This window comes from Panthera tigris, chromosome B4, assembly GCF_018350195.1.
Source record: "Panthera tigris isolate Pti1 chromosome B4, P.tigris_Pti1_mat1.1, whole genome shotgun sequence".
Lineage (NCBI taxonomy): Eukaryota > Metazoa > Chordata > Mammalia > Carnivora > Felidae > Panthera > Panthera tigris.
The window spans coordinates 140448565-140587294 of NC_056666.1; the positions used below are offsets into that span (position 1 = coordinate 140448565).

Consider the following 138730-nt stretch of genomic DNA (forward strand, 5'->3'; position numbering starts at 1 on the left):
ACGCCCTTAGGTAAATGCCTAGAAGGGAAAATATTGGGCTGTATGGCTATGTTTAACTTTTAAAGAAACTGTCAAACTGCTTTCCCAAGTGATTATACAACACTCAACCAACTGAGCCACCCAGGCCCCCCTAAATCTTATGCCTATTTTTAGATTGGGTTGTCTTCTTATCACAGGGTTGTAAGAGTTTTTAAAAATATATATTCTGAGGGGCGCCTGGCTGACTCAGTCAGAAGAGCATGTGACTCTTGACCTCAGGGTTGTGAGTTCAAGCCCCACATTGGGTGTAGAGATTACTAAAAATATAAATAAACTTAAAAAGTATATAGATATATATGTTCTGGAATCGAGTCCTTTATGAGATATATGGCTTGAAATTATTGTGGCTTGTTGTTTATTTTTCTTAGTAGAATCATTCGAAGAGAAGAGATTTTTAATTTTGATAAAGTCTAACTCATCAGTTCTTTTCTTTCCCATGTCATGTTTTTGGTGTCACAGCTAAGAAATCTTTTCTTTAAAAAAAAAAAAGTTGTTTTTGGGAATGCAAGCTGGTGCAGCTACTCTGGAGAACAATATGGAGGTTTCTCAAAAAATTAAAAATAGAACTACCCTATGACCCAGCAATTGCACTACAGGGTATTTATCCAAGGGATACAGGTGTGCTGTTTCGAAGGGGCACATGCACCTCCATGATTATAGCAGCGCTATCAACAGTGGCCAAAGTATGGAAAGAGCCCACATGTCCATCGATGGATGAATGGATAAAGAAGATGTGGTATGTATATACAATGGAGTATTACTCGGCAATCAAAAAGAATGAAATCTTGCCATTTGCAACTACGTGGATAGAACTGGAGGGTATTATGCTAATGAAATTAGTCCAAGAAAGACAAAAATCATATGACTTCACTCCTATGAGGACTTTAAGGGACAAAACAGATGAACATAAGGGAAGGGAAACAAAAATAATATAAATACAGGGAGGGGGACAAAGCATAAGAGACTCATAAATATGGAGAACAAACAGAGGGTTACTGGTGGGGGTGTGGGAGGGGGGATGGGCTAAATGGGTAAGGGGCATTAAGGAATCTACTCCTGAAATCATTGCTGCACTGTATGCTAACTAATTTGGATGTAAATTAAAAAAAATACATATATGTATATACATATATATAAATTTTGTTTTAATTTTTATTTATTTTTGAACAGAGAGACAGAGCATAAGCAGGGGAGGGGCAGAGAGAGACAGAGACACAGAATCCGAAGCAGGTTCCAGGCTCTGAGCTGTCAGCACACAGCCCGATGCGGGGCTGGAACTCATGAACCATGATATCATAACCTGAGCCGAAGTCAGACACTCAACCAACTGGGCCACCCAGGCACCCCAAAGAAATCTTTTCTTAATCCAAGGTCCTTACCCAAATAGTTTCTCCTATGTTTCTTCTAAAAGTATTTCAGCTCTCACATTGAGGTCTGTGATTCATTAATTTTTGTGTATGGGTAAAGTAAGGATTTAACTTTTTTAAAAAAAGTTTTATTTATTTTTTGAGAGAGAGAGAGAGAGAGAGAGAGAGAGTATGAGTGAGGGAGGGGCAAGGAGAGAGGGGAACAGAGGATCCAAGAAGGGGGCTCCGTGCTGACAGGATGACAGCAGCAAGTCGGATATAGGGCTTGAACTCACAAACTGTGAGATCATGACATAAGCCGAAGTCGGACACTCAAGCAGCTGAGACCCCATTGCCCCCCACTTTTTTTGGCTTATAATAACCACTGTTTCCGTGATCATTTGTTAAAAAGATATTGCTTCCCTATTGAATTGACTTAATGAAAGATCACATTTGTGAGAGTTTATTTTTTGACTTTCTATTCTGTTCCATTGATCTATATGCCTATCCTCATGCCAGTTCTATACTTTCTTGACTATTTTAGCTTTATAGTTAAAAATAGTAGTGTAAGTTGTTCAACTTTGTTCTTTTTCAAAATTGTTTTGGTTATCTTGATCCTTTGCATTTCTACATAAATTTTAGTATTAGCTTGTCAATTTATACAAAAAAAGAAAAACAACAAAACAAAACAAAACAAAACCACCTGCTGAAATTTTCCCAGGTATTGCATTGAACCTATAGATCAGTTTGGGGAGAACTGGCATCTTAATATTAGTCTTCTAACCATGACATGGCCATGACACGTCATTCCATTTATTCAGGTCTTCTTTAACTTATTTTAGCAATTTTTTAAGGTTATTTATTTATTTTGAAAGGGAGGGAGGGGCAGAGAGAGAGAGAGGAGAGAGAGAGAATCCTAAGCAGGCTTCGCATTGTCAGTATGGAGCCCAGAGTAAGGCTTGATCCTAGGAAACGTGAGATCATGACCCGAGCTGAATCAAGAGCCAGATGCTTAACTGACTGAGCCAGCCAGGCCCCCTTAGCAATGTTTTTATTGGTTGTGAATTGCAGAAACACACCAGGTTTGACAATTTCGAGGAGGGCTCATAGGATTCAGCACATAGTCATTCTATATTGTTACATTATATCATTATGGTAGTAAAGGGATACAAAATAAAATCAGCAAAGAGAAAAGGCCCTTGGGGAAAAGTTTGGGGGAGACCAGCCTCCAGCTTCCAGGGCCCTCTCTCAGTGTAGTCACACAAGAGGCATTTAATTGTCTCCATGAGCGGTGACAAGAGTGTGTGAAATGTTGGCAACCAGGGAAGCTCATTAGAGACTTTTATCCTCTTATCTGGAGTTTATATTTCTTTTCTAAGGCTGCTGTAACAAATTGATACAAACTAGGTGGCTTTAAACAACAGAAATTTATTGTCTTACATTTTGGTAGGCAGAAGTCAGAAATCAACGTGTCAGCTGGTTTGGTTCCTTCTGGAGACTGTGAGAAAGAGTGTGTTCCAGGCCTCTCTGCTAACTGCCGATTGCTACGTGCAAATCTGATTGGCTTGTAGATGTATCAAGCTAATCTCTGTCTTTATATCACTTTGTCCTCTGTGTCTTCTCTCTTTCCCTGAGAAGGACACTCGTCATTGGATTTAGGACACACACCCCCATCTTGAAGCAAGGATGATCTATCTCAAGATTCTTAACTTCATTACATCTGCAAAGACCCTATTTCCACAGATCACAGTGACAGGTTTTCAGTGGATATATCTTTAGGGAGAGAGGCACCATTCATGACAGGGCTGGTCAGATAGGCAGTCTCCATCTGGTGCCTGCCCAAATTCCAGACACCCAGAAAGAAAATGGGTGTTCAGTATAAATCATATTGCTTTTTTTTTTTTAATGTTTATTTACTTTTTGAGAGAGAGAGAGAGAGAGAGAGTGCAAGCAGGGGAGGGGTAGAGAGAGAGGGAGAAGACACAGAATCCGAAGCAGGCTCCAGGCTCCGAGCTGTCAGCACAGAGCCCAACGCGGGGCTCGAACCCACAAGCTGCGAGATCGTGACCCAAGCCGAAGTCAGACACCCAACCGACTGAGCCACCCAGGCACCCCTGCTCTTAATCCCCATCATCTAGTTCACCCATTCCCCATCCACTTCTCCTGTGAATGGAGTTTTTTCTTAAAAATTTTCAGATTTCTTGTTGCTGGTATATAGAAATATAACTGTTACTTATACATTGATATTGTATCCTCTGACCTTGTTAAACTAGCTTATTATTTCTAGCAGGGTGGTTCTTTTTGTAGATTCCTCATGATTTTTGTTTTTTAAAGTTTTTTTTATTTATCGATTTTGAGAGAGAGAGAGCAAGAGCAAGAGAGAGTGTGAGAGTGGGGAAGGGGCAGAGAGAGAGGGAGAGAGAATCCCAAGCAGGTTCTGAGCTGTCAGCACAGAGCCTGAGGCGGGGCTTGATCCCAGGAACTGTGAGATCATGACCTGAACTGAAATCAGGAGTTGGACGCTTGACTGACTGAGCCACCCAGGCGGCCCTCCTTATTTTTTTTTTTAAGTTTATTCATTTTTGAGGCAGAGAGGGAGAGAGAGAGCGTGTGCATGCACAAGTGGGGAAGGGCAGAGAGAGAGGAAGAGAGAAAGAATCTCAAGTGGGCTCAGTGGTGCTGACAGCACAGAGCCTGATGCATGACTCAAACCCACAAACCGTGAGATCATGACCTGAGCCAAAGTTGGACGCTTATGACTGAGCCACCCGGGCGCCCCCTCCTTATGATTTTTAAGCAGATAATCATATCTTCTGTGAATAAAAATGATTTTGCTTCCTCCTTTCTAATCTGCGTTTATTTTTTTTTCTTGCCTTATTGACTAGCTAGAACCTTTAGTACAATGTAGAATCATTTCAAATATTTCTTCTGTTCCTCAGTGTCCCTTCTCCTTCCAGTGTCCCATTCCATGTATGCTATACCTTTTGTGGTTGTCCCGTAGCCCTTGGATGTTCTGTTTTGTGTAGTCTTTCTCTTTGTTTTTCGGTTTTCAAGGATGCTTCTGACACATGCTCTAGCCCAGAGATTCTTTGCTCGGCCGTGTCCAGTCTGGTAGGACCACAAGAGGTATTCTCCACTCCCGCCACAGTGTGCTTTCTCTGGCATTTGTTGTTGTTCTTTCTCGGGACTCCCATCGCTCCGCTTACACGGCCCACCCGCTCCTGCACGCGGCCGACTTTACCTATTAGAGCCCTTAGTGTATTGGTCACAGTGTTTCATGGTCTCCCTCTGACCGTCCCAACATCCCTGCCACGTCTGCTTCTGTCTCTTCAAATTGTGTTTTTTGCCTTTGGATCGTGTAATTTGCCTTGGAAATTTTTCTTGATAGGCAGACATGATGTGCTGGGTCAAGTCGGCTTTTAGTAACGTGGTGGTGAGGTGTGGGGGGAGAGGAAGAATTCTAGTCCTGTGATTAGGCCTCAGTCTTCAGTGAGCCTGTGCCTCTGGACTGTGGGTGCTCCTCGGGTTTTGTTTGTTTGTTTTCCTGTCCTTTTAGCTGGGACAGGTGTCCAGAGGGGCTGGAGGTGGGTATTTCCCTTCCCTGAGGAAAGTGAGGTTCCGGTTAAGTCGTTTTCCTTGAGGTCAGGCCTTGGTGAGCAGAACGACCAAAGGGCTCTTTTCCCTCCCCTGCAGGAAGCGTCAGGGGCCTTTTCTCAGGTGTTTACTGTGGGAACCTGGCCAAGGTCCCGGGGATAAACCCCACCATGTGGTGGGACCCCGATGACTGGATCTCCCGAGGTTTTGAACTCTGAGTTGTGCGCGCCGAGCCTCCGGAGATCCATCGGTCACAGCTCCCGTGGCGGCTCCCGTTTGTGACTGTTCACTCTGGGCCACGATGGCTGGGATTTATCTGTTCTCTGTCATCTCAGGAGCAGGGCTTTGCTGTGTCCCCCTTCTCTTAGAGACCCGAGAAGAGCTGCTTTTTCATTCTGTTTAGCTTTTTACCTGTTAGGATGAATGGTAACTTCCAAGCTCCCAACATGCAGTCCTAGAAGGTAGAATTGAAGTGGCAAAAGCAGACAATCTTGTCTTGTTTTCAGTCTTAGTGGAAGACTGGTAAACATTTCACCATTAAGTTTGATATTATAGATTTTTCCGCATGTATTTGATGAACTTGAGGAGTTGCCTATCCATCCCTAGTTGGTTCAGAGTATTTATTATGATTGGTATCAACTTTAGTCAAATGCCTTTTCTGCAGCTATTGTGACCATCCTGTGAGTTTTGTCCTCTGTTCTCTCAATAGTGTGCATGGCATTGACTGAGTTTTGTTGCTAAACCAACTTTGCATTCCAATGGGATAAGCCCCATCGATCTTGGTAGGTAACACTTTTTACTTGCTGCTCAACTTGGTTCTTCATTCCTGTTGATTTGAGTGATCATCTTATGTCATGTCCATTCAGCTTGAAGAACTCCCTTTAGTATTTCTGATAAGGCAGATCTGTCAGTAATGGATATTCTTTTTCTTTTCTTTTCTTTTTTCTTTTCTTTTCCTTATTCATTTTGAGGGAGAGACAGTGTGAGTTGGGGAGGAGCAGAGAGAGAGAGAGAGAGAGAGAGAGAATCCCAAGCAGCTGAGAGTGCAGAGCCTGATGTGGGGCTTGATCTCACGCCCCTGGGATCACGACTTGAGCCAAAATCAAGAGTCAGACGCTCAACCGAGCCACCCGGGTGCCCTAAGAGTTTATTTTTAAGTAATCTCTACACCCAACGTGGGGCTTGAACTCACAACCCTGAGATTCTACCGAGTGAGCCAGCTGAGCGTCCCTAGGCAGCACTCATTTTATACCAGTTTTACCTTGTCCAATTTATTGGTGAATAATTTTGCATTTGGTGTTCTTACTGATAGAAGTTACTTTAGTTGATCCTTCTGTGTCAGAAATACGGAAATCAGCTTGGCTCTGTTTTAGCTGTGTTGTATACACCATAAGGCAGTTTAGAAGAGAAGTCTGTTGAACAGACATACATGTCAACCATGTCTTGTAAGCAATTACAGAAACAGGGCTCGTGGTAACTTTACGTATTTTCTCTTTGACTGTTACAGTGTTTATTTGCATATACTAATCATTTTCTTCTTTCTCCTTTCCATTCTTTTAAATATACAAGTTTTCAGAGCCTAACTTTATTATTTAGCTTTAATGTAAGAGCATGAGAGAATGCTCAAAGGGACAATGGCACAATTTGAGGAGTGATGAATGAAGCCAAGCATAGATACAGTGACGGTTGGGAACGGGCCTGTGCTCATTTGCAATGCTTATATCAGCTCTATCCCTGGGCAACCCAGGAACGTCTCTGTTACCCACCAGGCTGCGGCCACACACCCCACCCACACAGAATGAATTCCCACCTTCGGGAGGGGACCCCCTTCAAGTTATGTCCTTTCTTGAATATGGAGTCCTCTTTACTCTTTTATGATAATCCCTTGCTATCAATAATTTTATACCAAGCTTTCTCTGTTGAAGTCATTGTGTGGTTTCCGTCCGGTTATTGGACCATGACTGTTGATACAAGGCGGAAAAAAACAACAGGGGAAAGAGGCTTTGAAGTGTGCACGTGTGCATGCAGGCTTCAGCTGTGAAATAGGTCAGGGAAGCCCTCACTGAGAAGGGGCTGAATGAGTAAGATCTAGGAGGGAAGTTAGTAGGCACAGCTGTCACTAGAGGAAGGACATGTGCAAGTGGGCTATGGCAGGAGGTTATCGTAATTAGAAGCAAATAAACACGGGTAGAGTAGGGGAGATGGGATCAGATCCCGTAGGACCTTGTGAGCCACAGCAAGGACGAGGCTTTCTCCTTGTGTGAGCTGGAAGCCCCTGGGAGAGGGGTGTGATGGACTTGTTTCCATTTGATCCCTCTAGGTGTTAGGCTGATGTAAGCTGGCCTCTAGCAAAAATGCCAAAATAGAAGCAGGGAATCCATGGGGGGCTGCTGTTGTCAGTCAGGTAGGAGAAACTGGTCTTGGACCAGGTGTGGTTGTGGAGAACTGGCCATATTTAAAAGTGGAGGCATTTGCTGATAAACCCAGTGTGGAATCTAAGAGAAGGGCCCAGGCAGACCTCAGGTACTCTGGCCTGAGCACAGGAAGAACAAGATCAGGTAGAGGGTTGCAGGCGCTTTCATAGTGGGAAAATCAGCGGAAACATCTCTGGCATTAGGCCCCTTGGCCCTGAGCCCCCCATTCTGCTGCTCAATCCATTGCACCTCCAGCTTTGGTTGTAAGGGGCCTTCATAGGCAGGGCTTGAAGGGCGTTTCTTTTCTCAATTGTAAGGCCGATGCTTTTTTTTTAACCTCCAATTCCTGGAAGCTCACCCTACAGAACTTGCCAGATATCTGCACCGCAGAATGCTGGGGAAAAGTGTTCAGGGGCAGACGTCTCACTAGAGACATCTGCTATAAAGTAACCCAAAGGGGTACTGAGCTGCGGGCCGCGGACCTGGATGCCGGGAAGACAGGCAACTGGGGAAGCAGTGCCTGCAACCGCAGAGCAAGCCCCAGACCAAAAACCCCTTCCCCCAGAGCGCAGCGTCTCTCTTGCGCCGTCTACTGATAACGTTTAGCATAGCAAGGGCTCGGATGCACTGTCGGACGGCCTCGGTGAGTTTGGAGGGTGTGCAGCTGTATCTGGCAAGCTGGATATTCCTGACACCTGAAATAATAATTTTCGTTTTAGAGATTAGTTTGATTGGATTAAACAAATCCAAAAAAATTTAATTTGCACATATTCCAATGTGCAAAACATTGCCTCTGGAAAAAAGAATAAGTCTGGTGGCTGCTGCTCAGGACGGAGAGGGGACCTCGGCACGGGGTACAGACGGCTGACCACTGCTCACTCTCGCTTTGGCCGTGCCCACCCCACATGTTGAGGGGTTCAGGAAACACCCAGTGGGAAAGACCTTCGAGCAGAGAGGAAGGCCTGCAGGAAACAGGGAGACCCCTGCCCCGGGTATGTGACCCTCAAATCATTTCGGGCATCTGGAGGGGTTGCTCTGTTGCTGACATGGCATTAGCAAATTCATTACCGCAAGTGCATTACCCCGAAGCAAGTTAATTACGCTTGTATATTCGCATCATTATTCAGTAGCACCCCGGAGGGAAAAGTGAAAGAAGGCCGCTCGCCACCCCACCGCGCTCCAAGGCGGTCCAACCCCCGCGCTCGAGCTAGCCGGCGCTTCGTGGCGAGCGCGCGGCCCCGCCTCCTCCCACAACACAGCCCCGCCCACGAGCGCGGCTCCGCCCGCCGCCCCGCCCCGGCGCGCACGCGCACCCCTCCGCGCCAGGCACCGCCCCCGGCGTGCGCGCGCGCTCCCGCCGCTGCCGCCATTTTGGAGCGACCCGAGCGCCGCCCGCGGCCCGAGCCGGTCCCGAGCCGCCGGCCGGCCCGCGCCGTGTCCGTGGGCGCCGTGTCCGTGGGCGCCGCGCCCGGCCGGGCCCATGTGCGTGCGGCTAGCCCCAGGTCGCCCGGGCTACGCCTCCGCCAGCGCCCTGGCCTCTACCCGGGCCTCCGAGGAGCCGCCGCGACGCCCGGCCCGCGGGGCAGGTGAGTGCGGCCGCCCGCCGACCCCGCCGTGCCCGCGCCTGCCGGTGCCCCTTGAGGTGTCCACCCCGAGTGCTCACCCGCCAGTGGCCACCCCTCTGTTAGTGCACCCGCGTCTGTCCACCCCGTCAGTGTCCGCCTCCGTCAGTGTCCACTCACGGCCGTGCGCACCCTGTCAGTGTCTCCCCCCCCCCCCGTCAGTGCCCCCACGACAGTGTCCCCCCTGTCAGTGTTCCCCCCCGTCAGTGACCCCCACGACAGTGTCCCCCTGTCAGGTGTCCCTCCCGACACTGTCCCCCACGACAGTGTCCCCGTCAGTGTCCCTCCCCCTATACTGTCTCCCTGTCAGTGTCCTCCGTCAGTGTCCCCCCAACAGTGTCCCCCTGCCAGTGTCCCCCCCCCCGTTCAGTGTTCCCCTGTCAGTGTCCTCCCTCGTCAGTGTTCCCCACAACAGTGTCCCTCCATCAGTGGTCACTCCCTGTCACTCCCCCCACCTCTTTTCTCCCCTCCCCTCATTTTTCCCCCCAGGCGCTGTCCACCTCCACCCCCATTCTTGGTGCCCTCCCAGTCAGTGGCCCCTGTATCAGTGCCCCCCCCCCCCCAAGCGCGCTCCTCGTCTGTCAGTTCCTCCTTCCTGTCCCTAGTCCCCTCCGTCAGTGCCCTCCCCTCTGCTGCCAGTGTCCCCCACGTCAGTGCCCCCCCCCAAGGAAGCATCCCCCCCATCAGTGTCTACCCCGTGCCTGCCTGTCAAGGTCCCCTGTCAGTCCTGTCGGCGTCCCACCCACCTCCTCACTGCTCCTCCTCTCTTCCCTTCAGTAGGGACCCTTACCATCAGTGCCCTGACCTGTTTCTTAGTGCCCCCCTCCCCACCTGCTGCCACCCCTCTGCCTGCTCCCCCCTCTGCCTGCTCTCCCCCCCCACCTGCCCCCACCCCGCCTGCTTCCCCCTCCCTCTGCCGGCTCCCCCCCTGCCTGTCCCCCCCACCCCCCCACCTGCTCCCCCCCTGCTTGCTCCCCCTTCCTCCCTCTGCCTGCTCCCTCCTCCCCACCTGCTTCCCCCACCTGCTCCCCCCCCCCGTTTGCTCCCCCTCCCTCCCTCTGCCTGCTCCCCCCCTCTGCCTGCTCCCCCCTCTGCCTGCTCTCCCCCCCCACCTGCCCCCACCCCGCCTGCTTCCCCCTCCTGCTTCCCCCTCCCTCTGCCGGCTCCCCCCCTGCCTGTCCCCCCCACCCCCCCCACCTGCTCCCCCCCTGCTTGCTCCCCCTTCCTCCCTCTGCCTGCTCCCTCCTCCCCACCTGCTTCCCCCACCTGCTCCCCCCCCCCGTTTGCTCCCCCTCCCTCCCTCTGCCTGCTCCCCCCCTCTGCCTGCTCCCCCTCTGCCTGCTCTCCCCCCCCACCTGCCCCCACCCCGCCTGCTTCCCCCTCCTGCTTCCCCCTCCCTCTGCCGGCTCCCCCCCTGCCTGTCCCCCCCACCCCCCCACCTGCTCCCCCCCTGCTTGCTCCCCCTTCCTCCCTCTGCCTGCTCCCTCCTCCCCACCTGCTTCCCCCACCTGCTCCCCCCCCCGTTTGCTCCCCCTCCCTCCCTCTGCCTGCTCCCCCCCTCTGCCTGCTCCCCCCTCTGCCTGCTCTCCCCCCCCACCTGCCCCCACCCCACCTGCTTCCCCCTCCTGCTTCCCCCTCACCTGCTTCCCCCATTTGCTCCCTCCTCCCCACCTGCTCCCCCCACCTGTTCCCCCCTCCCTTCCTCTGCCTGCTCCCTTCTCCCCACCTGCTTCCCCCACCTGCTCCCCCCCCCGTTTGCTCCCCCCTCCCTCCCTCTGCCTGCTCCCTCCTCCCCACCTGCTTCCCCCACCAGCTTCCCCCCCCCGTTTGCTCCCCCCTCCCTCCCTCTGCCTGCTCCCTCCTCCCCACCTGCTCCCCCCACCTGCTCCCCCCATTTACTCCCCCCTCCCTCCCTCTGCCTGCTCCCCACCTCTGCCTGCTCCCCCCTCTGCCTGCTCTCCCCCCCCCCGCCTGCCCCCACCTGCTTCCCCCTCCTGCTTCCCCCCTCCTGCTTCCCCCCTCCTGCTTCCCCCTCCTCTGCCTGCTCCCCACCTTTGCCTGCTCCCCCCTACCCCCTGGCCTGCTCCTCCCTGCTTGCTCCCCCCTCCCTCCCTCTGCCTGCTCCCTCCTCCCCACCTACTCCCCCCACCTGCTTCCCCCTGACCTGCTCCCCCATTTGCTCCCCCCTCCCTCTGCCTGCTTCCTCCTCCCCACCTGCTCCCCCTACCTGCTCCCCCTCACTTGCTCCCCCCATTTGCTCCCTCCTCCTTTCCTCTGCCTGCTTTCTCCTCCCCACCTACTTCCCCCACCTGCTTCCCCCCCCATTTGCTCCCCACCTCTGCCTGCTCCCCCCTCTGCCTGCTCTCCCCCCCACCTGCTTCCCCCCCCCCCGCCTGCCCCCACCCCGCCTGCTTCCCCCTCCTGCTTCCCCCTCACCTGCTTCCCCCATTTGCTCCCCCCTCCCTCCCGCTGCCCACTCCCTCCTCCCCACCTGCTCCCCCCACCTGTTCCCCCCTCCCTCCCTCTGCCTGCTCCCTCCTCTGCCCGCCCCCCCCCCCCACTGGCTCCCTCTCTGCCTTGTCCCTCCTCTGCCTATCCCTCCTCTGCCTGTCTCCCCACCTCCTACTCCCATCCTCTGCTTGCTTCCCCCACCACTGCCTGCTTCCCCCCACCTGCTCCCCCTCTGCCTATCTCTCCTCTGCCTATGCCCCCTGCCTGCTCCCTCCTCTGCCTGCTCCCCTCTGCCTATCCTTCCTCTGCCTGTCCCCCCTCTGCCTGTCCCCCCCGCCTGCTCCCCCCTCTGCCTGTCCCCCTCTCTGCCTGCTCCCCACCTGCCTGCTTCCCCCCAGCCTGCCCCACCCCCCGCCTGTCCCTCCCACCCGTCCCCCCTCTCTGCCTGTCCCCTCTCTGCCTGTTGCTTTGGGACTCCCCTCCCCAGTGCCCACTGTAATCAGTCCCCTGTTCCCTCACTCCTCCTGTCAGCATCCCCTCTTTCTATCACTGTTGTAGCTTCAGCGCTCCATGAACCTGTCACCTTCCCTGGCCTGTCTCCTTACCGTTCACTGCCTCCTTTCTTCCTCCATCTCCATCATCTCTGCCTTCACCATGCACCTTGTTGGCCCTCTTCAGTGGCTTCCTGACCTTGCTATGGTGTCTCCTACACACCTCCACCTGCCACTTCGTGGCCTTGACACCTGTTTACCTTGTCCACCCACTAGTCACTCACTGCTCTCAGTTCACCACTGAAACAGTGCCCTGTCACCCCCAGCTCACCCTCTCTGTCATTTCTGTTCAGTCCCTGCCTCTCACTTCACCTCTCCCCCATTTCGTCACTGTACCCACCTGTCTTGTCCCTGTGGCCTTCTCCAGCCCCGCCTGTCACCTGCCCCTGTTGCCACTCCCTGCCATGCCTTTGGCCTTTCAGTGCTGGGGCCATCACTGACACTCTTCAGCTGTTTACTTCTCCATGTTCCTTCCTTTCTGGTTTCTCTTCCATTTTGGCCACCCTAAGTCATGTCAGCTAAGCTCTGGAAGGTGAGAAGCAGTCAGCTATGAGAAGAGTGGGGGACAGGCGCCTGGGTGCTCAGTTGGTTTAGTGCGAGATTCTGGATCTCAGCTCACGTCTTGCTCTCGGGGCTGTGCGTTCAAGCCCCGCAGAGTGGGGGGACAGAGCGTTCCAGGTTGAGGGGACAGCACGTGCAGTGGCCTTGCAGTGGGTCTTCTCTAGGAACCTAGATAAGACTAATGTGTGGCTGGGGTAAGGGGGAGATAGGAGCACAGGGTACCGCGTGGGCCTTGCAATCATCTGTTCTTGGCCGGTGTGTGCCTGAGTTGTGAGTGAGGGGGACCGGGATGGACGTTAAGTTGGGAAGGGCCGTCGTCACAGAGGCAGGACGTGCAAGAGAGGGGGCGAGATGAGGTGGTGGGAGTGGTGTAGTTGCAGTTAGACCTCAGGGGTCGACTTAGGGAGATGTTTGGGAGGCAGAGCTGTTAGGACTTCCTGCCAGATGAGAAGAGGGTGTGGGGGAGAGGGCCCAAGGTGAGGTCTGGGCTTCTTGATGGGACTGTGGCATTGTCAGCTGAGATGGGGAAGCAGGATGGGGTGGTGGCAGGTGCAGGGCCTTAATGGTAGGTTAGATGTAGAAAGTAAGGCTTTCTCTTGGCTTTAAGTAGTGGGCGATGTCTGACTTATCCAAGGGTCATTGGCACGAAGGTATCTCGCAGAAGAATCTGGAGCCCAGAGGAGAGGTCAGGCTGCAGGCATATAGGACCTCAGCACAGGGGTAATGTTTAAAACCTTGGTAATGGCAGTTTTTTTACACACGCACAGCAGAACGTACTGATCGTTTATTGTGTGCTGCTGCTTGAAATGCTTTATGTGAATGAACTATTTAATCTTCACAAGAATTCAAGGGTATAGAAACTATTATTTCCTATTTTACAGATGAGAAAACTGGTATACAACAAAGTAGGTGATTGACTCAGGATTTATACCCCAGACAGACTGACTAAAGCCCCTCCCCCTACTTTTTCTTTAGGTTAAGGAAAAGGCTGACTTTCAAAATACTGTTTTAAATTTTTAAATAATGGTAGCTGATTACGTACCAGGCATATTTGTGTGCACACATGCATGTGTTCCAATAAAGCCTTATTTATTTAGGAAAGCAAGCCCAGGCACATTTTAAAGTACATTACCTATGCCATCTTATTTAATTCTTTTTTTTGTTGTTGTTTTTTTTGTTTTTTGTTTTTTGTTTTTTAACTTTTTTTTTTTTTTTAACGTTTTTATTTATTTTTGAGACAGAGAGAGACAGAGCATGAATGGGGGAGGGGCAGAGAGAGAGGGAGACACAGAATCGGAAGCAGGCTCCAGGCTCTGAGCCGGCAGCCCAGAGCCCGATGCGGGGCTCGAACTCGCAGACCGCGAGATCGTGACCTGAGCTGAAGTCGGACGCTCAACCGACTGAGCCACCCAGGCGCCCCCTTTTTTGTTTTTTTAAACAAAGTGCTTTACCGTTTTATTATCTTTGTATCCTTGTGAGATCTAACAGACATTTTGACAGAAAGCAGGTACATGACTTGTACAGAATTTATTATAAACCAGAGAGTGAAAGCCAGTGCTAAATTTTCTATTTTGACATCTAACACAGTAAGCACTTAATTCTTTTTTTGTTTGTTTTTTTGGTCTATTTATCTTGGGAGAGGGAGGGAGAGGGAGAGAATGAGTGGAGTGGGAGAGGGGCAGAGAGAGAGAATCCCAAGCAGGCTGAATCCTAACCACTGACAGTGCTGAGTCTGATGCGGGCCTTGATCTCACCATGAGATCATGACTTGAGCTGAAACCTAGAATTGGATGTTTAACTGACTGAGCCACCCAGGTGCCCCAGCATTTAATTCTTAAAACAACTTAATGATATAGCTAATCTTTTTTTCTTTAAACATTTTAAATTTTATTTTGGAGAGAGAGCACTCATGTGCATGCAAGAGAGGTGGGCAGGGGGGGGAAAGTGAGAGAAACCTAAGCAGGCTCCACGCTCAGTGTGGAGCCCGACGTGGGGCTCGAGCCTGTGACCTTGGGATCATGACCTGAGCTGAAATCCAGTCGGATACTCAACCAACTGAGCCACCCAGGTGCTCCTATAGTTACTCTCAATATTCCTATTACCATTTATGTGAGAACATTGAGGCACAAATTAAGAAATGTACCCAAGGTCACAGTAAATAAATGTGAGAACCAGAACTCAGCCTAGGTGGTCAGACTCTAGAGGTTGTGTTTTTCATTCTCACCTCCTGTGGTTCATACACAGGGTAGTCTGAACTCAGAGTATAATTCTGGAAGGTATCAAAATGGGTATCGTGAAGTTAGTCTCATTCTCACCCCATTCCTCAGCCATTGACTTCTTAGAAAACCTGTCACATCCATGGACAGCAAGCAGCTTTCTTCTTTTTAACACAGAATGTACAATTTTTTATTTCTTTAAAAATATTCTACCACTAAAAATTATTGAAGAATATTTTATACCCAGTAAAATGTACAGATCTTAAATATGCTTGATGAATTTTAGCAAATGTGTACACCACAAGTGTGTACACGAAAGTGTGTCCATCACTCATGTCAAGATATAGAACATTTCTATCTCTCCTAAAAGTTTCCTTGTGTCCCTTTTCAGTTACTACAACCAACCCCCAAATCCTGAGGCAACCATTGTTCTGATTTCTGTCATTACAGATTAATTTTGCAGGTCCTCAAACTTCATGTAAATGAAATCATAAAATATGTGCTTTTTTGTGTATGTCTTCTTTGGCTCAGTGTAACGTTTTTAGATCTTCTTTACTTATTTAAAAAGTAATCTCCGGGGTGCCTGGGTGACTCAATGGGTTAAGCGTCCGGCTTTGGCTCTGATCATGGTCTCACCGTTTGTGGGTTCGAGCCCCACATCGGGCTCTGTGCTGACAGCTCAGAGCCTGGAGCCTCCTTCAAGTTCTGTGTCTCCTGCTCTCTCTGCCCCTCCCCTGCTCATACTTTGTCTCTCTCTCTCAAAAATAAACAAACATTAAAAAAAGAAAAAAAGTAATCTCCATGCCCAACATGGAGCTTGAACTCATGACCCTGAGATCAAGAGTCGCATGCTCTACTGACCGAGCCAATCGGGTGCCCCTTGAGATTTATTGATTTTAATGCCTATATCTGTAGTTTGTGCTTTTCATTTGAGTAGTACTCATTTGTATGAAAATATAATTTACGTTTTTTTTTTTTCCTGTTGATGGGTGTCTGGGTTGTTTTTACTTTTTGGCTAGTATGACTAAAGTCACTGAAGATTCTTATGCATGTCTTCTGTGGACGTACATTATTCCTTTGGGGTAAATATTTAGGAGTGGTACTGCTGAGGGTCATAGTGTAGATACATTTTGAACTTTTTTCAAAAACCGCAAACTATTTTTCAAACTGATACCATTTTCCACTCCCACAGTAATGTATGAGAGTTCTAGTTTCTCTACATCTATGCCAGCCCTTGGCGTTGTCAGTCTTTTATGTATGTATGTATGTCAGTCTTTTTATTTTTAGCTATTCAGTTGGTAGTGAGTGATATCTCACTATGGTTTTAATTTGTATTTTTCTTTAAGTTTTTTTTTTTTAAAGTTTACTTAGAAAGTGTGAGTGGGGAGGGCAGAGAGAGAGAGAGAGAGAGAGAGAGAGAGAGAGAGAATATCCCAAGCAGGTTCTGAACTGTCTGCACAGAGCCCCGATGCGGGACTCAGACTCACAAACCAAGCCTCACAAACTGAACCCAACTGTTAGATCATGACCTAAGCCAGAGTTGGATGCTTAACCTCTGAACTGCCTGAGCCACCCAGGTGCCCCTAATTTGCATTTTTCTGATGAATAATGATGGTGAACAACTTTGGTTTGGTTTGGTTTTTTGGTGAACACCTTTTTTTTTTTTTCTTTTTGAGACTGACAGAGCACGAGTTGGGGAGGGGCAGAGAGAGAGTGAGACACACACACACACACAGCAGAATCCAAAGCAGGCTCCAGGCTCTGAGCTGTCAGCAGAGAGCCTGACACGGGTTTGAAGGGCTTGAACTCACAAGAGAGAGCCGAGAGATTATGACCTGAGTCCAAGTCAGATGCTTAAAGGACTGACCTACCCCAGTGCCCCAATGAACAACTTTTTATATGCTAATTAGCTACTTAAATATTTTTTCTGGTGAAGTGTCAGGTTTTTAATCCATTCTTCATTGGATTTTTTTTTTTTTTTTTTTTTTTTTTTTTTTTCATTTTAAGAGTTAAAATGACCTCCAGGATCAAGAGTTGCATGTTCTACTGACTGAGCCAGCCAGGCACTCCTTGCCTATTTTTTTTCTTAATGGTGTCTTTTGATGAACAGAAAATTTTAATTTAGGTGAAGTAAATTTTTGTCTCTCTCTCTCTCTCTATATATATTTTTTAGTAATTTCTACACCCAATATGGGGCTCCAATTCACAACCCTAAGTTCAAGAGTCGCACGTTCCTCCGACTGAGACAGCCAAGTGCCCTGTTGGTAGTTTTCTTTTATGTTTATTATGTGTCCTTACAAAATTTTGCCTGCACCAGTGTTGTGAAGACACTATCTTTTTTTTTTTTGTAAAAGTTTTCTTTTTTAAAGATTTTATTTTATTAAAAACATTTTCTTTTAAGTTTATTTATTTTGAGAGAGACAGAGACAGGATGAGTGGAGGAGGGGCAGAGAGACAGGGAGACAGAGCATCCCAAGCAGGCTCTGTGCTGCCAATGCAGAGCTGGATGTGGGGCTTGAACCCATGAAACTGCGAGATCATGACTTGAGCTGAAACCAAGAATTGGACGCTTAACTGACTGAGTCACCCTAAAGATTTTATTTTTAAGTAACCTCTACACCCAATGTGGGGCTCGAACTCACAACCCTAAGATCGAGTCACACATTCCACTGACTGAACCAGCCAGGCACCCCTATGAAAGTTTTATAGTGGTAGCTTTTGTATTTTGGTTTATGATTCACCTTTTTCTTTTTAACAGCTTTATGGAGATGTAATTGATGTACAATAAACCACACGTTTAAAGTGTAAAATTGGATAAGTTTTGACATGTATATACCTGTGAAATTATCACCACAGTGTAGTGAATGTCTATCATCCCCCAGATTTCCTCATTTCATTTTGGGAACCGTCCCTCCCACCCTTTCCTGCCTCCATCTCCAAGCAAATACAGATTTCCTTTCTGAATCCTTCTTGCATTAGTTTTTTATTTTTAAAAAAATTGTAAATGTTTTTACTTAATTTTTGATAGAGAGCACGCGTGAGCAGGGGGAGGGGCAGAGAGAGAGGGAGACCAAGAATCTGAAGCAGGCTTCAGGCTCTGAGCTGTCAGGCACAGAGCCTGATGCAGGGCTCGAACTTGTGAACTGCAAGATCATGACCTGAGCCAAAGTCAGACGCTTAACTGACTGGGCCACCCAGGCTCAGTTCTTGCATTAGTTTTTTTTTTTTTTAATGTTTATTTATTTTTGAGAGAGAGAGAGAAAAACAGAGCATGATTGGGGAGGGGCAGAGAGAGAGGGAGAGAGAGACAGAATCCAAAACAGGCTCCAGGCTCTGAGCTGTCAGCACAGAGTCTGATGTGGGGCTCGAACTCCTGAACCATGAGATCATGACCTGAGCTGAAGTCGGACGCTCAACCGACTGAGCCACCCAGGTGCCCCTTGCATTAGTTTTTAATGTCAGGTGAAATCAGGATACTTCCTCCCTGCCCTTCCCTCATGGGGTTATGTAATCATTCCAGCATCATTTTTTAGAGCCTTTGTCATAAATTAATTGAACATGCGTGTGCAGGCTTCTTTTTGGGTTTTGTTACATTCTCTTGGTCTGTTTTTCTATCTTATGTCAATACCACAGTGTATTAATTACTGTAATTTAAAGGTAGTATAAGTCCTCCACCTTTAATCCTCTACAAAATTGTCTTGCCAGTTTTAGAATAACCTCTTCACTATGTACAGAAATTTTTGCTGGAAGTTTGGTTGGGGTTATATTGAATCTGTAGATTTATTTTATTTTATTTTATTTTATTTTATTTAACGTTTATTTTTGAAAGAAAGAGAGCATGCACACCCACAGGGGAGGGGCAGAGAGACAGAAAGACAGAGGATCTGAAATGGACTGTGCGCTGATAGCAGCAAGCCCAGTGGGGGGCTCAAGCTCATGAATGGTTAGATCTTGTACCTGAGCTGAAGTTGGATGTTTAACTGATTGAGCCACCCTATGCCACCCAGGTGCCCCTCAATACGGTGTATTATATTAATTTTCAGATGTTAAAGCAACTTTGGAGTCTTAGGTTAAATCTGCTTGGTGTGGTATATAATGCTTTAATTTTTTTTTTTTTTTTAATAATTTAGAGCTTGAGCATGGGACGGGGCAGAGAGAGAGAGAGAGAGAGAGAGACAGACAGACAGACAGACAGACAGACAGACTGACTCTCAAACAGGCTCCACCAGTGTGGAGCTTCACGCTGGGCTTGATCCCACGACTCCAGGATCATGACCTGAGCCGAAATCTAGAGGTGGATGTTCAACCATGACTGAGCTACCTAGGTGCCCCTATAATGGTTTTTATAGGTGGATGGATTTGGTTTGCTAGTGTTTTGTTGAAGACTTTATATATATTCATAAGAGATTTGTGAATGACTTTCTTTTTATATGATATCATTGGTTTTGATAATACTAGCACCTTGGAATGAGTTGGGAAGTTGTTCTTTCCTTTTTGCAGATCAGTTTTCTATGTGGGATCATTTTATTTCAGCCTGAAGCACTTCCTTCAGTATCGCTTACATTGTGGATATGCTGGGAACAGAGTCTCTGTTTTTGGTTGTCTGAAAAGGTCTTTTTTTTATTATTATTATTTTATTTTGTCATGATAAGTGTACTTTTTAATTCTCGTTCTGTGTTTAATTCCCATCCTCCCTATTTCACCCACCTCCCCTCTGGTGACCATCAGTGTGTTCTGTACAGTGAAGATGTGAAGGTCTTTATCCTTCAGTTTTGAAGGACATTTTTGTTGAATATAAAATTCTAGGTTGATAGCTTTTTTTCTTTTAGCACTTTTAAGTGCTTTTAGCATCTGTTGTTTCTAAGAAGTCAGCTATCATTCTTGTTCACCTGGTATCTTCTTTCCTACTGTGTTTAAGGTATTTTATGTACTTATTTTAAATAAATTATTTTTATTGTTTTTCAATTTGACTATAATTTTTCTAGGTATAGTGTTTTTGTGTTTTTCCTTTTTGGATTTATTTAGTTCGTTGGATCTTTGTGTTGATGTGTTTAATAAACTTTGGAAAATTTTTGGCCATTGACTCTTAAATATTTCTGAAATATTTTTTCTGCTTCATATTTTTTCTCCTCTTGGGACTCCAGTGGTACTTATTTTACATGGTTTGACATTTTCCCGTAGGTTTTGAATGTTTGTATTTGTAATATTCCTTTTCTTTCTATTTATATATGTATATTTTCTATTCATCTATCTTCAGAGTCCCTGTTTTCTGTTTTGTGATCATTGTGTTAATTCTATCCAGTAGTGTTTTGATTTAACATACTGTATTTTTCAGTTTAGAATTTCCTTTTGGTTTTTACATCACGTTTGTTAATGAATATTAGCTCTGCTAATGAATATTTTCATTTCTTCTGACCATTTCCCCAAATGTTTTAATATATTATAATTGCTGTTTTGAAGTTCTCATCTGCCAGTTCCAACATATGATCTTTGTGGGTCCTATAGATTGTTTTTTCTCTTCATCATGGGTCACCTTTTCCTGGTTTGCATGTCTAGTAATTTTTTATCATACAATGAACATTATGCACGGTGCATTATAGAGACTCTATTTGGGGTTCTCTTCCTATAAAGGATCTTGAGTTTTGTGAGGGCAGACTTAAATTACTGGGAGATCATCTTGACCCTGTAGAAGCTTGTAGCCTGTAGGGTGGATCTGTTTTGTTTTGCCTTGTGTTTTAAGACATGACCTTTAGTTCTGGAATATGGTTTTTACTCCTCTAAGGTGTGACCTGTCTAGGATTTTAATGGAAAACCTTTCTAATTTGCCAGAACTGAAACTCTAAATTGTCTTCCCAGGACTGGACAGCAGCTGGCGTCTTTGCTTAGCTCTTTGTCCTCACAACAGTTGCTTTCTGCTTGTTTTTCTTTTTAGTTTTTCAGCTTTATTGAGATATAATTGACAAAGTTGTAAGTTATTGAAGTACGTTATGATGATTTGATGTATGTATGCATTATGAAAGGACTCTCCCCATCTGGTTAGTTGTTACATCTGTCACCTCACATATTTATCTTAGTGTGTGTGTGTGTTTGAGAACACTTAGGTTGGGGTGTCTGGGTGGCTTGGTTGGTAAAGCATCCAACTCTTGATCTCAAGTCTTTATCTCAGGGTCATGAGTTCAGGGTCTCTGTGCTGGGCATGAAGCCTACTTAAGAAACAAAACAAAAAAACCTCAGTTAAGTTGTGCTCTCTACAGCGTTCTCAGCTGTAGTCACCGTGTCTTACATGACGTCCTCAGACCGTAGTCATCTGTGTGTGGACCCTTTGACCAGCCTCTCCCTGTGTCCCCTGCACCCAGCTCCTGGCAGCCATTTTTCTGCTCTGTTTCTGGGAGTTTGATTTTTTTTTTTTTTTTTTTTTTTTTTGCTTGCTTTATTGGTGTCTCATCCTGCCATCTGCAGTTTAGGAGTCAGTCAAGGATTGGGAGGAATTTAATGCAGATGAGTGAGATTTTTGCTTCTTTTGGGTTTTTCCTTTCAGTTTCAGCCATTTTGATAGTCCTGAACTCTGACCCCTTTTCTTCCTGTAGTGAGATGCTTAGCACTGCTGTCACCTAGCACTGTTGCCTCATGCTCAGTGAGAGCTGGGCAGTGCCCGCAGGTCACAAGACATTTCAGTGCAGAGCTCATAGTTTGTTCTCCTTACACTGATTGTGCTCCCTCCAGTTTCTTTGTGTTTTTGGTTGTTCTCCAACACCTTCAGATAGCCTTTTTTTTTAAATATTTTGTGCAGTTTATAATTATTATCAGTAAGAAGATCAGTCAGATAGAAGCTGGAACCAGAACTGTCAGATCTGCACTTTTAAACCCTGTGCTATACATGCCTGACAGAGGAAGAGAAGGGAGACCACGGGGAACGTGGGGGTGTGTCCACTTGTGGAGGTGAGCACAGGAGATGGAAGCTGACCAGGAGTAGCTGTGGGTGCTGGACGGAACCAGGAGAGTGTGGTGTCGCAGAAGCTAAGAGAGGCTGGTACTTCACTGTGATAAGCTTTGGGATGTAGAGTGAGGGAAGGACTGAGAGGTGGTCCTGGGAATTCATTGGCTTCCTTCATTGGCTTCCTTGACAAAAGTGGTCTGGTGGCATGCTGGGGAGAGAGGTTTGATGGGAGGAGAGGGATTAGGGACGGTAAGTGCAGACAGCTCTTTAAGGAAGCATCGCGTCAACAGGGATTGGAGAAATGTCTATGGGGCAGAGGGGTGTGTGTGTATGTGTAAGTGTGTGCACACTGGGACTGGAGATACCAGAGGAGCAGTCTTGGGAAGGCATGAAGGGTGGGGTCCAGAGCATAGGTGGAGGTCTTGGTGGGAGCAAGGACCATTTCTCCATTGTAATAGGAGGGAATGCAGTGGATGTGGTGATTAGGGTTGGTAGGTTTGATGGAAGGAAGATGGGAGAGTTCACACTTGAAGCCTTGTGCTTTTTCTGTGAATTAAGGGGTAAGGTTATTGGAGAGTTGAAGAAAGAGTTGAAAGAAAGTATCTATTGCTTTGTAACAGAGCATCCCAACAATGATTGGGGACTTAAAATAGCAGTCTTTGTTTTTGGTTATGAGTGTGGGTTGAGCCCAGTTTGGGCTGGTCCAGGCGTGGCCAGCATGGCTGCTCTCTGCTCCTTGTGTTGTCTGCCTGGCTTCTTGTATGATTGGGGCTTCAGCTGCATGTTTAGGCCTCTCTCCAGGGTTCTGTCAGCCTCAAGGAGGCCACATTGTCACAGGACTCCAAGAGGGCAAGACTGGCAGCTGGTTCTCAAAATGGCACCTGTCCTCTGCTGCCTTTTGGTGGTTACAGCAGGTCCCAGGAGTCACCCGATGGGTGGATAGACTTTATATTTTATGATTTTATTTTTTGACTTGACTTCTTGATGCAAGGAGCTATGTAGAATTTGTACCCATCTGATATTTGTCACAGTTGTCTCAAGAGAGGGAAGCTAGCTTCTTAAGAGTTCGAAGGCTAGGCTGTATTTAATGTTCACTTGAGATGTGTGGTCGTTAATTTAAAACAAGTGAAACTCAGGCCAGGTTTCCTCACGGAACCCTCTCTGACCAACAACTTCCTGCTCCCTGACTAATGATAATTGATGACATTTATTGGGCACTTACTGTTTTCCAGGTATTTTGAGCACTTGATTCAGAGTATCTTGCTTAATATTCACACTGTCCTTTGAGGTAAATACCATCATCATCTCCATCTCATAGCTGGGGAGACCGAGACATAGAGCTTAAGAAATGTAACTCAGGTCAGTATGTGGAGGCGCTGATGCAGGCCAGGCAGTCGCATCTGGAGCTGAGCTTGTAGCCACCTTGACGCACTGGCTGCAGACGTCACGTCTTCCACGCGTGACCGCCATGGTAGCTGACACACGCAGGCACTCTTGGTGCCTCTGGTTCCTTGCAGTGAACTTTGCCCTGGACAGTCCTCACGTCCACCCTAGGAGGATGTTATTTTTATCCCTGTCCACCAGGACACCCCAGGGCACAGGGGACCAGTGACTCTGTCCTCAGGGCTTGCAGGTAGGAAGCTCTTTGGGCAGGGTCCTTCAAGATTTACTGGAGGTCAGGCCTCTGGGGGTGGGGCTGTGTTTGTGTCCTTCCTTCATTTGTTGCTGAGTAGAGGACACCCGGTGTCCTCTCTGTGGGTTGTTATCAGCATTGAAACCTTTCAGAGTTGGGGGGTGGGGAGGGTGGGTGATGGGTATTGAGGAGGACACCTTTTGGGATGAGCACTGGGTGTTGTATGGAAACCAATTTGACAATAAACTTCATATATTGAAAAAAAAAAAAAAAAAAAGAAACCTTTCAGAGCTCCTCTTCAGGGATGTGCCCATCTGTGAGCCCACCGACCGCTCCCGTACAGCACTGAGATGGAAGTCATATGCCATAAAGTCGCCCTTCTAAAGTGTGCAAGTTAGTACATTCACAAGTGCAGCCAGCACCACTGATTCCAGAACAGTTTATCACTCCACAGAGAAGCCCATTGGCTGCGTCATTTTTAAGACTTGCTCTTCTCTCCTCAGGGCCTCATTTCCCCTCAAGCCTACGAGACCCTCTTCTCACCCTTTCTTGGCTCTGCCGCATAGTCCTCCCTGGACCAGGCCAGCCCTGGTTGGTACCTTCATGTTATCTCCCTCCATCATGATAATTCTTTTTGTATCTCCTTTGATACCTCCTTTTTTTCTTTATTGACTGGACCAGTACCTGGTGTCATGTGGAGACTGAGAACTTGACTTTGCTGTCAGACAATCTGGGTTCAGGTTTTGAATTGATGTTTATTAACCTGTGGCCTTGGGCTCGTCCTATAATTATTGAGACCTCTGCTTTTTAACCTGTGAACTGGGATTAGTGGTAAACTCCCTGCTGCACTGAGTTGTACTGGGCTCATGCAATGCTTGCACACAGTAGAGTGTCCGTGAACCAGCTCTTGTCGATTCCCTTTCTTGTGGCAGGTGTAACCCTGCAGAGTTCCTCGAGTTAATTCTCTTGTGCTCTTGTTTGGACTCAGCTTTGTCCATTGCCCTGGCTTCTGCCCTGTGCTTGTTGGGGCTTTTTCTCTGCCTGTTTGGCAATGCTTTTTAGCCACATGTCTCCAGTTACTTGTCCTTCCAAGAGTCTCGGCCCAGCATGTGCCCTGCCTCCCCTTGGAGCTGGTTCTCCCAGGACCACAGTGTTGAGAACACATGCAGTGCAGGCATGGTCTGTTGTTTGTTGTGTGGGGCACATGTACACTGGGGCCTTGCTGTGGTGTGTCTTTGGGTTCCTGTACAGGCAAGCCCAGATCTAGAATGGTTCAACTTAACATATTTTCAACTTTATGATGGTGTGAAAATGGCATGCATTCCATAGAAACTGTACTTGGAATTTTGAATGTACATCTTTTCCTGGGCCAGCGGTATGTGGTACGATCCTCCTGTGTTTCTGGGCAGCGGCCTCAGCTCCCGGTCAGCCCATCAGCACGAGGGCAACAATCATCTTGTACCCAGACCACCATTCTGTTTGTCACTTTGAATCCAGCATTCAGTATGTTAACATGTAGGTTGAGGAACATCTACAGTTGATTCCTCTTCTCTGTCCTAGACCAGTGGTAGCAGTCATGACATCTCTCTGTCAGTGAGTCACATTTTTACTTGCATCACATACACATTGGACCAGGATTGCAGAACTAGTCAGTGGTGGAGGCTGGACTTCATGCCAGAGAACACCTCCCATGGTCAGGTCTGCTGCCCTGGTGGGTTCTTTGCTTGGGTTCTGTGTCTGTCTCCAGGAGGGAGGATGGGGGCCAGGTGCTTAGCATACGTGGGGAGAGTGCGTGCCAACAGTGCCAGTTGGCTCTATCCTTAACCAGGCAGAGTGGCCGTGATTACTAGCAGCGCGCAGACAGAAGGTCTTCAGCTTTCACTTTGAGTCTTCTCTTCGTCACACCCAACAGCCAGGAGGAAGCTCTTGAGAAAACCAGGAGAAGGTGAGAGCCCTCTCAGGCCCGACAGAGCTCTTGCTCAAGGTGTCTGGTGGGGCTGTGTATCGATCACCTTTATCAGACTTTGGTGGGAGACCAGCTGGGCTCCACCACCAAGGGGAGAAATGCGGCTTTTGGTAGCTCGGAGCCCCAGGAGTGTGCAGCCACCTAGGCAGGCTGTGGTTGGGTGGCACTCAGGCTGATGGCAAATTGTTGGCTTTTCCCTGTAGGCCAGGTGTGGGGTGGATGCTCCCTCTGCATGTGGGTCTCATCTCGTCCTCACAGCTCCTGGGCTGGGGTCAGCGGGGGCAAGAAGGCAGGCTAGCTCTCTGGCAGGGACACTGTCAGCCTGAAGACGCACTTTTACTTATTCTTCACAGTATTGGCCCACATAGTGTTAAAAAATGCAATTAGTTGTTGGGGTGCCTGAGTGGCTCAGCCAGTTAAGTGACTGACTCTTGGTTTCAGCTCATAAGTTTGAGCCCCATGTCGGGCTCTGTGCTGACAACATGGAGCCTGCTTGGCATATTCTCTCTCTCTCCCTCTCCCTCTCCCTCTCCCTCTCCGTCTCCCTCTCCCTCTCCCTCTCCGTCTCCCTCTCCGTCTCCCTCTCCCTCTCCCTCTCCCTCTCCCTCTCCCTCTCCCTCTCCCTCTCCCTCTCCCTCTCCCTCTCCCTCTCCCTCTCCCTCTCCCTCTCCCTCTCCCTCTCCCTCTCCCTCTCCCCCCCTCTCCCCCCCTCCCCCACTCATGCTGTCTCTTTATCAAAAATAAATAAATACATACACTTAAATTCGTTGTTGAGGAGGGCGACTGTTGGGATGAGCACTGGGTGTTGTATGGAAACCAGTTTGACAATAAGTTATTTTTAATATAAAAAAATAAGTTAACATTTGAATAGATTGGGGGATTTAAGAAAATCTGGGTTTCTGGCCTTTCTTGTAGACACTGGCAGATGTGTCCTCGTGCCCTGTGTCCCTGCAGGCCTGTAGGCGGCTGCCATGGATCTTCCCTGCTCCTGCCCATGGACGGCCCTGTGCTTCTCCTGCAGGCTTCACTCCTCCTTCTGTCTTCTCTGGCTGCTTCCTTCCACTTAACACCTTCCTGTTCTACAGGCCTTTTTTGCGTTGTAGCCCTTGCATTAGGATGTGGCCGAAGAACTGGAAATTCGGTGACTGGGCGCTCTCCTATTGCCATTGTAGGACAGCTCTTGCTCCAGAAGCGTAGGGTTTGGGTTGTTCGCTTCTTAGTGGAGCTAGCTTCCTTTCTAAAAAATTCTTTTGCATCCTTCTGGCACGTGGAGTTAGCTAGGCTGTGCTTTCCTGTTTTCTGACCACAACACTCGTGCACTCGTTCTCCAGGAAGACTCTCCGCCTTTTTCTTGCCCCCTCTTTCTGGGGACACCTACCAGAGTTAGGAGCTGGGAAGCTGCATGCAGAAGAGGCAGCCGGCTCAGCTGTCAGCAGCTGCTCCCTCCTCAGCCTGCTGACCCCTCCTGCTCTTGGAGATGGGCAGGCTGGGGAAGGAGTTTGATTGCAGCCCTCCCACCGGCACTTGTTTCGGGGTCCAGTTTTTCTCTCTTGTTTCCCCATTTATTTATTTTGCTAGAAAGTGTTTTCCTGTAGAATTTCAAGTTTATTTCTATATATTTGTATGTCTGATTCTCTAATAGAGCTTTTTAAAGAAGTGGCTGTTTAATTGCTAACACAGTAACAAATATATGGGGCTTCTAATTAAAAAATCTATTCTTACACGGAGCCTTCCCATCTTCTAGTTCTATTTCAAAGAAACAACTATTTTTGAACTTTTAATAGTTTAATTCTGGTAGTTAACTTCCATAAGTTAATAATAATAAAAACTAGTAGCAGCTCGCATGTATCAAGGCTTTTCACGTGTCAGGCACCTTCCTAAGATCTTTACATTGATTTCTTTCAGTTCTCACTGGCAGTGTACAAGGCAGGTGTTGTTACCCACCTTTTGTAGATGAGGAAAATGAGGCACGGAGGCTAGTTGACTTGACCAGGGCCTCTGTTTTTTATCTTTTAATTTTTAAATTCTGGTAAAAATATATGTAACAAAAAACTTATCATTTTAATAATTTTTAAGTGCATAGTTCAGGGGCACTAAGTACATTCACGTTGCTGTGCACCCACCCCACTACCCGTCTCCAGAACTTCTCCATCTTCCCAGACTGGAACTCCCTCCCCATCAGACGCTCACCCCCCCCGCCCCCCCACCAGCACCCTCCCCAGCACCACTGTCTCTACTCTCTGCTTCTGTGAATCTGACCACTCCAGATTCTGGCACCTCCTATAGACGTGAAACCACACGGGATTGGTCTTTCTGTGATGGCTTCTTTCACTGAACACAGTGCCCTCAGGGTTCACCTGTGGTGCAGCAGGTGTGAGGAGTTCTTTCCTTTTTATTTTTATTTTTGAGAGAGAGAGAGAGAGAGAGCGAGTGAGCGCACATGTGAGCGGGAGAGAGGGGCAGGGGAAGAGAGAGAGAATCTTATTTTTATTTTTGAGAGACTGCAAGAGTTGGGGAGAGAGAGAGAATCTTAAGTAGGCTCGACGTTCAGCACAGAGCCTGACACGGGTCTTGGGATCATGACCTGAGCTGAAATCAAGAGTTGGATACCCAACTGACTGAGACACCCAGGCACCCCAGAAGTTCCTTATTAAGGCTGAATAATACTCCATTATATAGATGGGCCACAATTTGTTTATCCCTTTGTCCATCAATGGTTATTTGGGTTGCTTCCACCTTTTGCTGTTGTCAACTTCTTCTTTTTTTAAAAAATACTTGTTTATTTTGAGAGAGAGAGAAAGCACGAGCAGGAGAGGGGCAGAGAGAGGGAGAGAGAATCCCAAGCAGGTCCATGCCCAGTGTGGAGCCTGATGTGGACCTCGATCCCATGACCATGAGATCATGACCTGAGCCAAAATCAAGAGCTAGATGCCCAACGAACTGAGCCACCCAGGTGCCCCATCAACTTGTTTCTTGATATGGTCACAGGAAGACCCTCTTGGGGGTTCTGTGCTATGAACTGTTTTGCATGTCCCCGAGATTCGTATGTTGATGCTCTAACCCCCAATGTGGTCATATTTGGAAATAGGACTTTTAGAAATGTAACCAGGGTAGGGGCACCTGGGTGGCTCAGTCAGTTAAGCGTCAGACTTAGGCTCAGGTCATGATCTCGCGGTTTGTGAGTGAGAGTCCTGCGTTGGGCTCTGTGCTGACAGCTCAGAGTCTGGAGCCTGCTTCGGATTCTGTGTCTGCTTCTCTCTCTGCCCCTCCCCCACTCGTGCTCTGTCTCTATCAAAAATAAATAAATGTAAAAAAAAATTTAGAAGTGTAACTAAGGTTAAATGAGGTCATATGGGTGAATCCTAATTCAGTGGCCTTAAAAGTAGAGGAAGAGACAGGCCTCTCTCTTCACATGCACACACCAAGGCAGCCGTCTGCAAGCCAGGAAAGGACTTGTGCCAGAGCCACGTTGGCCCTAATCTTGGACTCCCAGCCTCCAGGACTATGAGAAAGGAAATTTCTAGTTGTTTAAGCTTCCCAGTCTGTGCTGAGCTCAGCCACCCTGGCCCCTCGTGAGGATCAAGGCAAATTGGCAGGAGCAGAGATGACCCTGAGGAGTTATAAGAACCATTAAACCTGGCTGGCTCAGTTTGTGGAGCATGCTAGTTTTGATATGGGGGTTGTAAGTTCAAGTCCCACGTTGGATGTAGAGATTACTTAAAAAATAAAATCTTTAGGGGCTCCTGGATGGCTCAGTCGGTTGAGCATCTGACTCTTGATTTTGGCTCAAGTCATGATCTCACGGTTCCTGGGATCAAGCCCCATGTCAGGCTCTGGGCTGACAGTGCAGAGCCTGCTTGGGATTCTCCCTCTCCCTCTCTCTCTGCCCCGCCCCTGCTCATGCTGTATCTCTTTCTCTCTCTCAAAATAAATATTAAAAAAAAGAAACCTTAAAAAAAAAAACAACAAAATCTTTAAAAAACAAAACATCTGTTTTGACCCAGCTTAGAGATCCTTTTAATTGTCAGGCTCCTTGTTGGGTAGCTGGAGCCCCCAAACTATAGAATGGAGGTGCCTGCCCTACTTTGCTTTCTGACCATAACCATGGGTCTTAGCTTCTAGAAAATTTTTCAGGCCCAGGAAGTGATTGAGGATAGATGCCCATGGCCCTCTGCCTGCCTCAGGGAGAAGAGGATATCATTCTTAGAAGGTCGGACTCTGAAGCTCAGCTCCATTAACCTTTGGACCTGCTATGATACCCCATTGGGTGACCGTGCAAGACATTGCTGAGTCCTCTACTGTTAGACAGCCTGACCACTGTGGTCGTAAAAGAACATCTCCCATTCCTCTGCTGTCTGACACTTCCACTGGCTGATTATGTCTTGGGGATGGTCACTGAAAGTACTCCTAGGGTTGATTCACCAAGGAGCCCCATCCAGTCTGGGTGACTTGTCCCAGAAAGCCTTCAAACATCCCTCTTTCCAGGGACTGGTTAGATGTGCCCCATCTTAAACTGGAGGAATCTGGCCTCCCACATCCAGGGGAAGTCCCACCGTTGGGCATTTGGCAGAGACTGGTCTGTGTGGCAAGGGCAATAGTTATCTTCTCTTAGATTTGGTGATCTCCCGTGAAAGGCCCCCAGGACTTTTAGAATGTGGCTTACTCGGCCAGAGTTTTCTGATGGGTAGTTACACACATACCTACACATATGCACAAGTAGAGATAATTATGTAATGAATCTTTATGTACCCATTACTTAGATTTGTCAGGGAGCAAGAATGTCCTGTCCCCATCAGGGTCCTTCTGGCCAGACTAAGGATCAAATAGACAGGAGAAATTAAATTTAATTTTGATGTAGGTAGGGGGAATCCAAACAGACATAGAAATTCCAAAGATAGTATAAACTACCAAAACTGAAACAGGAAAAAATATAAAACTTGAGTAGACCCGTGACCAGTAAATAAATTGAATTAATTAGTAACAAAAAGTCTCCCCCCAAAAACGAGTCCAGGACTGGTTGGCTTCCCAGGAAATTCTACCAAACATTTAAAGAAGAGTTAACACCTATTCTTTTGAAGCTGTTCCAAGAAATAAAAATGGAAGAAAAACTTCCAAACTCATTCTATGAGGCCAGCATTACCTTGATTCCAAAACCAGACAAAGACCCCACTAAAAAGGAAAACTGTAGACAGTTTCCCTGATGAACATGGATGCAAAAATTCTCAACAAGATACTAGCCAACCGGATCCAACAATACATTAAAAGAATTATTCACCACGACCAAGTGGGATTTATACCTGGGATGCAGGGCTGCTTCAGTATCCGCAAATCAATCAATGTGATACACCACGTTAATTAAAGAAAAGACAAGAACCACATGATCCTCTCAATATATGCAGAGAAAGCATTTAACAAAATACAGCATCCTTTCTTGATAAAAACCCTCAAGGAAGTAGGGAAAGAAGGATCATACTTCAAGATCATAAAGTCATATACAAAGGACCCACCACTGATACCATCCTCACTGGGGAGAAACTGAGAGCTTTCCCCCTCAGGTCAGGAACACGACAGGGATGTACACTCTCGCCACTTATTCAACATAGTATTGGAAGTCTTAGCCTCTGCAATCAGACAACACAAAGAAATAAATGGCATCCAAATCGGCCAGGAGGAAGTCAGACTTTCACTCTTTGCAGATGACATGATACTCTATATGGAAAACCAAAAAGATTCCACCAAAAAACTGCTAGAACTGATCCATGAATTCAGCAAAGTTGCAGGATATAAAATCGGTGCACAGAAATTGGTTGCATTTCTATACACCAATAATGAAGCAGCAGAAAGTGAAATCAAGGAATTGATCCCATTTACAGCTGCACCAAAAACTATAAAATACCTAAGAATAAATCTAACCAAAAGAGGTGAAAAGCCTATACACTGAAAACTATGGAAACCTTATGAAAGAAATTAAAGAAGACGCAAAAAAATGGAAAAATATTCCATGCTCATGGATTGGAAGAACAAACGTTGTTAAAATGTTGATACTACCCAAAGCAGTCTACACAGTCAATGCAATCCCTATCAAATTAACACCAGATTCTTCACAGAGCTAGAACAAACAACTCTAAAATTTGTATGGAACCACAAAAGACCCCGAATAGCCAAAGCAATCTTGAAAAAGAAAACCAAAGCTGGAGGCATCACAATCCTGGACTATTACAAAGCTGTAATCAGGACCGTATGGTACTGGTACAAAAGCAGACACTTAGATCAATGAAACAGAATAGAGAACCCAGAACTGGTCTCACAAACATAGGGCCAGCTCGTCTTTGACAAAGCAGGAAAGAATATCCAGTGGAATAAAGACAGTCTTTTCAGCAAATGGTGCTGGGAAAACTGGACAGTGGACATGCAGAAGAATGAACCTGGACCACTTTCTTACACCATACACAAAAATAAACTCAAAATGGTTGAAAGACCTAAGTGTGAGACAGGAAGCCATCAAAATCCTAGAGGAGAAAGCAGGCAACAACCTCTTGGACCTCACCCACAGCAACTTCTTACTCAACATGTCTCCACAGGCAAGGGAAACAAAAGCAAAAATGAACCTCATCAAGATAAAAAGCTTCTGCACAGAGAAGGAAACAATCAGCAAAACTAAAAGGCAACCGCTGGAATGGGAGAAGATGTGTGCAAATGACATATCAGATTAAGGGTTAGTATCCAAAACCTGTAAAGAACTTATCAAACTCAACACCCAAACAACAAATAATCCAGTGAAGAAATAGGCAAAAGACATGAGTAGACTTTTCCAAAGAAGACATCCAGATGGCTAACAGACACATGAACAGATGCTCAACATCACTCATCATCACGGAAATACAAATCAAAACCACAATGAGATGCCACCTGACACCTCAGAATGGCTAACATTAACAGCTCAGGAAACAACAGATGTCGGCGAGGATGCGGAGAGAGAGGATCTCTTTTGTGTTGCTGGTGGGAATGCAAACTGGTGCAGCCGCTCTGGAAAACAGTATGGAGGTTCCTCAAAAAATTATAAATAGAACTGCCCTATGACCCAGCAATTGCACTACTGGATATTTATCCAGAGGATACAGGTGTGCTGTTTCGAAGGGGCACATGCACCCCAATGTTTATAGCAGTGCTATCACCAATAGCCAAAGTATGGAAAGAGCCCAAATGTCCACTGACAGATGAGTGGATAAAGAAGATGCAGTGTGTATATATATATATATGTGTGTGTGTGTGTGTACACACATACATACAATGGAGTATTACTTGGCTATCAAAAAATGAAATCTTGCCATTTGCAACATGGATGGAACTAGAGAGTATTATGCTAAATGTCAGAGAAAGACAAATATATGACTTCACTCATATGTGGGCTTTAAGATTCAAAACAGGAACAGAAGGGAAGGGAAGCAAAAATAATATAAAAATAGGGAGGGGGACAAAACATAAGAGACTCTTAAATACAGAGAACAAACTTAGGGTTGCTGGAGAGGTTGGGAGTGGAGGGATGGGCCAGATGGGCAAGGGACATTAAGGAGGACATGGGTTGGGATGAGCACTGGGTGTTATGTGTAGGGGATGAATCCCTGGATTCTACTCCTGAAGTCATTTTTACACTATATGCTAACTAACTTGGATGTAAATTAAAAAAAAAAACCAAACAAACCAAAAACCCCTAACTGCCCCCCCCCCCCGAAATTCCAAAGATGGTCAAACTGGTATATATGTCATTCTGAAATAAGGAGAATGGGGTGGGAGTTTGGGATGTCAAAGGGGGGAAGGGATGCAATTCACAGGAAGGTGAAAAAGAGGAAATGTTTTGTAAAGAAATGTTTGCTGCTCCCCAGGAACAGTGGGACCCAGAGAGGACTTGGATCAAACGGGCCTTGCTAGATTTCTCCCTGTCTGCTGTACCTACTTCATAGTATGATGTAGTTTTCATAGTGATAAATCTCTTCCTGGAGGAGGTCCTCTATCTAAATTTTTTTTAGGCAATTTGAGGGGGAGGTAAAGAGCTCTTCTTGGATCTGCTGGGTTTTGATTGCTTTTCAACTCAAAATAATCTTCATGCCAAAGTGGTCTATCTTGGGGCAGCCTGCCTTTGGCCCCTATAGTTTCAACAGTTATGACATTTTGCCAATCTTGTTTTGTCTATCTGTACTCCTCCCAATCTTTTTTTTCCCTGGTGGATTTACAAGCAAATTCTAATGGGGCCCCTGGGTGGCTCAGGCAGTTAAGCGTCCGACTTCGGCTCAGGTCTTGATCTCACGGATCCTGAGTTCGAGCCCTGTGTCGGGCTCTGTGCTGACAGCTCAGAGCCTGGAGCCTCCTTCAAATTCTGTGTTTCCCTCTTTCTCTGCCCCTGCCCTGCTCGCTCTCTCTCTCTCTCTCTCTCTCTCTCTCTTTCTCTCTCTCAAAAAAATAAACGTTAAAAAACGAATTCTAGCAATCATGCCATTTTACCTGCCTGCAGATGGGTCCACACTCAGCCTAAGAAGTGTCTTCTGTAGGTTTCTTTGAACCAAAGTCCAAGTGTCACACTTTGTTGAGGGTCTCTTAAATCTCTTATTCTTAGAGTGCCTCCCCATTCTGTATCATTGATTTGTTGGAGAAATTTGGTTATTAGTCCTGTTAATTCCTACATTCCGAATTTCACTAGTTGCTTCCTTTTGTGTTAACTTGTTCCCCTTTCTCTCATGTTTCCAGTGAAGAGATTGACAGGGTGATTATACTTAGGTACAACTTTTTTTAGGTAGGAAAACTGAACAGGTGTGGATCTGATGGATTTTAATGTAATTTCCACAGAAGACCTGGATTTTAAAACATTCCCTTTCCATTTTATGTACATTCTAGGATGGGTTGACTATCCTTATTTCATTAAACTCTGGGGATGTTTGTCCACATAGCAGTTTATTCCTTTAGGTTTTGGTTCAGTTCTCTGTTGAGGTAGACTGGTTCTTAGTGTGTGATGTCTGCTTAGGTGTTCAAACTTTTTTTCTTTTTTTTTTTTTTTTTCATTCTACCTTCATTTGCTCACTGGGCTTCTTCCAGTAGCTGTTGGAAAATAGTAGAATTGCTTCTCTTTGGCTACAGACAAGTGTATTAAACCCTACAGACAAGTGTATTTCCCCTACAGACAAGTGTATTAAACCAAATAGAACATGTTTAAAGAAAACAAAAATGGGGCACCTGGGTGGCTCAGTCAGTTAATCATCCAGTTCTTGATTTCAGCTCAGGTCATCATCTCCTGGTTCATGAGATTGAAACCCATTTGGGGCTCTGAGCTGACAGTGCAGAGCCTGCTTGGGATTCTCTCTCTCCCTCTCTTTCTGCCCCTCCCCCCACCACTCGTTCTTTCTCTCTCTCAAAAATAAGTGAAAAGAAAACAAAAACAAAATCTAGTGGTATAGAGTGATGATACGTGGGACACATTTTGGGGTGAATGTCACATACGCCTTTCCTGGAGACAGGTATCTTATATAGGTCATAGTCCTTATGGTGAGTATTTTATATTATTCTTTTATTTTAACCCTTGTATAGTCAAATAAACAATGAAATAATTACTCCAAATAGATCAGGGGTTATAATATAAAAAATTAAGCCATGTGAGTACTAAAAACAAAGGTGAGTTTCTTTAGAACTTAGGAGTGGGGAAAACTTTTCTAACTATGACTCAGAATCTAGAAACAGTAGAAGATTCACAGAAATTGATTACATTAACAACAGAAAAACTGCATTGCAAAAATCACTGTAAGCAAAGTCAAAAGACAAATGACAAAGAGAAAGATATGTTGAACTTCTGTCATAGCAAAGAGCTTTTATCTCAAATATTTAAAAGAACTCTACACCTGAAACTAATGAACACACACTGTATGTTCACTAACTGGAATTTAACTAAAAACTATATATACATACATACATACTCGTTCGTAGAGGGGCTTTGGCTGGCTCAGCTGGAGAAGCATGTGGCTCTTGATCTTGGGATTGTGAGTCTGAGCCCCATGTTGGGTGTAGAGATTACTAAAAATATATCTAAAAAATTACCAATAGAAACTGAGAAGAAAAATAAAACAACCTGATAGAAAAAAATGGGCAAAAGATGGGAATAGTTTATGGAAAAGAAATGAAAATGGACCTTATATAGTTGAATAGATGCTTACCATTTCTTGTAATAAAAATACTAATCAAAGCTATATGGAGACACCACTTTTTGCTTACCATATTGGTAGAATGGCCAACTCTCCTGGTTTGCCCAGGACTTTACAGGTGTTAGCACTGAAAGTCCTCTGTTTTGGGAAACCCCTCAGTCCTCAGCAGACTGGGACAGTTGATCACCCTACATATTGGCAGAAATTCAAAAGTTTATATTTTCTTTTGACAAGGCTGTGTTGAGGGGTGCCTGGTGACTCAGTCTGTTAAGCATCCGACTTCAGCTCAGGTCATGATCTCGCGGTTTGTGGTTTTGAGCCCCACATTGGGGGCTCTGTGCTGATGGTATGGAGCCTGGAGCCTGCTTCGGATTTTGGATTCTGTGTCTCCCTCTCTCTTTGTCCCTCCCCTGCTTGTGCTCTGTCTCTTTCTCTCAAAAAAAAAAAAAAAAAAAAAAAGTCTGTGTTGAAACTGATCTCTTGCCAATAGAAATGCAAAAATGATACAATGCTTCTGGAGGAGGATTTGTCTATATTTTGCAGATTTATATGTGCATTTGTCCTTTGACCCAGCAATCCCACATCTAGGAATCTGTCTTAAAGATATGCTGGCAAAAATATTAAATCACTTTGTTAAAAGCTCTTCATTGCAGAATTATCTGTAATAGCAAAAGACTGGAAACAACATGTGTCCACCACTAGGGATAAGTCCGCATAATGGAGTACTGGCTAGCACCTTTGGGGACATGAGAGGTACTTCTGGGTGCTCGTAATCCAGTTTCTTTTTTCTTTTCTCCTTTTTTTCCCCTTAAATCTTTAAAAAAAATATTTGGTTGTTTTGAGAGAGAGAATGCGAACAGGGGAGGGGAAGAGAGAGAGGGAGTGCAAGAGGGAGAGAGAGAATCCAAGCAGGCTCTGTGCTGCCAGTGCAGACCCTAACCCTGGGCTTAAACTCACGAACCACAAGATCACAACCTGAGCCAAAACCAACAGTCAGACGCTTAACTGACTGAGCCACCCACCCACGTGCCCCAGTAATCCAGTTTCTTGAAATGGATGGTGTGGTTGCATAGATGGGTTTATTTTGTGAAAATTCAGTGAGCTATTCACTTACGATTTATGTCCTTTTATTGTGTATTTAAAATTTGTAAAAAGTTTGTTTAAAGAAAGAAGGAAGAGTTTTATGAAAAAAAACAAGACACAATAGCAATTTGTTACCTTTTGAACAAGAAATGTTGGAAAGTATCAAAAAAATTTTTTCAGTGAAGCAGTAAATCAGAAAATTAATAAAAATAGCTATGTTGAGAAGGAGGAGGGAAGCATGATGAAGGGGCAGGAATGGGATGAGACTCGTGAGCTATTTTCTTATGAAGTTCTTTTACAAAATTTGGAAAAACTTTGGGTGTAGTTTCTTCAGGTATTTTTATGCTCTATTCTTTCATTTTCCTCTGAGATTTCAGTACAGGTATGGTAGGCCACTACCAGTTGCAGGTATGGTCCCACAGGTTACTGAGGCTCTGTTCTTTCTTTCTTTTTTCTTTATTTTTGGCTCTATTCATTTTTTTTTTTTTTTAAATCTTTTTTTTAAAAATTTTTTTTTTTTAACGTTTATTTATTTTTGAGACAGAGAGAGACAGAGCATGAACGGGGGAGGGTCAGAGAGAGGGAGACACAGAATCGGAAACAGGCTCCAGGCTCTGAGCCGTCAGCCCAGAGCCCGACGCGGGGCTCGAACTCACGGACCGTGAGATCATGACCTGAGCCAAAGTCGGCCGCTCAACCGACTGAGCCACCCAGGTGCCCCGGCTCTATTCATTTTTAATAAAACCTTTCTCTCTCTCTCTTCAGGTTGACTAGTTTCTGTTGATCTGTCTTAGGTTCACTGACATTTTCTTTTTCAGTCTCAGTTTTTTATTAAGTCTATCCAGTGTATATTTTTGTTTCAGATATTTTACTTTTCAGTTCTAGAAATCGTTTGTTTTTCTGTGTAATTTGTTTCTTTCCATCTCTATTTCTGAAATTTTGTTTTTTCACTCATTATCACTATCTTTTCCTTTAAGTCTTTAAACATATTTATTATAGCTGCTTTAAGGTCTATTTCTGGTAAGTCTATCATCTGAGACATCCTATGGTCTGTATCTAATAGCTGCTATTTATTTATTTCCTAATAGCTGTTTAAAAAAATTGTTTTTGAGATGAGATGATTTAAAAAAAAATTTTTTTAATGTTTATTTTTGAGAGAGTGAGAGAGCGTGTGCGAGCACAAGTTGGGGAGGGGCAGAGAGAGAGAGGGAGACACAGAATCCAAGCAGGCTCCAGGCTCTGAGCTGTCAGCACAGAGACCGACTTGGGGCCTGAACCCACCAGCCGGGAGATCATAACCTGAGCTGAAGTTGGAGCTTAACTGACTGAGCCACCCAGGCACCCCTGATTTGTTCATATTTTAAAAAAATAAATCATATTAATTTTTATTAATGATGACTGCTACTAATAAGGCTACAAATTCTCATATACAGTGTAGTGGAACCTTTCCCACCATTTTCTAGAAATTTGATTTTTCAACTCTTTTTAGTGTATCTGTTTTTCTTTTTTTTTTTTTAAGTTTACATACAAGTTAGTTAGATAGTGCAGTAATGATTTCAAGAGAATTCAGTGATTCATCCCCCACTTATAACACCAAGTGCACATCCCAACAAGTCCCTTGCCCATTTAGCCCATCCCTCCACCCACAACCCCTCCAGCAATCCTCAGTTTGTTCCCTGTATTTAAAGAGTCTCTTATGTTTTGTCTCCCTCCCTATTTTTTATTATTTTTGCTTCCCTTCCCTTCTGTTCCTGTTTTGTATCTTAAATTCCACATATGAGTGAAGGCATCATTTGTCTTTCTCTGACCCTCCATCCACGTTGTTGCAAATGGCAAGATTTCATTTTTTGATAGCCAAGTAATACTCCATTGTATGTATGTGTATATACATACATATATATATATGTGTATATACACACACATATATACGCATACACACACACACACACACACACACACACACATACACACATATATATATATATACAGACCCTGTATCTTTAACCATTCATCTGTCAGTGGACATTTGGGCTCTTTCCATACTTTGGCTATTGGTGATAGCACTGCTATAAACATTGGGGTGCACGTGCCCCTTCGAAACAGCACGCCTGTATCCTCTGGATAAATACCCAGTAGTGCAATTGCTGGGTCGTAGGGCAGTTCTATTTTAATTTTTTTTAACGTTTATTTATTTTTGAGACAGAGAGAGACAGAGCATGAACGGGGGAGGGGCAGAGAGAGAGGGAGACACAGAATCGGAAGCAGGCTCCAGGCTCTGAGCCATCAGCCCAGAGCCCAACGCGGGACTCAAATTCATAGACCGCGAGATCGTGACCTGAGCTGAAGTCGGACGCTCAACCGACTGAGCCACCCAGGCGCCCCTATTTTTAATTTTTTGAGGAACCTCCATACTGTTTTCCAGAGCGGCTGCACCAGTTTGCATTCCCACCAGCAACACAAAAGAGATCCTCTCTCTCCGCATCCTCGCCGACATCTGTTGTTTCCTGAGCTGTTAATGTTAGCCATTCTGAGGTGTCAGGTGGCATCTCATTGTGGTTTTGATTTGTATTTCCGTGATGATGAGTGATGTTGAGCATCTGTTCATGTGTCTGTTAGCCATCTGGATGTCTTCTTTGGAAAAGTCTACTCATGTCTTTTGCCTATTTCTTCACTGGATTATTTGTTGTTTGGGTGTTGAGTTTGATAAGTTCTTTACAGGTTTTGGATACTAACCCTTAATCTGATATGTCATTTGCACACATCTTCTCCCATTCCAGCGGTTGCCTTTTAGTTTTGCTGATTGTTTCCTTCTCTGTGCAGAAGCTTTTTATCTTGATGAGGTCCCAATAGTTCATTTTTGCTTTTGTTTCCCTTGCCTGTGGAGACATGTTGAGTAAGAAGTTGCTGTGGGTGAGGTCCAAGAGGTTGTTGCCTGCTTTCTCCTCTAGGATTTTGATGGCTTCCTGTCTCACACTTAGGTCTTTCAACCATTTTGAGTTTATTTTTGTGTATGGTGTAAGAAAGTGGTCCAGGTTCATTCTTCTGCATGTCCACTGTCCAGTTTTCCCAGCACCATTTGCTGAAAAGACTGTCTTTATTCCACTGGATATTCTTTCCTGCTTTGTCAAAGACGAGCTGGCCCTATGTTTGTGAGACCAGTTCTGGGTTCTCTATTCTGTTTCATTGATCTAAGTGTCTGCTTTTGTACCAGTACCATATGGTCTTGATTACAGCTTTGTAATACATCTTGAAGGCCAGGATTGTGATGCCTCCAGCTTTGGTTTTCTTTCTTTCTTTCTTTCTTTCTTTCTTTCTTTCTTTCTTTCTTTCTTTCTTTCTTTCTTTCTCTTTCTTTCTTTCTTTCTTTCTTTCTTTCTTTCTTTCTTTCTTTCTTTCTTTCTTTCTTTCTTTCTTTCTTTTTAAAATTTTAATGTTTATTTATTTTTGGGGGTGGGAGGGGTACAGAGAGAGAGGGAGACACAGAATCTGAAGTAGGCTCCAGGCTCTGAGCTGTCAGCACAGAGCCTAATGCGAGGCTTGAACCCATGAACCGTGAATTCATGACCTGAGCCGAAGTTGGACACTCAACCAACTGAGCTACTCAAGCACCTCCTGGTTTTCTTTTTCAAGATTGCTTTGGCTATTCGGGGTCTTTTGTGGTTCCATACAAAGTTTAGGATCGTTTGTTCTAGCTCTGTGAAGAATGCTAGTGTTTTTTTAATAGGGATTGTATTAAATATGTAGATTGCTTTGGGTAGTATGAGGAAAAAAAACTTCTTAAGATTTTACTTTTAAGTAATCTCTACATCCAATGTGGGGCTCGATCCCATGAACCATGAGTAAGATCCTAATCTGAGCCAAAATCAAGAGTCAGACGCTTAACCAACTGAGCCACCCAGGCGCCTCCTAGCTGCTTTTTAATTAAAAAAAAAATTATAGTTACATTTTCTGCTGCTTTGTATGTCTAATAATTTTTTTATATGTTGGTATCTGGATTATGATCTTGAGTTTTGTTCTGGCAGATGGTTAAGTTATTGGAAGATCATTTTGATCCTGTCAGGCTTGGCCTTACTCTTTGAGTAGTGTATTTTGGATTTGAACTTTGTGTTTGGCTATGGCCTTTGCTCCAGGTTGTAATTTTTACTCTGCTGGCAGGGCCTTACTGGGATGTTTGCTGTGTACCTCGTGGTGCTCTGTCTGCCTGGGTTGGAACTGCCAATACCTCTCCAGTGACTGGGTCTGTGTAGCTGGACACCTCTTTGTACTTTTTTACTTTGCAACCATGTAAATATTTTACATAAGTTGAAAACAAAATTAAATAAAAAACAATAGCAAATAGGCAACCCCCCTCCCCCAGTTAAATATAAATATATTCTAATAAACATTGGTTCAAAGTTAGAATAAACAGGCCTAAAGTCAGTCTTACTGAAATACTTTCTTACTTTGAAAACTGTATAAAGTGCTGAAAAGCCAATGTTGAATTATTTAGCTTAATAATTTAAAGTGCTAGATGTAAAAAGAGTTACCTCTCTAGAAGATGATAACACTGATTTGTGGCTTAGCACACTTTATTGTCTTTTTAAAAAAAGTTTTTTTTTCAAGTTTATTTCTTTATTTTGAAAGACAGAGAGTGTGAACAGGGGAAGGGCAGAGAGAGGGAGAGAGAGAATTGCAAGCAGGCTCCACAGTGTCAGTGCAGAGCCCAATGTGGGCCTCAAACCCACGAACTCAGACCATGACCTGACCGAAACCAAGGGTCAGCCATTTAACCAACTGAGGCACCCAGGCGCCCCGTGTCTTTTTTTTTGAGAGAGAGAGAGAGAGAGAGAGAGAGAGAGAGAGAGAACCAATGGGGGCGTGGTGGAGAGTGAGGTGGTGTTAATGTATAGTTATGAAACTGGACAATTGCATTGAGATCCTTCTCATATGGATTCTTTGGAGTGATATTCAAACCATGGCACTAGTTACCCAGATGTAGAATGGGTTGTATCATCAATTCCATTCTCTCTAACACGAGCAAAGACAAGGGAATTTTTAGTTCCTTAATCATAAAATAATTTGATAATAATAATCGTAAAATCTGATAATTTGAATACTAAGTAAAGATTCTGATTTTCGTTTTCCTTTCCTCTACTGTTTTGGTAAGTTAACTTTACAAAGGCAGAACTTAAAATAAGTTTTTTTTTTTCTTATTTTCCAGGTGAAGAGATTATAAATCTTCCACTGAATGAAAAAATCTTTCTTAAAGTTGCATATAGTCCAAGAAAAAAAACCCAAATGTTTTTATATTTTGTTTGAATTCAAACATAAACAAGAAGTTTTCATAGAAGGTAAGATAATTTTCCTTTTTAATTCTTTTTTGTAATTTATGTAAATATACCGTATAAGTGGAAGTTCAAAGATGGATGACAGCAAAATTAGCTTAGAAGGTGTTGTATAATTATTGTCTTTTGGTTGTTTTTGATCCTTCTGTATCTGGTTTTAATTGCTCTGCTGTGGAAAAGTCACTTAGTCTCTCTAATACAAAAAAACAGGGAGAGTCGTGTGTAGTGAGGCACATTCTCACTTGGGGGGAACACATGAGACAGGGCACAGACACTGTCACGGTTGCCATCCAGAACATACACTCCTCTTACAACATGAAAATTGAGGAGAGGACTTGATTTCCTGCAGCGTAAGATGCTGTCAAAAGGCTCACCATTGCAATCCAGTTAGATGCTGAGTAAATTGCAACAAATGTAATTTCTTTTTGGGGGGAAGGGGCAGAGAGAGAGAGGGAGACAGAGGACCCAAAGCGGACTCTGCACTGAGAGCAGAGACTCCAACATGGGGCTCAAACTCATGAACTGTGAGAGCATGACCTGAGCCAAATCTGGACCCTTAAACGGCTGAGCCACTCAGGTGCCCCACAATAAATGTGATTTCTTGTGAGCACTTCGGTACATTAAAAGCTGAGATAACTCTCCAAAGGCCAATAGAGAAAAAAAATTTTAAAAAGGAACAATGAGGGGCACCTGGGTGGCTCAGTAGGTTAAACATCTGACTTCAGCCTAGGTCATGATATCACCGTTCCCACATTGGAGCCCTGTGTTGGGCTCTGTGCTGACAGCTCAGAGCCTGGAGCCTGTTTCAGATTCTGGGTCTCCTCTCTTTCTCTCTCCCTCTCCCTCCCTCCCCCTCCCTCCCTCCCTCCCTCCCTCCCTCTCTCTCTCTCTCTCTCTCTCTCTCTCTCTCTCTCTCTGCCACTTCCCTAACTCCCCTAAGCTCTCCTTCTTTCTCTCTTGAAAATAAATAAACATTAAAAAAAATATGAACAATGAGCATTGTGATAGCTGTCCTTTGTTCCTCACTGAAGAAAACCAGTCCTCTTCAGAAGAAAGCATACTCAGTGTTGGCCCTCAGGATTTCTATAGAGTAATTTTTTTTTTAATGTTTATTTACTCTTGAAGGAGAGAGAGAGAGAGAGAGAATGTGAGTGGGGGAAGGGCAGAGAGAGAGGGAGACACAGAATCTGAAGCAGGCTCCAGGCTCTGAGCTGTCAGCACAGAGCCTGATGCGGGGCTCGAACTCACGATCTGTGAGATCATGACCTGAGTGAAGTTGGTTGCCCAACCGACTGAGCCACCCAGGCGCCCCTCTATAGAGTAAATTTAAGCAAACTTGAACTTAATAGTCAGAAGTCACACACCCTGGGAGGAAGTTAGCATGATTGGATGCCCCAAGGCCTGCGGATTGAATAACTGGATGCAGTATAGGGTGTTTGAAGTAATACAAAACAGAACACAAATTAGTAATGAAAAGCAAAGTAGCAAGATGATCCGAGAGGAACTTTCAGAAATGGAAATGATGTTGAAATTAAAAACTCAGTGTATGTGGATTAAACAGATTAAATGTGGCTGAAGACAGAATTTGTGAACTGTAGTATATGTCTGAAGAAATTACCAGCAGCACTGAGAGATGGGGAATGGAAAAACGAGGATAAGAGGACGGAGGATAGAATAAAAATGTGTCATAAATGTGTAGTTGGAATCCCAGAATGGAAGGGTTGGGAAAATGGAAGAGAGGCATCGTTCAAAGTATTGATAGCTTTGACTTTTCAGAAACTAGTAAGAGATATAAATCCACAGATTTAGAAGCACACTATGTACCAAGTGGTATAAACAAAAAGAAACCCACACCTATATATTGAAATCATGTAGCAACAAAGACAAAAAGCTCTTAAGCTGTAGGTAAAAGATAGATTTCCTACAAAAGAACATCTGTTAGGTTGACAACAGATGTCATTAGCGTGAGTAGAAGCCAATAGAGAGAGGAATAGTTCGTCAAAGTGATAAGCGAATATAAATTTCAGTATAGAATTGTGTATCAGGTATATTTGGTAAAAACTCCCAACAATGGTACTGATAAATTTTTTAAAAATATTTTACTTATTTTTGAGAGAGCGAGCGAGCGAGCGAGCATGCACGGGAGGGGCAGAAAGAGAGGGAGACAGAGGATCCAAAGCAGGCTCTGCGCTGACAGTAGCGAGCCTGATGAGGAGCTCAAACTCATGAACTTTGAGACTGACCTGAGCTGAAGTTGGATGCTCAACCAACTGGGCTACCCAGGCATCCCTAATGTTTTTGATAAATGTTGAGCTAGTTCATTTGGACTACCTTCTAACCTCCCACCCCCTACCTTTTGGAAAACAACTACAAGCGTTGGATTGAAAAAACAAAAACAAACAAGTGAGAATATAACAAAGAAGTTCTAGACCAAAACCAGAAAGTAAGAACCCAGATAATTTAAGCACTAGAGGGTCTGCCTTTGCTCCGAGGGCATTTGCTGATCTGGACAAAGTGGGACTTTGATTTCAGAGGTCTTGTAGGGTAGGAAGAGTAGGAGTTAAGATCCACAGTCTTCTCAAGGTGGGGAGCGCAAAGGAGACTCTCACCGTGTGAGAGGGGCTCTGAAGGCTCTATCCTCAGAGCAAGAGTGAACTAGAAGCAGATCTACCTCACTCTATCCCTCCCTACTACCACCTGGTTGTCTTTTACTGTTAAACACAGCAGGAAAAAAGTGGGGGGGGAAGTGCTTGCAGCTATGGGTTAGCCTTTGTGAGGATTTATAACCTAGGTTCACATTGCCTGTAGTTTAGGGAAATCAAGCACAAATTTAGTTTAAGATTTTCTGGTTTGGTTTATGCCTTCAGGCATCCTGCAGGAGCAAACATAAAACCTCTGTGGAGGAAGTTACCTGTATCCTAAGATGTGAAAAAATCCCTATAGATATTTTTTAAGGACGTGGATTTGTGCACAGACAAAACTGACCAAGCACACAAAGAAATAAGGCACCATGAGTAAAACCCAAAATCTGAAGCCTTCCAAGACTTCATTTTTGGAATTATCAGAAATAAACTCTCAACACAAGCATGCTGTTTATTTTTAAATAAGCATTTGAAAAAATAAAAATATCTGTAGGAAAGTATAATAAGTGGTCTATAATATTTGAAAAACAAAACAAATAGAACTTCTAGAAATCCGGATTGCAGTATCCACTGTTAAGGATTTCACGTATAGGCTTCATACTGAATTATATATAGTGAAGAGAAGAGCTGGGACAGAAGGCAAGGTGCACACTCTGGGCCCTCAGTTAGCCCCTCTGAGCTTCAGCGTGTGGAGCCCAGGCCCTGGTCCAAGAGGCAGGCTGGCACAGTGTGTTCCTGACAGTCTCAGGTGGCTGCAACTTGCTTTGAATGCATTGCATAGATCTGTGTAAATTATTCTTCTACAGTCATTTTAATTTACCTTTGTGGTTATTTCTTCTCTTCGCTTTTAAAAAAAATATTTAATTTTGAGAGAAGAGAGAGACCGAACAAGCAGGGGAGGGGCAGAGAGAGAGAGAGAGGGAGAGAGAGAATCCTAAACAGGCTCTGTGGTGTCAGCAAAGAACCCAGCCCGGGGCTTGACCTCATGAACCATGAGATACGACCTGAGCTGCAATCAAGAGTTGGGACGCTTAACCAACTGAGCCACCCAGGCATCCTTCTTCTCTTCTGATTTTCTGTTTTTGCTCATCTGTTCCTCCAACCCCAACCCTTTTTTAGAATTGACTCTTTTATTTTTTAAGTTTGTTTATTTTTGAGAGAGAGCGAGAGAGAGCATAAGCAGGGGAGGGGCAGAGAGAGAGAGAAGGAGAGAGGGAGAGAGGGAGAGGGAGAGAGAGGGAGATAGGGAGAGGGAGGGAGGGAGGGAGGGAGGGAGGGAGGGAGAGAGAGAGAGAGAGAGAGAGAGAGAGAGAGAGAAAGAAAATCCCAAGCAGGTTCCTTACTATTAGCGCAAAGCCTGATGTGGGACTCGACCTTACGAACCGTGATATCATGAGCTGCGCCAAAATCAAGAGTCGGTTGCTTAACCAATGAACCACCCAGGCGCCCCAGACCCTTTTTTTGATCTTTCTTCCAGTGCAGTGTGTCCATTATAGACATGGTGTCATTTGTTGATTGGGCAAAAATTACTGCTCTCCGTGGACTCGAATTGCCATTTTTTTAGGCCAAACAGAATTCCAGTGGTACATTGGTAAATGTTTAACAACTGGCTTTCTGGAAGAGTAAAAAAACCTTGTAGTTTGAAGCATTTGTCGATTTCTATAGTGCAAATACTTCCATCATGTCTGATTTAAGTGGGCAGTGTGATGCCACCGAAGGTGGGGTTGGGAGAGGCATGAGCCTCTCTGGCCACTGTGAATCTGTCCTCTGTGGCAAGGTGACCTCATTTGTTTCTTTCTCTTCTTTGCAGTCAGAATCCATGAGGGTAAAATGTGCCAGCCACTGTTCTGGAGTCAGCCCTCACAGTAGCTCTGTGAGATGCTCATTATCCCTGGGTTACAGGGGTGGAATCCAAGGCATAAGAGGTCTTATAACTGGCCTCAGGTCATACAGCAGAGCCAGGGCTTTGATCATAAATTAAAACAACAACAACAAAAACCCAGTTGATTTGTGGCCAGATGGGTACAGGGTGCATTCTGGATTCTAGTTTTTCTTAGGAACAGTTTCTACCACAGAACGTTTTTTTTCTGGAGAGCTCTGTTCATGGAACTATATGGGCTCATATGGGCAACATTTCTCTTTAGAATCTACCTTCTGTGTGATGGTTATGCTAACCTGTAAAAGTAAATAAAGAATTTCAGGTTCCTTTTGTTTAAATGTTGGGTGAGCATCCAGAAGATTTTGGTAACAGTTTGGTTGACATTGCAGATGGACTGTGCAGGGCCTTGTCAGGGTGTGCCAGGGACCCTTGGGCTGTGTTGATACTTTGTGAATACCAGAGACGTCTCAAGCCAGTTCATGAGCCAATTATTTGTCCTAAAGATGCTGTCAGTGGTGGGTCTTTCAGTCATCTAGGGAAGGAAAATTATGACCTTCCATGTAGGTAAGTGCCAACTGACAAGATGCTAGCATCTCTGTGCAGAGTAGTGCACAATTGCTGGGATACCAGAAACCTTTGGAAGCCACATATGTACTGTAATCTGAGTAAGAGTTCCAGAATCAGGGGCACCTGGTTGGCTCAGTCAGTTAAGCATCCGACTCTTGATTTTGGCTCAGGTCATGATCTCATGGTTTGTGGGATTGAGCCCCATGTTGGACTCTGTGCTGACGGGGCAGAGCCTGCTTGGGATTCTCTCTCTCTGCTCCTCCCCACCTTGTGTTCTCCCTCTCAAATAAATAAACTTTAAAAAAGTTATTATTTTTTTGAAGTGAAATGCTATCCTTAATACTGAGATTATGGCTTTCATTTTTTTTTTTTATATATTTTAAAAGTCATTGTTTCCTGCAGTTAAGGTAATTATGGGTGATAATTTATCCTTTGCTTTCTTTTCGTTTCTTCCTTTGTGTCTTCACTCTCTCTTCCCTCCCTCCTTGTTTGACCTAGTTGAAAAGTTGGCAACCCTTTGTTGGTTTTCTCTTTTCTTTTCTTTCTTTCTTTCTTTCTTTCTTTCTTTCTTTCTTTCTTTCTTTCTTTCTTTCTTTCTTTCTTTCTTTCTTTCTTTCTTTCTTTCTTTCTTTCTTTCTTTCTTTCTTTCTTTCTTTCTTTCTTTCTTTCTTTCTTTCTCTTCTGTCTGTCTATCCATTCTGTGGGAGTGGGGGAGCACAGGAGGGGCAGAGAGAGAAAGAGAGAATACTAAGCGCTGTCAGTGCAGAGCCAGCCCACAAACTGCGAGATTGTGACCTGAACCAAAATCGAGTCAGATGCTCAACTGACTGAGCCCCCAGAACCCCTCCCCCCATTGTTTTTCTAAATTAAAAGAAAAAAAATTTACCTGCCCGCAAAAGCCCAATGTTTTGGAACTATGGAGCTGGGCCAGCTTTTCAGACAGGTCCCTTGTGCTTGGTTCAGTGAATAGGTGACTTGGTACACTTGATTTCTTAAATGGGGTGAGTTCTCAGAAGCCCTTGAATGTCTTACTCTTCTTACAGGGTAGATAACCTTACTAAACTTTCTGTTTTATAATTTAGAAGTAAACAAGTGGATGTTAAATTAGTTTGTTATTTCAGATTATAAATTATAAGTAAGTGGGTAATATGATTTTGGTTTAGTTTTGGTTTTATTTGTTGTACAGATTGTTCTGTTTGTAGTCTGTGATGGAATGCATAATATGTATGACCTGTCCCACCCACAGGGGGACCTGTGGTCCGTGGACTGTTGTGTGCAGACTCCTGTGTTTGCTGTGCTGGCTTCACACAGAGTGCCATCGATGACCCCTTTCCTCAGTGGGGGATAGTGCAGTGGGCACCTCAGTGCCTCTGTGAGTGGACCTGCTGGCGAGACACTGCCTGTGCCCTCATACGGAAAAAACAAGCCAACCGCTCCATGGAGGGGAGCCCCTAGATACCTGGAAGGACTTAATGACAGAGTTAATAATACTGGAGAGATATCTCAGTAGCCTGGGCAGTGACATGGTGATGTCTGGGGAAACTCTAAGGGGGCAGGGTTAAGAGGCAGTCTGGATAAGAGCAAGTGAGCTTGAGTGGATCTGTGTTGAGGCTGAGAGAGAGGCACAGGAGGATCATTGTCCTGCTCTCGCTATAGTTAGGCATGCGTGAGATCTCCCAAAACAAGTTAAAAATACAAGAAAACAGGTAAAAACCCCAGCCACGTAGGAACAGTGATGAGGTGCAGATTTGACCTGGGACCTCTGTGGCTCCTGGTTGCTGGGGAACACTGAGCGTCCCTACCCGCCTGTGGACTCTGTGAGAGAGAACCCTGCAACTGCTGCGGGGGGGGCAGGGGATGCTCTGCAGGGTTCACGGAAGCATGACGTTCTCGGTCCCTCTCTCCCTTTTCTGGGGGTGCGCTCCGGGTCCAGGCGGCCTGGCTCCCTCGGCTGTTTTTTTCCTTCAATCTCCATCTCTCCCTACAAGCAGTCGTTGTGACGTGTTCATTGGATACCCTGTTCTGTGTCTGTGTTCCTAGGAATGCATGTTGTTGCGGGGTGTGTATATATTTTATTTTACTTTTATTTATTTTTTTGGGGGGGTCTTTTTAAAAATTTTTATTATTGTGTGTAGTTTAAATTAAAGGAGTGGATTGCATTATGGACCTGATTTGTTTCTTATGTTTTCTCGTATAGCACCATCCTTTTAGGACTCCATGCTGTCGTGTGTCCCTCTAATTTTCAGTCCCTGTGTGTGACTCCCCAGTTTGCTTCCTTCTCTGCCACCTCATCCTTGTGTGGGGTCCTGCCGCTCCTTTGGGATGTGTAGGCAGGAGTGGGATCGCTGGGTGAGCGGGACGTAGGTGGTGTCCTGGAGTGCCGTCCTGAGCGCCCCACAGCAGCCGCCTGTCTTCTCTCCTGTCGGGAGTGTGTGAGGCTTTTGCCTCCTGTGCTGCCAGCTCTGCTAATGACCTGGTCGGTCCTGCAGGTGTGGAGTGAGAGTACTTAAGTAATTACTTATTTTCTCAAAGAATCAGTTTTTAGTTAATCTCACTATTAAAATGTCCTATTTCATGGATTCGGGTTATTATATTTATCTGTTCTTTTTCCTTTTCTAATGTTCTTCTCTAACTTTTTTTTAACAACCCATTTTTAATGTTTATGTATTTTTGAGAGAGAAAGAGAGAACATGAGCAGGAGAGGGCCAAAGAGAGAGGGAGACACAGAATCTCAAGCAGGCTTCAGGCTCTGAGCTGTCGGCACAGAGCGTGACGTGGGGCTCGAACTCATGAGCTATGAGATTATGACCTGAGCCAAAGTCGGGCGCTTAACCGACTGAGCCACCCAGGCGCCCCATGTATCTTTATATTTAAAGTAAGCTTTTAATACCCCGAATACAGTTCTTGCTTTTTAAAATCTTATCTATTTCTTTTTTTTAAACATCTTTTAAGGTTATTTATTTAATAGAGCAAGAGAGAGAGACAGACAGACAGAGCACTTGAGTGGGGGAGGTGCAGAGAGAGAGGAAGAAAGAGAATCCCAAGCAGGCTCCGCACTGTCAGCACGGAGCCCGACGGCAGGGCTTGAACTCATGAACCATGAGATCATGACCTGAGCTGAAACCAAGAGTTGGACGCTTAACAGACAGCCACCCAGGCACCCCTATTTCTGTCTTTAATTGAAATTATTCATTTGCATTTAATGCACTTATTGACATGGTTAAGTTTATGTGTGCTGTCTTGCCATTTTTTTCCATTTGTCCTGTTTGTTTTTGTTGCTTATTATTTCTTATTCTTCTTTGTCTTCATCTTTTTGTCTTCTTTTGTATTAATCCTGTCCTTTTTTAGGATCCTGCTTGAAAAACTTGTTCCTTTGTTGATGGGATCATGTGATCCACCCAGCCACTCACCCACTCTGTGGCTGAAAGCGGGTTGCACAGAAGCCGTCTCTAGTTGCCCCTCTTTGGAAGAAAACCTTGGCAGGGTGGGAGTCTCCTGTGGCTCCTCTCTTTCCTTGGATTGTATGTTATTCAAGTGTTTGAGTCGTTCTGCAGGGCATTTGGGAGAGACAGCCATGTTATCCTGAAACTACTGGTAATTATTTCTGCTTTCACAGGGTGTATTGCTTCCACCCACAAATATCCATCTACATTCCTCACAACAGAAATAGGAAGATCTTAGGACCCAGAAGGAAACTAAGTATAGTGTCAGACTGTGGAGTCACTTGCACTGCAAGTCAGAGGCCCCACTGACAGTGCAGGTGCTGGCCAGAGGGAAGCCCAGGCTGTGCTGTTGCTTAGCTCGGTCTGGCAGGGTGAGTGGGATATTGGCATAGGAGACTGAGCACAAGAGCATGTGCAGAAGGATAAAGGTAGGAAGGTGTAGTTTGTGTGGGAAGAAAGACAACGTCCTTGTGGCAAGGGTAGGGTTAGGGAGAAAGCAGGGAGTGCCAGAGGGCCTGGAGGAATGCTGTAAAATGCAGCCTGGTGAGTGGTAGGCATATGGGCAGCAGAGGTTTTGGGGCTGAGTTGAGAGGAACTTGAAAGTGTCTGTGTTTTGAAAAAGTGAGTTGGATGTAGCAAAGGCAAGAGGCTGCAAAGGAAGGAAAGGGGGCTGGCTGGATGTGGTGGAGCCTGCTCCTAGGGCAGCGGGCTTCATACACACAAATTGCAGCTTCTATGTTGTGTGAGGTCTTTTATTCTTCTGATTAAAGATACTAGAGAAGATAAATCCCATCTCCCGGTACCATAATTTTGCAAACAGTCGATGTAACATTGAAGAAGAGATTTTATAATCTCAAAATATAGGTTTAACTTTGTTAAACATAACAGGCTTTATGTTTTTCATTTTGTATCAAACAGTGAAAACTTTGTTGCAAACCAGCCTAGGCCCTCAGAGCCTGCCCTATGACACTCACTGAGCAGGACAAACCTTGTGTTGTCCAGGCAAAGACAGCAAGAGCCTGGAGAGGGTGGGTGGTGTGTGACGCAGAGGGATGGCTGGGTCCATAGGGATTTCTCAGGTGGCTGTGGTGTGGGGCCTAGTGTCAGGGGTGTGGATGTGAGGGAGACTGTGGCTTCAAGGATAAGACTGGGTCATTTGGTGGGATGGGTGGTGAAAGGGGGGGCCTGGCTGGGGGACAGCAGAGCTTCTGAGGGTCAAGCAAAGTGAGCTGTCAGGAGTTTGACTTGCTTAGGTTGAGGTCTGCCAGATGTCTGGTGTTCTTTTGTGAGATGGTGAAGTCAGGCATGGGCAGGAGAGGAGACACAGGGGAGGCTCAGGAAAACTAAGTTTGTTATACGTCCAGTCCTGGAGATAGGAGGTGTGGGCCTCACCCAGAGCCACGTGGGGAAACCCCAGGGGGGTCGGGAGGTATAAGACAGGAGTCGGGGAACGCTTAAGCCATGACCTTTACTGGGGTTTCCACAGGAAAGATAAGGCATGGCAGGATGAACAGCTTAGGATCAGCTGGTTTGAATTATTTTGGTGGGCTCTAAGCTGTAGGGGTGGTCCCTAGTTGCCTGGCCCCTGGCTGTGGGATAACGAAGGCAGAGGAAGATTGTCTCCTGGGATGTGTGGGCCCAGAGAGGAGTAGTTGCTCTGGATGGAGTAGATCACAGTGATGCTCTGGCTTGCGCCCCTTGCTGTCTTTAAGAATTGGCTGGTCCTGGGGCGCCTGGGTGGCGCAGTCGGTTAAGCGTCCGACTTCAGCCAGGTCACGATCTCGCGGTCCGTGAGTTCGAGCCCCGCGTCGGGCTCTGGGCTGATGGCTCGGAGCCTGGAGCCTGTTTCCGATTCTGTGTCTCCCTCTCTCTCCGCCCCTCCCCCGTTCATGCTATGTCTCTCTCTGTCGCAAAAATAAATTAAAAAAAAAAAAAAAAAAAAGAATTGGCTGGTCCTGGGAGGGGCAGCCTGTTCCTAGCCAGAGAGGTTTTTTAAGATGTCAAACATGATATACAGGAAATTAAAAATGTATGCAACTGGGGAGAGATGCCTAGTGTTCACACAGGCGGGGTGGGACCCTGAGGAGGTGGGCTGTAGAGTTGCTAACTTTCTTAGGGTGGAGGGGCATCCCCAGTGCTGACTCATGGGAGACATGGGATGTGCTGGCCTCAGGGAGTGGAGGAAGAGACTAAGAGCACTGAAGGTATGTCCAGCATCGGGTGGGAAAGGAGAGCAGGGAAGGTGAGCCAGCGAGAGGGAAGCCAGAGAAGGCGCAGGCTCAGCGCTGGATGCTGGGGAGCTCTTGCCGGCTTTGGAGCTGGACCCGGGGACGTGTGTTGAGGGCAGCTCCCGGGGAGAGCACCCTCCAGCCCTGGCTCGTGCTGGGGACGGACTCGTTGGACTTTGGTGTAGACTTTCTGAGGGTGGATTCGCACTGCTTGGGGGAAGTGACCCTCAAATCTTTGCTTGCAGCTTCGTGGCCGTCACCATGTTCTGGAAGTTTGACTTGAACACCACGTCCCATGTCGACAAGCTGCTGGATAAGGAGGACGTGACGTTGCGCGAGTTACTGGACGAAGATGACGTCCTACAGGAGTGCAAGGCTCAGAACCAGAAGCTGCTGGGCTTCCTCTGCAGGCAGCAGTGTATGGAGGAGCTGGTGAGCCTCATCACACGGGACCCACCTCTGGACATGGAGGAGAAGGTCCGCTTCAAGTATGTACCGAGGCTCTGGCGGGGGCCCAGAGATGGGCAGGGCTGCAGGGAGGGCAGGCAGGGAGCTGGCGGGCAGCATTTGAGGACAGCCAGAGCCAGGGCTTCTGACAGAAAAGCCCACTTTAAACATTTACCCCATCTGAGAAGGAAGGAGGCCACTCCCCGTGGGGTCTGTTTTTGTGAGGTGTGAGATTTCTGAATCTCTGTGTGTGTGATTTCTCATCGTGAGTTGTGCTGAGTTATGCTGTGTTCTGAGTATCTTGAGTCGATACATGAGTCGGCACGTGTGTCGAGGGAAGACTGACCCCATGACAAAGAAGCAGATGGGACTGCACACTGGCGGGAAGTAGGTCCCAGCCTGGTGAGATGGCCTGTCAGGAGGGGTGGGGGTGGCATCTGACTGCTCGACCATGGGGACTTGGGATCAGAGGAAATAGGCCATGTCGTGAGTAGTACTGACCATTCTCAGAGTTTTTCCTAAAATGTTCCATTCAGCATTTGGCCAGCATGTTAGGAGATGACAGAAGGGCGGTGGTGGTGTGGCTAGGGCTGGGGGTGAGGACAGAGGTGTGTGAATGAGAGTATAGGACAGAGTGGCAGAGCCTGGGACTAAGGACACCGTGGGAGTGGGTGCAGACAGGGTACCCCTCGGGTTCCAGTGTCTGTAGACAGCCAGATAGTGGATGGTGGTAAAGTCTTAGGTTGGCTGACTGTGGCCCACAGGTCAAATCCTGTTTTTGTATGGCCTGCAAGCTAAGAATAGTTTTACATTTTCTTTTAAATTTTTTTTCATAAATTTTTTTTTAATGTTTATTCTTGAGAGAGGGAGGGAGAGACAGAGTGTGAGCAGGGGAGGGGCAGAGGGAGAGGGAGACACAGAATCAGATGCAGGCTCCAGACTCCAGACTCCAAGCTGTCAGCACAGAGCCCGACGCGGAGCTGGAACCCACAGACCGCGAGATCATGACCTGAGCTGAAGTCAGCACTTAACCAACTGAGTCACCCAGGCACCCTAGAATAGTTTTACATTTTTAAAGGGTTGAAAAAACCAAAGGATAATACTGTGTTACACATGAAATTGGTACCACGTTGACATTTCCTTGTCCATGAAGAAAGTCTTGTCGGAAGGCAGCCACACTCGGCCTTTGGTGACTACAAGGGCAGAGTTGGCTAGTTACAACGTAGACTGTCTAAAATACTTACTCTCTGTACTTTTACAGAAGTCTTTGTTGACTTTTGTCTTAGGAGAAAAAGAAGGCTGGAGAGGGTGACGAGAAGTGCCTGTGCAGGGGACATTCAGTCTAGGGACACCCAGTGAGGGTGGTCTGTCACCGCCTCTGACAGGGAGCCCTGCAAGATGCTGGCAGAGGAGAGCCTGAGACAGAGGCAGGGGCTTGTTGGTGAGGAGCCTGCGGGTTTAGAGCTGTGGTGGCCATCTGCAGAAAGTCGGATAGAAGCCGTTGTGCACGGGACATGCCTGGTCAGTGCCCCTTGTCTCAGCGTCCCTGTGGGTGTCCCTCATCCCTTTTACCCTCTTACCCCTAATGTGTCCTGTTTGGTGAGAGGGCACTGGTGGCAAGATGGGGAGCAGGGGCAGGGCCACGTGTTCCGGATCGGGGCAAAAGGATCTTGGAGCGGCATCAGTGAGCCAGGAGACATTCGTGTTCAGAGTCAGAAAGTCGGGGAGTCCGAAAATTCGTGCCTGAGCACAAAGCCAAGAAAACAAAGCTGTGAGAAAACCATGACTCTGGGGACTTAGAGAAGTTAGCGAATGGGACCGAAGTGAGCACGTCAGCTCCACCGTAAGCAGTGTCTGCGCAGTCACACGGGGTAGACTAAGCCCTGGGTTTAAGAATCGTGGCTTGACTGTGCGGAGAGGGTGAGGGGCAGGGAGCAGGAGAGCTGTGTCTTCATCCTCCGTCATGGGAGGTTGGTTTGTAACATCCGAGGGTGGCAAACGAAGAAATGCATCCGTATTTTATTTAGACACACGGAGGTTAACCGCGGGTCTGAGGATGGACACGGGAGGCTGGAGGCCGCTCCACCTTACAGGCCCTGTCCCACTGTCTGAGTTTGAAAGCAGGTGTACGTATCGCTTACATAAAAAATCAAAAATTAAAAACATTAAAGTTAATTTGATTAAAAAAATTTTTTCAATGTTTGTTTTTGAGAGACAGAGACACAGACAAAGTGCGAGCAGGAGAGGGCAGAGAGAAAGGGAGACACAGAATCCGCAGCAGGCTCTAGGCTCTGAGCTGTCAGCACAGAGCCCGACGTGGGGCTCAAACCCACCAACTGCAGGACCACCACCTGAGCCAAAGTCGGACGCTTAACCGACTGAGCCACCAGGTGCCCCAAAGTTAGATTTTAATTAAAATTAAACCAAAATTTCCTTTTTGAGAAAAGGAATAGGATGGATGGATAGATGGATGAGGTGGTAGGTAAGAAAGAAGTAGAGTCAAGATTAGTTTTCGAAGATGGGAAAGGGACAAGTAGGGACGTCGGCCAGGAGTTAGCACACCAGCTCTGAAAGGAAGTACTGCAGGCCAGTGGAGCCGCTGTGGCGCTCTGCTCTGATGTGGCGTGAGAGCCGCCACAGACCATGCGTGAGTGAGTGAGTCTGGCTCTGCTCCTGTAAAGTTGATGTACAAGAAGCACTGCCTGTGCATCTCAAGGCTCTAGGCAACTGCCCATCGTGGCCGGCCTGATGGGGTCAGCAGCGACGCCTCCTGTGGCCTTCGTGCTTTTGAAGCGAGGGCTTTGCCTGCAGACCTGGCTGAGCAGCATGGCTAGCTGCTTCACCCCTGCATGACTAAAGGCTGGGTTCTGAGGGGACTTTTGTCCACCCAGGGGAGGATGTGTGGGAGCCATGTCTGCTTCAGAGAAGCTGCCCCTGGGTGCCAATTTGAGGTCAGGCAGCAGCCGCTGTTCCTGCATAAAGCCAGAGTCTGCAGGCAGGTAGGGCTTGTGCAGTAGCCCTGGGCGGAGGGTTCGGCCACTGGGTCCAACCTGAGAGCCATGAGGAGGTCCTGGTCTTTCTCTTGAGGCTCCTGTCCAGTTGGCCTGCTGCGTTCTCAGCCACTTGAGAAATCAGACGAAAGAGCCAGCAGACAGACGTCAAGACAGCACTGCAGTTACTTGCAGAGTGCAGTGGAGAGTGTGTTCCGTAACTCTGGGCAGTGGGCTTCCTTGTTCCAAGTTGCACAGTCAGACCTGCTTGCTGGGTAGGAAACAGGGCTGCAGCAGGATAGCCCTCAGAAAGGACACCCCCCAGAAGACCCTGCAGTGCTACAGTCAGAGCAGGAGAGCTGGCTAAGCCCATTTGCCCGGATCACCCTCCCGCCCGCCCCCGCGGGGCGCAGCAAGTTTTGGCACAGCGGGAGGGGAGAGGGGTTCCCTCCATCCTCACTCTGAGAACCCAGGCCCACCTTCCGTATTCCGGGACCTTGTCATCGTCTTTGGTTTCCTTCCTGTGGGGAGTCGTATTCCCTAGCAGCCTCCTGAGGGGTACGATGTGAAGGGCGATGTTTGCAGATGATGCCTGTCGGTGCATTGTTCTCTGTTCACGCTTGTTTGAAACTCCCTCTGCCTTAGACTCTGCACAGATGCCATTTTCTGTCCTTTTGAAGACTGCATGGTTGGCTCCTCTTCTGGCCTTGCTGCTGACAAGCCGCACAGATGCAGCAGGACTCCCAGGTTTTCTCTCCTCCAGGGGGCACTTCGGTCCTTGTCTAGTCCCATTGTCCTGGAGTCTCCTGCTACTGTGAGATCACCCCCGGGGTCAGGCAGGGCAGTCCCAGAAGCAGCATCTATAAGCCAGGAGAGTTTTGTAAACAGTCGGCTCAGCTGTGAACAGTGCTGCATATCCGTACCACGGTGAAGCTGGCCCTGGGGTTCTTGTCAGTCCCTGTGCGGGGTACTCCATGGTACCACAGGGCCCTTTCAGTCTAGAAATTCATGGCCTTCCCCACAGGGAAGCTTCTTGTGTTGCTTCTTTGATAATTTTCTCCCTTCCGGTTTTCCCTCTTATCTCATTCTGCAGCTTTTTAAGTTATTTATTTTGAGAGAGAGAGAGAGAGAAAGAGAGGAGAGGCAGGCAGAAGGAGAGAAAGAGAGAGGGAAAGAGAGAATCCCAAGCAGGCTCTGCACTGTCAGCACAGAGCCTGACACGGGGCTCAATCTCATGAACCAGGACATCATGACCTGAGCTGAAATCAAGAGTGGGATGCTTAGTAACCAGATGAGCCACCCAGGTGCCCCCCCTTTCTGCAATTTCCAATCAGGTGTTAGATCACCTGAATTAATACTTTTCTTCGTATTTTTGCTCTTAATATCTTGTCTAGGCCTTTTTGTTCTACATCTGAGAAGCTTCTTCAAATTTTATCTTCTTATCCTTTCATTGATTTTTAAAATTTCTATCATATTTATTTATTCATAAAATTTTTTAAATAAGTTTATTTATTTACTTAGAGAAAAAACACCAGGAGGGGAGGGGCGGGGGGGGGGAGGGGGCGGACAGAGGAACTGAAGTGGGCTCTGTGCTGTTAACACAGAGCCTGATGTAGGGCTCGAGCTCATGATTCATGAGATCATGACCTGAGCCAAAGTTAGATACTTAACCGACTGAGCCACCCAGGAGCCCCAGCCCTTATTTCCTTTTAAAAGAGAGACACTTTTTTAAAATAATCTTTTTATTAAGGTTATTTATTTATTTATTTTGAGAGAGAGAGAGAGAGAGAGAGAGAGAGCGAGTGCATGAGCAGGGGAGGGGCAGAGAGAGAGAGAGAGGGAGACACAGAATCCAAAACAGGCTCCAGGCTCTGAGCTGTCAGCACAGAGCCCGGTGCAGGGCTCTCTATCCCACGAACTGTGAGATCGTGACCAGAGCCAAAATTGAGAGTTGGATGCTTAACTGACTAAGCCCCCCAGGTGCCCTTGGGTATAATTTCTGAGTCCTGTACTGGCAAGAGAGGGTCAGGAAGCCCACTCCTCTCTTGAGCCAGGCCCTCTGCCCTGTCCAGTAGCTGTTGCCTCTGTGTCCAGTGGTTTCCAGTTGGTGCTCCCTCTGTAGCCACCTGAGACTTCGATTCCCTGGTGTGCCACACCAGTCCTCCGGGCCTTGCCAAGGATCATTTCCACTTCTCTTGTCTTTTTTCCTCTGTGTTATTGGAGTAGGAATTTGAGAGGGAATGGCAACAAGCCTGTATATTTGATCTGCCATGCTTAGCTGGAGTTCCTATTCTCTGCATAAATTTTAGAACGAACTAAAGCAGTACTTTATCTCAGTCCCTCCACCTTAGAGGGTCAGTGCCTTATAGCTCAGCTTGCCACATGTGTGCACATTTGCTTGTATGTGGAGACCAGATTGGGACCATTCCTTGTGCTCTGGAAACATCTCCTGAAGGAATAGTCTATACTTTTCTCTGGGACTTGATTCTTTGGTGCCATTGGTACGTCTTCTCTTGTTGTTTGCAGTCTGGTGGGAACCTCTCTGCCTGTGTGATACAAGTCTTGCTCTGGCCTTTAGGGTCGCTGACCTGGCCCTTCTGCCCTGTACTCTGAGCAGGCTTTCTCTGACGACCTGCCCCTGGCGCCTCTGTGTTCTCTGCCATGCTGGTCTCACAGTGTACGTCCATAGGGCTGAGCCGACTCATTCAACCCTTATAACCATCCCATGAGGTGGGCACTGCTCCTACCCCTCCCTGGGCACTGCCTACACTTCTCCTGGCCTGGGCCTGCCTGCGTATTGAACTAGGACACCTCTTTTTGAATGCCGCATGTCCATCACACCCAGCCTGCCCACACGGCCCTGTTTCTCTGGTCTCTAGAAGGTGCTTTCTCTTCTTGGGGCTGACAAGGAGCACCCGTCTCTTAGCCAGACCTAGATTTCTCAATTTCTTCCCCCTTCCACATGTGGTTGACTACATGACTACACCACTACAGAGTGGTGGCCATACTCTGCCAACTGTTTTCTCCAGGGTCTCAAACCCAGGCCTCACTAGCCAGGCCACAGTGACCACTCTTTGGTTCAGGCCTTTGTTAGGGCTTGTGCAGGTGGCTGCCGGGAGCAGGAGGATCATAGTGACTGACCTTGACCCGGGGCTTACTGTGTGCCAGGCACTGCTCTGTTTTATATTCATCCTTGTGGGGAGGGTGGGCACTTGCACCTCTACATTCAAATGAGAATGACACAGAGAGGTTAGGTGATGTGCCTGAAGCTGCCGAGCTTGCCCTGGGTTGTGCCAGATGTGCTCTAGGGCAGGCAGCTCCATGGGACGATCCCTTGCGTTCCCAGATGTTTCTGGATATGGCTCTAGGCACTGTTACTGGCCCTGCTGTTGTGGGCTGTGTCCTGGATGTGGCAGGTTGTTGGGTAGCTGTGCCCATTGCAGGGCAATGGCAGTGACCCTGCGTCTATCAGGTAAGTCAGGGAGCAGAGTGATGTCACGGTATTACATGTGATGGGATAAAGATTATTTTGTATCTGGTCATTTTTATCAAGTGAATAGTACATCATTTGGTATTGGTACATCAATATTGGTATTTCTTTTTTTTTTTTTTTTAAAGTTTATTTATTTTGAGAGAGAGCGCGTGAGAGAGAAGAGAGCATGCCCAAGTGGGCGAGGGAACAGAGAGAGAGGGAGAGAGAGAATCCCAAGCAGGCTGTGCACTGTCAGCCCAGAGAGACGCAGGGTTTGATCCCACCAACTGTGAGATCATGACCTGAGTCGAAATCAAGAGTTAGACACTTAACCGACTGGAGCCACCCAGGGACCCCTGATGTGGCATTTCTTTAGCCTAGAGACGAGCTGGTTCTGTTTGTTGGTATGCTGGGACAGGAAGGGTATGCAGAGGGAGGGTGCACATGATGGCCTTGGTGTCACTAACTGTGTGGTCACAGGAGGTGAGAGCCCTGGCAGGTGGGTGTAAGGGCAGAGGTTTTGAGAGAGGAGATGCCAGAAGACTCAGAAGGGTTATTTAGAGAGTGCAGTAGAGTCAGAAACTGTGAGATGCCAGAGTGTAGGGTATGAGGAGCAAGAAAAATGCACGTTAAAAGCATTGAGCTTGTAGTAGTCAAAAATGCCAGTTGGTCACAGAATATTCACGTTTTTACTTCGTTCCAAGGTCTGTGAGTGTTTTGGTCTTACCCATGGACCTGCTTCCTACGAGGCTGGTCGTTTAAGCAGCTTCCTGAGAGCTGGAGAAGTCTAATTTCACCTCCAGTTGCTTGCATTGTGCCCTCTTAGGTATCCAAACACAGCCTGTGAGCTGCTGACGTGTGACGTGCCACAGATCAACGACAGACTAGGAGGGGATGAGACTTTGCTGAACCTTCTTTACGACTTCTTGGACCACGAGCCGCCTCTGAATCCTCTGCTCGCCAGTTTTTTCAGCAAGACCATTGGCAACCTCATTGCAAGAAAGACTGAGCAGGTGAATAATCCGTCAAGCTTGTGTGGTTTGGGGTGGCTGGCATAGCTGATGCTGACATTTCTTTCTGTCAGCTGTCGCTGTGCAAACTGTATCATTAGGGCTTGGAGAACAGTGTTTCTGACTGTTCTGTGGGACACAGGCGGAGCAGTGTGGGCTGCTGGTGTGAGTTGGAATTTGGTGAGGAAAGTGGCTTCCTGAGGATGTTTCTGCAGCCTGGCTCTGGAATAAGCAGCTCTTCCCGCCATCCCTGAGAGCTGCACAGGACTCCAGAGCACGCTGGCATGTCTTGTCCTGACCGGTCACAGGCATGAGGAATAGGGATATACCTGCATCGTGACAGGTTCATAGGACGCCCACCTTCTAAGATCTGCTGCTCTGTTTATGTGAGTGGCAGGTATCCATGTGTCGAGGGCACTTAACTGTTTCAAAGCAAATAAAAGAAAACTTCTAGCATTAGGCTTCTGTAAAAATAGTGAGTGCATTTGTTTCATTAGCTGGAGCATGGTCTTCTCAGAGTGGGTTCTTGCTGCTGCCTGTGCTTCAGGGCCATCAGTGTGGTGGTGTCCTGCCTGCCCCCAGCCTCAGCAGTCAGTTTTGGTTAGTATTCACCTTTTATCCCTTCCTACCATCCCCAGTGGATTATTTCAAAACAAATACTGGATACCATATAATTTTTAATAAATATTATGGTATAGGGGCACCTGGGTGGCTCAGTTGGTTAAGCATCCAACTCTTGGTTTCATCTCAGGTCATGATTTCACGGTTTGTGAATTTGAGCCCCACATCCGGCTCTGCACTGACAGTGTGGAGCCTGCTTGGGATTCTCTCTCTTCCTATCTCTCTGCTCCTCCGTGGCTTGTGCGCGTTCTCTCTCTCTCTGTCTCTGTCTCTCTTTCTCTCGCCTCTGTCTCTCTAAACCTTAAAATTTTTTTAAAAACTAAATATTATGGTGGGGTGCCTGGGTGGTTCAGTCGGCTAAACGCCTGACTCTTGATGTCACCTCAGGTCATGATCTCATGGTTGTGAGATGGAGCCCCACATCGAGCTCCGTGCTGAGACCATGGAGCCTGCTTGGGATTCTCTCTTTCCCCCCCACCTTTCTCTTTGCCCCTCCCCCACTTTCTCTTTCTCTCTCTCTTTTTCAAAATAAGTATTTTCAAAAATATTATGGTACATATCTCTAAAATGTAAGGACTTCTGGGGCGTCTCGGGTGGCTCAGTTGGTTAAACGTCTGACTTTGGCTCAGGTCCTGATCTCGCGGTTCATGGTTTTGAGCCCCGAGTCGAGCTCTGTGCTGACAGCATGGAGCCTGGAGCCTGTTTTGGATTCTGTGTCTCCGTCTCGCTCTCTGCCCCTCTCCCACAAATGCTCTGTCTTATCTCTGTCTTTCAAAAATAAATTAACATTAAAAACATAATAAAAATAAAATATAAGAACTTTAAAAAATTCTTTTAAACATATGTCTAGGAGGGGACAAGACTTTGCTGAGCAGATTGCATTATCACGTCCCAAAAACATTAACTATAAGTGTTCGGTATCATCAAATATCTGGTGAAGGAACAGACCCAAATTTTGTGTGTATGTCTGGGATTCTGAGAAGGTGTGACCTTCAGGGCATACCATCATTCACCGGAAGAAATTGTTGGCATGTTGTAAGTGTTCAGTGGAACATACCTTTCACAGGACCTTAAATCTTAGCTTTGCAAGGGATCTTAGAGGACTACCTCACCTCAGGTCTTTTTCTGAACCAGTCAGAGCATAAGTGAAGAGTGGCGGTAATGCAGGTAGTGAGAGAGGCTACTAGCAGTGGCAGTGGTTCTAGGATGCGACAGGGAGTCCCTCACACTAGTGACAGTGCTGCGAGGATTGAGGGCAGGGGGCACTGTGGCCGTCAGGCAGGGAGTGGTAGGGGTGGTAGGGGTGTCCTGTGTCCGTTGGGCGGTGGTGGTGGGGGCGGGGTCCCTGTGGCCATTGGATAGTGAGGGAGTCACTCTGGCCATCGGGTAGTGGGGGGGGGGGGGTCACTGGCTGTCAGATAGTCGGGGGTCACTGTGGCTGTCGTGTAGCGGTCGGGGGTGGTCACTGTGGCTTGTGGCTGTTGGCTAGTTGAGGGGTGGTCGCTGGCTGTCGGTAGTGGAGGGGGTCACTGATGGGTAGTGGGGGTCACGGTGGCTCTCGGGTAGTGGTAGAAATTCCAAAGACCTTTCAAGTCTGGCTCTTGCATCTCAGCTCATAATTGTCTGTAGCTTCACAATATTCCTCTGCTACTTTCAGATATTTGCTGAATTTTACTGCTTCTTAACAGTATTTCTGTCTTCTTCCCTTGTCCAGTGCATCAAAATAATATGAAATGCACTGTTTAAAGGTATTTCTTATATTGACAAACATGTAGCACGTTTCTATGAATTTAAACAAGACAGAAACACATGAACGGTCTCCTCTAATACTCTAGATCAACCACTGTTGATTATTTAGTTGATGTTCCTCTTTTCCTGTTCTTTTCCTGTAAGACATATTAAATATATTTTTTTAATGTTTTATTTAGTTTTGAGAGAGAGAGACAGAGTATGAGTGGGGGATCGCAGAGAGAGAGGGAGACACAGAATCCGAAGCAGGCTCCAGGCTCTGAGCTGTCAGCAAAGAACCCAACGCGGGGCTCGAACCCACGAACCGCAAGATCATGACCTGAGCTGAAGTCGGATGCTTAACTCACTGAGCCACCCAGGTGCCCCGATTATGTCACACATTTAAAGAGAAAATAGTTTACAAACCCTGGGGTTTCTTTCACACAGCTTCAACAGTTGTGTGTTTCTGACCAATCTTATTTTTTCTGTTCCCCCATTACCAACCCCCATTCCAGATTATTTTGAAGCAAATCGCAGATATTTTATTATTTTATATGTAAATATTCCCATCTGTGTTTCTACAGGATAAGGACTCTTTACAGTTCTTTATTACTGAGGAGTAGTCCAGATTGTGGATGGACCACAGTTTAACTGTTCATCTTTTGAAGGACATGTTAGTTGTTGACACTTTCTGTCTATTACACATCAGGCTGCTATGAATATTTGCATGTAGTAGTTCCACCTTGTCTGCAGTCAGCCTGGTCCAGAAATAGGTGATCCTTCTCCTGACATAGCATCAGAAGATCAGTAGGAGCCTAATGCCACATCACGTGCCCAGGTCATTCACCTCCCTGCATCTCATCAGATAAGCAGTTTATCATCTCACATTACAGGAGGCAGGGTCAATATAGCACAATAAGATATTTTGAGAGAGAAAGACCACATAACTTTTCACATAACTTTTATTATAGTACGTTATTATAATTGTTCTATTTTATTGTTGTTAATCTCTTATTGTGTGCATAATTCATAAACTGTTTCATAAGTAAGTATGGATAGGAAGAAACAGTACATATAGAGTTCAGTACTATTCATGGTTTCAGGCATCGATTGGGGGTCTTGGAATGTATCCCCTGTGGATAAAGAGGGATAACTGTCGTTTTTTTGTGTGTGAATTGTTATATTTGAAAAGAATTTCTTGGGGCACTTGGGTGGCTCAGTCTAAGTGTCCAGCTGTTGATCTCACCTCAGGTCTTACTTAATCTCAGGGTCATGAGTTCAAGCCCTGCTTTGGGCTCCACGCCCAGCATGGAGCCTACTTAAAAAAAAAAAAAATGAAGTGAATTTCTTATAAACAATACATAGTTATGTGTTTTTATTTGTTCTACTGATCTATCTTTAATTGTCATATTTAGGCCATTTACATTTAATGTAATTATCGATATGTCAGGACTGCCATTTTATTGTACTTTTCTGTTTGTTCTGTTTTTCGTTTCTTTTCCTTGCCCTGGGTGTTAACTTGACCATTAAAAAAATTAAAATTAAAAAAATTTCATTTAAGTTTAAATTTAAAAAATTTTTAAAAATTCCATTTTTGGGGGGGTGCCTGGGTGGCTGAGTTGGTTAAGTGTCCAACTTCGGCTCAGGTCATAATCTCATGGTTCATGGGTTTGAGCCCCACATTGGGCTCTGTGCTGACAGCTCAGAGCCTGGAGCCTTCTTCAGATTCTGTGTCTCCCTCTCTTTCTGCCCCTCCCCCACTCACACTCTGTCTTTCTCTCTAAATAATAAATAAACATTAAAAAAATTTTTTTTAAATACTCCATTTTGATCTACCTGTAGTGTTTTCTCATGTGTCTCTGTGTAGATTTTTAGTCATTCCTTTAGGTGTTACCACATAACTAGGACATGCATGTGGTTTGAATGGATACAGTGAATGAAAGTGGTTGAGCCAGCAGAGTTTACCAGTTCCTTTTGCTTGCTAACCCTGAATATTATCATTCTTTTCTTCTAGCTGTTGTGGTGGGTATATGTAATATAGTGTTGTGATCTTAATTTGTGATCTCCCCGGTGACTAATAAGGATATATACCTTTTCATATATTAATTGGCCATTTGGGTACTGTCTTTTGGGAAGTCTCTTGCCCATTTTCTGTTAGGCTGTCTCTTCTTTTTGATTTGCAGGAATGTTCTGTTTTCATGGATATAGTCCTTTGTTGACTTTGTGTTGCAAGCATCTTTTTCACTCTGGCTAGCTGCACCCACACCCCTTAGTATTAGTGGTATTTTAATGAGCAAAGGTTCAGATTTTTATGTTGTTCGGCTTTTTTTTTTTTTTTTTTTTTTAATTTATGGTTGGTGGGTTTTTTTGTTGTTAAGAAACCTCTCTACCGCAGTCACAGAAATCTTCTGTATTTTTTTTTAGAAGTTTTATTTTACCTTTCACATTTCTATCTATAATTTACTTAACTGATTCTTTTTTTTTTTTTTAAGTTTATTTATTTTGAGAAAGAGAGCACAAGATGGGGAGGGGCAAAGATACAGAGAGAGAGAGAATCCCAAGCAGGCTCCGCACTGAGCCCAGCACAGGGCTTGATCTCACAGCTGTGAAATCACGACCTGAGCAGAAGTCAGAGTTGGGTGCTTAACTGACCGAGCCACCCAAGCACCCTGAAATTGATTCTTGTAAATGATGTACAGTTGAAGGTTTTTTTTGTTTTTGGTTTTTAAATATGGATGTCCAGTTAGCTCAGCAGCATTTATTGGTAAGGCCCTTCTCTCTCAGTTGCTTTACAATAATGCCCCCCCCCCCCCCCCCATCATAAGTCAGGGGCTCACATATCGTGTGTCTGTTTCTGGACTTTGCTCTGTTGTCCTGTTTGTAATTGCACTGATGCAATACTGTCCTAATTCCCGTAGTTTTATAAGTCTTGGTATTTGATAATTAGTCCTCTCACTTTGTTTTTCTTCAGTATTTCTTTTTACTAATTTTTGCCTTTTGCATTATTTTATTATTTTTATTTATTTATTTATTTTTTTTTTAAATATTTTTTTTAACATTTATTTATTTTTGAGACAGGGAGAGACAGAGCATGAACGGGGGAGGGTCACAGAGAGAGGGAGACACAGAATCTGAAACAAGATCCAGGCTCTGAGCTGTCGGCACAGAGCCTGACGCGGGGCTCGAACTCACGGACCGTGAGATCGTGACCTGAGCTGAAGTCGGACGCTTAACCGACCAAGCCACCCAGGCGCCCCATGCCTTTTGCATTATTTTAGAATGAACAACTTTAAAAAAAAAAAGTCTATTTATTTTGAGAGAGCAAGAGTGTGAATGGGAGAGGGGCAGAGAAAGAAGGAGAGAGAGAATCTCAAGCAGGCTATACTGTTAAACTCACAAACCGTGAGATCATGACTTGAGCCAAAATCAAGAGTTAGATGTTTAACCAGCTGAGCCATCCAGGTGCCCCTAGAATGAACAGCTTTTGGACTGAGGGTCAGTTTCCACATTCTCCCCAGCCCTCCTCTCCCAAGAAAACCTACCAAAATTTTTATTAGGCTTACATTGGCTCTAGATTGGGGTTGGCAAATTATGGCCCACAGGCCAAATCCAACCTGCCACCTATTTTTGAAATGAAATTTGACTGAAACACATCCATTCTTACATATTGTCTATGGCTGTTTTCGTGCTACAGTGACAAAGCTGAGTAGTTAGGGCTTATTTGATTTCTCTTGGTAACATGTTATAATTCTCTGTGTAGTGGTCTTACACATGTTTCATCAGGTTTATTCTTAGGTAGTTGATATTTTCATATTATTCTAAATAATATCTTTTTTATCAAAATGTTTTACTAAGGTAATTGTGGATTCACCTGGCAGTTGTATAAGGTAATTTGAAGAGGTGCTTTGTATACTTTGCCCAGTTTTGTCAATGGTGACATTTTGCAAAACAGTAGTAGAACGTTACTGGCAGGATATTGACATTCATACAGTCCACTGATCTTATTCAGATTTGTTCACTTTTGCTTATAGCTGTGTGTGTGTGTGTCTGTGTGTATTAAGTTTGGTACTGTTTATCACCTATATAGGTTTACTTATCCATTATCAAAGTCAGGATACTGAACACTTTCAAAACCACAAGGATCCTTCATGTTGCCCTTTTATAGCTACTTCCATCTTCCTTCACCTCTACCCCTTCACCTATCCCTAGCCTCTGGCACTAATCTGTTTCCATTTCTAAAATTGTGTTATTTCAAAATGTTATTTAAATTAAAGCATACAATATGTAGTCTTTGGGGACTAGTTTTTTCCAGCATAATTCACTATAGATTCATCCAGGTCGTTGTGTGTTTCCATAGTACATTCCTTGTTATTGCCAAGCAGTGTTCTGTGGGGCAGGTGGACCACGTGTTTCTCCAGTCACACGTTCAAGTACAGCGAGGCTGATTCCAGTTTTTGGTGATTATCAGTAAAGCTGCTATTCTAATAACTTATCTGTCATTTTGTTTTATCCATGTACAGGATCATGTCATCTCTGATTGATGACAGTTTTATTTTGTCATTTACAATTCTTATACCTTTTATCTCTTTTTCTTGCCTTATTGCATTGGCTAGAACCTTTAGTACAGTGTTGAATCAAACTGGTGATAGTGGGTCTCCTTGTTTTATTACATCAGAAGGAAAGCTTTCAACATTTCATAGTTAAGTATGAAGTATATTATGAGTTTTTTATAGATTTTTTTTGTTTTAATCAGAGTTAAGGGAATTTTCTTTATTCCTAGTCTTTTTATAACATTAATGGTTGTTGAAACTTATCAGATGTCTTTATTGAGTTGATCATATGATTTTTCTTCTCTATTCTGTTAATTCATAAATCCTGCCCATTGGTTTTCTAATGTTAAGCTAGCATTGGTTTCATGGTATTACCTCACCCATTTGGTTGTGGTACATTATGCTTTCTTTCATGTGTTGAAGTTTTGCATCTGTGATCATCAGTGAGATTGGCTTATAATTTGCCTATCTTACAATGTCCTTATCAGGTGTTTAGATTTTTTTTAACATTTATTTTTGAGAGACTGAGAGAGACAGAGCATGAACAGGGGAGGGGCAGAGAGAGAGGGAGACACAGAATCTGAAGCAGGCTCCAGGCTCTGAGCTGTCAGCACAGAGCCCAACGCAGGGCTTAAACCCATGAACCGTGAGATCATGACCTGAGCCAAAGTCAGACGCTTAACCAAGTGAGCCACCCAGGTGCTCCCTATATCAGGTGTTTAGAATCAAAGTTTTATGTTCTTATATAATGATATGGGGCATATTCTCTCATTTTATGTTTCCTGGAAGAGTGTATGTAAGATTAGAAATCATTTTTCTTTAAATACTGGGTAGAATTTACTAGAAAGTCATTAGAGCTTGGAGTTTTCTATATGAGGAGGCTTTTAATTATAGATTTTGTTTCTTTTGATGCTCCTAGAACTATTCAGATTTTCTATTCCTTTTTGTCAGTTTGAGATGAGTGTGTTTTTCAAGGAAATTTTTCATTTTTTCTAAATTTACATAAATTGTCACGAAATCGTTTCTACTAACCCTATCCTGGTGATAACCCATGGGCTCTGTCCTGATGCACCTTGTTTCATTCCTGATGTTGTTCTTGGCGCTTTCTCTAGGGGTGTGTACTCATTCTCCTTACAGAGCCTCCTTCCCTTCTCCTCTTTTCCTTCTTCCCCCTCCTCTTCTTCGCATCTCAGCATGAGTATGGCTGGGGTCCTTCAGCGAGGTGGGCCTTCTCTGTGCCCCCCCATCTCCATTAGAAGCCTGGGTCCACCTCGGTGACCTGCATGTTGTAGGCACTTAATCTCTGGCTGAGCTGAGCTCGTAGACGTGCGATTGAGAAGGACCTACCCAGGCTTCTCCACCTCCATCTCCACTCTCACCTGCGGCCCACCCCCATGCCCGGCTGTCCACATCCTGGTGGCACTGGTCGCCAGCCGGCCATGCATCGCCGCCTTTTCCTTTGTAGAACCTTAGTCCTCTTTCCTTCCCGGGCTGCGGCCTGTCAGTGACTGGCTGTCTCGTGTGCTCTGTGCTGTCGGGTTGCGTCCCAGGTCTGGGGGTTGCAGCGACGACGTTACTCTGCTCCGGTCTGTTCACACTGGTTATTCCTGTTGGGAGAACTTGAGGCAGTACTGAACGAGCAGTACTGAATGGCTGCTGTGCTATCTGAGCATATTTGTGTCATCAGAGCATAAAGCCTCAAACCGTGCAGCTCTCCATTAGCTGGGGATCTTCATGGGCCCCCACCACTGCCACATAGACTTCCCTGTGTTCAGGTCTCTGCCTGTCCTTGGAAAGGTCTGTCTTACAACTTTTTCTGGGTCTCCATAATTTCTGCTCAGTGTAATTGAAAATTAATCTTTCTCATGAGAGTTCTTGGGGGAAGCATTTCATGGGTGTCAGGCTTATCACGCACAGTGTGTTTGATTTCAGGTGATTCTGTTCTTGAAGAAGAAGGACAGGTTCGTCAGCCTGGTGTTGCAGCACATCGGCACCTCGGCCCTCATGGACCTGCTGCTGCGCCTTGTCAGCTGCGTGGAGCCTGCCGGGCTCCGGCAGGAAGTCCTGCATGTGAGTGTGCGGGCCCCTCCTCTCTGGAGCCCTCTCCCTGTCGGCTGAGTGCAGGCCGAGTGCATGGTGAGGGCCTGCCTCAGGGAGGCCAGAGTTGGGTGAAGGCGCTCAGAGACCACTGGAGGGCCGGTACCTCCAGCCTTCCACCCGCCATGATTTTCTCCCCGTGGGGCCATCATGGGTTCTTGGCAGGGCTTGTATTTTGAGGCTGGGTCTGCAGTCTGTACCTTTTCTGCTGTACTGCCTCAGTCTGTTGAGAAACAAAGAGCAGAGTGTTCCTTTTCCTCCTGACACTCTCTGGGCTCCTTCTCTGTGAAAGGAAGGAAACGACTTTCCTCACCACCCCCCAGACCCTAGTGTCCCCATGGCCTCAGAGCAGGGGCTCTGTCAGGTCCTGGCTCTATTATCTGGCACCTACCTATGAAGAAGGCACCAGCTGACAAGGATTCTTTGCAGAGAAATCACAGAGACCTGAGCAGGCCTGTGTTTTGACCTGGAGTCTGTGCACGTGTCTGTCCTGACAGGCTCGCAGCCTGATGAGCTGCTCATAACTCCCTGAGGGCTTTCCCAGAAAAGAGGAGGATTCTCTTTCCCAGAAAAGAGGAGGAGTCTCAGAGGAGCCAGGAAACGAGTGCGGGATAAACTGTTCACTGTTGTTTGGCAGGTTTTGTCTGTGATGGAATTTAAAGTAAAGGCCTGGGCCTTCTTGCTCATTTTCCAGCTCCTGGGACCCAGTAACAGTTGTCATCAGGGTAGCCGTTCTCATGTTTAGGTTCGTTATGGAGCAGCCTCCCACGAAGAGTCAGTCATAAATAGCTAACGTTAGGCAGTGAGACACAGCATGAATGTCAGCTGTTGTTAATGGCGGAAAGCCCACATTAACTTCATGTTAGCAACCGCGGGGGCAGATCTCCCAGTTTTGGATAAGGAAACTCACTGGTCTTCCCTGGGTCCCCACCACCTTTGGGCCTCAAATAGTGTTGGGCATTGTAGTCCTCACAGCATTCAGGCACCGGCACCAGACCTCTTTGCTTCTCCCGACCTTGGAAAGGCCCTGACACAGCAGAGAGCAGAGCGTCCATGTGCAGCCAGGCTGGGCACCGGGGCAGCCCTGTTGGTGCCTGGGTGGCTCTGGGCTCCAGCTCATTCTGTCTTCCGAGACACCCTGAGGACAGTATGTTTAGGCGTCTGGACCACTGGTCCCTTCTTTGTGGAGTTCAGGTCTCTCCAGAATTTGGTCACCACTTGTTCTTTCTGGGTCTGGGTGGACACATACGTTGGACAGAGAATCTCTACGCCTGGAACCTGGCACGTGGATTTCTTCTGCACTGACGGACTTTCCTTCTCTTTAGTTAGATGTGAACAGCGTCATTGGCAGGCCTCTTTTTCCCTTTCAGTGGCTTAATGAAGAGAAGATCATCCAGAGGCTGGTGGAGCTGATCCACCCAAGTCAGGATGAAGATGTGAGTATGGCTCCCACAGAGCCCACCTTCCGCAGAGCCCCTCACTCGGGGCTACTAAAGAACGCTCTCTGCCGCCGAGGGCAAGAGTTACATACTTTTCTTCCTTCAATCAAGCACAGACTTGCAGACTCTGTCTTTTTACTAAAAAAAGTAATACATATTATAAAAAACAATTTGACCAGAATTGTATTAGTGATCGCATCTCTGGCTGAGTAACAAATTATCCCAAAACTTAGTTGTTTATAAGAACAAGTATTTTTTAAATTTCTCTTTCTGTGAGTCAGGGACCTGGACACGGCTTAGTGGGTCCTCTGCCCAGGGTCTCTTACAAGACTGTGGTCATCTCAGGACTCAGCTGGGGGAGGCCCTGCCTCCAGGGTCACCAGTGGCTCAACAGGACTCCGCTCCTTGAGGGCCGTGGACCTGTCCACGGGGCAGCTCACAACGTGCTGCTGGCCTCCCTTGGAGTGAGCAAGACGGAAGTTCTTCTTCTGCAGTCTTAGAAGGGACAGTCTGCACTGTGGCTGTACTCTGCTCTCTAGAAGTGAGTGGCTGAGGAGGTGGGGTTTACGAGGGCGTAAAGCCTCTGGGAGGGAGGCCCCCACCGCCAGTGTGGAAGCATGTAGGGTGGCAGTGGGGCTTCCTCTTGGCCCCCTGCCTGCTCCCTGCAGTGATCACTGTTGAAGAATTTGGGGTGTATTTTTTCCGTGCATGACAAAAGTAAACAGACACACTGCCCTCAGCAATTTGAGAACAGTGGTGCCGACCTGTGTCTGAGCCTGTGCTGTGGCCTGGCCACACTGCTCTCTGTTCCTCTCCGCCCACGGGGCCGTCACACAGCCGGGTGAGGGTGCCTATGCTCCATACTGAGGAGGGCGGGTGCCCCTCCACCAGTGTGAGCACCACAGGCCGACTGGCCTGTTCCTGGCCCAGACGCAGGGGTGAGGCCACAGGGACCACCTGACTGCTTTCATTTCTCCCTAAAGTAGTCATGCAAACACTTTCTGTAGCCCAGAGTTCCCACAGTGTACAGGTCACGGCTGCATGTTCTGATGCTCCCGGCATGGAGCCAGGGGGCTGAGTTTCTCTCTAGTTAGTTTATCTGCACCACTAAACACCCCATGTTGTTGCGAGTGCACTGAGTCCAGATTTTCACTAGTTAAGGATTAATGGTTCCCTGGAAGAGTTGAGGCCTCTGTTTTCTGTAGCACCTTGTCTGTTTCCATTAGCTCATAGGACTCATTCTGAGTGTTACCAGCTACAGTTTAATACTTAATTTTTTAAATACTAATTTAAAATACAGTGGCAGTAACGTGGTCACATATGCAGCATATCTCAGAATGGTTCCAGGGATAGAGCAATGTCTCTGTGGTGTATCTGACCCTCGAGAGCCCTATCTGGAGTCTGGGTTAGTTCAGTACAGCTGAAAGGTCTGACCGGATTGCATCCTGACATTCAGAAAGGCCAACCAGGCTTCTCTGAAATGGACTTGTTTAGAGAGTCCAGTGTGTTCTTCCGAGAACTGAGCAGTGGGACGGCTCTACTGGCCTCTCTCCCCAGCCCTGAGGGGAGTGCTGTGTCTCCTTTTCCTTCCAGAGACAGTCCAACGCCTCTCAGACTCTCTGTGACATCATCAGGCTGGGCAGAGAGCAGGCCAGTCAGCTGCAGGAGGCCCCGGAGCCAGACCCCCTCCTCACAGTGCTGGAGTCGTGAGTGCTGGCTGCATTGCGGGTGCCTGGCTGGGTGGGGTGGGGTCTTTCTGAGCATGAGGAGGCCTCCAAGCCCTGCCCGGAGCACAGGCAGATACTGCAGATGCCCAGATTCTGATGAGCTGGCTGTGAAGTACTCCCATCTAGTTAACCTGATGAGCCTGTTTCTCATGGGAGGAGGTCTCCAGGGGACCCCTGGCATGTGTAGTGACTCTAGGCCAGCAGGGGCAGGAGCGTCGTGAGAACCCTGGGTGCCCAGCCTGAAGCCCAAGCGAAGCCGCTCGAGTTTTAGGGTGTTGCTCGTTTATAGAGAGGAGAGGCAGTCCTTTGGACGCTGGCCTGTGTGTCTGCTCCAGCAGCAGTGACCTCTGTGTGTGTCTGACAGGCAGGACTGTGTGGAGCAGCTTCTGAAGAACATGTTTGATGGAGACCAGACTGAGAGCTGCCTCGTTAGTGGGACTCAGGTGTTACTTACCTTGCTGGAAACAAGGCGGGCTGGGTGAGTGTCTCGCATGAGAGCCTGAATATGATGAGTGGTCTGGGTGTGTGGGGTTTTTAACTAATTGTTAATGATGGGTAGACTCTCTTTCTTGAAAAGATAAACTTACAGCTCCTTGACCTTTGGCGTCAGTCATGTTCCTGCCTCAGGCCGAAGGTACCCAATGTCGCCAGCTTACAAGGTGTTTATAGATGTATCTGTGGAATAGGTATGAACAGTGGGTTTCCCCATAGACTGTCCCAGTGTGTGATGTGTAAATGTGGTGTGGTGTGTGTGTGTGTGTGTGTGTGTTTGTGTGAGTGGTTTTTGCATGTACACGCCAATGTGTGGGGGTGTGGGCTGCGAGGTGTGTGTGTGTGTGTGTCTGATCTGTTCTGTCCCGTCATGTGGTGTGGTAGTGGCCTGTCTCCCAGGGTGACTAGTTCTCTTATTTCTTCTGGAGGGGACTTCATTGAAGCTCCCAGCACTGATAAACTGCACTTTAAAAATTAAAAAAAAAAAAAAAAAAAAAGCAGTAGGGACACCTGGGTGGCTCAGTCAGTTAAGTATCCAACTCTTGATCTCAGCTCAGGGTCTTGATCTCGGGGTCTTGATCTCCGGGTCATGAGATTAAGCCCCGCATTGGGCTCCATCCTAGGCATGAAGCCTATTTAAAAAATAATAACAATAAAAAAGGGCACCTGGGTGGCTCAGTTGGTTAAGCGTCTGACTTTGGCTCAGGTCATGATCTCGCGGTCTGTGAGTTCAAGCCCTGCATTGGGCTCCGCGCTGACGTTGGGCTCTGTGCTGACAGCTCAGAGCCTGGATCCTGCTTGGGATTCTGTCTCCCTCTCTCTCTGCCCCTCCCCTGCTCGTGCTCTGTCTCTCTCAAAAATAAACATTTTAAAAAATTTAAAAAAACAACAACAACAACCAAAGAATAAGAAATGACAAGAAATTGAGTTAATCTTGGTATGGTATTAGTAGCAGTTTTTGGCTCTCTTTCTCTGGGATCCAATACAGATCTATTAGTTTATTACCTAAAAATAGAATTATAACATTATCATTGTTTTCTCTAGTTAGACAATCAGGATATTGATTTTTTTAATGTTTATTTTGAGAGAGAGAGCGAGAAAGCACATACATGCTCAGGGAGGAGCAGAGAGAGAGAGAGGGAGAGAGGGAATCTCAAGCAGGCCCTGCAGTGTCAGTGCAGAGCCTGATCTGGGGCTCGATGCCACCAATCATGAAATTGTGACCTGAGCCCAAGTTGGACGCTTAACTGACTGAGCCACCCAGGTACCCCAAGAATGCTGATTTTTTTTTTCTTTCAATCTTTGTGAATCCTGGAAGCCTGGGCCTTTTCTGTAGGATGTGGGGGTTCTTCTCAAGGCCTCTCCCAACCTTGCCTGCAGTAAAGGGACAGCATGGAAATGAGACATAAAAACAGAGATGAGCCAGATGATTCTTTTTTTTTCTTTTTTTGTATTTAAAATGTTTTTCTATAATGGTCACGTATTACTTTTATAACTGGAAAAAGCATTTAAATAAAGATCTCAGAGAAATTAGTTTGAAAAAGCTGGAGGGACGATGTGGAGTCCTGTCTCCTGTTTTTCAATCAAGGAGTAGGAACAATGGTGAATTTTCCAAAACCAGAGGTGGGGGCCAGAGGTAGGTCCGGTGCGTGTGAGATGCCACCAGCCCCGTGGGGGTGAGGAGGCTGTCCTTGGCCATCACCTGGGAATGTTTTCTAAAGGCCACTGTTGCTTTTCTCTTCTCTCTGTACCAGCCACCAAACCACTCTTGAGCCAACAGGTGGAGAAGTTGGGGGGCGAGGTGTGACAGAGGACGGGGGTGTATGCCCTGTGTCTCCATCTGCTGTCCTCATCCACAGGACAGAGGGCTTGGTGGACTCCTTTTCTCAGGGACTGGAAGGGCTGTGTACCGTCAGCAGCAGCATACTGCACGGCATTGAGCCACGACTGAAGGACTTCCACCAGCTTCTACTCAGCCCGCCAAAGGTGGGTGACCCTGAACAGCTGTTAGGTCCCTATGCAGGCATTATAGGCAGGATGATTTGCAAGTAGACCACCAGACATCCCAACTTGAGAGCCACCAGACAGATCCCAGAGGCATGTTTCCATACCCTCATCTGCTGAATGTCCGTCTCTTCTCTGAGGTAAGGCTGGGTGGGGAGGACATTTTGCAGCCCCCCAGATGACTCTTGCACTCTGAAATAGGGGCCGTCTGAGAGCCCAAGTTTACTGTAGGTCTGGCCTCCAAGTCAGGGGTACCTGGCCAATGGTCAGGGAAAATGCCAGGGGAGGCCTTTGCTCAGCTCAATAGCTCCAGGCAGCACTTGGGTCACACGGAGAAGGGCTCAGTTGCTTAGCCACCATGGAGCTCACTGTGGAGCCCCTCTCCTCCGTCAGGGCCCCTTTCCCTTTCCTTGGTGCTTCGTAGCACCTACTATGATCTGTTGCACTATGAAGGTAGGGATTCTGGAACATTTCATTAATGAAACATTACGCTGCATGTGTGTGGGGTCAGAGAACCCTGGCATCCAATCTGATGAGGCCAACTGTTACTTGTCTCCTTCAAGTATGTTCATGGGGTGTCTGTTAGCTCGGTGTCCTGACACGGTGTCCCCCAGAGAGCTGGCCCCATGTTGGACATGTCTCATAACCTGACATGCACATGTCTTTGCTTGGTTTGCTGGGACCAGAGAGCCCTGGGCTTCTGGGGACAGTAGACCACCATTACTTACTGTTTTGTGAGGCCCTGAAGGGAGTGGTGGGGTCCCTAACCCTGCTGACCCCTTATTTCCTCTCATAGGCAACACTGGCTTGAGGAACCTCCGCACACACATCGTATGCCTCCCCAGGCTGAGCCGCTTCACGGAGTAGTGGCCTGGCCCTTTGAGCAGTTAGCACCAGAGCTAAGAGAAGCCAGTAGCGGCCATCCATGCTGGTTGCAGGTCTCTAACTGGGTGGTGCTCTTGTGTTTGTAGAAAAAAGCGATCCTGACCACCATTGGCGTGCTGGAGGAGCCTTTGGGGAATGCCCGTCTGCACGGGGCCCGCCTCATGGCTGCACTGCTGCACACGAACACGCCCAGCATCAACCAGGAACTCTGCCGGCTCAACACCATGGGCTTACTGCTGGTAAGTGGGCGCTCCCGCCAGCCCTGGGTGGCTCTCTGCGTGTCTTGCACTGTCAGCAGGGGGGTGGGCAGACAGGGCAGGTGCACTGGGCGGGGGTCTGTCAGGGGCAGGCATTTGGACCTCAGTATCCAGACAAGGTTCTGCCCGGAACAAGCATAGTCTGTATAGAGAAACCATTTCCCAGACCTGTCGCAGGGTTGACCGCACAGGTCGCTGGTGAAGCACACCGAGTGACCGTGGGATAGGCCTTGGTGTAGGCGTACAGAGAACTGCCCCGAAAGCAGAGGGCAGATTTCTAATCCACTGTGAGGGACTGGGGTAATACAGTCCATCCCCTTCCTGTTTCCTCCCCAAGATAGAATTTTTATTATAGCTCTCCAACATAAAACGTCCTGAAAGAGCAAATCCTGGTCACTCACAGTAGAAGGCCACCCTAGCAGCTCTTGCCCAGGCCAGTGGGAAGTGGTCCTCTCTTCAGCAGATACCTCTCTGGTGCCTGCGGGAGACGGTCAGGCAGGCAGGGATAGCAGAGCAGCACTGGCTGTGGGCAGCAGGCTCCGCCACGGAAGGTGGGTGCTGATGGGGAGGGCGCCCCCTGGGTGTGCGCCGTGAACACATGGGGTCTCGGTCTCCCTCTTCCCTTCTGCCTTGCCTTAGGGCCTCTACTCCCAGAGAACTGAAATCTTTTCTAATTTAAATTCTTATCCCAGGGGCGCCTGGGAGGCTCAGTCGAGCATCAGACTTTGGCTCAGGTCATGATCCCGCGGTCCGGAGTTCAAGCCCCGTGTTGAGCTCTGTGCTGACAGCTCAGAGCCTGGATCCTTCCTGCTTTGGATTCTGTGTCTCCCTCTCTCTCTGCCCCTCCCCTGCTCCTGCTCTGTCTCTGTCTCTCTCTCAAAAATAAACGTTAAAAAAAAATTCTCATCCCAGAAGGGGGCAGCCTTGGAACTAGGCCTGAAGTACTGACTATATCTCAGTTTCTTACAGGGTTTGGGAGTCAGCTGGGCATTGCTGTGCTGAAATCCCAGATACGGATCAGGGCTTCGTTTTTGAAAGACCTCCTTTCCTTTTCCTCTCTTCAAAAAAAGTGTCTCCCACCCCCCTTTTTTGCTTTTATTTTATTGTGGTAAAATATATATAACATAAAATTTATCATTTTTATAATTTGTAAGTGTATAATTCAGTAGAATTAAGTACATTCCCAATGTTATATAACCATTACCACTCTCTATTTCTGCAACTTTCTCATCTTCTGAAACAGAAACTTTGACCAGTAAGCAGTCTATCCCCTGCCCCTCCCCCTCCCCCAGCCACCACCATCTGCCTTCTGTCTCTCTTTTTTTTTTTTTTTTTTAATATTTTTTACATTTATTTATTTTTGAGAGAGACAGAGAGAGACACAGCACAAGTGGGGGAGGGGCAGAGAGAGAAGGAGACACAGAATCCGAAGCAGGTTCCAGGTTTTGAGCTGTCAGGACAGAGCCCGACACGGGGCTCAAACTCACAAACCATGAGATCATGACCTGAGCTGAAGTTGGACACAACCAACTGAGCCACCCAGCCACCCTATACCTTCTGTCTCTTTGAGTTTGAGTCTGACTCTTGTAGGGACCTTACAGAAGTGGAACCACGCAGGATTTAGCCTTTTGTGTCCGGCTTATTTCACTCAGCAGTGTGTCCTCAAGGTTCATCCATGTGGTGGCACGTGGCAGGATTTCCGTCCTTTTTGAAGCTGAATAATATTCCGTTGTGTGAAGTGACCACATTGTGTTTGTCCAGAGCCATTAGTTGATAGACACTTGGGTTACTTCCAGTTTTGGGCTGTTTTGAATACGCTGCTGTGAACATGGGTGTGCCCGTATCTCTTCTGAGTGTGTACCAAGAAGTGGGATTGGCGGGTCGTACAGTAATTCTACGCGTCTGTTTGAGGAGGCAGCAGGTTACCGTAGTAGCTGCCCCATTTTACCGGCAGCGTCCTCACCGGTGTGGCAGGCACATTGTCACTCTCCTTGCCAGTGCCTCCTCCCTGGCCTGCGGGACCAGAGAGTCACAGGCAGACTGCTGTCCCCACCCTGGTCCAGGGGAAGGACACAGCCATCCTCTAGGCTTGGCTGGGGTTTGGGCCTCACTGGGTTCCCTCGGGGAGTGTCCACCTCTCGATTTCACATCCCTTCCTGAACAGAGTCCCTGGGTGTTTGAGAATTTAATGTACTTCCAGTAACTCATGGGTCAAGACAAAATCGTAAAGGCAGAATAATAAACATTTACATAGCAAAATGTGTATCATGTACTTGAAGTGGATACCACAGGAAAAGTACGCTTGGGAAAGAAAAAAGGCTAAAAAGTAATGAGTTAAACTTCTAAGTTAAGGACAAAAAGATAAGCCCAGCACAGGGTGTGTTCAGATGAGAGCAGAGATTGATGAGATAGAAGGGCGGGTGGCCCTTTGTCAAGGTTCCAAACAGAGAGACCATCTCAAGGGGGTACCGTCAGCACCCGCCTGGCCACCCACGTGGTCAGGGGACAGCGTGTGGGAACGGTGCACTACCACGACAGCGATCCCCTCGCCTCCGTGGTCCTGCTGCCGGGAGAAAACCCGTCCAAGGACTTTCCTCTGTCCTCTGTTTACTCAGGACCTGTTTTTTAAGTACACCTGGAATAACTTCCTGCACTTCCAAGTGGAACTATGCATAGCCGCTATTCTCTCCCATGCTGCCCGCGAGGACAGGGCAGAAGCCAGTGGACTGGAGGGCAGGGCGGAGCTTCTGCCCGGAAGCGGGGACCCAGAGGCCCCCCCGCCTGCTGCCAGCCGCCCTGAGAACACAATGGTGACCCACGTAAGTCCAGCCAGCGTCCTGTGTGTTGCTGTGCGCCCTTCCTGTCGCTGCGAGCTGAGCCCCGCCCTGTGTGGATATCCGCACTGTGGCTGCCCCCTAAGCCTCCCGTGACGTGGGTGCGCTGCCCTCCCTCCACTGTGAGACAAAGAGTCATGGAGAAAGTGTCCCTGTTTGCCAGGGAGCCGAGGGCCGGGCCCTGCGGTGGGCCACGCTCACCAGAGGGGGCCAGAGCATCTGGATGCAGCCCCGGGGTCTGCTGCCGTCATGACAAGGCCGTGAAGGAAAGTGTGCAGGAAAGAGAATGTGTCGAAGTCTCAGGGGAAAACATTCTGGGGTTGTGGACCCTGTGAAAGGAAAGTCTTTCCTTTTTCTTGGCACTTCCATGCTGGCCCATGAGTGTCTCACGGGAGTCTCCCCTCTGGGACTGCCCATAGCTCTTGCCTGGTGTCCGTGTCTGTGTCGCCTCTGCCCTAAACAGCTGACAAGAGCGATGTTAACAAGTGTTTGTTGAGGAGAGGAAACAGGCGTGTGGGTGGGTGGGTGCCATGAGGAGGTGGGCACGGTCACTTCTTCTCGAGTCGGGGAGCCCACTGGTTCGTGCTTCCCTGGGGAGGCTGGGGGCTGCGGGGGTGGGGGGGGGGGACGATTCTGACCCTCAGGCTGGCTGTGAGGCTCAGACAGGAGGGACACAAGTGTCTGACCAGAGAGGCCTGCGTCGTGCAGGCCTGAGCTGGACAGCAGCCCAGGGGGTACACAGCTGGGGGCAGGTGCCTTGACACCAGTGAGTGGGAGACCCTCACCCAGATGAGGAGGCCCTGTATGGAGTGGGGTGTGAGGTGGGTCCAAGAACACATGCAGAGGCACAGGAAATGGCGTCCAGGCCCAGAGGCCAGAGGAGGCACTTGGGCCCAATCCTTGCTTCTGGACAGAGAAGGTGGGAGGCGGCCAAGGGAAGGAGCGGAGCTGGGTGGCCCTATGGGGCCCGGGCAGCACCTTTGCTCCTGTTTGGACTGTAGGGAGGCATTGGGGACGTTGCGCTGATGTGCCTGCTTGCTGCCAGCCTAACCCACACGGTCCAGGGTCGGGTAGAGGGCAGTGTGCAGCCCTGCAGACCCTGACTGGGGTCACCTGTCCCCTTAGCTGTTCCAGAAGTGCTGCCTGGTCCAGCGGATCCTGGAGGCCTGGGAAGCCAATGATCACGCACAGTAAGGACCCACGGGAGCTGTAGGGGGTACCCCAGGGGCTGGTGTGCGGCTCCGGTGGGGAACCTGGAAGTGCTGGCCAGGGAGGGGCAGGCCTAGGGTGCCCAGGAGAGACAGGCAGAGCCACTCTTCTCCTTGCCCCACCCGGCCTGTCAGCAGGGACCCCAGCCTTCCACTCACAGTGTGTCCTCAGTCCTCCCATCTCCCCATCCCCGCCACCAGCTGCTTCTCCTGCTAAGCCCTGAACCCTCAGCAGTGCATCTGGGCTACTTCCTGCTTTCTCTCCTGCCCCACCGGCCTCTCGCGCCCTGAGCAGCTGGGATCTTTTTGAAACACACAGATGGTCTTCCCACTGCCTAAGTCTCAACCATCCAGGTCCCTGTGTGGGCTGCCCCTGCCCACAGCCCTGCCCACACCCTGCCGTCGCTCCACCCTGCCCACTGCTGCTTCTGGGGGGGCTCTGATCTCACCCGCTTCATGGCTCGCATCCTGCTGTTACCCCACCAGGTTGTGTCCTCTGCAGAATACGTGCAACATGTGGGACGGGGTCATCTGTCCTTCCTTGGGTCTGGCCCACGTGATACCACTGAAGCCCCATGGGCAGCTTGCTCTTGTCCCTCTTGTGCACTGGTGCACACGGTGCCTGTCACGGTGGGTGGCTCACTCCTTTCAATGAGGGGCCCACGATGCCACAGAGGCTGGGACTCACAGCAGGCTGCACACAGGCCTCCCCGCGGGCCTGTCCCTCCAGGCTCCCTCCTGACCCCTTCCTCTGCCAGGCTGGGCTCACTGACTCAGGAGCCCACCTTTGCTTCCTCTTCTGGGCACCGTCAGGCTTTTAGGACAGAGAACACGGTCGAAAGTGACTTTGTCCCCTCTGAGCATTTAACGCCTTCCTAGCACAAGGGGCTTTAAAGATTTGCCCTTGTGTTGGGTCACGCATGTGACGGAGGAGAGGTTGAACGTGAAGCTGTGTGTGCTTGGCAGCGTGGGGTGGGAAGGTGGACGGAAGCCGGGACTCAGGCCTTAGAGTGTGTAGAACTCAGCAAAGGAGGCAGTTTGCAGACCCGGGGAGCCAGGCAGCGACAGGCCAGCTCCCAGCCACTGCCCATGTGGAGCAGCCCCTGCCTGGCTCTGGGTCCCAGTCCCGTGTCCGTTCTTGACTCCCCTTGCCCTCCCCTGCCACCCACCGCTGGTCAGCACCCGTGGCAGGAATGCACTGTACTGGGGTCTCTGAACCTCTTCTGCCCCACTGGGTGTTCCTTCGGGTCAGCCGGCTCTGGGTGGAGCTGGAAGGGCCTCTGGGAGCCAGGACAGGGCAGAGGTGTCCGCATGTGGGCTGAGGGGCGCAGCATCGGACCAGCCCTGCGGGGTGGGCAGAGGCCCACCAGGCCCTGCTGGTATGCAGGCCCCATGGCTGCCTCGGTTTCTGGTCTCTACGTTGGGGGTAGGAGCGGTGTCTGCCTCATTAGCACTCCTTGTAGTGAGATTGGAGTGATTGGCTGGCCTGTAGCAGGTGCTCTGGAAAAATAAGTGTCCTGCAGGTGGGATTCGTGGGGTGAGGGGAGTGGGGGGGACAGGGAGGGCTGGGAGCAGGGGCGAGGCCAGGGCCCTGATGGACACAGTGAAGAAAACCTAGTGGTCCCCTGATGCTGCCCTTCACTTTCAGGGCAGCGGGTGGCATGAGGAGAGGCAACATGGGCCACCTTACCCGAATTGCCAATGCGGTGGTACAGAACCTGGAGAGGGGCCCCATGCAGACCCACATCAGCGAAGTCATCCGAGGTGAGCCCGTCCTGCCCTTGTTGCCCTCCTGGCAGCAGGAGCCCCGTTCTGGGTCTGCCCCCTGCCCCTTCCCTCAGCCCCCTGCCTCTGCCGCATCTCCTGCCTCTGTCCCCTGCCCCCTTCCACTGCCTCCTGCCCCCTGCTTCTGCTCTCTGTCCCCTGCTTCCTGCCTCTGCCATCTGTCTCCTGCCCTCTGCTCTCTGCTCTCTGCCCCCCGCCTATGCCTTCTGCCTCCTGCCCTCTGCCCCTTGCCCTCTGCCTCCGCCCCCTGCCTCTGCTCTCTGCCTCCTGCCCCCTGCTTTTGCTCTCTGCCTCCTGCCCTCTACCCCCTGCCTCTGCTCTTTGCCCCCTGCCCTCTGCCTATGCCTTCTGCCTCCTGCACCCTGCCTCCTGCCCTCTGCCCCTTGCCCTCTGCCTCCCCCCCTGCCTCTGCCCTCTGCCTCCTGCCTCTGTCCCCTGCCTCTGCCCCCTCTCTCCTGCCCCCTGCTTCTGCCCCCTTTCCCTGCCCTCTGCCTCCTGCCCCCATCCTCTGCCCCCTGCCTCTGCCTCTGCCTCTGCCACCTGCCCCTGCCCTCTGCCTCCTTCCCCCTGCCTCTGCCCTCAGCCCCCTGCCTCTGCCCTCCGGCTTCCTACCCCCTGCCTCTGCCCCTTGCCCCCTGCCTCTGCACTCTGCTCCCTGCCTCTTGCCCCCCTGCCTCTGCCCTCAGCCCCCTGCCCCCGTCTCCTGCTCGTCTCGTGCCCTCTGGCCCCCCTCAGCAGGCGGTAACTGCATTGGTACAGGACAGTCTGCTTGCTTTCCCACATGGGATCTTCTCTCAGGGTGGGCCTGGGTCCCAGGTGTCAGTTCTGTTGAACAGACCTCTGTGGAGGGCATCCTTGTGCCCAGCAGCCCTGTCAGGTGCCTGCACTCAGCAGCTCAGGTGTCAACAAGTTCTCCCCTGTGTCTGCTGCTCAGGGACCACCCGAGTCCCGCCCGAACACTGCCCTCCTGCTCCACAGTCCAGCTTGTCTCTGAACTCAGGCAGCTTTGCAGACCTTTCTAGCACAAGTCTGGGGAGCTGGGGAAGGTGGCCTCTCTTCTTGAAGAACAGGTTTTTGGACCTGAGCAGAGGCAGCCCCTCCTCTGGTCAGTCCTCCCCTCTGCCCTCAGCCTGAGACATCCGCCATCCTGGGCTTCTCCTGCCTCGGACTCCAGGGCCACCCCTGCCCCGACCTGGGGTCCCACCACCCACGCCCTCTCACATCCTGGCCGTGGTCTGCAACTCCTGGCCACCAGGCTTCCTGAGCAGAGCCGGGAGGGCCCAAAGGAGTCTTGCTTCAGACAGGAAGGTGGGCAGGTCAGAAGGGCCCGTGTGGCTCCCCTGGGGAGGACGATGCCCAGACCAGCCTGAAGAGCGTGCTGAGAGACACTGGGAGATCAGGGCTGGACAGGTGGATGGAGTGCACTAGTGAGTCCAGGGAGCTGAAGGTGGGCAGAGGACAGGATCCCTCAAGGCCCTGGGGGCGGTGTTCACACCAGTTTCGTGACCAGGACCGTCTTCTCAGCCCCACGTGGGATGCTTGGGCGCAGTGGATGGTGTTTGCACAAAGGAGTGAACTCCATCTGGCAGGACCCCCACCGGTGCCGTGATCCTGGAGCATAGGGGGGTGCTAGGGTTCCTCCCCCATCGTGCAGCAGAGGAAGCTGTGCTGCCAGTGTTAGGTCAGCTCTGTGGCAGGTGTGGTCCCCGCCGGTTTAGACCGGTGGGCCTGCCACACTGGCTGCCTGGTTGTCCCTTCAGGGAGTCTCTGCTGTGGTCCCTATGGCACAGCGCCAGGGGTGAGTCCAGGAAGCTCTGGGTGGCCCTCCAGAATGGAAGCAGGGGAGTGTACTTGGTCGGTGGCCAACAGGCCGAGGTCAGGCACCTGTGACAAGGGTGTGTGGACCCAGGGAGGCTCCCTAGGAAGGGTGCAGTTTGGGGTGTGTGAGGTGAGCAAGGAGCTTTCTGCTGTGGTCTTCACTTGCTCTGGACTGTGACTCTTTCTGGGGCTCTGACCTTTCCAGAAAACAGGCCCCCACAGGCCTGTGGGCTGCACTGAGGGGTTGGGGGGATGGGCGGAGAGGGAGATACAGCTGCAGTGGTATCCGCACGGCAGAGGGAGATCCGCACAGCAGTGGTCCCCATGCTCACTTCGCACCTGGGGGCTCCTGAGGTCGGCTTGTGTGCCAAGATGCCCGCTGAGCTCAGGCCCTCTCCTGTGAGCGCCTTCGAGGTCCTGCAGGACCCCTGGCTGCCTAGGCCTGCCTTCCGGTGGCCCTCAGGCGTCCCCTCTGGGCCCTCCATGCCTGAGCACAGTGGCGCTGTCCCAGGGCTAAGCAATGGTGCTCCCTTGCAGGGCTCCCTGCGGACTGCCGTGGGCGCTGGGAGAACTTCGTGGAGGAGACACTGGCGGAGACCAACCGCAGGAACGCTGTGGACCTGGTGAGGGGCTCAGCTGTTCCCGTGGCACGGCATCCGTTGGTGCTGCGGCCATGCCTTCCTGTCCGGTGGCGCGGCGGGGGGTGGGGGGTGGTGTGGTGTGGGGTGTGTGTGTGTGTGTGTGTGTGTGTGTGTGTGTGTGTGTGTGTCCGTCCGTCCACACGGCCCTGAATGCGTGCAGTGGTCTCTGCCTCTGTGTCCTGAACACCGACTTGTCCTGCCTCGGGCCCCAGTGGCCCCCTAAAGCCTCAGCAGAGCCGGCCTGGCCCCTTGACCCTTCCCTGTCCCCTCAGGAGCCCTAGTGTGTTCTCGAGGGCTCCTGATTCCCGAGGCCTGGTGTGCCCTACACCAAGGGGAGGGGCGAGGGGGCAGCAGCCCCGGGGGCTCACGTCCACCCACTCTGGCTGTTTCAGGTAAGCACCCACCACCTTCACCCCTCGAGTGAGGATGAGGACATGGAGGGCGTTTTCCCTAATGAGCTGTCCCTGCAGCAGGTGCGTGTGGCCGCTCTGCACAAGCTCAGGCAGCCCTTCCCGCCCTTGGCAGCGCTCAGTCTCCAGGGCGTTGCCAGGCTGCTGCGGGAAACAGCCCAGGGGAGTGTGCTTGTCCCCACGCACCAGGCTCGAGCAGGGGAGGGGCCAGACGTGCAGCACCCTCGCCCCTTAATGAGGGGGGAACCCCCAGAGCCACATCGATGAGACCCTTGGGGACCCGGTGGATGACCTTTAAAGTAAACGAGGCTCTTTGGACGCGACCCTGCGTGCATGTCATCCGGTTGGGAGGACCCCGTGAAGCAGCAGAGTGAGCTTTTCTGGGAGCAGCTCCGTCTGAGGCCGCCTTGCGCCCCCCTCCCCGCCAGGCTTTCTCCGAGTACCAGGTCCAGCAGATGACAGCCACCTTCGTGGATCAGTTTGGCTTCAATGACGAGGAGTTTGCAGACCAGGATGACAGTGTCAAGTGAGCTCCCATCATGCTCTCTGGCCCCTAAACCATGTCCACCCCACCTGGGATCCTGTCACCTGGGTGCCTCCCTCCTGTCACCACATCCCACATTTGAGCCTTCACCATCTCCCACCACCTTGTCCCTCTTGGAAAGGAGCTGGGTTCTGCCCATTGTGACCAGGTTCCAGGCCTGCAGGAGGGGCTGGGCTGCAACACCCTCTGGGGAGGCAGATTGTCACCGTGCAGACCAGGGACAGAGGGGCCTGGGTGGAAAACGAGTGAGTGTGAGGAGGGAGGCAGGACGGAGAGCTGCCCCCTTTGTCCGAGGCCCCCATTTACTTACACTCAAGGGGACAGGTGGATGTCCCCGGGGCATCAGGGCATGGATGGTTGCAGGACAAGCCCCAGGTGGCCCCATGCTGACCATGTCCCTTGTTGCTGCAGTGCTCCCTTCGACAGGATTGCTGAGATAAACTTCAGCATCGATGCTGACGAGGACAGTGTGAGTCCACAGCTCCATGCTCATTAGAAGTGGATGGGGACACTGGTGGGTGGGCAGTATGGGGACACAGGGCTGCTTTGTGGAGCCAAGCCCCCCATCCTGGGATCCCCCTGTCTGACTCAGCCCCTCTGGGAGCCCAACCCCCCATCCCATGCCCCCCCTGTCTGGCTCAGCCCCTCCCGGAGCCATTGCCACTATGTGGGTGATGTTGCCTGCAGCCCAGCGCAGCTCTGTTTGAGGCCTGCTGCAGTGACCACATCCAGCCTTTTGACGATGATGAGGAGGATGACATCTGGGAGGACAAGGAGACGCACTGCACTGCCCGAGTGACGGCTAGAGCCAGGTGTGAGGCCCACCTGTCCTCCTCCAGCCTCCTGAGGCAGAGAGGTCCCAGAAGGCTGTGTGTGCACTCCCAGCCCCACGCCAGCCACGATGTTCTGGGTGCACAAGAGGGGACACTCTGGGGCACCCCATGTTGGTGCTGGCTGGTGGCTGCTCTGACCATGTGTCTTTCCCCAGGTTTGGGGGCCCTCACACCTCAGAGAGCTGCTCAAAGAATGGCCTGGAGCGTGGAGGCCAGGACAGGAAGGAGGGCTTGGAAGCAGACAAGGATGTGGCTCTGGCAGGTGCCCCTCTGGCCTCAGCCCAGAAGGAAGGTCCTCGCTTGGAGGGTGGCTCAGAAGGTAGATGCTGGGGACACAGGGTTCAGGCTGGGCAGGGGACTTGGGCAGGGACACAGGCCCTGGCCTGTGCATGGTGGTGGTGGGGGGGGGTGTTCTGCCGTGGGCCTGCTGTCTGTTGTCTGCAGACTCTGTGCCCAAGCTTGCAGGTGATGCTCCAGAAGGCAGCAGTGTCCCCACAACCCCCGGCTGTGCCAATGCAGGATTGGTAGCAGATGCTTTAGCCCAGATCTTGGCTGCCCCCCTGCCCCCTGTCGAGGTCACTCTGCCACATTGCCATGGCTGGTGGCCGGCCGGTGTCCACTGGTCTTGTCGGGGAAGGCATGCCCTGCGGCACTTCTTGCGTAGCCCCAGGGCTGTGAAGGCAGGTGGGGCTCACCTGTGGGTCAGGGCTGCCTGGACGGCTGTGTCTCCCCCCAGCAGGTGCCTCGTGGGCAGTATTTGAGGAGACGGTGAACTCGCCAGTGCCGGTTCCAGGAGTGGCGGTGGATGTGGGTTCCGGCGTGTGGGCATCCAGCACCCCCAGCCCTTCGGCTTTGGAGGAAAAAGGCTGGGCCAAGTTCACCGACTTCCAGCCTTTCTGCTGGTGAGGTGGGGCGGGCCAGGAGGTCACCCCATCTGCCTCTGGGGGTGGCATCTCCCTGGCCGGTGCTCAGCCTTGCCTTCCACAGCTCCGAGTCGGGGCCCAGGTGCAGCTCCCCGGTGGACACGGGCCACGGCGGTGCCCAGGATAGCCTGACCCAGGGCCCAGAGAGGACCCGTGAGTAGGAGGGGCTCTGAGCACAGGCAGTGGGAGGATGTAGCCAAGACCCCACTGTGGCTCCCTGTCCCCCTGGTGATACTGGGGTTTGCACATCTCCCAGAGGGCCCAGGCATAGGGCGGGTAGCCCTCGGGGTGTGCATGTCACTGGCCTGCACCCATCTGTGCTGCCAGGGCCTCTGGCGGACAGTGAGGGCCTTCCCAACCCAGGCCAGTCTCCCCAGGCCTTGCTTTCTCCATGCAGGTCACCTGAGTGCACTGTGCCACCTCAGTGGCCGTTATGGGGCCTGTTCAAGGTCCTTGACCCTGTGCCCCTCATCAGACAGGCTTGGAAGCTCCACAGGGTATCAGAGCCGCACCGAGAGGGAGTTAGAAGTCACAGGGCTAAGTGGGGGCCCTCCTGGCCTGGGGGAGGAGAGCCCCTTTGTACAGTTCCTGTAAATACACAGATGCACGTGTGGGCTTAAGGACCCTGAGACCGCGCCCTGCGGCCCCTCCGTCCTCAGCTCCCTATCCTGTAGTAGGCCCAGCTTCCCCATGTGCCTGGAACGCGTGTGTCACCAGGAAGGCCCCCCCAGTGGTTTCCGACAACACTGAGGACGAGCAGAAGATGGCAGGTGCCTTGGAGACTGTCAGCATGGGTCCCAGCCGGGAGACCCCCCTGCTGCCTGCGTCAGTCCCCAGGTGTGCAGGGTCCCTAGGTCCCCAGCACTCTGCTCACCTAATGCCCTGCTGGCCCTGTGACCCTGAGGATGCTGACTTTTGGGGGGTAGGGGTGGGGGGTAGGGATGCCTGTTCGTCTAAGTGGAAGCTCGGGGTCAGGGATGCTTTCTTCACACAGGGAGAGCACAGGGGCTGAATGTCCCGCCTTGGGGACTTGGGGATGGGGCTGCCCCAGATGGTGGGGAGGGGCCGTGGCCTCTCAGGCAGGAGGGAGGGTCTCTGAGGACGTCCTTGGGTCACAGGAGTCCTGACTGGGGGCATCCTCCCTGCAAGCTCCCCTGCACGCATCCCTCCTTCACCCACAGGAAGGCCCAGGCCTTTGGGATCCGTCATTGGATGGACAGACCCCTCCTGGCTGGGCACGGTGGGGAGGCAAGCTGCATAAGGAGCTGTGAAAATAGGGAACTGGGGGCCAGTGGGGCACTTGAAAGAGAAGGTGATGGTGGAGCTGAAGTTTACAGGGGCGGGGGGGGGGGGGGCGGGGGGGGGGCAGTCCCCCAGCAGGAGAGGACAAGGACCAGATGTGTGACAGTGGGAACAGCCGTGGAGTCTCCTTCCCACTACCCCCCAGCCCGCTGCCCCAGCCCCGGTGGTCCCGCAGGTTTGGGGCTCAGTCCATCCCATTGGTGGCGGTCCAGCTCTGGCTCACAGCATGCTCGTTCTCAGGACCCCAGACAATAAGGCCTGTCCCTCAGGGGGCACAGCTAGGAGCCAGCGGGGCCAGGCAAGGAGGCAGGGCCCCAGGCCCCTGAGTGGTGATCCTTGGGTTAAAGGCATACATGGTTCTTGAATGGGTTTAATTCCTTCTCAAAGTGCAGAATCATTGCAAGTCTCAAAGCCTCTTCCTCTTTTCCTAACTTCCCTGCCTAAAAACCAGCTTTGCTCTGAGAAGCAAATTATGTTCTGAAAGCAAGTGGGCCATTTCCGGAGCTGCCTGCAGGACTCTGGTCCCAGCCTGCCTGTGGGTGAGCCCTCAGGCTGTGCCCACCTAGGCCAACACCTGGTCACCAGGCTTTAATGTAGGGCGTTTCTTATGCTGCCCGTGGCTCCCCCACCCTCACCGGCTCCCAGGGGTCCTTGTGCGGTTGGAGCTGACCTTATACGTAATTGAAGCAAGCACTGGGCAGGTGTGGGCTGAATGGAGGAGCCATGGGCTCGCTCTCCTGGGCTGCGGCAAGAAGGGCTGTGAAGACCAGAGCCCGGCACTGGGGCTGGTGTCCTGAGGCCACTGGTTCTTGACCTTTCCAGTTACAGGAGGGACCATTTCTGGGCACATGGCCCATGGGCTGCCTTTTAAAATTTTTTTTAACATTTATTTATTATTGAGAGACAGACACAGAGAGTGAGCAGGGGAGGGGTAGAGAGAGGCAGAGACACAGAATCTGAAGTAGGCTCCAGACTCTGAGCTGTCCGCACAGAGCCTGGCTTGAACTCACAAACTGTGAGATCATGACCTGAGCCGAAGTCAGACGCTCAGCCGACTGAGCCACCCAGGCGCCCCCCATGGGCTCTCTCAAGTGGGCTGGGTGTGGTGCAGTGAGGGTCGCTGGAAGTATTGAGGGGAGCATGTTGCATACCGGGGGTGGGGGGGTGGGGGGGGTGGGGGGGGGAGCTGTCTGGAGAGAGACCAGCTCAGGGCAAGCACTACCTGGAAGGTCTGAGGTCTCGGTGGACAGGCAGGTGATCTCTGGTGTTTGTGGAACTTGGGTGGTGGTGGGGGGAGGGGGGGGCGCAGAACCACACTGGAACCCAGAGCCCAGGTAACTGGAGCCTGTGTCTGCCGTACAGGGCTGAGTGCACCGCCAGCACGCTGTCAGACCCCACCTCCCCTGCACCTGCAGAAGCAACCTTCCCCCCAGCTGTGGCTGTCCCCCCTGAGGCTGCTGTGGCGGCCACCACGGCGCCGGGCAAGGCCAGTCCCGCCCCAGCTGCCCTGCCAGTTGCTCCTGTGTTGAGCGGGGCGGTTCCAACAGGGCCCGTAGCGGCCATCACCACTGCAGCCCCATCCACATGCACAGCAGCCATCCTGGGGACAGCGACAAAAGACAGGTGAGCCGGTCAGGCTGGGGGAAGGGGACCGGACGGGACCCTTGGGACCAAGGGCTCTAACCCCCCACTCGTCTTCCTGCAGGAAGATGGACACACCACCACCTGCAGGAGCCACCTTGAACGGCCCCGTGTGATGCTGCTGCTGCCCAGCCGTGGCGCGCCCTTAATCGAGAAAACTACCTGGTGATGCAATTTGTCTTTTTTAATTTAATTTAATTTTATTTTAAAATAAATGCTGCATTGGTAAAGCTGGCAGTTGGAACCAGTTGGACAGCCCAGCTTGCGTCTCTCCTGCCTGACCCCACGTGGGCCTCGAGTCCAGCGAGTCCAGCTCCGCGCACAGCAATAAGGCCTCAGATGTGCGCTCTGCCGGCGGGAGCCAGGGGCCAGAGCCCCAAGACACCGTGAGGACTGAGGGCCACGACGGGCATGGACGTCACAGGCTCTAAGCCTCGGTTTTTACTGATTATTATTTTTTTTAAACAAACGCAGGAAAGAGCCACGTGTTTGCACTTTTGTGTCCAGCCACAACGAAGGGTCTCCCTGGCTCTGGGGACAAATGTGGGTCTGGAGCTGGACTGGCCAGACAGGGTCTTAGCTGCCCAGTGGCCCTGGGAGCCGGCCTTGAGCCAGGCTGCAAAATTTGACTGCCTTAAAATAAGACCCTCACGGCCTGGTGGGCAGTTGGGGCACCTGGCAGGGGCTGGCCATGGGCGTGCAGGATAGGGGCACGGGGGGTGCAGAGACTGGCTTCGGCGATGCCAGGTGGGGGGGGGGGGGGTGTGCACCTGTCGGGGAGGGCAGGGCCAGGCCATGCTGTCCTGGAGGGGTCTGCAGGATTATTTTATGTTGAGTCCATTTTTAATGTTCTGATAATCTGACAGGGCACCCGAGACCCCCAACTCCCAATAAAAGCTGTGTTATTATTCTTACTGACAAACCTGTGTGTTGTTCAGCCGTAGGCCCTGGAGCCCTAGCCTGGCCGGCAGCAGGGGGGTCACTGCTGCCTCCGCCCCCGCCCCGCGTTGGCAGTAGTGTCTCAGAACTGATGCAAGTTGAGAGCTTTTTTTCTTTGTAAAACAGGCTCTGCCTACAGCCGACCCAAGGGCCACCTGGTCCTCACCAGCCAGGCAGCAGGGGCAGCCAGCAGGGCCTCCCTGGTCACTGAGGGCCTGGATGTGGGTCTGTGTACTCATCAGTGCCTCCATTCCTCCTAAGCAGCTGTGGTCCTGCGCTGACCTCGCCCTGTGGCCCCTGCTTTGGTGGCTTCTGACCTCCTCTCTTGAGACAGCCTCCGTGTGAAATCAGGCAGGCACAGGACCCCAGGTGTGGATCTCCTGGGTGTTGGGAACCTTAGTCCAACAGCTATCCACTATGTGACCCAGAGAGAACCTGGGGGCTCTCCTCACAACTCACCTGATACCACCAGTGGGTCCTTCCTGTGCCTGTGTCCACACCTGCTCACCCCCCACCTGACAGGTGCTACCTACCACCTGTCAGGCCCCTCCACACCACCAGCCCCTCTGGCTGGGAATCTGACTCACCACCGTCCCAGACCACTGTGGAATGTTCTTGGCTTATGACACCTACATCCCGATCCCACACACCCCACCTGACAGGCACCTGGTACAGGTAGGGCTCTGGTCCCGGTGGGACTCACGTTTGTGTGGGGAAGGAGGAGAGTGATCACAGTGGCACCCATCATGCCCCGGACAGAGGCCAGGGTGCAGGGAAGGGGGTGGGCAGGCATCTGGAGCAAACTTCCCAGAGCCCCCACCCCCCAAACATAAGGAGCCCCCCACTCCTCAGGATCTCCCTCCCAGATTCCCTCCCATCGACTCTCATCTGATCAGGGAACAAACAAATCTCAGCCACCCATCCTCCAGCCATTCTGACTCTGCTCTCCGGACAGCCTTCTGGGGGCCACACAAATGGCCGATACCAGCTCCCCTTAGTGAACTCCTGCCCTCCTCACGTCACACCTCTAGATGGCCACCTTCTGTCTGAGGGCTGCTTGGGTGGGGACGGGGGAGGTGTCTTTCTCTTCGGCTGTGCCAGCCCCAAGGCCACCCCTGAGGGTGACTGGGCACCAAGCTAGGCCCTGATGAAGCTGCCTCCACCCCCAGGGCCATGGATTCCCTAGCAGCAGAACTCGGCCCCCACACGGTGGCCCTGGGTCCTGGACCGAGTGGGTGGCGGGTGGCGGTGCTCTGGGCAGGGCGAGGACACACAGGCATGTGGTGTTGTTAGTTCTCTCTTTATAGACTCTGGTTCTAGGAACAGGGTGCCTGCGGTTGGCCAGCTGGGACCAGCACGCTGACGGGCAGGGGGGCTGGGCAGGAGCGGTCTATTTACAGGCCCGCCGCAAGGGCTGTACCATGGCCACCTCCCGGCCGGCGCTCACCCATAACTCCAAAATAAGTTAGAGCTGGCCAGGTGGGCGGGGGCGGGCAGGGGGCGGGAGCTGGCAGGGACTGTACACATAAGTTTGGGGGCGGGACCTCAATACTGTCGAGGGTGGGGGCTGTAAACATGGCCGGGGGGCCCTGCCCACCCCTAGTGGTCTCTAACGACTGGACGCAGAGCAGCCGGGGCAGAGCTGGGCTCAGGCATCTGACAGGCAGCTCTGGATCTGGTCCACCCACTGCTGGGCTGAGGGCACGTCCTGGGCACAGAAGTTGTAAACGCGACGCGTCGTCTTCACCTGGGGATGGTGGGTTGCTGACTCCACAGTCCCACCCCCACAGAGCACCCCGCCCCCCCGCCATCCCTGGGCCCTGGCCACAGCTCACGTCAAAGAAGGCTTTCTCGTCCACGGTCTTGGGGGCCCCCATGGTAGGAGTGCCAGGAGCCACTGCTTCCACTTCGGCCAGATCGATGACACCCTTGCACTCCGTATCCACACGGTGGTCATAGTAGCGGAGCTGAGGGGTGGGGTGGGGTGGGGTGGGGTGGGGAGAGCAGGAAGTCAGGGCACAGCCCCTCCCTCTCCCGAACTGCTAACCTCTTTCCGCCCCCCCTCCAGCCCACCGACCACTCACCTGGTGCTTGGTCTTGTCCAGAACGAACCAGCGGGCCTTCCAGGGCTTCATGAAGGCCCCCTTCTTGTACAGGGTACCCTCGTAGGACCTGAATTCACAGCAGAACCAGGGACTGGCTGGCCATCAGGGCCTGGACAAGCCCAGACACTAGCAGTTCCCACCCCAACCCTCGAACCAGACCAGCCCCAGAAGCAAGACCAAGGCTCCTGCCCCCAAAGAGCCCCAAGGCTGGACTGGCCAAGAAGGCCACGAAGCAGCCTTGGGTTTGTTCCTAGTAAGGAGATGGAAAAGCAGCCCCCCACCCCTCACCTCTGGCATGACCGACACCAGAGAGGGTCCCGCATCAGGACCTCAGAGCAGCAGCCCCACATGTAGCAGGTAGGTCTGGGGAGGTAACTGTAGCAACAGGGCCCCCCTCTCCAGGCCTGGAAAGTAGGATGCGGTCTGCCAGGCCCCAACCTCACCCGGTACCTTGCCTACCCTCACAGGTGCCCCACAGCCGCTGCCCCTCTGCTCCTCTGCAGCCGCCATGGCTCAGCTGTGCTCACTGACTGGTTCTATGGCCCAAACCCCTTCTAAGCCCTCCCGCTTTTCCCTAGCAACTGTCAGCTTGTGCTCGGCCACTGTTACGGCGCCCCCCACAGATCCACCTAAGAAAGGGCTACAGTTCCCCAGGGGCTCCCACCCCCAATCTGAGAGCTGTCCAGCACCCAGAACCCCCAGCGCAGAGGACCCCACGCTGACGCGGGAGGTGGGAGGTGTGCTCACACCTGTTCTCACTCTCAGCTGTCTGGAACTGGCTGTACAAGGTGCTGGTGCTGCGGCGGGCGGCCTGCCGGGAGCCGGATGCCGTTGAGCCGCTGCTCTGGTCGCTGTCCAGGCTGAGGCTCAGAGTGGAGCCCACAGGCCCCTCCTGCAGGTACACACCTAGCGAGCGGCGGTGGTGGGGCACGCTGGACACCAGCAGGGAGCTGGGGGTGCCCTGGGGGCAGGAAGAGGGCCTGTGTCAGGGCCGGTGGCCTCCACTTGTCCTGACAGCAAGCTCACCCTGGCCACCCACGCCCACTCACACGTCCATCTGGCCGGCCTTCCAGGCGCTGTGCAGCCTTCACCCGGTCCCAGGTGTCCTTCCAGCGCTCAGGGGGTCGCCCCAGCTCCGTCTCCAGCCGCTGTAGCTCCTGGGGGAGAGTTGGAGAACTAAAATTATTCAGAAGAAAATATCCAGACTGGGGGCGTCTGGGTGGCCCAGTCGGTTGAGCGTCTGACTTCAGCCCGGGTCATGATCTCGCTGTCCGTGAGTTCGAGCCCTGCGTCGGGCTGTGTGCTGACCGCTCAGAGCCTGGAGCCTGTTTCAGGTTCTGTGTCTCCCTCTCTCCCTGCCCCTCCCCCCACTCATGCTCTGTCTCTGTCAATAATAAACAAACGTTAAAAAAAAAATCAAAAAACAATATCCAGACTGAAACATGAAAAGACATAATCATGGAAAACAGGAAAGTGAAGTGACAAACTGGAGCACTAAGTGGGTTAAGGGTAGGGGGATGGGCAAAAACCATGATTTGGGCGCACCTGGGTGGCTCAGTCGGTTGAGCATCCAACTCCTGATTTCGAATCAGGTCATGATCTCATGGTTCATAAATTCAAGCCCCACGGCGGGCTCTGTGCAGACAGTATGGAGCCTGCTTGCGATCCAACCCTCCCCCCCCCCCCCCAATCAATCTCTCTCTCAAAAATAAACATTTAAAAAAAATAAAAATTAAGAAAACAGTTATTTGGAGACAACAAAAGCTATTTCTGCAAAACTAGCAGGAGGCAACAAGCAACATAATAACCAAGCACTACAAACCCCAAACGAGATAAGCTGCACACACACACACACACACACACTCCTGGATATTAGAGAAAAATGGCTAAAAAGCAAAAAGAAAATCCCAAAACCAGCCAGAAAAAAAAAAAAAAAGCTATGTTCTCTTCAAAAGAGCAAGAATGTCATTGCCAGGTGACATTTTCAGCCACGACACAGTGACTCAGTCCTTGGCTAATCCTCCTGCCATGAGCAGCTACAGAACTGGACAAGAACAGGAAGTCGTTTACAGATGTTGGACAGTCAGCAGTGTAGCACTGAAACCCTGGGATGGGACCACACCAGGGAGCCCTATAATCTTCGAGCTCTTTGCCTGGCCAGAATGCCAGGAGGTGGAGCCCAAGCAGAGCACTGCGTCCTGAGTTAAGGAGGCAGAGATGTGGGGCTTGGGGATGCTGACACACATGGGTCTACAGGGTGGCATGTGAGAGGGGAAGGAGCGGCACACAGAGCAGGAACCCTAGAAATCCAGAGGCCTCCTGGAGCCTTTGGCCAAAGTAAACTGTCAGGTGCCAGGCAAGATGTCACAAGGCCTGGCAGAGAGCAGCTATAGGAAGCCGTGAGCTAAATCCAAACTCTGGAGGTTACACAACCTGCAGGAAGATGCCGGGGATTCCCAACAGCCAGAGTGGATACCCTCGCTGAAGATCCCAAACCTTTAACTGAAACCCTGGAGAGGCCATGTCTGAGTCGGCCTCCTCTAACTCTAGGAGGAGAGCTTCTCTGGAACTGCCCTAATAAAGCCGAAGAACAACCCTTGAAAAAAAGATCTAAGTGACCCACAAGTTCATCAACTGAATGCAAGAATAAAACTCAAGACGCTTTAAAGGAAGACCACATAATCCTGATCCTCAACAATGCAGAATCCCCAATTACAAAAAACTTACAAAAAAAATTATTAGACAAAAAGGCCGGAAAATGAGGTCCATAGTTAGGTGAAAAGTTGAAAGAAACAGACCCAGAAAAGAAACAGGTACTGGAATTACCACGTAAGAAATTCAAAACGGTTGTTATAAATATGTTTAAGATGTACAGTAAAAGATGGACACAATGGTTGAGCAGACGAGAATCTCTACAGGGAATAGAAACTATATTTAAAAAAAGAAGCAAATAGAAATTCTGGGGCTGAAAATATCTAAAATGAAAAATTCATTAGGTGAATATTAAATGTAAGTAGATACTAAACGTTAGAAGAGAGCAGTGAACTTGAAGGTAGGGTTGTGGAAATCATTCAAAATGAATAGCAAAGACAAAAAAAATCAGAGGGAAAAAACAAAACACAGCTTCAGGGGCCAATGGGACAATCAAGTCCCAGAGGAAAGGAGGGAGACATGGTGCAGAAAAAACTTTTTAAAGAAATAATAGCCTTGAGGCGCCTGGGTGGCTGAGGCGTCTGACTTTGGCTCAGGTCATGATCTCCGCAGTTCGCGGGTTCGAGCCCCGCGTCGGGCTCTGTGCTGACAGCTCGGAGCCTGGAGCCTGGAGCCTGCTTCGGATTCTGTGTCTCCCTCTCTGTCTGACCCTCCCCTGCTCACACTGTCTCTGTCTCTCCCTCTCTCTCAAAAATAAATATTAAAAAAAAAAAAATAGCCTAAAATGCATTAAATTTGATGGAAACTATCATCCCACACAGATCTAAAAAGCTGAAAGAGCTCCAAGCAGGATGAACAGAAAAACCCCAAATGAGGGGCTCCCAGCTGGCTCAGGCAGAGCAGCACACAACTCGATCTGGGGGTTGTGAGTTTGAGGCCCGTGCTGGACGTAGAGATAAATAAAGAAAACTTCATAAAAAAATAAGGACACAACAGGCCCAGAGCCAAAACCCATTTTGCTTCTCCGAGCTCTCTGCTAGGCTGGGCTGCCACTTGCCGCAGATCTGGCCTCAGCTTCTCGATGTCTCTCTCCCTTCTTTGGCCAAAAGCGCACTAAGTTGTCTCCAAGGTCAAAGCGTCCGGCAGACAATGGCAAGGCAGAGCCAGCAGAAATGGACAGCTGGTTCCATGGCAAACGTGGTGATTCGGCGTCAGCTAGTGCAGCCGCTCTGCCGTGCGGGTGCATACGGCGACCAGAGAGGGAGGGACGGAACCACAGGAATGGAGGGATCAGTAACTGTCCCAGCTGGCGGGATACTGGATTGTTGCAGAACCAACCTGTAAACGATGCCAAGCAAAAGCACTGTGCACCTATTAAAATACGGCGTGACTGAAGAAATAAAGTACGTTGGAGACTTTCAAAACAGAGACACAACACAGACGTTTCCAGGTAAACAGAAGTTGAGGGAACTATCACCCGCAGACCTGCGTCACCAGAAATGCCCGAAGTTCTTTGGGCTGAAGAGAAATGAAACCAGGTCAGATCGACACTGGAAATAGCAAATACAGAAGGCTTTTTCCTCATTTTCTAATTTTTTTCAAAACAAAGTTGACTACATAAAACACAGTATGCACCGTGTGCTTCCATCATATGTAGAAGAAAAACACGTGAGGACAGAAGGGGGTGAGCGGGCGGCACTCCTGTATGTCCCGTGTAGAAGGTGGCACAGCCAACCCAAGACAGACTGTACCTGCGGACGCTGACGGCCACGAAAACGCACACAGGGAGGTACAGCTCAAAAGCGGAGCACAGGAGGTGGCCGAATACTGTAAAATGATCAATTGTTATGAGGGAAAAAACAGCAGGAGTTCAAGCCCCGCATTAGGTGTGGAGATTACTTAAAAAAAAAAAAAAAAAGAAGAAGTTAGGCCTCAACCCAACCATGTCAATAGCTGTGTAAAGATACTAAAAATTTCAATAAACTGTCAGATTGGATAAAAATAACACCGCATGCTGAGTACAAGACACTGAGCTTAAACATTAAGACACAGACCAGTCAGAATTAAAAGCATAGACGATGACAGGCCACACGACGCTGGTTGTAAGGAAGCTAAGCACGATTCGCATCAGGTTCCAAGACCACGAGTGTCGCCAGAGATAAAGAGGGTCCCTTCTGCTCTCTGTGCTTGTGGGTCGCCTCTGTCCACTAAACCATGACCCTGTGTTCCCGCAAACCCCAGGTGACAGGTGCCTTTAGGCCAGGCCGGGTGCTGGATTGACATACGTTACTTTGTTCACACCTCACCGTCTCCCCGACGGCCAGGAGTCGACATCCTCTTCCCAGAATGAAACCAGCTCCAAAGTGCTTAGGTAACCCTCCCACCCCCCCTGCCCAGAGCTACACAGCCAGTGGACGGGAACAGAATGCAGATCCTGTGTCCTGGGTGTGAGGCCCGCCACGGAGCACTCTGGCAGCTGGATGCCACCCGCTGTCACACCTCAGGCCTCACACCCACAGCCCCACAGCCTATCTCACAGGGCTCTCTTCCCTCTCCCAGGGCGGCCTCTGCCCTGGGGGGATCCTGACTCCTGAGGCCCAACAGCAGAGAACAGCAGAGGGAAGGCGAGAGAGACCCTAAACGTCAACCCCAAGCTTCCAGGCCCACAGGGCCAGAGAGAAGCCAAAAGAACTGCTGGCGCTGGGGTGCGTGGGGCAGGCTGGGCCTGGGTTGTGGCCAACAGCCAGGTGCACCCAGGGAACAGGCGCAGCAGTCTGAGGGAGGGCAGGAACGGTCCCTGGGAAAACCCGTGGTCCCTGAGGGTCGACTGCACGGGTGATCAGAGACAGCGCCTGGGCCCAGAGCAAAGAAGCTGTGCCCTAAGACCCAGGAGTCCCGGACAATGGCCACTGGACATCAGTGCCCGCAGACACGACCCAGTGTGGGGTGGGGGGAGGGCAGGGGGCTGCACACACCTCCAGGAGGCGCGAGATGGCATCTGGCTGGGCTCGGGGGCGGCTGTCGTAGCAGGGCCACACTACACGACGCCTGCTCTGCGGGGCTCCCCCATCGGGCCGCTCTTCTTCTGGGGGCTCAGGGGGCCCCTGGGCCAGCTCCCAGTCATAGGGCGGGCCCTCGGCCAGCGTCTCCTCGGTGTAGAAGTCCCACACCTTCAGGTTGGACACGTTGCTGTAGGGCCGCAGGACCTGGGGGTGGGTCCGGCGTGAGGAGCTGGGCTAGAAGGCGCCCACCCGCCCCTACCAGACGCCGGCTCACCTCTGTGTCCTCGGGCGCGTACATGTAGTTGTAGAACACAGGCGTCCTCTTGCTCAGCCGGTCCACGTACTCCCACACGGACCTGCACGCCTGCTGGCCCCTGCGCTCTCCCTTCTCCTCGTACAGCAGCCCTGCAGGGGCAGCGCTGAGCCCCGGCCGCCCACCAGGCCAGCCCCAGCCGCCCAGCCGCGCCCCGAGGCCCAGCCCTGCCCCATACCCAGCTCGATGCGCTCGTAGTCCGAATCGAGCAGAAAGGTCCTGAAGCGGCGGGACGCGTGGTGGTAGCCAAGGAACTTGAGGTAGAAGGGGCTGAACTCGAACTCCATGGGGAACTGCAGGTAGACCTGCGTGAGGCGATGGGTCAGGGGTCAGGCGCCAGGGGCCGGCAGGCGTGGCGCCCACACACGGCCACCCGCTTACCTGGTGCACACAGTCCAGGAACTGCAGGAAGACGGGCGTGAGGCCGCTGCTCTGCCCAGCCAGGGTGTGGGCCCCGCGGTGGCTGAAGCGATGGCCGAACGACAGCCACTCCTTCTCCACCAGCAGGCGGAAGCCCTCCAGGGTGCGGTAGAAGGGATCTGACAGCAGCTGCACCAGAGACACCACCTGCCGGCACCGGCCTGCCTGTCAGGAGGGCGTCCGTCCGGGGGACCTGGTCCCGGCTGGCCCCGGCGCCCAGCACGCACCTGGGTGGTGATGTCCCAGCCGTCCTCCAGGCTCACCAGGACGGAGGAGCCCGAGTCGAGGAGCTCCACCACCAGCACCGAGACCTGCAGCAGCTTGTGGATCTGCGCGGACGGGCGGCCCCTCAGCACCTCCCGAGGCCCACGCGCAGGCCTGGGAGACACTCCCTGTCCTGGAGGTGCCCGGCCCCTCGCGGCCTCCCTCCAGCAGACGGCACCACCACCCCAGTGGGACGTGTCCATCACCCCCTCCCAGGGCCCAACACCGTCAGAAGAGCAAGCCAAACCCCATCTGCCCTTGGCTCTGGATGAACAGGCACCCCCACGCCACCCCCACCCCCCCGACCCCGGCCACAGCGGGGGCAGGGCTCAAAGACCTGGGTCAACCACTCCGAGTCCTCCAGCGAGCGTAGGAAGGAGGCAGGGCCGGGCTCGGCGGCAGGGCAGCCGGGGACACATGCCTTCAGCAGCTTTTTGAAGCTGGCCTTCACCTGCCGTGCCTCAAACACCTCGATGGGCACCAGCTCCCACTGCTGCAAGGGATCTGGCCGCACGCCCTGAAGAAGGCCAGCTATGGTGAGATGCGCCCGGGGGCCTGTGCCCCTGCCTGGCCCTGTGCCTCCACCCCGGTCACCTTGAGCTGGGCTTTGTCCCCAATGATGTAGAGGGCTGCACGCTGAGGCCGCAGAAAGCCTGGGTCAGGGGGGGCCCCATTAGCCTGGGGAGGGGTCAGCATGTCTCTGCCTGCCAGCCGGGAGCCCACATCGACGCCGAGCCCGCCGCTGCGCCCACTGGCCCGGACACTGCCCCATTTACCTGTGCAAAGAAACCAGATGAGTGCCCGAGTGGGCCTGGAGCACCACTTAACCTGAGGCTGAGCTCCCCAGGCACGGCAGGGGAGGCCGACGGGACCCCAGATGGACCTGTGTCTGTGTTAGGGTCAAGTGCTGGGGTGGGACTCGGGGCCTCAGGCTGTTAGTGCCCTGGGCTGAGGAGGGCTGGGTTATGCTGATCGGTCACAGGGGCTGTTAGTGCCAGATGTGGGGGGACGTTAGTGCCCACGACTGCTCAGTCACACGGGGGTCATCAGTGCCAGGTGTGGGGGAGCCAGCCTGTGTGGCCAGTACGGTACCTCGGGGAGTGGTCCGTCTGGAGGCCGAGGCCGCCATGGGGTTGGACAGCGTGGTGACCCTGGCTCTGGGGCTGGGCACTGGGGGCACAGCAGAGAAAAGGCTCAGGCCTGACCCCAGGCCCGAGGGTGTGCCCAGCATGAAGGGCCTGTGGTCCGAAGGGACCAGCGAGAGGGCTGGGTTCCCACCAAGACCCCCGAGGGCCCCAGAGATAGCGAGGGCCGATGCCAAGGTCCTCTGAGCTCTCTTGGCCCTCAGGGACAGGCCAGGGAGCAGAGGGCCCAGCGGCAGGTAGGATCAGAAGAGAGGTGGGACCCCTGGGCTCTCCTTCCAGTGTCTCGTCCACAGCCCATCCCTGTACCCTCGGCCCCCACAGGCGCTGGCCAGAGCTGCTCACAACACACACCAGCAGGAGGAGCCCATAAAGCCCAGCCTAGAGAGGAGGAGGCCTGGAGCCTCGGAGCTCCCAGCCCAGAGCCATGGAGGCCAGTTCATCCAAGGACAGAGGCAGGGCTGAGCCCCGGGGGCGGCGCATGCTCAGTAGTGCCACCTGCCCGAGAGCCAGGCCCCAGGCTTATAGGCTGGGATGGCCCGGCCAGGGGGCACAGGGAGCCCAGATGAGGAAGCTCCACGGTACCCTGGGCCCCAAAGCCTGCTCCCTGCCCCATTCCAGGCCGACCCACCTCCGCTGAGGGCAGCCGGGCACCATCCGTACCCACCATGGCAGTCGCCACAGACAAGCATGACACCAGCTGCCACACCACAGGCAGGAGGAATGGCGCTCGCAGGAAGGACGCAGGGTGTCCCTCGTGACACGGACACAGCCTGGACTGGAGCCCACAGACAGCTGAGGCTCTGCACGCCCCTGAGCAATGAGGGAGAGGACCCATTCTCTGAACTCAGGGGGACACCAGAAGGCAGCACCAGTGGGCTTTGGGGACAAAGATACCCAGGCAACATTAGGGGAAGACACAGGCACTGGGGACAAAGAATCGGGGGGAGGGTGCCACCTGTGGGTGCTACTCACAACGGCTGGAGAAGGCAGAAGGCAGGACAATGGTGAAACCATAAAACCTACTTGATGAAGGACTTTTGTGTTTAGAAAACCAAAAAGCACTTCAGCTACAGAGAGGAAAGTTCCCAGCACAGAAACAAGAGAGGGGCAAGGACTGCCCCTGGAGAACGGTGGGACACCGAGGCTGACCCTCCCTGTAAGTGACTACAAGGGCACCCTGGCCACCCCTGTTCCAGGCCCGCTTGGCCCCAGGGCCCAGCAAGTGGTCACAACAGACGTCGCCGGAGGGCAAAACACCCTGTAGTGGGAGCCGAGACCACGCAGGGACAGAGGCCGGTGCTCAGATGACAAAGGCAGTGCTGTGCAGAGCGATGCTGCGCGGGGACCCTCCTCAGGCCTCGACAGGGAGAGGCGAAGGCCCTCGTGTGTTCTGGAGACCCTCTTGCCACAGGAAGGGGTGGGAGGGCCACTGTGAGGCCCCGTGGAGTGGGCACAGCAGGAAGAATCAGCAGGATGTGTACACTTCCAGAAGGTTCCACCCACGGGTGGTGCCGCCAGCCCCCAAAGCCCACCCGTGCACCCCAGTGCATCTGGAGTTGGGGCAACAGCAGAGAAGAATGCAGAGGAGCACGAGAATAGGGATGGGGGGGTTAGGCAGGCGTGCCAACAAGTGACCCCGGCGTGACATCGGCACCAACCCGCACGTGTGTCATCTACCACCTCTCAACACACGACAGCCAGGACGGCTCCAGGTGTGGCATCAAACCAGGCATGGCAACCAGGCCTCCCAGGTGGACACCGTCAGCACATCTGCTGACGGCCAGGCCAGCTCAGGGAGCCTCACGGATCCAGGGCCAGGCCCCAAGCACAGACACTCAGCCTGGTCTGGACAGTGATGGCTGGAGTCCTGGGTCCAAGGACCGACCCTCAAGGAGCCCCAGTGTCTATCAGCCAGACCGAGAGGGTGAGGCAGACCGGGCCACGGCATCCGTAGGGATCCAGGCAGAAGGACGGGGGAGATGGGCTCATGGGATCAGTCGGGGTGAGACAGGGCAAGGAGACAGGGGCAGCAGAGGATGGGGGCACACGGAGGAGACGGGATAGGGGAAAAGGGGGAAGGTCAGGTCAGACAGGGGTCATGGGCTGGAGGGGGCGGGGGAGATGAGGGGGAGGATGGGGTCAGGGAGAGGCAGATGGGGTCAGCTAAGGGGCAAGCGGGATACCGAGTGACTGCCGTGGAGCAAGGGCCCTGGAGGACGAGACCGCCTCTGTTCTGACACACCCTCCCCCCCTTACAGAACGGGGGCCACGTGCCCTCCAGGCCCCCATCAGTGTGCTCTCCCATCTGAAAGCCTCTTCCAGAACCCAGCACAAACGTGACTCACCTCCCCAGCAAGGTCCCCGCTTGTCCCCAGGAGGTCAGACCAGCCCTCTCCAGGGGCCACAGACCCCATGAGCAGCAGCACGTGCTCTTGCATCACTGCGCATCTCTGGGGCCACCCCACACCGGTGCCCCGATGCCCAGTGGTGAGAGGCAGGGTCCACTGGTAGTCCCCGAGCCCGTGCCCCAACCTCCCAGGCCTGGTGCCTCTGCTGCGCACTGTGACAGCAAGACCCTGCCACATAGGACAAAGGGCAGGCTGGGTCCTAAGGCCTGGATCCACCGGGGGGCAGTGAGTCCAGGGGGCGGATGTTGAGGGTGCCTATGGTGGGGACAGGGACAGGGAGACTAGCAGACAAGGCTCGAGGAGCCAGGACAGATAAGAAAGGTATAAAGCAGTCAGACAGCTTTGACAAAGGGTGGGCCAGAGTGACGGGGGGGGGGAACCACAGGGAGGGACAGGACAAAGGATCAGCCACAGTGACCGGGGGGGTGGGGTGGGGGGGGTGGGGGGGGTGGACAGGACAAATGAGGAGGAGGGACCAGACGGGGGTTTCAAGCGCGGTGTCCCGTGACCTGGAGACTCTGGAGGCAGGCCATGGGCAAGAAAGCCACGGGGCTCGGCCAAGGCAGGAGAGAGGAGCGGTCCAAGTAGGGCCAGGACAGTCCCCTGACCCCACGCCCCAAACACTCTGCCCCCTGGCCGGCCCACCTTTCATCAGTGCCACCACAAAATCTCCCGGAAGCCCTCCCACCTTCAGGCACCCCTCACCGTGGCTGCCCACGTGGGTGGAGGAGAAGCCGCTGAGGGTATTGCGCCCTGACGCGTCTGCGAAGCGGGGCATGGAGCTGACCACGGCCTGCAGGTACTTCTCCTGCTCTAAGCTGCCCGAGTCCGCCTGGGACTGGCCTGTGGGAAGAGGAGGAGGAGGAGCTGGAGCCAGGCAGGGCGGGGCGGGGTGGAGGGCCCAGCCGCACGCACGCAGCACGCACGCACGCACGCACGCACGCACAGCGGGGGAGAGGATACCTGGAGAGGGCGCGTTCTGGGCCTTGAACAGGCCAACGACACCCTTGCCGTGCAGGCCCCCGGAGCGCAGCAGCACGGCCTTGGAGCGCCCGCTGCGCCAGCACACCACGGGGAACCGGTTCTGGCGGTAGCAGCGGGAGACTCGCTGCAGGGCGTTGTCCTGGACGCTCTGGGGGACGATGAGCAGCCCCGGGTAGCTGCGAGGAGTCAGACTTGTGAGGGTGGCAGGCCGGCCCTGGACGCTCGGCCAGGGGCCCCCAGTCCCACGGCCCCCTAGGGGCCACCCTGCCCGCGCCCCCTGCCTTCCGCCTCCACGTGCCTCTTCTGCACAGGAGCCACGCGTGGCTGCACGGCGCGCGCTCACCTGCGGCAGATGGCGTACATGCGGTTGACCGGGGAGATCCGGAAGGGCTCGGACTTGGCTCGGCTCAGGCTACTGCTCAGCGTGCCCAGCCCCAGACGCTGGTAGTCCCGGCAGCACGCCCGCTCCACCAGGCTGCTCATGGTCATGCGATCCGAGGGCTTCAGGGCCGAGGAAGGGGTCAGCGTGCTGGGCTCCAGCTCCTCCGACACTGGGGCAGGCCAGGCACACGGGGCAAGTCACCCACAGACCGCCCGGGCCCCAGCCCTCCGCGTCGGGGGGGAGGGGGTCTTCGCCCAGACCACCTGGGGCTTCCCGTGCTGCCACCTGAGATCTCGTCCTCCTGGTCATCAGGAGGCGGCTGGCCCCGCTGCTCCCAGCTCGGGGGGTTGTACTTCTTCCGAGTGACGTACTGCCGTCCGATGGTCCTCTTGGCATTCTTCACGAGGTTCCGGGACAGGGTTCTGGGGGCGGGCGGGTACAGGGGTCAGCAGAGGTGAACGGAAGGGACAAGGGGACACGCCCACGGTGCTTCTGGGAGGGGCGGGTGCCCCGGCCTTGGGGCCCAGCTCCACACCTGAGGGAAGGGCCCTTGTCCTTGGTGGCGCGGGGCGGCCGGCCCGGCGTGTGGGCAGAGCCCAGGGTGAAGGCAAAGGTGCCCCTGATGTCTGGCGGGTACCGCAGCTTGTGCAGCTGCTTGCGGAAGAGCTCGGCGCTGTCGGACCCCACCTCCTCGTCGAAGGCCATCTTTAGCAGCTGCAACACACAAAGGCCCTCAGAGGTCCGGGCGGCCTCCCCGGGAAGCCGTGCACGCCCCGAAGCCCGGCAGGGGCCTCCTCCTGAGGGACAGCAGGACGTGCCTGAGGGACAGCAGGATGCGCAGGGGCCGCTTATTACGGTGTCTGCGGCCGCGAGGCTGAGGAACCTGGTCCTTCACCACGCGTGATGGTCATTTGCTTAGGTTTCGGTGGTGCGGGGCACACAGCGCACGTGCCAGACGCAGACTCGAGGGTCAGGGCCCCGCAAAACAAACAGAAGAGCCCCAAAGGCCAGCACGTCACACAGGCAGACGGCACCGAGCCAAAGCACGGCAACTTGCGCATAGACACAGAAACCACAAACGCCGCAGGAGACATCCGGCTCAGCGGCAGCTCCTAAGGACGAGCCTGAGGGCTTAGCTGCCTGCCGCACAGTGAGAGCCACGCGCCAGGGGCCCCGCCCCTCCCCGGTACCCCCGCACCTGGAATGTGCAGGAACGCAGCTGCAGCCCGTCCTGCAGGAGCTGGTCCACAGGGGTCTGCACGCTGATGCGCTTCTCCTTGGTCAGCGCGGCCACCGGGAAGGAGCGGACCACCACCTGTTCCCCGACTTATCACAGGCCGGGCAGTCAGGGGGAGGGGAGGGGATCACAGAGTCTTGGGGTACCAGAACTATGGGGGGTCCCGGGCAGGTGGGAGAGGGGCAATGACCTATCTTGCGCAGGGACCCCGCACCCCTGAGAACGGGAGAGAGGCAGGAAAAGTCCTGCTCGCTCACCCCCGGGCCCCGGGTGGGGAAGGGAGCGAGGGAAGGGAGGCCGGGGACAGACAAAGCGTCCAAAGGCTCACCCAGGGGGTCGGTGGGCATCCCCGTGAAGATGACCCGGTACGTGGTGAGGAAGACGGCGCCCTCGGCCGGGAGCAGAGCGGGGCCTCCCCCGCTGCCGCCCGCACCCTCCTCGCGCCCATCTGGCAGCAGGTAGACACGCAGGCCGTCCAGCACACACTCCTCGCCGGGCAGCAGGCGTGGCCGCAGCAGTTTGGGCTGCTCAGGGACGAGGGTGGCGCCTCAGGACACGGCCCGGGCCCCGGTGCCGCAGCCCTGCCCGGCCCCCACTCACCTTCTGGATGGGGGGCAGCCTCTTGCTCTCGCGGTGCACGGCCTCCAGGGTCTCAATGTGCATCTGGACGATGTCTGGGAGAGAGCGGTTTTCACGCCCTGGGCCCCCACGTCTGCCCGGCTGAGGGGAGTGTTCCCACACCCAGACCCCCCATACCTGGCACCATGACATGCAGCCCCTTGAGGTGGTCGCTGGTGACCCCACTCTCTGTGCAGACCTTGTCCACAAAGCGGTTGATGAAGCGGACCACGGCCCCGGCCACGTCGCAGGTCTCCGCGTCCTCAAAGCCGCTTTCCGTGTCGTAGCTCTCCGCCACGCTGCCCGCCATGCTAGGCCAGGGAGGGGGCGAGGTGGGCACAGGCCCACCCCACCGAGCCCCCCCCCCCCCCCTGCAAGGCCCGCGGAGCCCCGGCCGCACCTGTTGGTGACCAGGCTGTTGCTGGCACTCTCCAGGTCGCCCAGCCCCGCGCGCTCCCGCAGCAGGCGGCTCTTGCTGCTGTCCAGGGGCAGCAGCAGGTAGCTCATGCGGTTGGCGTAGTGGATGGCCTGGCTGAACACCGTGCTCTCCTCCTTCTGCACCAGCTCCTGCTGCTTCTCGCGGCTCAGGGTCGGCCACAGGCGCCGCTGCTCAGATGCCACGTCCAGGGCGGAGCGCTCATCCTCCCGTGCAGACGGCTCCCCACCCTGCCGCGGCACCCGCAGGTGAGCCAGGACCAGGCCGGGCTGGCCCTCGCGCCCCAGGCCCAGGGGTCCCCGCGCACCTGCGGGTGGTCTCGGTCCTCGGCGGGCTCCAGGTAGAGGGCCCGGATGTGGGTCTGCACGTCCCCGTAGAACATGGCCTCCCAGAACTGCGGTGTGCTCCACACCACGTGCTCCTGCACGCAGCTGTATGCAAACTGGGTCACTCCCGGGCTCAGCTTCTGCAGGGGCCAGGTGGGGGACATCAGGCACGGCAGGAGGGGCAGCGGGAGGACCCCCGGGGCTGCCCCGGCACTCACCCGGCAGAAGGCCGTGACCAGGGGCAGCAGGGCGGCCGCGATGCCGTGCTCGTCCAGGGAGGTACAGTCCTGCAAGAGCCGTGAGCCCGCTGGAACCACCCCCCCAACACCTACTGTGCCCCGACTGGCACTTCCGCCCAAGCGGCAACTCCTACCACTGTCCCCGGACCGTCTGCACCGGCTCCCTAGAGGCTGCCCAGGGGCTCGGGGCAGGAGACCCCCTCCAGTAACAGTTCTCTCCCCCGGCCGCCATCCCCACCGCAGACCAGGATCTCCCCAGCTGTCAACGTCGCCAAGAGAGGTATCCTTACAGGTAGAATGGGGAGCCCTGCCTGGCCTGACCCTTATGGCCGTATGGGCAGCAGGGGGGAGGCCCGGCCTCACCTGCAGGCAGCAGTTCATCATTCGGACAACGAAGTCAAACTGCTGGTGGTCCAGGACCGCCCGGTTCTGTTGCACATGCAGGTGCAGCTCCTGGGTGAGGCAGCGGCGGGCCGCGCGCCCTTTCAGAGCCCTCAGCACAGCTGGAAGTAGCTGGGGACACGGGAGCATGGGGGTTGGGGGCACGAGCCTACGAGGGCACACGTCCAACCGTGCCCTGGAGGAAGGGGGGGAGGCACAGGGCACAGAGTCCGGGAGGGGAGGGCAGTGGGCACCTGGAGGGCCAGAGCCCAGGCTCTAAGCCCAGAGGAGCTCTGGAAGCTGTCCAGGTCAGGTGTGTCCAGACTCCGGGAGTTCCCTGCCCAGTAGAGACTAACACGTCAAGCAGACCCAGCCCTCCACACACACGCAAGCCCACGAAGATGGGGACACCACGTGTTCACAAGCCAGCGTACAGATGTGCCAAGGAGGCCCCTTGGCCCTGAGCTCCAGCACGCACCGGCTGCCGCATCTGTGGCCCCTCTGTCGGCCAGGCCTCAGTGTCCAAATAGCACAAGCCTAATACAGAGCTGGTGGCCGGCTCAGCATGAGGCAGGCCACAAAGGGTCACATTCTTGTTCTCTAATTATTTTTCTTTTTTTTTAAGTTTATTTTTGAGAGAGAGGGAGAAAGAGAGAGAGGGAGAGAGGGGAAGAGGGAGAGAGAGAGAGAGAGAGAGAGAGAGAGAGAGAGAGGGAGAGGGGGAGAGAGGGGGAGGGGGAGGGGGAGAGGGAGGGAGGGAGGAAGGAAGAGGGGGAGAGGGGGAGAGGGGGGGGGAGAGAGAGAGAGAGAGAGGGAGAGAGAGAACCCCAAGCAGGCTCCATGCTGTCAGCACAGAGACCAAGGCGGGACTCGATCCCATAAACCATGAGATCACGACCTGAGCTGAAATCGAGTTGGACGCTCAACCAACTGAGCCACCCGGGCGCCCCTTATTATTTTTCTTTGTAGAACGACTAGGGACCCTGTAGGCCCCTCACAGGAGACTGTGCCGCTGTGAACAAAAGACACATTCAAACTGGCTGTCACGAAACCCAAGGTGTTCACAAACACCACACAGGGCAGTTTTTACCAATGAAAGAAAAAAAAAAAAAAAAAAAAAGCCGTGTGTGGGCCTGCACTCTTTTCACGAAGGAAGAAGGAACCCAGCAGCAGAAACCTCTAGCGTGTTCTGACGTCTAAGAGATGAAAGGTCCGTCTTGCGAGCCGCCTCGGCAGGCTCTGTCCGGCCGCGCTAAGGAAGGAGCCTGAGACCCGGTGTCCCCCTGCCCCTCCTCCCCTTCTGCCCGCCCAGCCCCCGCCAGCTGCCAGCAGGTGGACTGACCCAGGCTCAGCGCTCTCCGCCGGGGCTCCCCGCCCCCAGCCGTCCTCACCTTCTTGGCCTCCAGCATCTTCCCCTCGAACACGTAGGAGATGCAGTTTCGAACCACCTCCAGCCGCCGTGCGCTGTTGCCGTGGAGCCCGCTGCTCCGCTCCAGTATGGCGGCTGGGGAGCAGAAGCCGCATTCACCTCTGCCCTCGTGCCCACCCTGGACCACGCTAGGGGCCCCCTCCCCATTACGCACTCATGGGGGGCCCCGAGGGCACAGTGGTCCTCCTTTCAGCCTTCACGGCCGGGGGTGCGCCCTGCATCTTGGCCGTGGCCTGGTCCACGATCCACTGCACCACGCCTTCATCCAGCCGGGGGAAGGGGCGGGGTGCCCGCCGCAGGTGGCTGGCCTCCCCCGGCTTCTGTACCTTGTGCATAGCCACGGCGGGATATGGGTTCTCCTGGGGGGACACGGGCAGGTGTGGGCAGGCGGCCTGACGCCAGGAGGCGCGATGACCTAGCTAGGCTGCTCCACCACCCCACCCGCCCCGTGCCACCCGCCATACATTCTTGTAAAGCTGCTCTGCCAGTTCTTTGACGTGACGCAGGACGCGCTGGGGGTGGTTCTCATCCGCCCGCATCCGTGCCACCTCATGAGCCACCAGCTGGGGGAGGAGGCAGGGTCAGGAAGGCCGGGCAAGGCAGGGAGTTGGTGGTGGGAGCTCCTCCCGCCGGGGCAGGGGCACACCTCATCAAACAGGTCCGTAGGACGGTAAGGGACCCCACGCTCCGACACGAAGCCTGCAAAGGCCATGCCCTCCAGCACCTTCATCAGGAAGTCATCCTCCACCAGCCCTCGCTGGCCCAGGAAGGCTGCCTAGGGGCACACCAGGGGGTCAGTCCCTCAGCACTGACTTCCCGCCTGCCTCCACCCCTCCCCCTCCCACGGCCCACCTTATGAAAGCGGATGACAGGCTCCGGGTGGATGCGGACCATGTGCAGACACCAACGATAGCCCTGCAGGAGCTGAGCAAAGAGCCGTAGAAAGACGGCACGCAGTTCCTTGTCCTGGGGCACAGGTGAGTGCGGGTGAGCTCTAGGCCGCAGGCCCGCCCCAGCCCCAGCATGCGGCAGCCCTCCACCCACTCCAGGTTCCAGCTCTGCGCACCAAACACACCGATCCACGCTGTGCCCAGGCCTCCCGGGCACCCCTGCGCCCTCCTGCCCCTCCACCCTTCCTTCACACAAAGCCACGGCGACTCCTCTAAGACCCAGTGTCGACGGCCACTCCCGCACAGGCCCCTCGAGGACTCACACACACACCGCCCCCACCAGCGGCCCCCTGCCACCGGCCCAGAAGGGGTGGCTGCACAGGGTGCTTGGGTGGCCCTGCCCGCCGGCCATCGGTGGCAGCAGACCTGAGGAGAGGCTGCAGGCTTAGCGTGGGCCCCCCCGCCCCACCCCGCACTGGAGCCGCAGTGACCCCCACCTGCATCTTCAGGGAAGAAGCGTTGGCTGAGGGCGGTGGGAAGGCGAGGTCTGCCAGCTCCAGCTCCGGGTCCAGGACCTGCAGCAGCAGACGGGAGCGGGGTCCGCTGCACACCAGCCCCGGGCTCCGCGGTCCCCTTACTGCCAAGCGACCCCACCTCAGCTTCCCCGAAGCCACCGGTCCCGCCTCACCATGCTCAGCACACTGTGTGTCTGGCTCTGCAGGGGCTCCGGCAGGGGTGGAATGTGCACACACTCGGGGACAGTCACCGTCCCTCCATCGAGATCAGCGACGATCACATCCAGCTGGGGACCAAAGGGAGCAAGCGAGCGGTCAGGGGCCCGTAGCCGGTCAGCAGGGCCGGGAACGGAGAGGCAGGCACAAGCCACAGGCCTCACCAGCTCTTGGGTCTCTGCCTGGAAGGCCGCGTTGACCCCGATGATGAAGGGGGTGGGTGTGCTGAGCACCTCCAAGAGCTGTGCCGGCAGGATGGGCACGTAGGTGAAGCTGCAACAGACCGGGGCTCAGCCCAGGGGGCCCGGGCGGGGGGGGGGGGGGGGGGGGGGGGGAGGGGGCGAGGCGGCAGCAGAGGCACCTGTATCTGAGGGGGAACAGCAGCGCCAGGAGCCCCCGGCAGGCGTCCGAGAGGCGCTGGTAGCTCCGGGACAGGAAGAGCACCTTGTGCTCGGTGAGCGCGGCGCAGAACAAGGACAGCACGTTGGTGATGCCTGGAGAGAAAACACAGGCGTGGAGGGCCGGCGCTGTCAGAACCCCACCTCTGACTGCCAGCCCCCAGGGAGAGGACAGGGAGGGCTGTGCAGGCTGGGGACGCCCGGGCTCACCCAGCTGGCGGAAGAGCAGGGCCACGCTGCAGCGGCTGATGGGCAGCGAGTCGGCGAGCGGGGTCTGGATAACCTGCCGGTCACCAGCCCCCAAAGAGATGGTTCTCTGTGGAAAGAGAGGGGCCAGTACTCAGCTGCTCCGACCAGACCCGCGTCAGCCCGGAGCTCCTGACTGGGCCGAGGCAGACTGGCCAGGACAGGCGGCCTAACATGAGGGAAAGGCCGCGCCTGGCCCGGCGGCCTGAGCAGTGCTGCAGAGAAAACTCAGGGCCTCTGACCTGGGGCAGGGTGGGGCCTGGGTGGGCAGAAGAAACAAAGAATCCATACCACTCCATCCTCAACAGAGTCCAGCTGCACAGGACAGACAGGCAGAGAAACACAGTTAGACGCACCCACACGTGGGGATACTGACCAGGGAGCAGAGAGATAAGCGGACATCCAGAGACAGGCACACCCAAGGAGCAAGAGGACACAGAAACTGACAGATGCCAGATGGGGAGCCAGGCAAGACACGGGACACACAGGCGAGCAGGCAGGGCCGAGAAGGGACGACAGGTGACGGCAGCACCAAGACGCAGGACAGTGTCCATGCCGAGCCCAAGTGCCCAGGGACTCCAAGTGCCTACAGGCCGCATGCTCGTGGCCCGGGACACCTGAAGGGCCGTTGCTCTGGGTGGACAGCAGCTGCCCCCAAGACCCACCTGTGAGCCCCCAGCCAGGGGGATGATGCATGTGAGCAGGTTCCCGATCACGTTCTCCAGGCCCACGTTCAGGCCCTCCACGTGGATGGTGTAAATGAGACCCAGGCTGTTCTGCAAGGACCACAGATTGGAGAATGGCGGCACATCCGGCGGGGGCGCCCCGTGTCCGGCCTCGAGCCCCGGGTGCTCGCCTCACCCTGAACACCTCCGCGTGGTCCAGTCGAGATACCAGCACCAGTGTCTTTGGTGCGAACAGCTGGCCAGGTGGGCCAGGCGTCACAGGGGAGAGTCGCACCGGGCCACCCTCGTCCGCCTCCTCCTCCCTCTCGGTGGTGTCCTCTGTGCACACCACTTCCTGTGGACAGAAGCCCCGTTTGCCCAGCTCTCAGGCAGGTCCCGCGAGCCCGGGGGAGGCAGGGGGAGGACACAAGTGACTCAGACGGGACCAGCCCTCTGGGAACTCCGGCTCCCGTGGGGTTGAGGCCCCAGGACCTGCCACACACAGGGAGACACAGCCTTGGACAGAGGCAGAGGGTGGTGGCCACAGCCGGAACCCCTTGCGGCTGTACCCCAGAGCCCCCAAGATGACCTGTGTGGGCTCCGCCGGCTCCCAGAAGGTCAGGCAGGCGCAGTAGTGCCGCTCAGAGTTGATGTCGGTGAGGACAGCAACAAAGAAGGTTGGTGGGTTCCTCTCAGGACACAGCTGCCACCCACTGGGCTGGCAAAACTGCAGGGAAGGGTGGGTAGGGGTCACCAGTGAGCTCGCCTCAGTGAGGGTCACCTCGCCCTTCCCCACAGAAGGAAGTCACGGCCCCTGGTCTCCCCGCGTGCACAGAGAACCTTGTGACGCAGGACGTGGTCTCTGCCGTCACGAGGGAAGGACGACATGACACAATGTGGGCACCAGGTACCCTGCCAGCCAAGCCCAGGACCTCCCCCCTCCTCCCCCCGCAGCAGCTCAGACGTCCCCTTATGCGTGGCGGGGGCTGGGCCCTGCGCAGGCTCCTCACGGTCCCGGGCGAAACCAGTGCCGGCCTGCCCACCCCCGTCTCAACACCCCCGACTCACCAGCTCGATGCCCTGGGGGAACGGGTTGTCTTCCCAGTCCTTCTCTGGGAAGCGCTGCAGGATCTGGCCCTGGCCTTCCCCACTCCCTGAGGACAGGAGCAGGCAGTCAGGGCACCCACCACCTCCTGCACGCCCACCAAGTCGGGGGCCTCGAGGGTCTCAGATGGACACATCCTCTACTGCCCTGGCTTTCATCTGGCATCAGACCAGCCTCCACTCCCAGGCCTATCATTTCCCTAAAAATATCTTATGAGGGGAGGACCCCCAGGCGGCCACAGATGCCAGGGCTACCAGAGTGCACGGAGAGAACCCCCTGGCATGGGATGTGGAGTCCTGAAAGCCGTGGGCTGGGCCAGGCCAGGCACAGAAGCCCCTTCCCAACACGTCGATACCCCCAGCCGCCCACCAGCAGGTCAGCCCTCCATCGAGGGCAGAGCAGCTCTGGACGGTTCCACAGCCAACCACCAGCTTCGACACCTGGTCCCCAGGACTGCCCGCCCCCCACCCTGCTAGGTAGTGAGCACCACGATGACAGTGGGCACCCACCTCACTGCCAGCTCTGGGCCCACTCAAGAGGCACAGGGGTCTCACACCTGTTGTCTGAGCCGGAGGAGAGGATACCCAGGCCTGAACTGCCACTCACACCACTGCCTCCGAGACGGACAGGCCCAGCACAGGACCCAGAGAGGGGTGGCAGGAAGGATGGAGACCAGGTCTCAGGACACCCGCTAACGGAGGGCCCTCCTGAGTGCTGGGGATCTAGCAACTTGCAGGGGTCTATCCCCTGCCTGTGCAGCCCTGGGTGCCCTGGGCCAGGGAGGAGGTCTGGGGGCAGGAGGCCCAGGTCTGCTTCCCCCTCTCTATGCCCTGGGCACAACTCCCAGCTCAAGTCTACACTGGTGGGGTCAGAGGCCCCCACCTCTTGTTCACCCCTGGAGAACCAAACCGAGAGGCATGATGAGGGCCGTGTCAGGGGGCCACTCACCTCAGATCCGTGGAGGAGGGACACAGGCCTCTGTTCTACCTCCCGCTCCCACCCAGTGCAGCAGCAGGGTAAAGCAGGCTAAGACAGAAGCCTCCCTACCTTCATGTCCCACACGTGACATGCAGGTCCCCGCACAGACCGGCTTTAACACTACTGCCCACACTAGCAGAAGAGCGGGAGCAAACAGGGAAGGAGAGGGCACTCGCACGAAGCTTCTCTGAGGGCCTGCCCCCAGGCCCTGAGAGCCAAGGCGCACACCTCCGAGGGCCTGATGGACGCAGCCCCCCCCTCTCCCACCGCCCCAGACCAGCCAGCCCAGCCCACCCTGAATGTGCACAGGAGCTACAGGCAGAGCCAGGGGCCTGGGCACCAGCCTGGACCCCCGGGCGGTGATGAGCAGACCCCAGGACCTTGACAGCAGAGGAGCTGGGCTACGATCTCTGGAGACCACCCACCCTCCAGATCACAGAGGCAATGCCAAGGAGGTCGGCAGCAGGCTGGTTGTTGTGGGGCTGGAGGTGGCGGTGGGGCGATGGAGGGCCGCGACTCTGACTCACAAAACCTCAGTTTCCTGCTCCCCTCCCCCTCCTGACACCCTGAAGAGAAGCGGCAGACAAGAGGAGGCAGGGAAGAGGGACAGGTGTGTCTGCTGGGCCATACCTATCCACACAAAAGCACACATACCCACACGTGGCCCACTGAGACAAAGCCCCTTGGGGTCCCTCCAGGCCCACTCCCAAGGGCCACCCTCAACAGGTCCACGCCAGCTCACGGCTTCTCTCCCCACCCACTCCCCCAAGGGCTCACTTGTGCGCAGCCCCAAATCACCATCTGGGCCCAGGCCTGGCTGGCACCCAGGGCTCACCCAGTTCTTGCCACGAGGCAGTGGGCGGAGGAAGGAAGAGGGGGTGTGTGCAGATGGGGACAGCAGCCTCTGCCCCACAGCCTCCATCCCAAGGCCAGGCAGCCTTTGGAGGGCTGCTGTCAGCAGCCTCGCCCCCCAGGGAAGCAGACAATGTAACTGGCCATTGTCCACCCCCCCACCCCCACCCCATTCATCCCGTGAAACATCAACTCCCACTTGCAGGGCTCTGCCCTCTGAGGAACCAACTGGAGGCTTTCCTCGAGCTGTCCCAACTGCCTATGCCAGCAAGCATCCCCCCACCCCAGCTCCTTCTTTGCACCATCATGGCCCTAAACTTGCCCTTCAGGTCTCAGCCCAAAGAGTGCCCCCTCCTCCAGGAAGCTCTCTGCACCCTGCCTGGGCCTGGGGCCTAGAGTCGGACCCCCAGGACCTCCCTCCCTCCACTACACCGCCCCGTGATTCCTGATGCACCTGCTGGCTGGGCCAGATGGGAGCTCCACAAGCGAGAAACTACGTCCCTGTGTCCATGGCCACACCTGTACCTGGCACAGACCGCAGCCTAATTAGGGCTTGCTGAATACATACAGCCAGCTACACGGCCATCCCCCACGCCCAGGCCCACTCACACCCCACAAGCAAACAGGTTCCTGGGTCAGAAGTGCAGGGCAGCTTTCGGAGCCCCGGGGGCTCCGGGACAGGCAAGCCCTTCCTGGAAGGGCACATCGTGGAGAGGCCCTGACCCCTGCTCTCTCTGCAACCCTCCCTGCAACCCAGCCCACACCTCAGCTTTGTGCTATCAGGGGCCAGGCCTCAACTCGGCTGCTGGCGTGCACAGGAGGTGGGGGGGGAGGGTACTTTGCCATGCCCCTCAGTGTCCCCCGCTCACTTGAGCCCTTGTGGCCATGGAGGTGACCTGCAGTGGCTGAGTTCCCTGCCCCACCAAGCTTCCTGCACCTCGGGATAGCAGGGAGGGCATCCCCTCAGCCCTCGGGGATAGAACTGATCCAACAAGCACCATCATGTGTCCCGGGGCGGGACTCTTCGGGGAGCCTTAGGAGGAAGGGCACCAAAGTCCCCTGAGACACAGATGGGGACAAGCACTTCCTCTTGCAACCATGTCCCCGCAGCCAGCCGTGTGGGGGCTGCAGGCCTGAACACACAGGGCGAGAGAACACAGAGCACGCGTTCTGTCGTCCGCTGGCAGTGGCCGTCACCAGTGCCAGGCTCCGACGCCTGGAGGCCCGGCCCAGGCCAGCATGCACTGTGAGCAGAGGCAAGGGAGGATGGCAGCCTCCCCTGCTGCCCCGCCCGTCCCTCCACACACCGCAGCACACGCGGGTGGGTGGGACTGGCTCAGCTATAGGAAGAGGGTGAAGGAAGGACGGGACCTTCCCGCTGCTCCACCCACCCAACCCCAACACACAGGCCATCCCACCGGCCACAGCAACAGGATGTGCGAGGGGCTGAGGCTCTCCAGAGGTCCTCCCCAACCTCCCCCCAGGCAACCAGACTGGCTCCCAGGGTGGGGGCTGGAAATCAGCTGAGGCCATTCCAAACAGCCCCAACCTGCTCCAGAGGGCAGGAACATGGGCGGAGAGAGTAGACGGGGCCCAGGAATGTGGCCCGCTCAGCACAGCCAGGACTGAAAGAGGCCAGGCCATGGGACAGAAGGTCTTCTTCTCAAATGCTGGGATGGGGTCAGGGAGAGGGCCACCAGGAGGGGTCCAGCCCCTCCTCCCCGGTAGACCAGCTGCCTGGTCAGATCAAGAGTGTCTTCTGCTCCCAAAGACACACCCTGGCGCCAGCCACGCCGTGAGATCAGCTGACCGCTCTCAGGGACCTCCGAGGCCAGAAGCTGGGCGCGGACCATCTGTCTGGCCCCCACAGTGTCCCCAGAGCTGGGCCCAGGGTGCAGGTGCTAAACCCATGTCCTCAGTGAAGGAGCTCCGACTCACCAAGGGAGGGGTCTGCACTCTGAAAGTAGGGGTTCCGCCCAGCCCCCTCCCCATCCTCCTGCTTGCAGAGATCCACCAGGTGGTAACCATAAAACCAGATGCTCCCTCAGGCCGGACTCCTGCATCGAGGCCCCGCATCCACCAACTCCAAGTGGGATGTCTAGATCCACCCTGACCCTATCCACCAACTCCAAGTGGGATGTCTAGATCCACCCTGACCCTATCCACCAACTCCAAGTGGGATGTCTAGATCCACCCTGACCCTATCCACCAACTCCAAGTGGGATGTCTAGATCCACCCTGACCCTATCCACCAACTCCAAGTGGGATGTCTAGATCCAGGCCAGGACAAGAGAGCCACCACTTCTATCCTCGCCACTGAACCCAGGAGACCCTGCATCCCTGCCCTGATGTCCCAGGCCTGCCAGCACACAGGTTCCTATACCTCCAGCAGAAGTGCCTGCTGTGCCAATGCCTATGGGTGTGCACACACCTGCTGCTCATCATTAATAAGGCATCCATCATTTCCTGGAACTTCACGCTTGTGTCCACCTCGTGCTCGTGGAAGCCTGGGAGGTCTGTGTGACTCATTCCAACTCCAGATGAAAACACTGAGGTGCAGAGAGCTGGGAGACTGGCCTGAGGTCAAGGGCTACGAAGTGGCAAAGCAGGTGCCACTGACTCCCCCTCCCCCTCCCCCCAGCAGCACTCCTACCACCTGACTCCGCCCTCAGGTCTACAGCCAGGGTCCCGGGCCGTGGGCTGATTCTTCCCAGCGATGCACCAGTCCTGCCAACAGAGGCCCTGAGGCTGGTTGGCCAGCCAGCAACTGACCAGCTCCCGCACGGAAGGCAATGGTTAGGTAGCTCCACGGCCCCCACCCCTCCTGCAGTGGACAGCTTGGGAATCCCTCCTTCCTGACACTCAGGGTAAGCAGGAATTATGGGCTCCAGCTGTCTCCCCTGTCTTCATCAGAGACCGCAGGCGCCAGGGGCGCCGAGTGTCACAGCCAGCTTGTCATGCCACCTCTCCCCTCCCTGATTCACCTGCCACCACCTGGCCTCTGTCCGCAGCATCTGCCTCCCCAGACCCTTCACACACCACTCTCGGCACTGTCAGCTTCCAAGCCCACTCTGTTCATGTAACTCGTGCCCTGGCACCCAGCCCAGGGCCCCTCACACCGGGGCAGCCCCTCGGCCGGCTTTGTTTCCCTGGATCCCATGCACCCCTGTGCTCCAGCTGGCATGGCCTCCTCACTGCGCCCCACGTGCACCTCGGAACAGACAGTTCTCTCTCTGTGGGCCTGTACAACACTGACAGCGAGCCTGACGCGTGCAGACTGGGAGATGAAGACAACTGGTTCTTGCCTGCAAAAACTCCCTCTCTGAAGGAAGACACGCTCACGACTGAGGGTGTCAGGGGATGGATCCTTGGACAGACAGGAGCAGAGAAGAGGAGCGAAGACTAAAAGAGCACTGAGGAAGGTCTGGAGTGTGCAGGGTCCAGCAGGTAGTCTCAGCAAGAAGCAGAGAAGAGAAAAGTCTGGGTCCTGGGTGATGACACTGGCAACTGGGCTGATGAGAAGCAGCACAGATTGGGGGGCTCAACCCCACCTTCGGTCGCAAGGGTAAGCCCCACTGACCACACAAGCCTCCCCTGATGACATGCACCGTCCCCTCGTTGGGATTTGAGCCCACAGCTTCATTCTGGGTTAGCCTCTGTGGGGGCTCAGACCAGGCGATCAGCCTCTCGCCTGACTGCCCTTATGAATGAAGGGAAGAGCAAGGAAACCTTGGTGGGCTGCTCGGAGGAAGAAATGAGATCATGCACACACAAAGGGCTGTGCAGGGCCTGGCACACGGAGCGCACTCCCCAAGCCACTGTCTCCATGGCTGTTGCTGATGTCATTGTCGGGCTCCGTTTTCTCCTACCCCCTTGGGCTGAAGGGCTCTCAGACACAGGCAGTGACCCTAGACATGGACCTCCTGGACATCGGCACCAGTCACCACAACGATCCCCCACCCAGGGCTTGGCTTGCAGACATGAGGACCGCAGGCCTTCTGCCAGGAATGCTCTTCTCTCTCTCCTCCTCACATCGCCTCCTGAAGTTCTCCCAGTTAGGGCTCAAACACCACCTTCTCCATGAAGTACTCCTTAAATCCCAGCGCTCTTCTGCATCCCACCAAGCCTCCCTGACCTGAGACATCCCACACGGGCGGGGCGGAGGCTTCAGACCAGAGGCACTGGGGGTCAGAGGAGGGGCTCGCAAGCGAAGGATCCGTGCCCCTGGAGGCAGAGCCACCCGGCGGTCGGCCAAGGCAGAGAGGGCCCATCCCACCCAACTGGGAGAGGGGAGGCCGAGCCGGCTCAGGGCCCTCCCACCTCCCCGGCCCACGCCAAAGCTCTGCCTGACCCGGTTCTGCCCTGAGTGCGGTGGGCAGGTTCGGCTCGCCGTGTCGCACTGCCCTGCTCTCCTCAGGGCGGCCGCTCCTCCCTGACCCCGGTCCCCAGCCTGGCAGGTGCCCCAGACGACCCTCGCGCTGGCGCGACGGCCGCGGCCCGCCCGCCCGCCTCGCATGTCCCCGCGACTGCCCCGGCGCACCTGTCCCGCCGCCCCGGCTGACCCTTCTCGGTCCCCAGGCTCCGGCCCTCCGCCGTCAGCCATCGGCCGCGGGCCCGGCACTCACCGCGCGGGTGCGGCCCGAACGCCACCAGAACGAAGTAGTCCGCGAGCCGCGCCATGGCGAGGGGCGCGGGCGGGCTCCGCGGCTCGGGGACGCGAGGGTGGCGCGCTCATGGCCCGGCCCCGGCCCTGGCCCGTGCTCCCTGGACACCCTGGGCCCGCTCCGCGGCGGCGGCCAGGGCTCCCGCCGCCATCTTCCCAGCCAGCCGGCCCGCCCGGCCGCGCCGTGCGCCTGCGCGGCCTCGCCCCGCCCCCCAGTCATGGGCGGGGCTCGTAACTACGAACTCCCATTGGCCCAGTCGGCGCGGGCTCGGTTCCCGGGGGCGGGACCCCGCCCAGCACCGCCCACACGGGGCCTGGGCACCGCCCCCCGGGTGCTGACAGCGACGGCGGCTCGCGCGGGTCAGCTGCAGGTGCGGCCCGGGTCGCAGCTGGTCCGGGAGCTCCCGGCTCCTACGCCGGGGCGGAGAGGAGCCGGGTTTCGCTCCAGCGAGCTCCCGAGGCCCCGGGGCTGTCAGTTTGGAGGAAGGCAGAAGGGCCCAACCCTGTCCCCAGGCCTCCCTGGTCCCTTCAGGGGCTGCTAGCCTGGCGACTGCCGGGGGAGAGCTCAGGGCTTGCCCTTGGCGTTCGCAGCCCTTGGATGGCTCGGGCCCCACCTGGAAGCCCCACCTAGCTGGGATGAGACATTGAACACACGTCCTTTAAAAAGTTGCGCTGGCCGTCCCGCTGTGAAGAGCCGCGTCCTAAGCCGTGAGCGCTGGAGGCCGCCCCGGTGCCTGGGAGAAGACTGCACCCAGCAGAGTCCCTGACAGTGCCCACCACCCACAAGGACCAGGGCTGTGCAGGGCCCTCCCGCGGTGCCACAGGGATGGGCAAGGGGGACACGGGGTCTACGGCAGGACAGGCGAGGAGAGGAGCTGCAGAGGTGGAGAGAGTGAGCTGGCAGGACTGGGCTTGTTTTCAGATGCTTGGCTGCGCCAGAACCTATGAAGGAAAGAACTGCTGGCATCCGTATTCCACTCCCTTGCAGGAGCCGGCTGGAGAATGAATGAAATTCAACCCAGCGACAGGAACTGAGAGACCCTACCAGGGGTACCCTGTCCCCGGCGCCCCTCCTGGGGCACAGGCCCAGTCACACCCTCCTCTGCTCCTGTCTGGTACTGGGTACATAGGCTGAGAAGTCCTTCTTTTGGTCCCAGCTGGTTTCCGTCACTTATACCCAAAAAGACCCTCGTTGCCACAGGACCACACCATTGAGCTCTGCGTAGGGTGGACAGGCAGGGTCCCTGGCAAGTCCTCTGGCCCCTAAGCCCGGGGCTGGCTGTCCCTCAGACACTGTGGAGACCCTTCGCCCCACCCTCATGCCCTAAGGAGCCCACTCCTTGCAGCCCTCTCAGAGATGCCTCAGGGTCAAGCGTAGGTTTGGGGTCCTTCTAGACCATGACACCCCCACCACTGAGCTTCTCACCATTGGGTCTCCTGACCACTGCATTGTCCAGGTCACCGTCAGGGGTGCTTGCTTCTGCCTGCTTCTCCCTCTTCCGGAGAATTGTGCTTGCTCTCTCGCCTCCTCTCTCCACAGCAGAGTCAACCTCCTTATAGGGAGTGACTCTCTCTGGCTTCCTCCTTTCCTCCTCTTACCCCCACCCAATGTGACTCCCATTGCCTGTCCTCTTGCCCATGTCCTCATCAGCCCACTGTCCCCGCCTGGCAAAACTCAGCCACTCACAGTCCTGCACCACCATATAGTGCAGAGTGGCCGTGATGACCCCATGGTCCAACTGCAGATGGACGTTCTCCCATTGCCCAGCCTGCTGATGTCTGGTCAGTCTCCGGTCCCACCTGCTGTGTCTCAGAGATGACCGCACCGGCCCTCCTTCACAGAGGAAACAAAGCCATCAGATGGAAGGCCTTGTGTTGCATTACCCCCAAGTCTGCCCCCACACCCCAACTCCCCCCCCCCCCACCACTTGCTGTTCCCTATCAATGCCCCCTATTCTCAATCTTTTTCTCCCTACGGATCCTGGACATCAGGATTAAACTCAATCTCCCCACCTTTTCTTCTTTTTAATTTTTTAAATGTTTTATTTATTTTTGAGAGAGAGACAGAGTGCGGGCAGGGGAGGGGCATAGAGAGAGGGAGACACAGAATCTGCAGCAGGCTCCAGACCCTGAGCTGTCAGCACAGAACCCGAAGCAGGGCTCAACCTCATGAACCATGAGATCATGACCTGAGCCGAAGTCAGACACTCATCCGACCGAGCCATCCAGCTTGCACCCTAGCTTTTCTTGCCCCACACAGATTTCTTCATTAGAGAGTTCTTACAACATTCACCAGCACCACATGCCTCCTGTGGCCCAGTCTCTGCTCACCAGGGAAACCTCTGGTCTTCTTGCAAATGTTCACAGGTGAGCAGCTCCTGCAATGGAGGATTACTGAAAGAAGCCCTTCGGTTTCTCCTTGGAGGGCACGTGGACAGTTACAGACAATAAGTACCATGAGGTGTGCTATAGAGGGGTCTGTGGGATCGTGGAGGGGGCCTCTCATCCAGTCGGGAGGGACAGGGGCAAAATAAGCAGGTAGACTGAGACTTGAGGGCCAGAGGACACGCCATCCACCTGTGGGGTTTGGGGAGGTAGAACCCCAGGCCCAGGAATGCAGCGAGCCATGGCCTGTGAACTTCACTGAGGTCTCCCTCCACTTTCCCAGATTAAAAACCTTGTGGAGACAAAGAAGTTTGATTTAACTTTTCTTTATCGGAAGGGTGAGTGATGTGATCACCTTTGAGTTTTGGAAAGATGGCCCTGGAATCAGTGTGCCAGACAGATTGGGGGGAGGGGCTGGCAAGAGGAGAAGCCGCTGCAGAGCCGCCGCCCCGGGGGGCCTCTGCCCACCCCTTCCCCGGCTGTTCCTCCAGAGCTGGCATGCGGCTTCTGTCCCCTCTCTTCACTCTCTGTGGACAGAGCTCACCATACCTCTCACCTCCCAGAGCCTTGCCATCTATGAGACCCCAGAACTGTGTTCCAGGTCTGCCCTCTCTTCAGCCCAGACCCATGAGGCCAGACGGCAGCCGGACACCTCTGCCAGGATGACCTCAGGGAGCCAACCCCTACCCTCTCTCTAGGGGCTCCTGCATCAGCAAACAGAACGGTTGACGCTCCTCACCTGCCCTCCAGTGACACTCCTTTCTCTCTGACCCGGCTGCTCTGCCCCACACACCCCTCCTGCTATGCAGCATTTTTCTAAGATAAATATGATGGCATCACTCTCCTCCCCCAGCTGGTAAAAATAAATAAACAAATAGAAACCAGAATAACTGCTGATGCCTCCCTACCTTCCTCAGGACGTGAACCAAGCTCTTTAATATGGCATGTGTTCAACACTTGTTCATTTATTCATCCAGCAAATGTTTATTGAGCTCCCATGGTGTGCACAGCAGGAGGAACAGAGAGTGACCAGGTCATCCGTGATGACTTTACAGAGGGAGCTGGACTGGGGCAGCCAAGACAGAAGAGGAAATGTGACGGACACAGAGATGCTCAGATGATCAAAGAAACATCTGGGGTGGGGATGATGGGGTGATTATCCCTTCTCAGATTGACAAAGACACCAAGACCTGCGAACGTCAAATCCATTATCGGTTGACAGCGGACTGGCACAGGCTTCGTGGAGAGGAAGTCGGCAACGTCTGTCAGCGCAAACACAGGTTCACCTGCAACCAGAATTTCCACTTCTAGGAAAGTATCCTTTATGGACACTTTTGTGAGCTCACAACAGAAGGGTTCTTACTCTTGGAAAGACTGGAAATGGCCTGATTGCTCATTAATAAAAATCAGTTAAGTAGTTACAGAGCACCTACGTATTGGAGTAGGGCCAACCGTAGGAAAGAACGGAGGTCTCGGGGTGCCTGGGTGGCTCAGTTGGTTAAGCGTCTGACTTCAGCTCAGGTCATGATCTCACAGTTTGTGAGTTCGAGCCCCACGTCAGGTTCTGTGCTGACAGCTCGGGACCTGGAGCCTGCTTCAGTTTCTGTGTCTCCCCCTGCTCATGCTTTCTCAAAAATAAATAAAACATTAAAAAAAAAAAAAAAGAATGGAGGTCTCTCTGTTTACATATATTTTCACTCACATGTGCGTGCGTAATACACACACACTACCACCTGGCCCTAGCTAAATATACCAGCATACATAAGAGAAAGTCAGGAATGGGGTGCCCACCCAGAAGAATCCATAGTGGATGGCGATGCAAGGGTCCCACGTTGTACTTACTTAAACTTCTTACAAAAACCGTTCAGTACTTCGGTAGTGTGCAAAAAGAGGGTAGAGATTTTTCAGAACACAGCTGTGAGGGGATCTTGAGGAAGGGTCTCCAAATCACCTTTGTGAGGAACTGAATATCTAGCCTGAGTTCTCCAGCCCTGATTCTGGCCAGGCTCCCAGGCCACTCATCAGGGCAGACATCTGAGGAGCCGACACTCGGGACCAGGAGGTGGTGGGTGGCTAGCTGACTGCACCCCTAACGCCCACTCCTAGAAGACTGCCGGGCTCCAGGACAGTGTCCCCCACCAGAAGGCACCAGAGATGAGGCTGGTGGCCGCTGGGGTCCCTGGCCAGTCGCTGAGCACTTCCCAGTGGGATGGGGCCCCTGTCAGGCTAGGCAGGAGTGGGGAGCAGGCCGGCCGGCCGGGCTCCCGCCCCGCTGGGGCATCCGGCTCCGCCTCCTCCTGGAAAGACTATTTAGATCTGGTGATGCGGAGGCCAGGTCTCCAGCAGGACCCACAGACGGCAAACTGGCTGAGGAGGCCCTCCACCTGCCAGGTGCTCTCTGCCCAGCCGACTGACAGCAACCCACCGGCCCGCTTCTCGCCTGAGACCCTCTCGCCGACAGACACAGGTACAAGCTTGGCTGTGTCCACGCCTGCACCCCTCGTCACCGGGGCTTGCCAATGTGCCGGGCTTAGGGGTGGCTGGCGGTGAGGACTGCCCCCCCACAGCTACCTGGCTCACACTCCTTCCAGCCCCGCCCCCATGGCCCGGCCCCTGCCGGTCACATTCGGTTGCATCAGCCTGCTCTGCCTGCTGCTCCCAGGCACACTGTCCCGCGGCCTGGGCGGGAGCCAATGGCCTGCCCCACCTAGGTGAGTGGGGCTCACACCAGCCCAAACCTCGGGGCCTACGGGGAAGGAAACCAGAATCCCTGGGGAGGCCCCCCTCGATCTCCCCTGCCCTGGACCCCCCCCACCCCGGACTCTTCCTGCAGTGGGGAAACCACCCCCTGCCACTAAGGCTTGCCCCCTAAGTGAGAAGCCAGCAAATGGGCCTTCAGCAAATCCTGAGCAGGGCAAGGGACCCCTCTTTCTTGGCCTCCCTCCCAGGGCACTCCCCTCCCCTATGAGTAGAGGAACCACTTCGAGGAGAGGTTGGCTAGGAGAGGGGAGGCTGGAGGGATCCCCAGGATTGCCCACCTTCCTCCACCCCCAGGGGAGGGCTGGGGGGGGGGTCACTCGGGTCGTGAGCACGGTGACCCACAGAGTCCAGGGGTGCCCTTTGCCCAGGTAAATGGACACGTGGCCTGGGCTACTGAGATGGCTGAGAGCCAGGACCCAAGCCCAGAGCTCACAAGGGCCGGTGGGCTTCCCCTGGCCTGCTGGATAATGATGTGGGGGCTGCGGACTTCCCCTGGCAGTGCTCCAGACTGTTGGGGAAACTGGGCTTCCCCTGCCAGTGACCCCAGGCCTGTGTGGAGGGGAAATTGGGTGCTTTTGGAGGGTCCCTAAAAGGTTTGGCCATCAGGTTTACTTCCCCCAACCCCCTTGCAGGGAGCCCCCAGCCTGGGCCCCTTCCGGTGGCCTGAAGCCGGGACACCCTGCCGTTCAGCCTGTGGTCTGGAAGCTACACCAGGCCCTCCAGCCACAGAGGAGCGCCAACCGAGCCCCCGCCATGGGTCACCCTCTCCGGGGTGGCCCCCACCGACACCTGGGCCCCCGCAGGTCCCGAGCCCAGCTCCTGAGGGTGGGCTGTGTGCTGGGCACCTGCCAGGTGCACAACCTCGGCCACCGCCTATGGCAGCTGGTTGGGTCAGCCGGCCCACGGGACTCAGCCCCCGTGGACCCCAGCAGCCCCCACAGCTACGGCTGAGATGGAGCAGGACAGACCTCTGTCTGTCCCGGCCAGGATGCCACCCCCCAACCCAGTCCCAGAGCTGCATCTGGGCCCCCCTGCCCCCACCCAGCCCCGCGGACTTCCTACAAACACCAATAGCCATAACAGTGTGCAGGCCCCCAAGGCAACTCTCGCCCCACCCCACACCCACCTGGTCCTGTAGTAAGCAACCTTGACCGGCTTTGGACAAGAAAGGCCGTGCACATGGGTCGACCCCAGCAGGTCTGCAGGCAGAGTCTGGACTCATGAAAGGGGCTTCAGAGGGAAGGGGCAGCCCAAGGATGTGGGGCAGGATACCCAGGGCCACGCTGGGCCAGCACAAGGTGGGCCAGTGTGGCCCCTTCCCCGGTGGTCTGGAGTCATCAGATTAGGCCCAGGCTTTGGGCACGCGCACTTGGCCTGTCCCAGGTGCCCAGCCTTTCCATTCCCTGTGCCCTGGAGACTGGGAGGGCAGCAGGAAGGAGGACCCCCTGTGGTCCCCATCCCCAGAGCCTGAGTGAGAGAGGACAGGCCATGTCAAAGTGGAGACCTCCCGCCCCCCACACACCCCTGCCTCTGCCCTCCAGCTGGATAGCAGGGAGCCTGGGAAAAGGCCTAGAGATTCAGGAACCACACTGGGGCTGAGCAGACGCCCCTTCCATCCCTCTGGGCGGGGTGGGGCTGGGTGGGGCAAGATCTCCAGCCCAGATAGGCCCAGTCAGAACCATTCCACCTCAGGTGGGGTGGGGTAGTCCAACAAGGGTGGGGGCGCCACAGGCTATACAATCTCCCCGGCCCCACCCTGCCCTGCTCTGGGATTTACTGGGGCAAACTAGTGGAAAGCAGGAGGCTGGAGCAGGCTTGCCTAGAGTTGGGGAAGGTGGATTGTCCTTAAAGGCTTAGAACAAGGTCTTCAGCCAGTTCCCGGTGTATGTCCACCCCGGGTAGGGCCTTTACATGCTGTGATACCTGAGCCTTTGCTAGTCCCTCATTACTGACACCCCCATGCCATCAGGACATGACCCAAGGTTCAGAAAGGAAGTTTCCATTACTTGGCATACACTCATAATGGCACTTACTCTGTCAACATTTGCTCTCGTCCCCTTCTCAGCCACCCTGTGAGGGGAGTGCTATCATTATCCCGTCTCTAGAAGCAGAAACTGCAGCCACAGAGGTCGGGGAAGTGCCTACTGTCACCACAGTGCCCTCCCACAGAACCCCTCAGATACCCTGCCCCCCCATTCCCACCCCTCAGGGTGGGAGCGTTTCCAGGACACCATTAGGCCCTGTGGAGACAGTTCAGGCTGGTCCCTGCCCTGAATTGCATGTGGGAAGCAGATCAGGGCAGGCTGCCTGGAGGAAGCCTAGGTCTGAGGATTGCAAGGCTCCCAGGGGAGCCGAGGGTGGAGTCCACAGGAGGCATGAGTATGGCCGGGGAAGCCCCCCCACCCCTACTCCCAAAGCAGCTAAGAGAGGCTGGAACCAGCGTGAGTGGGGGTGGAAGAGGCCAGTGGGCCAGGCCTCAGAGCCATATGCCTGTGGTCCCTGAAGGGTGTCATCAGAGCAGGCAGGGGTCGCAGGGCCAGGAAGACTGGGGAGAGAAGAGAAGGGGTCTAGGAGGGTCAAATTGGGAGAGTTAGGAGCTCCACTTGGCCAAGACCGCCCCGCCCCCGGCCGCCCCAGGCTTCCCATACTGGGCCTGTGTGTTGTCTGGTCCTCTGCACAGGCTGTTCCTCTGCCAAGGACACCCCCACACTGCCCCTTCCTCACTGGTCAGAGCTGCCAGCCCCCCAGAAATCCATGCCCTTGTTGAGGACCTGCGGCAGTTTGGGGTTCATTTTCCTGGAAGCAGGATGGACTGTTGACGTCAAGGCATCCCTGTGCCGGGCCATGTGGTCACAGCATTGCACCTGGCATCCACCTGGCCCCTGAGCTCCAGGCCGTGTCTGGGCCACCTACATGATGCTCCCTGATGCCAAGCTCACCCGACTCCCGCCAGCCTTCTCCTCTGTCTCCCTCACGCAAATCCTGTCGGCTGGTCATTTGCTCCTTTTTCTAGTCCAAGCCGCCACCTGCTTTTGGGGTGATGGCTCCAGCCACCTCCCTGGACCCTCCCTCCATTCCTTCAGCAAATGCTTGCTGAGCATGTGAGAGAAGCATTAGTGAATACCCCCTCCCAACTGACACCACAGTGGAAGGAGACAGTGAAATGGACACTTTGCCATTTCAAATGGGGGGCCCCAGCACTCTCCCCGTCTATTCTCGGCACTGGCAGGAGGAGACCATCATCGTAAGAGCAGCACACCCCACCCAAACGTCTTGTCTCTGAAGCTGAGTGGGTGCTGAGACCCACACGCCCGAGGAGGGGGTGTAGACTGACACCTTCGTCCCCTGTCCTTTCTCTCTCTGCCCCCGGATGACCCGACCATACTCAGCATCCCCCCCACCCCCCCCACCCCCCGTCTTTCTCAAGTGCACCGGCCTTTCCAGTATGAGACAATGATTGGTTTTGCGGTGTCTGCCTCCTACTTGGAGAACCTGCCAGCTCCCAGGCAGGCATATTGATCAGTTGGGTCCTGGCTATGTCTGCCTGACCTGGTCCATGCCTGATGAGTGCTAGCTGAATTCATCTCTACCCTGACTCCAGATGGAGCCCCTCACCTCAAAAGCCAGACAAAGATCACCACCACCCCCGTCTTGACCAAACTTTAGCCAGGCTGCTCCACTGGGCCTCACCCAGTATTAACAAGTGTCCCCTGCCCCTGAGATCTGATCACCTGGCCTGCCTTTAGCAAGGATCCCCCAACCTCTGTGGCTCCCCTTAGCAATCTTCTGTCCATTGACCCCCACTCTGCTTATTGGCAGTCAACCCCCTGCTGTCTTTGTTGGATTCTGTCTCCCCTATTGCAATAGTCACGAATAAAGTCTTTCACTCTCACTTAGCAAGCGTCAGGATAACTTTTCCTATAAACCCTGCCCTTCTCATAATCCCAGGTGCCTGAGGCTGATGGGTGGGGTCTGGGGTCTGCACCACCTGTTGGGAGGGGCCTACTGTGGGAAGGGAGGTGTTTAAGGCCCTTGGAGGAAGAGCAGGAGGCCGGTGTTGGAGCTGGAGCGGACGTCAGGCCTCCAAGTCCTAATCAGGTCAGTTGCCCAGAAAGGCTGAAATCAGGAAGAGGGGGCCGGGGCCGGGGCCGGGGCCTCTGGGAGCTGCTCCCGTGCTGACACATTAACTTCTGAGGCCAGGAGGAGGGTGGATGGTCACTCATTACCGAGGGCCAAGGCCAAGGGGCTGGGTGGTGTCCGGTCACTTATGTAACCTGTGGGCATATATAGGGGCACACGGCCCGTGGGACTCTGACCCACCTGCCAACTCTGCTCCCTCAAGATGAAGGTGGCTGTGGTGAGTACTCCAGACCCAGTGCACATGTGGCCCCACTGACTGATCACCCAGCGGCTGGTTGTCCCTCGTGGAGCCGCAGACCCCCGCCCTCTCCAAGCTGGTTCCCACCAGCCCGCTGGTCCCGGTCAAAGGGCTCCCTCCTTCCTGTCCTCCTCCTGTGGTCTAGCTGGGGCAAGGGTCAGCAGCCCCACCCCAGGCTCCCTGCAGACCCAGATCTTGAGAAGGAGATGCCGGGTGCCATGTGCTCCTACGCAGCATCCCGGGCACCCGGGCCTCACCCGGGGAAGCAGGAGTCCTGCTGACATCCACTTTGCAGATAAGGAAATCGGAGCGAGGTCGCCTCAGACCGTCATTGTGCTTGGGAGGGGCTGTGCCCTGCTGCCCACCTTTTAGGCTCTGGTGCCCCGTGGGGACGTCCTGACTTCCTCATGGAACTGGCATCAAGGCGAAATGGGTTTCATCCTCCACCCAACCAGGGCCCAGACCCTTCCCTGGTCTACCGGCCCGATGTGGACCCAGAGGCAGCCAAAGACAAGGGCAGCTTCCGAAACTACACCGTAAGGACCCCACCGCTTGCCACCCTCCTCCCGCCCTGCCCCGAGCCCAACCCCACCTCAGCCCCATCTTTTCCTGGGGAGCGCAGCATTGTCCCCTTTTGCACAGCTCAGGGGCTGCCTTTGGGCAGCTCCCATTCACACTTGTGGGGCCAAGCCTGGGAGACCAGAGCAGTGGGCCCCACGGGTGTGAAGGGCAGGGATGGGAGCCTCCCGGCTGACCTTCTGGCTTGCAGTCTGGCCCGCTGCTGGACCGTGTCTTTGCCACCTACAAGCTTATGCACACGCAGCAGACCGTGGACTTCGTCAGGAAGAAGGTACTTGGCAGCTCTCTGCTGCAAGTCCAAGGGTGGGGCTGTCCCCTCCCCCCCACCCCCGCCCCCAGGCCGAATGGACGGAGAGGGATCGGGCCCTGATCCCGCCAATACCATGGCCGTGCTGACATCCCCTTCCTGGCCTAGCACACCCAGTTTGGGGGCTTCTCCTACAAGAAAATGACTGTGCTGGAGGCTGTGGCCATGCTGGACGGGCTGGTGGACGAGTCGGACCCAGACGTGGACTTCCCCAATTCCTTCCATGCCTTCCAGACTGCTGAGGGCATCCGGAAAGCCCACCCTGACAAGGGTGTGTCCCCTTCCCGTGGTGGGCTGCAGTGCAGGGCCAGATGGGGGTCTTCGCCCTTTCCTGACTTCACCCCTCAGTTCCAAGCCTTCTCCTCTGCCCACTAGCCTGCCCTGTCCCTCTCCCTCCCAGACTGGTTCCACCTCGTGGGGCTGCTGCATGACCTGGGGAAGGTCCTGGTTCTGGCAGGGGAGCCCCAGGTAAGGCCAGAGGTGGAGGGGTGCAGCAGCTTGGGGCTGGGGCAGCCTGGGTTCAGGGATCTGGGCCCTGGAAACCCCCCACGTGGGCAGGGCAGTCACACCCACTGTGCTTGCCTGTCCCCAGTGGGCGGTTGTTGGAGACACCTTCCCAGTTGGCTGCCGTCCCCAGGCCTCTGTGGTTTTCTGTGACTCCACCTTCCAGGACAACCCCGACCTCCAGGATCCTCGATACAGGTGCTCCTCCCTGGCGACTGGTCTTCCTCTTCCCCACAGTGCACCTCAGCCCCTCACCTTCTATCTTTCCCTGCAGCACAGAGTTCGGCATGTACCAGCCCCACTGTGGGCTAGAGAACGTCCTCATGTCCTGGGGCCATGATGGTGAGGCCAGTTAGAGCCGGGCAGTGGGGAAGATGGGGACCATGGTGGGGGCCATGGCTCTGGGTGCTTTGGGGTGACACCTTGTCTCCCACAGAGTACATGTACCAGATGATGAAGTTCAACAAATTCTCTCTCCCACCAGAGGTAGGTGGGGGGAGGGGCTAAACCGAGAACGCCCAGCCCAGCCCAGCCCAGTTCAGCCCGGCCCAGCCCAGCCCAGTTTAGCCTGGCTCAGTTCGGCCAGCCTGGCCCTGCCCGGCTGGGTGTGACTCCCTTCTGCCCTCAGGCCTTCTACATGATCCGATTCCACTCCTTCTACCCTTGGCACACGGGTGGCGACTACCGGCAGCTGTGCAGTGAGCAGGACCTGGCCATGCTTCCCTGGGTGCAGGAGTTCAAGTACGGCCATTGCTGTGCAGGGCTGGGTGGAGGGGACTGGAGGGTGGGGGCGCGGGGGGATGTGGGGGGCTTCCTCACGAGGCGCTGCCCCTCCCCTGTTGCAGCAAGTTTGACCTCTACACCAAGTGTCCGGGTCTGCCGGATGTGGACGAGCTGCGGCCCTACTACCAGGGGCTCATTGACAAGTACTGCCCTGGCGTGCTGAGCTGGTGACCGGCCTGCCCACCCTGCCCAGGCCTGGTCAGGTGCCCTGGGGTGACAGCCACGGTTGGGGGGACTCCACGTGCACATCTGCGGTCAACACTCCCTGTCCTGGTGGCCACTCTGCCCAGTGGCAATAAAGACCTTGAAGCAGCTTATGAGTCTGACCTTCACTGAGGCGGGGGTCTGTTGTGGCCACAGTAGCCTCTTGGACATGCGTGTCCACTCCTGCCACCACACGCATCTTGCTCCGCTTCCCAGCTCTGGCATCGGCACCTGGGGTTGCCCTGCCCCTGCTCACATTCTCAAAACAAGTCCTGAAAAACAAGACAAAGCAGAACACTCGATAGCTAGGAGAGCAGACGGCATAAAACCTCATGGACCGTGTGCAGGGTAAGTGCGGTGAGCTCAAGCCGCAGATAGCACCCCAGGGCCTTCCCGTGCCCCACGGTGCAGCCCTCGCCTGGGGTTGGCAAACCCCAAGTATGTGTCCCTCAGCACTGCAGTTTAGCACCGGATTCCCCTCTACCTTCTAGCAGCTTATTTCTTTACATTTCTTTCAGTGTTTGTTTATTTTTGAAAGAGAGACAGAGCGTGAGCAGGTGAGGGGTAGAGAGACAGACTCCAAAGCAGGCTCCAGGCTCTAAGCTGTCAGCACAGAGCCCAAGGCGGGGCTCGAACTCACGAACCGAGCCGTGAGACCACGACCTGAGCCGAAGTCGGACCCTCCACCGACTGAGCCCCCCAGGCGCCCCTCTAGCAACTTATTTCTTGGACAAAAGTGGATCAAGGAATTTCCTTCTGTTGAGATTTTGCTAATTGCATCCCCATGGTATTTATTAACATTTCTCCGGTATTTCCTACTACTTGCACATGGAGGCTTAATCAGATTAAGACTTGGCTTGTGGGGGCAAGGGTGCTTTAGAGGCAGTGGCATATTCTTTCCCAGGGGCCACAGGCTGTCTTTTGTGGTGTTGAAGCCACTCTGTTCAGGTCCACCTAGCAGCCCTAACCCATTAGAGGGCGGAGCTATGATGTCCTGGCCCCTGGCCTCCTCAGTCATCTGAGGGAACACTGCTTAAAGAGAAGCTTCCTCCGATCTGTCTCTCTCTCTCAAAAATAAGTAAGTAAACATTTAAAAAATATTAAAAAAAAAAAGAACATGTAGATTTCAGCATATTTGTGCTTTGGTTCCTTGATTTTATCACCCTCGCTGGTACTCAGACTCCCCTCGGCCAGGGCTGGGGTACAGCTTCCAGATGGCTCCCAGGTCCTTCTGACGTGGCCGCAACAGTCTCTGGTGGGTGTCCTGCTGTCTGGTGATAAGACACCCAGACTGTGGTAATTTCCTGTGTTTTTGTAACAAATTACCACAAATTTGTTGGCTTAAAGCAAAAATTTATACTCTCGAGTTCTGGAAGCCAGAAGCCTGAGATCACAGTGTTGGGCAGAGTTGTGCTCCCTCCACGGGCTCCAGGGGGGAACCATCCTTGCCTCTTCTGGCCTCGGGGGGCTGCCTGCACCCCCTGGCTTGTGACTCCACCTCTGCTCTGTCTTCTCATGCCTTCTCCATTTACCTGTACCTTCTGCCTCTCTCTTATGAGACCCAGTCATGGCACCAGGCCCATCCAGGTAACCCAAGATCATCCCTCATCTCAATATCCCTAACTTCATCACATGCACAAGATGCTTTTTCTTTTCTTTTTTTAAGTTTATTTTGAGAGAGGGAGAGCATGCATGAGTGTACAAGTGGGGGGGGGGGGGCAGAGAGAGGAAGAGAGAGAATCCGAAGCAGGCTCTGCACTGTCAACACAAAGCCCAGTTTGGGGCTCGAACCCAAGAACCATGAGATCATGACCTGAGCCAAAGTTAAGAGCTGGACGTTCAACCGACTGAGTCCCCCAGGGGCTGCAAGATGCTTTTCCTTTTTTTTTTTTTTTTTTTTATGTTTATTTACTTTTGAGAAAGAGGGAGACAGAGACAGAGTCAGAGCGCGGGAGGGGCAGAGAGAGAGACACACACACACACAATCCAGGCTCCAGGCTCTGAGCTGTCTGCACAGAGCCTGAAGCGGAGCTTGAACTCAGAAACCCCAAGACCATGACCTGAGTCGACTTCTTCGGAGCTCAACTGACTGAGGCACCCAGGTGCCCCAAGATGCTTTTTCTAAATAAGGTCATGTTTGCAAATTCCAGGGATTTGATGCGGACACCTTTGGGGGACTGTTTGTTCTCGAGCCCCTCCAGAGCCTTTCAGTTGTAATCCGAAACCAGCCGCCATTGGCAGAGGGCAGGAAGATGCCAAAGGGCCAGGCCGCTCCAGGTTGGTAGGTGGCAGGTTTAACAACCAAGGGAGCCTACACGTGAGGCTTGTCTGGGGCGGCCACAAGGCTCCTGGATCTTTGCATCTGCCCGCGGGAATCTCAGAGGTTTAGGGGCACCCGGCTGGCGCAGTCGGTAGGGTGCGTCACTCTTGATCTCAGGGTCATGAGGTGGAGGCCCACGCTGGGCGAGAGATTATTTTTTAAAAACTAAGGATAGAATCTTGCAAGTTTACACTCAGGACTTGAGCGGCTTCAGTCACATGGACCATCCAGTTGGTCTCCACCCCACATCGCTATCCTTGGAGCAGCTTCAGGGAGCGAGGGGGGGGGAGGCAGTGGGATGCACGCGGCAAAGACGGGGGAGGGGTGAGGAGCCCTCGATTGCCAGGGTCCAGTTCATGGGTGCAGGTGGTAATGTCCTCTCCACGACCTTCGCCAACAGCTTACCCCGGGGGCTGCCCCAGACCTGGAAGCTGCCAGGGAGCCCTGGCTTCTCTGAGGGGGAGACGGTATTTCATATCCACACGTTGGGGGCTAAAGACTCACTCTTGAACGTTCGCCTCCACTCCACCCCCTGGTGTGGCCACTGGAGGTGGGGTTACCCACCGCCTTCCCGGCCCTGCTTCTCCCCGTGTACCTCTCCCCCGCTCCCACCTCAGGAGAGTGCGGGCTCAAATGTGTCGGACTTGCTTCCTTCTGGAAGACTGTTCTCTTGCGCCGTCCCCGGGCAGCCTCCCCAGTAGTGGGCAGCCTCTGCTGCTCCCTCCGGTGAACTCTGGCAGTGCAAGTGCAGGGTCCCTCCCCGGAGCTGCTCCATGGGGTGGGGAGCGGGGGGGGGGGGGGGGGGGGGGGGGGGCGCGGTGCTCGGCAGGCTGAGTCTCTGGATCCATCCCTGGGGGGCCTTCCCCGTGCAGAGCAGAAGAGGCCATCTTTGCTCCTGTCCCCAGTCCCCAGACCCTGTCTCTGTCCCTTGCCATAGCACCAGGGTGGGTAGCGCAGTGCGGGCCAGGGCCCCATCTTTCTGTCCCCCTGGGGACTATCAGGCCTCACTGGGCTCCAGGCACTGAGGCAGCCGAGGAGCCTGCAGGCAGGAGGAGGGCTTGGCTCTCCCGCCTGCTGGCATCCCCACCCCGGCCCCTACCCCTGCAGCGTCCCTCTTCCTGCTCTAGCCGCCCTGGTCTGCCTCTCCCCGTTGCCCCAGGCTCAGCCTTCCAGGGCGCCTCTGATTCGTCGGGTTTCTCTTTGAATGGGCCCGTGGGTTCCCTCCGAGAAGGTGGGTTGCAAGCAACAGAGCCTTAGAGGAATCTGGAAGTTGTCCTCAGGCCCATCTAAGGCAGAAAGTTGGAGCGCTGTGCGGGAACCGGAGGGGAGCCGGCAGTCCGCGGCCTGCTGGAGCAGGAAGCTCGTGGATGGCCAGGCCTGGGGGACAACGAGCAAGCACTGGAGCAAGGGGGCCGCTCCCAGGGCACAGACGGCCCAAGAAGGAAATAATGGCAAGTTCGAATCTTTCCATCTCAGGCTCCAGGCATGGCCTGAATGCAGAAACGATCTGCACTGAGACAGTGGTTCTTCTGGTGCCCCTAAGGCCCTTTCAGGGGCCCAAGAGGTCACCTGCCTTTTGCACCGAGCTGACGTCCAGGTGACGCGGTGGGCCAGGGGTTTGCCCACTCTGCCACACACCAGCTGAGACTGCGTCTTGACCCGGCCCTGACCGTCCAACACCGCACACCCCAAGTCACAACAAGGTCAGTTTTCCTAAGAACGAAGTCGTAAACGTCATTAATATTCTTAAATCTCTATCTTTGAGTGTGGGTCTTTTTAACCTTTTATGTGGCAAAATGGGACGTCCGTTTTTGGACACATGAGGCGCTTCTGCTGAAGCTATAGAAGCCTTTTCCCTGGAACAACACCTACTGGACAGACTGTAGGTATTTGGTCTCGGGCATTGGGCAGGGCATTTTCTTGTTTCTTTTCTTTTTATAAAGACTTTTTAAAGTTTATTTACATTTAGAGAGAGAGAGAGAGAGAGAGAGAATGGGAGGGGCAGAGAGAGAATCCCAAGCAGGCTCCAAGCCATCAGTACAGAGCCCGACGCGGGGCTCGATCTCATGAACCGTGACATCATGACCTGAATTGGCAGGCATTTTCTTAAAAATGAACAAAATGAGCCCGTCGCTTCGAGAAAAACAATGGTAGCATTTGTTGCCAATAATAAAATTTAGCTTTCAAGCAAAAACAGGATTTGGGAAAACCTGTGCCCGCAGCTGCGAAATGACAGCTTCCTTAGACTCAGTTTTAGGATGAGATTGGTGGTGATATTAATGAACGGGATTTTTTCAGGTCGTACGATGTCATGCGTCAGCATTCGGAAGACCGGTGTAACTCAATGAACTGATATTGTCTAAATGACCAACATATGATGCTCCTTGCATTGTGTAGGATGCACCAGTGGGTTCTCATGGGACAGAGGACAAAAAGTTCATTGGGATGGTTTCATATTCCAATTGCAATGAACCACCGAGAAGTGACTCTGTGTAGTTTTGATATGGTATTAAAGAAGAACACCCACGGTGATCTGAAAAAGTTTCTAAAATATTCTTCCCTTTTCCAGCTACATATCTGTGTGAGGCCAGGTTTTCCTCATATACTTCAACCAAAAACATACTGCAATAGTTTGGCCAAAAAAGCAGATATGAGAAGCCTGACATTAAAGAGATTTTGCAAAAACGTAAAGTATGCTACTCTTGGGGCTCCTGGCTGGCTCAGTTGCTAGAGCATGTGACTCTTGATTTCAGGGTCATAAGTCTGAGCCTCATGTTGGCTGTACTTTACTTTTAAAAACAAACTAACAACAAAAAAAATCTATGGCACTCATCGTAATTTTTTTGAACACGGTTATTTTTCATTAAAAATTTGTCTTCGTGGTAATGTGTAGTGAGCTTATTTATATAGTTAAATAACATTAGTAAGTAAATATTTAAAGAATTTCTCAGTTCAATTTCAACGTGGTAGATATTGATAGATATAATACCTCCGAAACAAAAGCTCTTTGGAGTCCTCAGTTTTTAATGTTTATTTATTTTTTTGAGAGAGAGAGAGAGAGAGACAGAGCATGAGCAGGGGAGGACCAGAGAGAGAGGGAGACACAGAATCCAAAGCAGGCTCCAGGCTCTGAGCTGCCAGCACAGAGCCCCACGTGGGGCTCGAACTCGACACCGAACTGAACCATGAGATCATGACCTGAGCCGAAGTCAATGGACGCTTAAGCTGAACTGAGCCACCCAGGCACCCCAGGGTGTCCTCGAGCTTTAAGAATATGAAGGAGTCTTGGGGCACCTGGGTGGCTCAGTCGGTTAAGCGTCCGACTTCGGTTCAGGTCACGATCTTGCGGTCCGTGGGTTCGAGCCCCGCGTCGGGCTCTGGGCTGACAGCTCAGAGCCTGGAGCCTGCTTCGGACTCTGTGTCTCCCTCTCTCTCTGCCCCTTGCCTGCTCACGCTCTGTCTCTCTCTCAAAAACCAACATTAAAAAAATTAAAAAAAAAAAAAAAAAGAACGTAAAGGAGTCCTGAGACCGAACAACCGCTCTGTGGGCTCCGTGAGGGCTGAAGTGGGGGCCGTTTCTGAGCACAGCCATATGGAGCTCTCTCACCAACCCCCGGGGCCAGCAGCACGCCCCCGCCCCAGGGGTGCCGTCCATCTCCGCGGCAGATGCTGTCTGTGATGCCGGGCGGTATCGCCAACACCCTTTTGTACCGATTCAGACTTGCCGTCCTCGTCCCCTGTGCTTCCTCCAGCATCGCTGTCCGTTAACTCGTGAGTGCCCATCACCGACGTATCCCGCACAACTCTGCCTCTGGCCAAACGTGTTCTTCCGAGTGAAAGGCGGAAAACAGAGGCTGGTATCGGTGGGCCCCGCATATGCCCCATGACCCCCAAATCAATGATCTGATGGAATAATGGAGCAGGCAGTCGAAGCCCCGGCCACGGTGCCGGCTTGCAGACAATGCCCTCGGGAGTCAGGCTGCAGAGAACGCCCTGTGCGGCGAGCCTGGAGTGCAGTGTCCGGGAGCCATCCAGTGAGCATCTCGCACTCCCGCACCCTGGGTCCCCCGGTGAAAGTGTTGCGGTCCATTTCGGTGACTCTGGGAACGCTGCATCGTGAAAGGTGGTTCTCGAGGAAGCAATGCTTTTCCCCAGACGTGGCAGCGCTTCCCTGGGACTGGACATGGCTAAACACACAGCTGTGCGGAGTGCCTCTGCTGTGGGTTGGGCAGGCAGCGTGTGACTGGTGCTGGCCTCCACGGGGAAAGGGCTGCCGGTGCGGGACTGAGAGGCCTCGGGATGCTCCAGGCGACCCCCGGATGCCCGAGAACTGCCAAGTCTCTGGCCGGCATCGGTGGAAGACT

General features: G+C 52.8%; 4 protein-coding genes across 15 annotated transcripts; 3 read left to right on the forward strand and 1 right to left on the reverse strand.

Moving 5' to 3' along the window:
• The first annotated feature begins 8799 nt into the window (after positions 1-8799).
• PPP6R2 (protein phosphatase 6 regulatory subunit 2) lies at positions 8800-90568 on the forward strand. Of its 10 annotated transcripts, none has more exons than XM_042993625.1 (24): positions 8800-8979; positions 41798-41927; positions 52926-53168; positions 60416-60602; positions 69431-69568; positions 70966-71031; positions 72628-72740; positions 73126-73239; positions 75113-75239; positions 76229-76381; positions 79015-79218; positions 80359-80423; positions 82090-82205; positions 84582-84667; positions 85078-85158; positions 85524-85621; positions 86051-86108; positions 86327-86451; positions 86628-86791; positions 87209-87374; positions 87460-87548; positions 88055-88232; positions 90060-90320; positions 90403-90568. In XM_042993625.1, the coding sequence occupies exons 3-24, from the start codon at positions 52942-52944 to the stop codon at positions 90452-90454; spliced, it is 2868 nt and encodes a 955-aa protein (XP_042849559.1). In that variant the 5' UTR covers positions 8800-8979; positions 41798-41927; positions 52926-52941; the 3' UTR covers positions 90455-90568. The 10 variants fall into 10 exon arrangements, with proteins under 10 accessions (XP_042849559.1, XP_042849562.1, XP_042849564.1 ...); XM_042993628.1 differs by having other exon boundaries at positions 88070-88232; XM_042993630.1 differs by having other exon boundaries at positions 88073-88232.
• A 1990-nt stretch (positions 90569-92558) lies between these two features.
• On the reverse strand, positions 92559-120312 carry SBF1 (SET binding factor 1). 3 transcript variants are annotated; one of them, XM_042993622.1, is made up of 41 exons: positions 120109-120312; positions 113617-113702; positions 113138-113275; positions 112745-112903; positions 112549-112659; positions 111848-111953; positions 111601-111733; positions 111404-111512; positions 111197-111310; positions 111006-111083; positions 110471-110584; positions 110265-110393; positions 110083-110181; positions 109773-109977; positions 109581-109693; positions 108172-108321; positions 107788-107856; positions 107551-107709; positions 107208-107473; positions 106946-107118; positions 106790-106863; positions 106518-106713; positions 106151-106278; positions 105488-105666; positions 105238-105374; positions 104914-105121; positions 104550-104746; positions 104292-104429; positions 101126-101203; positions 100628-100809; positions 100371-100550; positions 99997-100098; positions 99731-99916; positions 99528-99654; positions 99311-99441; positions 99010-99240; positions 94432-94539; positions 94132-94343; positions 93362-93449; positions 93113-93244; positions 92559-93024 (listed from the first exon to the last, which is right to left on the reverse strand). In XM_042993622.1, the coding sequence occupies exons 1-41, from the start codon at positions 120161-120163 to the stop codon at positions 92926-92928; spliced, it is 5679 nt and encodes a 1892-aa protein (XP_042849556.1). In that variant the 5' UTR covers positions 120164-120312; the 3' UTR covers positions 92559-92925. The 3 variants fall into 3 exon arrangements, with proteins under 3 accessions (XP_042849556.1, XP_042849558.1, XP_042849557.1); XM_042993624.1 differs by lacking the exon at positions 120109-120312 and adding an exon at positions 119619-119970; XM_042993623.1 differs by lacking the exon at positions 101126-101203.
• A 4812-nt stretch (positions 120313-125124) lies between these two features.
• ADM2 (adrenomedullin 2) lies at positions 125125-126347 on the forward strand. Its single transcript, XM_042990897.1, has 2 exons — positions 125125-125242; positions 125924-126347. Exons 1-2 carry the CDS (start codon positions 125133-125135, stop codon positions 126240-126242), a joined length of 429 nt encoding a protein of 142 aa, XP_042846831.1. The 5' UTR covers positions 125125-125132; the 3' UTR covers positions 126243-126347.
• A 3594-nt stretch (positions 126348-129941) lies between these two features.
• MIOX (myo-inositol oxygenase) lies at positions 129942-132289 on the forward strand. The gene is made up of 9 exons (XM_007094013.3): positions 129942-130205; positions 130439-130519; positions 130664-130826; positions 130956-131023; positions 131148-131257; positions 131334-131401; positions 131496-131545; positions 131688-131800; positions 131905-132289. The coding sequence occupies exons 1-9, from the start codon at positions 130077-130079 to the stop codon at positions 132011-132013; spliced, it is 891 nt and encodes a 296-aa protein (XP_007094075.2). The 5' UTR covers positions 129942-130076; the 3' UTR covers positions 132014-132289.
• Positions 132290-138730: the final 6441 nt, after the last annotated feature.

What these genes read in the sequence shown, in the direction of transcription:
- PPP6R2 (XM_042993625.1), top strand. Translation starts at nt 52,942, where the DNA reads ATGTTCTGGAAGTTTGACTTGAACACCACGTCCCATGTCGACAAGCTG. An exon ending in TTGCAAGAAAGACTGAGCAG is followed by an intron (nt 60,603 to 69,430) that starts GTGAATAATCCG and finishes GTTTGATTTCAG; the next exon opens with GTGATTCTGTTCTTGAAGAA. An exon ending in GGGACAGCGACAAAAGACAG is followed by an intron (nt 90,321 to 90,402) that starts GTGAGCCGGTCA and finishes GTCTTCCTGCAG; the next exon opens with GAAGATGGACACACCACCAC.
- SBF1 (XM_042993624.1), bottom strand. Translation starts at nt 119,754, where the DNA reads ATGGGCCCTCTCTGCCTTGGCCGACCGCCGGGTGGCTCTGCCTCCAGG. An exon ending in GCCCTCGGGGCCCCCCATGA is followed by an intron (nt 109,694 to 109,772) that starts GTGCGTAATGGG and finishes TCTGCTCCCCAG; the next exon opens with CCGCCATACTGGAGCGGAGC. An exon ending in AAGGCCGGCCAGATGGACGT is followed by an intron (nt 94,344 to 94,431) that starts GTGAGTGGGCGT and finishes TCCTGCCCCCAG; the next exon opens with GGCACCCCCAGCTCCCTGCT.
- ADM2 (XM_042990897.1), top strand. Translation starts at nt 125,133, where the DNA reads ATGGCCCGGCCCCTGCCGGTCACATTCGGTTGCATCAGCCTGCTCTGC. An exon ending in CAATGGCCTGCCCCACCTAG is followed by an intron (nt 125,243 to 125,923) that starts GTGAGTGGGGCT and finishes ACCCCCTTGCAG; the next exon opens with GGAGCCCCCAGCCTGGGCCC.
- MIOX (XM_007094013.3), top strand. Translation starts at nt 130,077, where the DNA reads ATGGAACTGGCATCAAGGCGAAATGGGTTTCATCCTCCACCCAACCAG. An exon ending in TGGACTTCGTCAGGAAGAAG is followed by an intron (nt 130,520 to 130,663) that starts GTACTTGGCAGC and finishes TTCCTGGCCTAG; the next exon opens with CACACCCAGTTTGGGGGCTT. An exon ending in CATGTCCTGGGGCCATGATG is followed by an intron (nt 131,402 to 131,495) that starts GTGAGGCCAGTT and finishes TGTCTCCCACAG; the next exon opens with AGTACATGTACCAGATGATG.